The sequence below is a fragment of the Nyctereutes procyonoides genome, unplaced genomic scaffold (assembly GCF_905146905.1).
Source record: "Nyctereutes procyonoides isolate TBG_1078 unplaced genomic scaffold, NYPRO_anot_genome, whole genome shotgun sequence".
In the NCBI taxonomy this organism is placed as follows: Eukaryota; Metazoa; Chordata; class Mammalia; order Carnivora; family Canidae; genus Nyctereutes; species Nyctereutes procyonoides.
Genome location: NW_026575037.1, coordinates 25,167,491 through 25,294,614, shown reverse-complemented (window position 1 = coordinate 25,294,614; position 127,124 = coordinate 25,167,491). Strand labels below are relative to the sequence as shown.

The window sequence follows — 127,124 nt, the reverse complement described above, 5'->3', positions numbered from 1 at the left end:
GATCAAGAGTCGGACGCTTAGCCGGATGAGCCACTTAGGCATCCCTCAACAGGTATTTGTTGAACATCTACGACGTGACAGGCCCAGTCCTCAGCACTGGGGGTACGGTGTGAAGGAGGCAAAGTGCTGCCTCAATAGAACTTACACTCTAGAGATGGGAAGAGGAGGGGCAGCTGGGCCAGTGGGGAGGCCCGGCCCGGATGAAGGCTGAGAGGAGGCCTCTGGTGCTCCTACTGCTTCTCAGTGATTGGGCCGAAGCTTCTCCTTGCTCAGTTTCCAGCCCCCCAGGTGACTGGTCTCTGCCCCCCTCTACCCCAGCCTGATGCAGATACCCCTAGGGAATTGGAAGAGTTAACCCTCCTTTATGTACCTCTAGGCTTGCCATCATGGCCCCCCGTCTTACCTAGCCCTGTTCTTCTGCAACTGACCCCCTGTTCCAGGCACCTTCGGACTTCATAAACAGAGACGGTGGCCAAGGGGCCCGCTCCCTGCTGTCCAGCCGTTCCTGGCTGAGTTCCTTTGGTCATCGAGCAGGCTCCTCGGTGGCTTCCTGACTCAGGCACCACCTCCCCCCATGAACCACACTGCTGCGTCCCCAATCTTGAAACCGTCTCCCTTATCCTTTTGTTTCCCTACCAGCCCTCCACCGACCGGCCCCACACAGATGCCGGCCTCTGCCTTTGCACACGTGCTACTTCCCCTGCGTGGAGCACTGACAGTTGCTTCCGGGTGTGCTGAGTGCCTAAATGGGCTGTGCACCATGCCAGTCCCTGGGAATACAACCAGGGGAAAAAAAAAAATACGGGTCCTGCTCTCTCTGGGCTTACATTCTAAGGGGGCAAAGAGTAAGCTTGTAAATAAGCTGGCAAAATGATTACAAGTGATATTAGGTGTTGTGAAGGACACGAATGAGAGGCTGGTGCAGAATATAGAGGGGTACTTAGGTGGAGCCCCAAAGCATGAGAGGAGCACCCATGTCAGGAGTGGGGGGACGGAGCTCCAGGCAGAGGGAAGAGTGGGTGTGGGCCTGGGCCTGGCATGTTCTCCGGTCCAGCAGACCAGTGTGGCCCCATAAGGGGAGGGAGAGGAGGTGCTCATAAGATGGACACGGAGGCAGGTGGGCTGTCCCGTCCTGTACAGCTTGCTGGGATGATGGAAACGTTCCGTATCTGCGCAGGCTATTGAAGCCTGTTACAATGAAATGAAATAAGAAATTCAGTTCTCCGCTGAAACACCAGCCATGTGTCAAATGCTTGATAGCCGCGTGTCCCTAGCGGCCCCTGTATGGGACAGCACAGGATCGTGCTGGACCTTCCAGTCCTCCGTCTGGGTTTGAATTTCACTCTGTGAGGCCTTCGAGAAGCCTTAAACAAGGAGGGCACCAGACACTCCCACCTCCTGCCTCCCTGCTGCTTGTCAACATGTCAATCCTCTCTAATCTCACTGAGGATCCCCAAACTGAACTCAGTACCGTCCCCTGGGACCCTTTGTACCTGGTGCCTTCCTGCACTAAAGCTCTGGTCCCACGCTGCCGTTTTCACCTGTCTATGTGACTCTGAGCAGCCGGAGGGAGGGGATGGGTGCCAGGCACTTCTTCCCAGGCGGCCACATCACGGGCACCCGTGAGTGCCCAGTGGATGTTGGCTTCGTTGAACTGCATTTACCCTCCTGCTCCGGAGCAAGGTCTTCCCTGGGTCTCTTGGATAATTCAGGCTCGGGGCCTCCAGGTCAAGCCTTTGCTTTTTCCTAAAGGCCAATTTCTCCTACGAGGGCTGTCATCCTCTGCAGGTAGGGACTCTCGGAATGCGCGTGCAGCCCTGCGACAGCGCAGGGAAACTTGGCCCTGTCCTGGTCACCTTGGGGGAAACCAATCCCGGAAGCCATCTTCCCAAGCCTGTGAATGGACGGGGCTCCAGGGAGCTCTTTCAGAGGCCTGGCCCCTCGCTGTCCTTGGGGGCCCCAGGCAGGAAAGCACGGGAAGGTCCACCTGAGTCCTTGCGTGACCTGATGACACCCGGGCAGGGGGTGCCACAGATCCTTTGTACAGGGCCCTGTGCCTGAAATGTACAGAGGGTGCCCCAGAGCCTCCCGGGCCTGGACGGGACTCAGGGGAAAGGGACAGAGGGGACCTGATGGTGGAGGCCCCGCCCACCCCTGGCTGCAGCCTGATTGGCCCCGCCCACCCCGATCGCAGCCTGGTTGGCCCCGCCCACCCCTGATCTCAGCCTGGTTGGCCCCGCCCACCTCTTGGCCGCAGCCTGGTTGGCCCCGCCCACCCCTGATCTCAGCCTGGTTGGCCCCGCCCACCCCTGGCAGCAGCCTGGTTGGCCCCGCCCACTCCTGGCCGCAGCCTGATTGGCGGATCGAGGCAGGTGGCGCTGGATGGTGGGTCCGCAGCGGGGAGGAGGGGCAGGTGCCCGGGAGGAGGAGGACGGGCTGGCGGCCCGACTGGGAGCCGGGGAGCAGGGAGGGCGGGTGCGGAGGCCGGGAGAGCAGGGCGGGGGGGGGGCGGGGAGGGGGGTCCGAGGCGGGCGGGGCCGGCCCTGCGGGAGAGGCCGGGGCGTGCACCTCGCCGCCCCACGGGCCAAAGCTCACGGTCCCGGTCTCTGGGCGCGGTGGGTGGAGGCGCGGCCCGAGCGGAGGGAAGGTGATGAGTAACAAGCCGTGTCCCAACTGGCTGCTGTCAGCACTGGATTTGCTCCACATCCCACCCCTCTGCCAACCCCAGATTCCAGTTGTGTGCTCCCGACGCCAGCGTCCTGGGACCTGCCTTTCCACCTGGCCTCTCCCCCAAGGCCCGCGCTGCTGTTTTGCAAACCCTTGGCAGGACTAGGGAAGGCCCCGGGGCGCGGCGGGGCGGGGCGGGGCGGGGGGGGGGTGGTGCTCGGCTCCCTGCAGGAGCAGAAGCCACCTGAGCAGAGGCCCCAGGGCCTTCCTGGGACGCACCCCAGCAAAAACAAGGAGGGGGCTTTGCAGTGAAGAGAGCAAGTTCTGCACCCCAGCTTTGGAGCTGTTAGCTGTGTGGCCTCGAACAAGCCACTTAACCTCTCATACTTCAGTTTCTTCATTTGTAACGTGAGGTTAATGACACTGACCTCTCAGAGTTCTTAGGGCCATAAAGAGATATGAAACAGCGCACACAGTGCTTGGTACCCGCAGGTGTGTAATAATAAACAGAATTTCCTTCCTTCCTTCCTTCCTTCCTTCCTTCCTTCCTTCCTTCCTGCCTTTTATGTGGCTGCCCTCTTCTGCTCCCCCCTTTACACTCCCGTCGGGTTCCCAACGCGGGCCTCTCCTCCTCCATCTCAGAGACACACACGTTCCCCCCACTCCTGGGAGCTGGGCCATGCCTCCGTGCAGGCTCTGCTCAACCTCTCTCCCATCGCCCCCATCTCTCCTCCCCTCCTGGCGCAGTACTGCGGTCTAGGTGTGGCTCTGCCGTGATTGCCCTTGGAAACATCAGAACTTCAGAGGTGGAGGGGACCTCGGAGACCGTCTGCTCTGGCCCGTTGATTTGTCAGAAGAGGCAGCCAAGTGCACAGAGGCACAGAGACGTGGCTCTGTGAAGGCCTGGGCGTCTGGGCCCTGCTCCCCTCCGCCCACGGGGGCACAGTCCCTTCCTCCCTTTGGGGAAGAATGGGGGTAGGGGACTGGGTGATAGGCCTGAGGTTTGAAGGGAGGCCACGGCAGGAGAGGAGCCCAGGAAGTGGCGTTTCCTGGAGGTGCCACTCCTTCTGCCCCATGCTGGGAGAATCGATAGCACTTGGGAGGCAGGGCAGCAGCCAGGGAAAGGCTGTGGGAGCCACAAAGCTGGCAGCCGCGTGGGGTGTGTGCCCAAAAAGCTGGGCAGCCATGCAACCCATCTCTGTCTCACAGTCACCTGCCCAGCCCCAACCCCAGCCTCGCACAGCCTCCATGGTAATTTGATGAGTCACCCGCCCGCGCCCACAGGCAGGGCAGCCACACCTAGGGCAGCTGGCACCCCGACAGTGTTCCTGCTCTGAGCTGCTGGGCCAGCAGCCTGCCAGGCTATGGATGGGCACTGATGGGGAGCCCTGGCGCTCCAGGCCCTTGGGCCAGGCCGAGAACCTGCTGAGAGGTTGCCATTGTCCCGTGGCCAGGGCCTCCCGTGAACAGCCCAGCCTGGTGCCTCCTTATTGGGAGCACCAGTCACGAGCTGTGGGCCAGGTGTCTCCCAGGTCTGTGCTCAGGAGGGCCGCGGCCACTCCCAGGTCTGTGACTGCCACCCGCAGGACCTGAGTTAGGAGCCGCGACGCGTCACTCATGCTGGCTCCCTCTGCCTGGCAGCCTGCTGTTTCATCCCTGCCCACCCAGTCCCCTCGTAGTCCTGCCCACCTAGCCCATGCCAGATGTTCCCACCTCCCCCCACTGACTCTCCAGATGTTTTGGGCCAAAAGTCCTCCCGTTCCCCCCCCCGCCCCCCGACTTTTGGTGTAATTTGTACTTCTCTTGGGCCTCTTAGCACAGCGTGCTTTCCCTCCTGGAACACTGTAAGCTCTTTGCATCACCAGCAGGCCTACTGCAGGGCCTCGGGTACTGCAATGGCTCAGTAAACGTTTGTCTGGTCGATCTGCATTCCACCCGCATCCTCTGTGATGACATCCCTGTGACCAGACACCCCTTTCGGCACTTTTCTGCTCCCACCTACCCCTCCCTCTTTCCAGGTCGTATCTTACCAGAGGCCTTGACTTTAGGCCCCGCTGGAGTTGGGGCTGCACCCAAGCCCAATTTGGCGAAGCGCTCTTGAGGAATTGTGGGGTCAGTCACTGGACACCTGGACCCTCCAACCGTCTCAGGCCTTAGCTGTCCACTGGCGCCACAGTTGCTGAAGGGGAAGGGCAGGGTGGCTAGGCCGGGGGAATCGGTACCCCTCACTCCTTTCCAAAGGGGCCTGTAGACACGCTGGCATCTGCTGGTCTTGGACAGTGACGGTCTTCCCTGGGAGTCCCTCCTGCCCCAGGAAAGACCCTGAGGGGCCTCTGTGACAGAGGATTCTTGCTTCCACCCCCCTGTCTTGGAAGTTGGTCAGCCAAGCAGGAATCACTGGGATTGGGTTGGCAAGAGGGGTCAGTGCAGGATTCCCCTGGTGACTCCCCGACTCCCGCTCCCGCACTCCGGCTTGGGTGAGGATGGGCCTGGGGAGGGTGGGCAATTGGGAGAGCAGACACGGAATGTGGAGACCTTCTGGAAAACAGGCAACACTGGATACCACAGGCTGTGGAGGGCAGCTCTGTAGTCCAGGACGGAGAGTTTCTGCTCTTAGTAAGGCAAAGGGAAATCAGTCGATGACTCAAAGAGGCTGAATGCTTTTGATGACCTGCTGGCTGGCTGGGGTTTGCATCTGCTCTCCTCTGTTTGCGAGGAGAATCACGATAGTGCTTCACAACCTCCTTGTTCTCTACAAAGTGGTTTCCTGCCCCTTGCCCCTGGGGATCTGGCCGTCCGCTCCTTGAGAGGAGTGTTGGCCCCTATTGTCGCCCCACCCGAAGGATGACAAGACCGGGCTCAGGCTCACGGAGGGTGAGCGACTTGGCCCGAGTCACTGCTGGTTGCGCAGCAGAGTCGAGGGCTTCCTGGGGCCCCCAGCCGGTGCTCTTCCTCCACCCCACACCACATCACACGTACCGCAAGCCCCTCCTGCGGAGGAGGAAGCTGCCGAAGCACAGCCTTTGGGGGACACTGTAGTAGGCTGAATGGTGGCCTCCTCCCCAAATCTAGGTCCATGTTCTAACTCCCGGAACCCGTGAATGCAAACTTGTTTGGAAAAAGGGTCCCTGCAAGTGTAATTAGGTAAGGAATCTTGAGAGGACATCACCCTACAGTGTCCCTCCAGGAGAAAGGGGGGTGGCTGTTGAGACATCCCGGAGGCCCCAGTGACGTTGCGTGGCCGGGGAGCACAGGGCTGGAGCGAGCGTGAGGTGGATTCCGGCTTCCAGGACTGTGGGGACAAGTTCTGTTGTTTCGGTGACTTGCGTGGCCGCCCTGGGGAAACAGGCCCTACTGGGGACTCTGGCCGCGGGCATGAGCCGCCGTCAGCCGCCCTCAGCAAACCCACTCGGCCTGTGGCTCCCCAGGTGAGTGCGACCCAGGACCAGCCCTGGGCTGGGGGGGGACACCCTGCAGGACACAGCCCCCGCAGCGGCACCGCACGGCCCCCTGCTCCGGCCCCTTGGCCACTGACTTTTGGTTCGGTTTCGCTCCGTGCAGAGGACAGATCGGTGCACCAAGGGCTCTGGGAAAAGAGAGGCGGCCTCGGACGACGTCACTTCTCCCCCGGGAGGAATTTATGAAGCCAGTTACGCCTCTGCCAGGAAGTCGGAAGGGCCCGGCCTCTAATAACTGCCAACCCCTCAGCCCTGGCAGCCCGTCATTTCCATACTTCCCACTTAATGGGGTGTCTTTAGGCAGTCAACGCAACACAGCCACAGTTAAACCCAGGGACACATAATGGGACTTTGTCTTTCCACAGGGCTTTCATTCTGAAAGCTCGAGCAGTTTTATGAGCCTTGGGAGGCCCCCGATACCCCCTTTTAGACAGGTAAACTGAGGTCCTGCGGAGGAAGACAGCCAGCCCCGGGCTCCTGGGCAGGAACTTGTTTCTGAAGGTCCACCTGGTCCTCTCCTTGCTTCTGTCTACCAGGTTTAGCAAGACGCTTAGTTTTTTGTTTTTTTCAGAAAAGTCTTCATGATTCGCTGCACCTTCTTCGCGGTGGCCAGCGTGGGGCTCAGCCAGTCTGCCCAGCTTAGTGAGCAGGGGAGCGGGCTGGGGCCCCAACGCATGGAAGGGGAGGTGGAAGGAGCATTTGCACTGCCAGTACCTCAGTGCCTCCCGCCACCTGGGACAAAGCAGGGTTCCAGGCCTGGCTTGGCCGCCGACTTGCTGTGCAGCTTTGCAGAAGTCGTTTGCCCTCTCTGGGTTTCATTTCCCTGCTTGTAAAATGAGGGGGTTGGGGTAGATGCTCAAAGTCAGTCCCTCTCAAATCTTACTGTGCAGTGAATCACCTGGGGATCTTGTTAAAATGCGGATTCTGATCCAGCAGGTCGGGGTGGGGGGGGGGCGCGAGGGTGGGGGGAGGCTGAGGTTCCGCATTGCTGGCCAGCAGCCAGGTGAGGCCGATGCTGTGGGTCCTCAGACCACAGGTGATGTCACAAGTCTCAGGGCGGGTCACCTAAGCATGATCTGTCAGATGCCACCGTCTGTGTCCCTGCCTTCCCGGGGTGCTGTGGGAAGAAGGAGCCTCCCTGTTTTATGCGGGAACACTTGGCCAGCTCTGAAGTGAGGTACAAATACGTTTTTAAAAAAGAATCACCGGGACTCCTGGGTGGCTCAGTGGTTGAGCATCTGCCTTTGGCTCAGGGCATGATTTGGGGGTCCTGAGATCAAATCCTGCATCAGGCATCCTGCAAGGAGCCTGCTTCTCCCTCTGCCTGTGTCTCTGCCTCTCTCTCTCTCTGTCTCTCATGAATAAATAAATTAAATATTTTTTAAAAATAAATTTAAAAAGTAAGAAAAATAAAAAAGAATCACCAAAACTATGACCAAGACTTAGTATGCAGAGCCAAGAGGCTTGGCTGAAGAGCAGCACCTGTCACGGCTAAGGTCCTGTTAGGTGGATGCTTCATTCCCCGGAGCCTGTGAGATGGGGGTGGAAGCACCGACCTCATAGGCTCGTCATGCAGATGAAATAAAATAAGATCCTGGAGAGAAGCAACAGGGCAGAAGAGCCACGCAGGGAAAGCCCTTGGTCCTCATTCCTCCTCTTGGCCCTTCTCCCATCTACAGGATGGGAACAGTGGGGGGGGGGCTGCTTCTCCCTCACCTGTTCTTTCCCTTCCTATCCTGGACCCCCTTCCCCTGCCAGACCAGGATCAAATGCCCAGTTAGTCGGCAGAGTCCCCTGGGGTCCCACCCAACCTCTGTGCCTTCCCAGTCCCCTGGGGTCCCACCCAACCTCTGTGCCTTCCCAGTCCCCTGGGGTCCCACCCAACCTCTGTGCCTTCCCCCAGCCCTGAGGTGGGCCCCCTGCTCCTCCAGGTGCCCAGACGGTGTCTCCACGGGGGGCTGAGGGGAGCCTGAGTGAGGCCTGGAGCTGGGCGCCGGGGCTGGACGGAGGCCAGTTGGCTCAGGTCTGGGGGATCCGCATTTCACTTCCCCTGGGAAACCGCCTGCGGCCGGCAGGTGCGTGGGTTTGGCGGGAGCAGTGCTTGTTCTCCATGGTGATGAGGTTTGTGGGTGTTGGTGGGAGGCACCCAGGCTGCTCAGAGCCCCGGCCCATCCACTGGGGTAGATAACGCCCCCCCCCTGCCCCCAGCGGCTCTTCCTCTCCTCGCCCCTCCTCGGCGTCCGTGTCCCCGTCCCCCCCCCCCCCCCCCCCCCCCCGTCCCCGAGCCTGGGCACCCCGCAGGGTGGGCGCTGTGACCGCCGGGGTAGGTCTCTCCCGACCCGTGCGGTGGAGTCTGGTTATGTCTAAACAGAACCATCACCCTAATTGCTGTTTGTGCTGATTATCCCCTCCTCGTCGCCTGACCGTGGGAGAGGCGCTGCTCACCCCGACTGGCCACGGGGCAGCAGCCTGCTGCCAGCCAGCGCCCGGACCCCGGGGTCCCTGGCCCAGCCCGCGTGAGGAGCCAGACACGCTGCTCCATGCTCCGGGTCTTTGGGGGCCCCTGACCCTGAGCAGGAGACTCCTTAGTTTTAGGTGTGAAGCTGTAGGTTTGTGAATGTGTAATGTTTATGTGATTTACTCAAGTGTGCAAAAAAAGGGAAAAAAGTAAACTACCTTACTGTTCTATACCTGAGCCTCTGGAACTCCCAGGCCCCTTTCAGATTCTCATGATGATGGGAAATTAGTAACAGAAACTAAACCAAATTGCCCGTGTAAGGCAACCGGGGCGCTTACTTATAATAAGCTCTTCTGTATTTATTCAAAGTTATTTGAGAGAGTGATCCACTCAGAATCAAAACTCCTCGTCGGGGCTGTTCCTGTGCACCTCAAGGGTGCTCGGGGGGTACCCGTGAGATGCTGGAGAGTGAGGGTGTGCACACTGCGCTCTGCCCTCAGCTTGCAGATCCCCCTGCCCTGCCCGAGGCGAAGCCCTGGGGTTTCTCCTGAGGAGTGCGGCCAACCCCCTGCTGCCCGGATCCCATCCTATGCCAGCCCCACTGGCCCTGAAGATGCTCTGAGCCCTGGCCATGCCGAAAACCCCACCCCAGCCTGGAGGTGCCACCCTGCTGCCTGGGGCCGCTTTGCCCACTCCAGTGGTGACTCCCGGCAAGCCTGCTGGTCAACACTCTGAGATCCTTTGGCAGGACCTTCTGGATGAGCCCCATGCCTCATAGAGGCGGTAGGGAGCCAGGGCAAGAACACGGGGCCAGCTCTCTAGATGCCTCCCTGGGTCCTCCGTAATCGGCTGTCCCACCCCTTTTCAGATGTGGTCCCGTGGGGATCACTAGGCTTCCCCGACAGGCTTGCAATTTTCAAGGCCTCTGTGTTAAGAAGCTAAGAGCAAGGCTCCTGCATGGCGTGGCGATCCCCACCAAACCTCCCTGGGTGTTCACGGCCCTGACCTGCACTTCTTCCCTCCCCTGTCTGAACCTGAAGGTGGGGAGGAGGGCAGGACTTTCATGTCTCCCTGCCCCGCTCCCCCTCCCAGGCCACGGAAGGGTTTTCTCCTTCCTCCTCCAGTTGGGTGGAAGCATCTTTACATCATCCCCTTTTCTATATTCTCCCCTGGGCAATAAGCCTTCTGGATTTGCCTAATTACAGAAGAACTACAGGGAAAGGAAGGAAAAAAAAGCCCGGGATTACATGAGGAGAGATTTGAAACCCAGCAACAAGATGACACACAAAACCCCTAGCAGCCAGAGCTAGAGGAACGGCTGAGACTGGGAGCCGGAGCGACTGGTTTGGGACTCAGCACCGCTTCTTCCTTACTCTGCTTTTTGTAGGCAGAAAGAGCTCGGAAGGACAGGGCTGTGGGAGCGGTCTGGAGAGACTGGGGGCGGAGGTGGAGCTGGGCATCTCTTGAGAGTTCTTATGTGCCACACAGCGGCACCCAGGAGTCACGGGAGAGTATTGGGACCGTGGCAGTTCCGGCCCTTTTGTGAGGACGGTTCCCCCTCCTCCAGTTCACACGGGGGCAGAGCAGCAGCGGGGTCCCGGGCACCCTGCTGCTAAGGCGTGATGTGGCTTTGCCCTGGGCCCCGACCGCTTGCCACAGCCTCACCTCCACTGCTCCAAACATAGCAGCCCTGACAGTGAGCGCTCTGGGTGGCGCGGAGGCACGTGTCCACCGTGTAGACCAGCAAGCAGAGAAGCCCAGGGTGCCAGAGACACGGAGGAGAGAAGACGGGAGAAGTGAGCGTCTCGGTGGACTCCTGGCCCCTGATGCCAGCGGCCTGGTAGTGGCCTCCTGTTGGGATCCATGACAATTAACAGTGGACTGTTTTGAGCAGGGGAGGGACCTGGTCCCTGGAGAATCAAAACAATGATGCCCGCACCCCCATTTACTGGTGACGCCACACGCTCTGGCTCGCAGCCAGTGTCCACCCTCTGCCAGACGCTTCCTGCGGACACTTCCCTGGGAATAAAGCTCTGTGAGTCATGAATCATCCTGGGATCCAGGCTTGGGGGTACAGGGTGGTACAGGGGAGTCTGACAGTGATGGGAGGAAGGACCAGGTGACCTGTTAGGCCCTTCTCGCCCCAGAGCCTCCCATCCTAAAGGAACAGCTCTGCCGGTCAGATCGCAGCAGACGCGGATTGGCTCTCCGTGATCCAATCTTGGACCTTCCACTGCTGAGGCTGCGGGATCAGGACTCTGTAGGGAAGACGGGTTTCTCACGGAGACAGGCGGCTGCCAAGGAGGTGGTCGTGTACCAGCAGAAAGAGGAAAATGGTGCAAGGTTCCTAAGGTTCCTGGATGCACCCCAGCCCGGGCCTCTGGTCAGTCCATAGACTCCTCTCGTCATTTAGGCCCAGCTAATATTTTGTGTACGTTTTAAAAATTGTAATAAAATATACATAACGTGAAATTTGCCACTTGAACCATTTTAAAATGCTCAGATCAGTGGCAGTAAGTGCATCACGTTGCTGTGTAACCATCATCATCATCCATCTCCAGGACCGCTTCATCATCCCAAACAGAAACTCTGTGCCCGTTAAACACTAGCTCCCTTTCCCCCTCACCCCGGGCAACCACCCTTCTACTGCCTGTCTCTACCAATTTGACTATTCTAGGTCCTGTAAGTGGAATCCTACAATATTTGTTCTTTTGCTACTGGCTCATTTCACTTAGCATAATGTCTTCAGGTTCATCCATGTTGGAGCAGGTGTTGGAATTTCCTTCCTTACTAAGGCTGAATACTATTCCACGTATATACTACCTTTTGTTTATCCATGTGTCTGTGGATGGACAGGTGAGTTGCTTCCACCTTTTGGATTGTGGATAACATGACTTTAAGCGTGGGTGTGCAAATATCCATGGGAGTTCCTGCTTTCAATTCCTTTGGGCCTCTACCCAGGTCCTTCACTCACTCTAACTCCGCCATTTCATCCTTTTTGTTTCTATTTCCTAGAACATCTGTTTGATTTCTGTCTTCCAAGTCCCATCGTATTTTTCTTGCCTCTTCTAAACCTACTCACACTTCTTGGAAGCCAACTTGGGAGGCAGGAGACAAGCATAGACTTTGGGGCTGGACTGGATGGCTTTGTGCTCTTGTCTCAGAAGTTCACCAGGCTGTGTCCTTGGCCTAGTTACCTAACTTCTCTGAACTTCAGTTTTCTCATCTATAAAAGGAAACTAACGAAAACTAACTTGCAGGATAGTTTTGAGAGGATTACATGTAAAGGTAAGTGTAAAGTGCCTGGCACAGAGTAGGTATTTAATAAATGGTGGCTTTTGTTGGAATTATTCAAGAAAGCCTTTCCCGACAGGGTGGATCTGGGTGGAGGAACTTTGCAAAGAAAACTCTGCACCTAGGGAAGATGGGATAAGCAAAATCCCTCCCTACACTGAAATAACCCCAAGATTTATGCTCATGTAAGATTAATTAGTGGCAGGCAAACTCTTGGAACTTAGCAGGCTATGTTTTCTGAATAACCTCAATTTCTCTCGCAGTCATTTAAACACATTTTCTGTAGTTTTGTCCCCAATTACCTTCCAGAACTGCCATGGAGAATCCTCTGCCATTATTAAAAAACAAAACAAAACAAAAACCCCAAAACCAAAAAGAACCTCTTTCAGGACTTGAGAACTTAATATAGTCCCAACCCCTCATCATTCTAGTCAGAGCTCAGACATCCAGTTGTGTGTGCTGGGATTCAGCAGTATAGCAGGGAACAGAGAGGAATGAAATATGGTCCCTGTCTCTGGGACGCCGCAGGCACAAGAGCAAGATTCACATGCATGAGGCAATCCAGGGAGCCATACAAGACTAATGTGATTCATCTGTTTTATATCAAAGCTAATAGAGGGTGTGGATAGAGCTGCTCATGTTAGCATAAGCAATATGAAAAAGAAATAGCACAGCAACTCTGAAAATCTACTATGGGGGCAGGGAGATGGGAAGGAAGGAACACAGCATGAAAAATGTAGCTGAAGAATCCTTCTGGAAGAAAATCTAAACTAAAAACAGAAATAAAGTCCTCACTAGTGTTTCCTGTTTGGGGAGCATGTTAACACAACATTCAAAGGCTAGATAATAATAAAACTGAATGAGATGAAAAGAGGTTGCAGGGTTAGGAAAACAAAGTGAGAACGAAATACAATTACTAATCTAATGAACGATTTAGAAACAATAACACAGAAGGCTAAAAATAGAATGGCACAAAGGAAAGGCTTGAACCCATCGTAATCAACGCAAAGAAAAGACAGAGATAAAAACAATTAGAGAGAAGGTAATAGGTTTGGAGGACAAAAAAAGAAATACACGAAGATCAATTAATGTAAGAATAATTAATATCCCTACAGTAGAGAACTATACAAAAGAAACAGAAAAGATATTTAGGGATATTGTACAGAAAAGTTTTCCTTTAAATAAAAGAAGGACTGAGTTTGCTGAGAGAAAGGGCATATGGCGTACCAGAAAAAAATAGATTGAATGAACAGTCAACACGGAGACACATCCTGTTTAAGTTACTGAACTTCAAAGCATAAAGAATTTTTCAGTGATTCAGGGAGAAACAAAACAAAACAAAACAAAACCCAAGTCATTACAAGAGAGAAAACACAGGTTAGCCTCTGACTTCTCCACTTTTAATGCCAGAAGACCAGAAAGTAATGGTCACAAAATCCGGGACGGAAAGCAGGACTCACAGCCACTACACCAAGAAGGTCTAAAGGTAGCAGATATCTTCAGATGTGAGGGCCTGTCGTGAAAATCTGACAATAAGAGGCAGAAAACCAACGAACGATTCAGGCTAAAGAACTCGAAAGTAGGGATCCCTGGGTGGTGCAGCGGTTTGGCGCCTGCCTTTGGCCCAGGGTGCGATCCTGGAGACCCGGGATCGAGTCCCATATCGGGCTCCTGGTGCATGGAGCCTGCTTCTCCCTCTGCCTGTGTCTCTGTCTCTCTCTCTCTCTCTGTGTGACTATCATAAAATAAAAATAAAAAAAATTTAAAAAAAAAAGAACTCGAAAGTAAAGAAGCCAAAGAAAGGACGGGTGGTGAGCATCATATCCAGTTAAATATAGAGATGCAGAACATAAGCATTTAAAACTCCCAACAAAATGAAAATTGTGTGAGCGACAAAAATCAGGATATGGGAGGAGCAGAGGGATGAAGTGCAGGGTGCTTATCATCTCGTCTTTCATGGCAGAATCAGCCGCACTGTCTCTAACGAAAGCATGATTTAAAAAAAAAAAATCAATGACTACAACCTTTTTAAATGATTTTGAAAAATAACTCATATTCTTATATGTAGAGGCAGTTTATGGGTATACGTGTCTCTTGTGCTTAAGAAACATTTATCCAAGATACAAAAATGCTTTCAGTTTTTTTTTAAGATTTTATTTATTTATTCATGAAAGATAGAGAGAGAGAGAGAGAGAAAGACAGGCAGAGGGAAAATCAGGCTCCATACTGGGAGCCCGACATGGGACCCGGTCTCGGGTCTCCAGGATCACGCCCTGGGCCGAAGGCAGGCACTAAACAAATGCTTTCAGTTTTATTTATTTTTTATTTTTTTATTTTTTTGCTTTCAGTTTTATATTTCATTTTATTTCCTGTCATATGTGAGTACACGTAGACTTAACATTTCTATATTTTGAAAGCACGTACTATAGGATCCCATTCTTAGGTAATTATCTCCGTTTGTCATCTACCTACTATTCTATCGGTATCTATGCTTAGAGATAAGTCAGGACTGATGTTCAGCAGATATTTATGTTGGTTATTTCTGGGTGATAGGATCTGGGGTGAGTGATTACTTTCTTCTATGCGGATGTCTGTGCTGTTTGAATGTTTATAACAGGCTTATGCCATTTGGGCAGAAATCCTCACAAGCATTAGAAACGCTGAAGGAAAGCTGAAGGTGACTGTGGCCGAAAATCAGTCCAAGAGCAGAAGGGGTAGGTCCTCAGGCCGCCGTGGGATGGATGCACTGGCTCCTTCCGTGACCTCCGTCTCCCTCCCTGATGGCAGGATGGGCAGGAGATAGGGGAAGCTTTCTTGGAGGAGGTCGGCTTCGAGAGCCACACCTTGAAGAACGGCAGGATCGGAGAGCACCTGTTTTTCCAGACACATCATGGATTATCTCACTTACCCGCCCTGGGCCTATGCAGGAGGTAGTGTCGTCTCCATTTTTTGGGTGAGGAAACAGACCAGGCAGACGAAGCGAGGGAACAGCGTGGTAGACAGAGTACAAAGCACAGACACAAAGCACGGGGTCGACTGGGGACTCCAGTGCAGCCAAGAAGCCAGCTGGCCGTGCTCGGACCTGGCGTCCCCGGGGTGGAAGTGGAGCAGAGCTCTGAGGGACAGTGTGCCCTGGGCAGAGTGAGGAAGGTCCCATACAAAGGCTCCGAGGAAGGACCCTGTGACTGTGTGTGTGAACGCACCTGGAAGTACCCTCAAAGCATAAGGGCAGTGAGACCGGAGGGAGAAGAGAACAATGATCAGTGCCATCCCATGTCACTACACACAGGGCCACGAGCACAGGGACCAGCTCCCAGGAGCAGTGGGCAGTGCCTGGCTTAGGCTGCGTCCTCCACGGAGATGCCCCAGGCCCAGGAGAGGAAGGGGCCAGGAAGACTGAAGCCACAAAGCAAGCAAAGGTCAGGGTGGTGACTCCACCCACCTGAACCTGCAGGGCATGGAGACTCAGCTCTCAACTGGGGTCATGCTCTCAGAGACCGTAAATGGCTCCTTTGCCGCCCAAAAGGTCGTTAAGTCATTAATTACATAGCAAGTGGCAATAAAATGGTCTCGGGCTTCCTCACCTTCCCCAGAGCCCAGGGCCTTGGGATCTGAAACTCAAGGGCTCTGTTTTGAGCCAACTGCCTTGTGTATCTGGGCTTCGGCAGCCCAATTGAAACTGGTCATCACCTGGATGGCAGGACAGTCATGGCCTGGGAGTCTTGGCTTCTAGGTCCAGCCCCACTACTCACTGCTGGACAACCATGGCGAAGCCGTTCAGCTTCTCCCCATAAGTAGCAGAGGGACTCAGACTGTCCTCTGAGAAGAGCAGTCCTACCCCTAGCATCACTTTGACCTTCGAAGCTCATCCGTCCCTTCCCAAGGATGGAATTAGCAAACCCCACTCCCACCTCCAGGACTCTGAAGCCACCGCATGAGACCAGCTAGAGGGTACGAGTACAGGCTTTGAAGTCCAATAAATTTTATTTGAATCATGGCTCTGCCACATACTAACCGTGTGACCTGGGCTGGCTTCATCAACCTCGTCACAGCTTCGGTTTCCTGACATAAAATAGAGATAATATTATCCACCCATAAAATGTCATGAGCATCCAATGGGATGGCACAGATCATGTGCCTGATGCACGGTGGCCGCATGACCCTGTTGCTGGGCCTTTTCTCCATGTCACACTTGCTGATTTCCTTGCCACTCCTCACCCCTACTCAGATCTGCGTTCCAGCTGGTGGCCCTGGATCGTCAAGTGTTCTCCTGGGCCGTTTCCTCACCAGCACCCATAGGCTGCCCGGCTAGTACGAGGACTGGGCCTCTGACCATTGGACCTCCTTGGCAGGCCTGCAGGGCAGCTCTGGGCTGTACATCACTCAGAGCCTGGGGCTCCAGGCAAGGCAGGGAACCACCAAGAGATGCATCGAGATCACGGCTGTCCAACAGAGACCATGCAGACCACATAAGCAATTCAAATTCTTCTAGTGATTGTATTTCAAAAAGTAAAATGACAAGCAAAATTAATTTTAAGAATACATTGTATTTGACATGATGTATGCAAAATATTATTTCAGCATGTGATCGACATAGCGGTTATTGAGCTGTTTTAGCCTTGTCTTGCCCACGGGAAGTGCTTGAGATCTGCACGCTGTGGCCGGCTGCGGCACTGGGCAGCGCAGATCTCAAGCTAGAGACACAAAGAGGGTTGGGGCCAGGAGACTGGTCTGGACAAAGGAAACAATAAAATATGCATTTATTCATCCACCCATTCATGCAACTAGCACAAGTTCTTCCTTCCGCCCTCCGCCAGCGTCCATGCAGGAGGCCCCGGCCGGTGTGATTCCTCGGGGCCCTACTTCCCCATTCCCAGGAGCAGCTCTAGGCTGAACGGTGAGGCATCCAGCCCCACTGCCGGGCCCATTCCTGCCAGTTCGGCTCTCTGCAGGTCTCCCACCTGGGGGAAGCAATGGGGGGAGGAGGAACAAAGAAGAGGCCCCTCTGGATCTCTGTCCCTGAGGGGATTTGGGAACAACAGGATCCAGCCCCATATTTTCTCCCAGCAGCCTTGCATACCACATTTAATGGGGCAGCCCAGAGGTAGGCCTCAGGAAGGGCAGTAAGTGGGCTGGAGCAGCCTCTGCCCTAACAGAGCTTCCACTTCGGGGAGCAACAGACTCGCTTGGTGCTCAGGAGACTTCATGCTTCTCTGGAAAGAGCTGGAGACCCAGACCCCCAGGGCCCCTGAAGAGACTCTTGCCTCCTGGCTTGTCTTGCTCAATGAGCGGCAGCCCCAAGCTTCCTACCCGCCACTCTCGATGGCCCAGGCCCCAGGCCCCACTCCCCTCCATGGCCTCTGGCCGTCCAGCCTAGGGCAGCCCGTCTGACTGGTCACAGAAGGCCTGAAAGAAGCCACATTCCCACCTTCTGCTGCCCCGAGGATGGGGAAACACAACAGTCAAACTTCCCGGTGACCATAGTCCCCGGGCAAAGAACTCCCCCATTCCTGCCATGACACAGACTCTCTGCCTCATGCCTGGCATGTTTGCTGAGTGACTGTTGAGTGACTTAAATATCCCAGCACAACAGAGATGACCATCTGGCCCAGGATTCTTCTACCCGGCTGGACTCCTCATCGTGACCCTACATTCCTGGAGGGAACCCGTTGTGTAATCCCAGGCAGGTTCCTCTGTACTTTCTGAGCATACGTCTGTAAAACGGGGTAGTAACCACCCCTTTGTGGGATGGTCATGAGAAATCAATGAGGTCATGGATATAAAGACTTAGGCACACAGTAAGTGCTTAATCAATAGTTGGTCACTTCCTCTCCCACTTTTCACTCCTCGAGGGAGTGTCACACCTCCTGCTTCACAGTAAAGGGGTGTCATAGGGTGACCTAGGATCCATGTGTCTCTGCCCGGAGCGGGCCCTATCACCAGGGACTTCAGAGTGTGAAAGGAGCCCAAGGGTCTTGCCGGGGCCACCTGGAGCTTCTGCGGGAAGCGGGGAGGGCTTTACTTGGTGGCTGGGATTCTGAACCCCTCATGCCCAATTCTGAGTGGCTCCACTTCTATCTGCTTCGTGTATTAGGATTTCAAATATCATTTTCCAAAAAGACTTTTCTGGAGCCGCAAACGGTTGAGGTCCCTTCTCTCTAATCTCTTCATTTTATACATTAGGGAATTAGGCCTCGGCCCGATCTTAGCAAGAATAAGGTACACGGTCTAGTACTGGAGTCAAAGCAGTTATGGCTACAAGGGGGCCAACTCCAGCTCCGGAGCAGGCGGCTGCTCACACTGGAGCCTCGCTGCCTCCGCAGGCCAGAGCGGGCTGGCCTCCCCGGGCAGTGCTCGAACTCAAGCCTCGGCTGCCAATTCCCCCCCAGCAGAGGCCGGGCAGTCAGCTCCCCAGCTCCCCACCCTCCTGGATCCTGTGGGCCCGGGCAGGCACCACACGAGGAGTGAGGGGACCCTGGAGCGGTGGACGGAGCTCAGACGCTGGGAGCAAAGAGACCATGGGGAGTGCATTTAGCCCAGATCCTGGGAGCTCCGTGGGGCTACTCCAAGCCCAAGGAAGGCTCTGGCACAACCAGGTCACCCAGAGACCTTTACCAGGGACAGAGTGTGAGGCGTCCCCGTGTACAAGGAAGACAAGCCAATGCAGGAACCTGTTTCCACGTACAAGCGGGTACAGGTGCCGGGTGCTGGAGACACAGAAGATGATCACGACACAGGCCTTGCCCACAGCTCTCAGGGGGGCTGGGGATGTGCTGTATCTTGACTTGTATACATGTGTCAAAACTCATCCAAATGGGGGGATCCCTGGGTGGCGCAGCGGTTTAGCGCCTGCCTTTGGCCCAGGGTGTGATCCTGGAGACCCGGGATCGAGTCCCACGTCGGGCTCCCGGTGCATGGAGCCTGCTTCTCCCTCTGCCTGTGTCTCTGCCTCTCTCTCTCTCTCTCTCTCTCTGTGTGTGTGTGTGTGTGTGTGACTATCATAAATAAATAAAAATTAAAAAAAAAAACTCATCCAAATGTACCCTTGAGGTCTGTGCATTTGACGGGGTATAAAGCACACCTCAAAACAAAATGCCTTGAGAGACACAGATTCAGAGGGGCAACGAGGCGTTGGGCTGGCAGGCTTTACAGGGGCAGCCTGAGACAGGCCAGCATGGGCGGCGGTGTGGCTCGGGCTGGAGCAGGGCCCGGAGGGGGAGGCCCAGGCTCTGCCCGGGACGCAGGCCCCGACACACCCACCGCCGCACGCACATTTTTCCCGGAATCTGCTCTGCACAGGCCTTGCTCCGAGGCCCCATGGACACGCGCACGGCAGCCCGGTCCGGGCTAGATCACTCCCGGTCCCTTTGGGTCCTCAGCCCCACCCTCAAGGCTTGGTTGGGGGAAGTGGCCGGAGCCCTAAGTGGGGGACCCGGCTCTGTGGCCCTAAGCCACACTGGTCCCCCCCTGCAGAGGGCCAGGGTCCCAGGCCTACTGCCCCCGGCGGAGGGGCTCTGGGCGCACTCTGGGGGCAGCGGCCGCCCGGGTGAGGGGCGTGAGCCGCCAGCGGCTTGGGGAGGCAGCTGGGAGCCGTGTCTCATTGCTTGGGAAGCCGGGTGCAAGCGCCGACAGCTCCTGTGACGCAGGGGCTGGTGGGGGGGCGGGCGCTGCTGCCAGGGGAACAGCGGGCTGCTGAGCCAGCCCCCACCCTGGCCGGCCTCCCCAGACCTGGGGGTGCGGGAGGGCCCCCAGTAAGCGGTGCATGCACCCAGTGTCCTACGCCTGGGCCCGGCCTCCCAGCGGGGTGGGGGCAACCTTTCCTGGCTCTGGACTCCTGGGTGACAGCAGCTCCCTGGGCCTGGCTGGGTCTGGGAGACGGGGGTCTGCCAGGTGCAGGCCAAGAAACAGCTGACAGGTGCAAGGGCCTGCACCCTCCCTGAGCCTGCACCCAGCCTCTGCCCCACATCCCAGGGAAGAGGGCTGCCCCACTTCCCTGGGTCAAACCCATCCCTTCCTGTCCCTGGCTTCTAGGAACTGCCGTGCTGTGGCCCGAGCAGCCCCTGCCATCCGGTGGCATCACACAGCAGCTGCCCCAGCCAATGTCCCTTCAGGAGGAACAGAGGGCCCCAGGCAGCCCCCAGCTCCAGGGCCTCCTAGAGAGCGGCGGCGCCTGCGCTGCTGCCAGGGCGAGCCACCTGGGCCAACTCCCTGATCCTTAAAAAACAAAACACCTCTCAGGACGGAGTTTGAAAACGGTGACCTCAGCAGAACCGCGGACCTTTCCTCTCCCCCCGAACTAAGAGGCAGAGGGAGGGGCTCCCCGGGGCCTGGGGGGCATTGCAATGAGGCCCCCTCGCCCACCTGCGGCCACCCTGTGCTCCCCGCAGCTGCCAAGCCTGCTGCGCCCAGGCCGTGCCGCTCCTAGGTCAAGCACACGCGTACATCCCAGCTTCTGGACTCAGATGGGCTGTGCTGGCTCATGTTGCCAGGGGAGCAGGGGTAGGACAGCAGGTGTGGGGGGGCGCCCCAAGCCCCTGTTCTGTGGGGGTGACAACAGCTCCTCAGCTGGGATCCCTGTCAGCCCTTGGACCAGGACACGGTTGAGGCGGGGCGGCCCGCGCCCCCCGCTGCGCTCCCGGGCACGGATGCATCTCCCCCTGGTCCAGCCGTGAGCCAAGAGTGTGCCCGTGGGACCCCAAGGCTGGAGGACGGGCCCTGGGCGTGGGGAGTGTTCGTGGGGTTGAGGAGAGGTGGCGAGGGGGACAGAGGGACAGGGCTGGGTTCCTGGGGCGGGGGTCGGCACACCGGGAACCCTCGGGGCTGGTGTGCAGGCTGCGAGGGCTTCCAGCCGGCCGTAGGGCCTGGGGCTTTGCTGGGGACCAAAGGCTCCTGTGCAGGGGGAAGTCGGAGCTCGCAGCATCGCCCAAGGCAGACGGGAGGCCCACTGCTCCCCGGGAGGGGCCCGTCCCCCCAGCGCCTCGCGGGCAGCGCCCAGCCAGGCTGCTCCTGCAGCATCACATGCAGCCAAGTGCTGAGGAGGAGCGCCTGTCTCCTAAGCCGTGAGGACCCCACCCTCCCTGAGCCTGCGCCCAGCCTCTGCCCCACATCCCAGGCACCTCACCCAGGACGCCGTGTCCTAGGAGTGGGACAGAGCTGTCACAGCAAAGCTGCACCCTTGAGGTGCCTCCCTCCTGGGCCACCAGGCAGCTCTCAGGCCAAGGGGGGCAGGGGCGGAGGGAAACGGCCCCCCCTTGTCCTGGGAGGACATGTCACCAGGCTGCCAAGTGTCAACTCTGGGTCTGGGCCCCTGGTGAGGTCTGGTGCCCGTTTTCTCAGGTATTCTTCCTTGGATGTGGCCATACCCTGTCCTTGGGGGGATACCTTGCGGCCCTGTGCAGGCCATGGGAGCCTGGGCCCCCCGGAGGCTCCACCCCGGCCCGGCCCCTGGCACCACCCTTTGGCCCTCAGGGAGACCCCCAGCTTTGGACTCAGGAAGAAGAGAGGAGGGTCTGCTGTGTGGGCCTGGCTTCCGCGCTGTCCCTGTCCTCTCCAGGGTCCAGCAGGGGGAGAGGGGGAAGCAGGCTGGAATCCTGCCGGGGAGGGGGGGACTCAGGAGGGAAGGCGCTAAAGAGAAGTCCACCTGAGGACAGGTAAGAAGGCCAAGCAGGCCCAGGCTGCAGCAGGAGACGGAGGTGTCCGGCTGAGTCCCACTGTCCTCCCTACTGTCCCCACCCGAGGACCCGTGCAGCGTCTGTTCACCCACAGGCCCTGTGGGACCCCCAGGGGTCCTGCCTCCTGGCCTCCACTCAGAAGCTCTTCTCCGTGACACCCAGGGCCCTGGCCCTGACCCCCAGGAGGGCCCAGGCTGAGGGTCTGCTCAAGCTGAGGGGGGCCAGGCTGAGGCTCACGGAGAGTGGCCAGAGGTGGGGTCGGGGCAAGGAGTCATTGCCACCCAGGATGGTGTACCCCTCAGTACAGGGGTCCTGGCTCCAGCATGTTCTCAGACCCAGGAGAGAGCAGAGGGGGCAGGAGAGGCTGCTGGTGCCCACCACCTCCTCCCCCTCCTCCCCACGCAGTTTCCCTCCCATCCTGCCCCCCATCCTGCCCCCCATCCTGTCCCCCCCATTCTGTCCCCCCCATCCTGCTCCCTCACCCCAGGCTGTCACCGGGTCTCTCAAAGTGGCTCCAGCCCCGCTGCAAGGCCTGCGGTGCTACCTGCTGGCCAGGTGTGGGATGGCAGGCCGGGTGATCCAGGTGACACGGGGACTCTGAGGAAGGCATGGAGGGACGTCCCTTTCTCACAACCTGTGCTCTGCTGGCCCCCCAGGCCTGGCCACCTCCCCGCCCCAGCCCTCGCCACCCCCCCCCCCGCGTGCGAGGGGATTTAGAGGCAACAGCCTCACTCTGGGTCGGGCACTGCGCAGGTCCCGGGCCTGGACCGCAGGGCGTCCCAAGGACAGGGTAGGGCCGCGCCAAGGGGTACGGCACCCTGGGGGGCGGCAACTTCTAGGGTGGTCTCCTCTGTACACGGCAGGAGCCGGACTCGGGCTGCCGACCTACCAAGTGACCGGCGCAGTGACGGTGATGGGATTGAAGCTTCCCGGACGCTGTGCCACCTGCAGCCTCAGTCCCGGGAGCTGGATTTAGCCCCAGTGGCGCTGGGACGGGCTGTGGCCCCTGGGCGGGGGGAGTCGGGAGGCCAGCCTGCAGGGACGGGTCCGGGCTGCCCTCTCAGGGCCTTCCGGGTCGCCGGCGCCCAGCAGGTGGGGACTGAGGAGTGTGTCGTGTGTCGGAGCCGGGCCTCGCCAGGTGGAGCGACCCGTCTGCCAGGGCCCGCGCTGCCCCCTCCGGGAAGCCCTCCGCCTCCCACTCACCGCGGCCTCCGTGGGCTCCTTTCCTGGGGCCTGGAAGGTGTGCACGGGCTCCCCTCCCCGCAGAGTGCTCCCGCCCAGAACATTCTGCTCTCCAGCCCCCACGCAGCCCAGCAAGGCTGCAGGGTGGCCCGTGGGACCCAGAGCCCGACCTATTCCCAGGCCCCGCAGACTTAGAAGCCCGAACACCGGAGCACAGCGTCAGGCCCCACACGCTTGCCACCGACCCGCACGGCCCCTGGCCTCTGGCCGCCTGTGCGTCTGCTCGTCGTCCTGTCCCCAGACCCTCCCGTCCGTGTAGGGGCAGCAGCAGGGCCTCCCCTCTTCACACAGGGCTTGAAGAGACGCCCTGGGGTCTCTTCAAACCCCAACTCCAGCCTGACCTCCAGTGCCCGGGAGTGCATGTCACGGGGATCCCTCGTCCTGTTGCCGCCTAAGGCCAGTTCCCCTCTCCTGGGCAGGGAGATGCACCCAGAACCCGGGCTGGGAGGGGGGAGTGGGGAGGGGGGTGGGGGGACGTGGCGGGGAGGGAGACACAGCCCCCACTGGGGCTGAGACCATCAGAAACACGGAGCCGGAAGGCACTTTGGGGGCGCGGACAGGGGAGGGGCTCCCTGAAGTCCCCCGGGGCTCCTCCACTGTCGGTGGTCTGGGAGCCTGAGAGGGTCTCGGGGCAATGAGGGGTCCCCACTTCCCAGCATCGGATGGGGGTGGAAGGGGCAATCCGAGGGCTCCAGAGGAGGAGGCAGGAGCAGAGACCCCTCCCCAGCGTCCCACTGTCCCCGCTGCCCCTGCTCCCTGGGCCTCTTCAGTCCCGGCGACCTAGCAACACCTAGCAACAAGGCCTGTGGCTGTTGCAGCACCCCCTGATCCCCCCCACGCAAGTCTAAGGGCCTAAGTGCAGGCCTTCTGACGCTCCCATGGCAGCCGGGAAAGCGGGAAAGCGGGAGAGCGAGGCTTGCGGAGGGACGGCAGGCGCAGGCGCTGGCTGGGCAGCTTCTCTGCAGCCTCTCAGGACGGCTCCTGCCTGGCTCCCGGGGCCCTCCAGGGCCTGTCTCCACGTCCAGGCAGCCCTGCCTCCAGAGGGAGGGCACAGGGGGCACAGGGAGCACAGAGGTGGGGGGCTCTGCCTCCCAGGGAAAGCCACAGAGGGCAGAGAGGTGGGGGGCAGCCCTGCCGTCCAGGTGTCCAGTGTGCGCCCGAGGTTCTGAAGGCTGCGCTGCAGCCGCTGTGCCCCAGGCCGCTGGCGTCTAGCCTGCACCTGCCGCGACGAGAGCCTGGGGGCCGGGGGCCCGGGGGCCTGGGGGCCTGGGGTCTGGGGGCCAGGGGGCGGGGGGCTTGGACAGGAGCAGGACTCTCTGCTCAGGGCTGGATGTCGTGTCTGGAAAGTGGGACCCCACGGGGGCACGGGGCTCCCCTGAGCCTGCTCTGGAGATGCTGCGTCTCCCCCCGTCCGCCTGGGGCTGCCAGAGTGTCCCGCAGAGGATCCCACCCCCTTCCCACTGGGTCAGGACGGAGCGGGTGGTGCACCTGCTGCGACCTCCGAGCATCTCCTGTAAGAGGCGGCCCGTTCACCCTCAGGGTGGGGCTCGAGGAGAAGGGGGGGGACTGTCGTCCTGGCAGCACCCACCCCCCGGGGCCTGTGGCCTGCCTGCAGCTTCTGCGTCTAGGATCTCCTCCAGTCCTCAAGGGGTGCAGCAGGAGGGCGCAGCCCGAGCTTACGTTACTGCTTTGCATGAGGAGCAAGTGGCCAAGCTGGAACGGGAACTGGGTCCCTTCCTGGGGAAACCATTCAGCAGGCGACCCCAAAAGACAAATTGACCAAAGGATGAGATCCCAGCCCCTTAGGGTGCACTCGAGCCTCCCCTGCTGCCGCCACTCCAGATTCACCCCCAGGGCCCCCCAAGGATGCCGTATCATCCCCTTCTGGGCCTTGGTCCGTGTTTTTCCTTTGCCGACCCCTCACCCATCGATGGCTGGCCGAAATGTCACCTCCTCCGGGAAGCGCCCCCAGCACAAGGTGCTCTCCTGGTCACACCCCTACTAGGGAGGCCCGTTCCCGGTGACATCCTCAGCTCTGTGACCTCCACCTCGGGGTCCACCCTGACGCCGTACCCCGGAGCGACCGCGTCCCCGCTCGCCTTTCCCCGACCTAAGGGACAGACAGGTCTCGAGGGCCCACCTCCAGGCCCCATCTCGTCCCCGAGCCGCCGGGCACTCAGCATGCTGCCTCCCCTCTCAGGATGCGGCACTGCCGCCCCCCTCGGCTGACAGCTGGCACCCAAGCCTCAAGATTCGACTTCACTCCTGTTCTCTCTCCCACGCGCGCCGCTGTTCACCGGCACCTCCCTCTGGCAGCTCCTCCCCCGACTCTCGTTGCTATTTGTCCTGGGCAGGCTGTTCAGGTGCCGCTCCCTCCAGGAAGCCCGTCTCGGTGGCCCGGGCTGGGCCCCTGGGTGCTCCCACGGCACCTGTGCTTACCTGCACGCTCCCACTGAGTCAGCGGCGTGCACCTGCCTGGTCACTGGCCAGCGCGCTCCTAGGCCAGGGGCAACCACGGGGAACAGGCCGCGTTTTGTTCTGCTGGCACCGCAGGGGCCTGGCACGTAATAAGCGCTTGGGAACCACGGGATGAAGGGATGGAGAGATTAATGAGGATCATGCTTGGGAAACCCGGAGGCTCTGGGGCTAGGGAAAGATCCACAGGCGGAGGCGAGGCGGCCCACGAGGTCCCCTGGGCCCCAGCCGCTCACCCACCCCCCGGGGGCCTTCTGCCATCACCAGGCCGCGAGGCTGCCTGCGGGCCGCGGTGCCACCACCACCGGGTACAAGCGAGGGGGCGCCCTTCCTTAGGGCCGGGCCAAGTGGCAGGACGGCGGCGTCAGCCCCTGGGGACAAGGCCAAGACGCGGGGAGGTTAGGTGCGGTGCGCTCCGCCCGGCGGCGGTGGCAGCCTCTGACAGTAGCTTGTCCCCCCAGCTGTGCTCGAGCTGCTGCGTCCTGGGGCCCCGTTAGCTGTCTCGCCCTCCCTCGCCTGCCTCCCCCAGGCCCTGCCACCTCCTGCCCACTGCAGCTGCAGAGCCACGACAGCCCCGCCTGCCTCTGGGGGTCCCTGCGTTACACCCCAGCCTCCGCTCCAGCTCCCAGGTAGCCTCTTGGGGCTCCCGTACTTCCTTCCCCCAGAGCCGGGGCACCCACGGTGGGTCTTTCGGAGGCTGGTGGCCAGGGAAGGGATGAGGCCACGCAGGCCGGAGCCTGGGGCCTGGACGTGGTGGAGCCCAGGGCTGAGCCGCCTGGGGGGGGGTTCCCGCTCCACGTGGGCCCTGCACCCCGACCTGCTGCTCCTCCCCAGCCTCGAGCCCCTGCGCCAGTCTCTCCGCTTGGCCCCCTGCGGCTTCTGGGAACTTCGGCAGCAGCCTGCCCTGTGCCCCCGAAGCCCCGTAAGCCCGCTCCAGAAGCCTCGGGCTCCGGCTCCAGAACCAACGTAGCACTCGGTCACCCCTCTCCTAAGCTTTATTGCATTTCATTTTCTTCTCCCGTCTGTCCTGCTCTTGGTGGGTATCGGGCTGTGTCCAGTCTGTGGCGACGGTTCGAGCCGCGGGGCTGCCTCCAGCGCTCCTCCAGGCCATGCAGATGCCAGTTCTGCCCTAGGGGTCCCACGCCTGTCCTGCGGGGCTGCGTCAGAGGCATCCTCTCCGTGTGGCCAGGGGTCCCCGCCGAGCCGGGGGATGCCCAGACAGCCAGTGGAACCCGGCATCCGGGTGCGCGGCGGCGGGTGCCGGCGGTTCCAGAAGAGACGAGCACCTGCCTCTGTAGCCTGAGTAGAGAAGATGGTCCTCCCTGCGCGTGGGCACCACCGAATCCGCCGAGGGCCTGGAAGACAGAGGTGGGCGCACGGCTAATTTGCTCGCTGCTTGAAACTCGACAGGCGGCTTCCACTCGTGGCCGCTGATGCCCCCAAGGCGCAGACCAGGGCGCACAGCGCTGACCCCCCTCTCGGCTCCTGGGCGCTCAGGTTCGGGCTGGGGCCACCGCACTGGCTTTCCCCGGCTTGCACCAGCGCACGGCGGGCCAGGCCTCTGAGTATCCTCTTGGCGCTGTTTCTCCGGGGCCGTCGCCGACACTACTGCCCTGGCCAACCCCACGCGCTCACGGCGCCGCCTCCAGCTACACCCCGACCAGCAGTGGGGGACGGTTCCCGGGGGCGTCAGGTCTTACCCGCGCCTGAGCAGAGGCCTGATTTTCGCCAGTCCCACCGCGGTGAAGTGTCGCACAATCGTGGGTTTGACGTTAATCAAGTGTCGCAGGTTAGGCCTTAGGCTTTAGGGTCGCAGAGGAAGTCGAACCTTTTCCCAGATATTTATGAACCGATGCTCACACTACCTCCTTCCTGAAGGGGTCTGGTTGCGCCTTTTGCTCGTTCTTCTCTTGAAATGTTTATCTTTTTCTCATTGATTTCAAGGGTCTTTATGGACACCAATGATGGACAATAAGTCTTTGACGGACGTATGTGCAGCAAATCTTTCTCCCACTTTGCGGCTTATTTTTTCATACACTTTGTTGTCTTTGGGTGAAAACACAGGCCTTACTTTTAATATAGTCAGATCGATACTCTATTCCTTTATGGCTTTGTGTTTGGCATTTTGTGTAAGGAATCCTTCCCTACCTCAAAACGGTATAGACATTTGCCTACAGTATCTTCTAAGATTTATAGTTTCACCACCGACATATACATTTTTAATAAACCTGGAACTCATTTTCATAGGTAGTAGAAGGTAGCAGTTTGACTTCACTTGGGTAACCGATTGCCCTAGGACAACATATTAAAGAGTTGAGTCTTTCTTACTGATTTATAATGCCCACCGCGTCATAAATCGAGTTTCCAAATAGACATGTGTCTACTTGTTCTGCTATTTCTATATGTCTATTGATACACCCAAACCACACTGTTTTAATGTCTCTGGAGATAATAAATCTTGATACCGATAAGGCAAATTTCCTCCTTTCTTCTTTGTTATTCTTCTTCAGGAAGAATGGTTTTTTTTTTTTTTTGAGCTCTGTTCATCCACATGAATTTCAGAATCGCTTTATTAATTTGTATGAAAAACCCTGTGGGGATTTTTTTATTATTATTGAAAATGCATTGAATTAGAGGTGGCTCTGGGGAGAGCTGACATCTTGGTAAAATTATCTTCCTATCCAGGAACATAGTATGTCCACCTACCTATGCCTTTCAAAATTTTTCAATGAAATCTTATAGTTTCTCCATCTATGTTTTGCATATCAGTTAGGTCTATTCCTAGGTATTTCATAAAAGTTTTTATGAAATTTTTAAATGGTCTATTGCTATTCTAAATTATCTCTTTTCATTTATTTTTTTAAAAATATTTTATTTATTTATTCATGAGAGACATAGAGATTGAGAGAGAGAGAGAGAGAGGTAGAGACACAGGCAGAGGGAGAAGCAGGCTCCCTCTAGGGAGCCAGATGTGGGACTTGATCCCAGGACACTGGGGTCATGCCCTGAGCCAAAGGCAGATGCCCAACCGCTGAACCACTCAGAGCCCCCTAAATGATCGATTTTTTAAAATTTATTTTTTATTTTTATTTTTTTAAAATGATCGATTTTTAAAGTTACATTTTCTAATGTAACTGTAGCTGTTTATGAAAATACAAATTATTTTTGTATATTATTTATTTTACCCAGAACTTTCGTTAAATTCCCTTCTTGATTTGTATAACTCGTAGATTATTTTGCATTTTGTATGCGGGCAATCCTGCTGTCTGTAAGTAATGCTAGCTTTGTTTCTTTCTTTGCAATTATGATTTATTTGTTTTTCTTGCACTGGCTAGGAGCCCCAGTACAATGTTAACTATAAATGATGACAGCAGGCATTTTATCTTTCTTCAGATTTTAAAGAGAATAATTTCAACAGTAATTATGATACTTGCTGCAGGTTATTGTCAGTGCCCTTTATGCATTATGGACTTTTACTTCTTTTCCTAGTTTGCTAAGCATTTTTTTAAATCACTAATATAATAAGAGTGAACATGTATTACCACATGCAAGGATTTTTCTAGATGCTTTACATATATAAAATTATTTTAATCCTCACAACAAATGTATGAAGAAAGTACGATTATTATCTTCATCTTACAGATGAAGTTTGGAGAGATAAAATTACTTGCTGAAGGTTCCAAAGCTCCTAATGGTACAGTCAGTGTTCAAAACCAGGAAGCCTGGCTCAGAGTCCATGTTTTCTCGCCTACCGGTCAGAGATGTTGAGTTATCAAACCCTTCTTGCACATCTGTTGAAATAATTTATGGCTTCTCTTTTATTTTATCAATGTGCTGAATTACCTGAATCATTTTTCTCAGAGGAATCCAATGTTGCAAGTCTGATATAAACCTATTTTGGTCATGACGTATAAACGTTTTTCCTCCTTGCTGGATTCAGTTTGCTAATATTTGTGAAGGGTTTAGCATCTATGCTAATGAGTTAGACCGGCCTACAGTTTTCCTCCTTTGTTTTATCCTTTTGGTTCTGGCATCAGGTATAGGCTAATCTCTCACCAAGTTGGAGAGAACTCCTTTTTCTAATAACTGGAGAAGTTTTAAAAATTGTAAATGTTCCTCAAATATTTGGAAGAACTTTTCACCTATCAGACTGCTGGACCATGTTTTCTCTGTGGGAAAAATGCTTAGCCACCGAAGGAATTCTTTTCAGTGATATAGGACTATTCAGGTTTTCTATCTCTTCTTGAGTCTGTTTTGGTAAATGATCTTTTTCTACGAATTCACACATTCCATCAAAATTTTCAGATGTATTAACATATAGTTTTAAATAGTATCCTTTGTTTCTGCTCAGCCTGTGTTGCATCCTTTTTCACTCTTAGTGTTTATTTTTGCCATTTCTTTTTCCCCATGATTAATCATGACAAAGGTCGGTCCATATTATTAACCACTGCAAAAAGATAATCTTTGAATTTCATTATCCTCTCTATGTTTTACTTCATTAATTCTTGTCCTTCGTTGTTTTCTTCTAACTTTTTAAACATTATTCTACTTTTTTCTTTCATTCCTGAAAAGTTATTTGGCGTTATTAGTCAGGTTGGGCTAACCGCCATAACAACCTCCAAACCTCAGTAGCCTAATGTGGTACAGTTCAGTGGACCGGCACGCATGACCTGGCGCTACCTAAAGTCATTGAGGAGCTTGAGTCCCTTTCATCAGTTGGCTCCACCGCGCTCTAGAGCCAGGGGGTTCTACAAAGGATCCTTTGCATCTAGAAAGTAGATGCTCACAAAGGAAGTTTTAAGGGTTAGATCTAGAAGCTGGTTACACTTCATCTGCCCATGCACTATAGTCCAGAACTCAGCCTCATGATCATATCAACTGCAGGAGGCTGGGTAATCTCTGACATGAATCCTCTTCTTGTTGATTTTGAGCCATTTTTTCCTTTTTCAGAGTAAGCATAAGGCTGATAATTTCCTTCTACATTTGATCTGAAGTGTACAAGTTTTTATATACAGTTTTATTATTAATTCTATTTTTCTCTTTTCCATTATGCTTTTTGTGGTTGTTGTTTAATCATTAATTGTTTAAGAGAGTATTTTAAAATTTCCAAGTGTAAGATATAAATGTGTGTGTATATATATATACATATATATATATATATCTTTTATTATTGAGTTCCAACTTAACTGCATTGTGGTCAGTGTGGTCAACATGATGCCATTCGTTTAAAGTTTGTTCAGGCTAGCTTCATGGCCTAGTATGTAGCAATTTTCATAAATGTTTCATGTGTACCTTAAAACAATGCTATTGTCCATCTGTTGGGCACAATGGTCTATGTGTATCCATTATACCAAGCTCATGAATAGTGCTATTCATAGCTTCTGTATCCTTGTTACTTGTTTGCCTGCTTGATATATTAACTGCTGAAAGAAGAATGGTACAGTATCACAATGATTATTTTTTAAAAAAATAATTCTATCAATTCCTGCTTTAGATGTTTTGCAGCTATGTTTAAAATATATTTGGGGGCTCTGTGTTTAGGTACGTACCAGCTCAGAATGGTTATATTTTCCTAGTGAAGTAAACATTCTAGCCTTTTGTAATTATTCTATTTATAATTAATAATGGTGTCCTTAAAGATTTTTTTTAATTTTTTTTAATTTATTTACGATAGTCATACAGAGAGAGAGAGAGAGAGAGGCAGAGACACAGGCAGAGGGAGAAGCAGGCTCCATGCACCGGGAGCCCGACGTGGGATTCGATCCCGGGTCTCCAGGATCGCGCCCTGGGCCAAAGGCAGGCGCCAAACCGCTGCGCCACCCAGGGATCCCTGTCCTTAAAGATTTTATACGTTACCAATACAGTTATATTAAGGGTTATTTTTTATTTGTTTATTTTAGTTTTAGGTTTTTTTTTTTTTTTTTTTTTTTGGTTTTGACTAGTATTTACTCAGAATATCTTTACTCTGTTCTTCAACTTTCTACCTTTTGGGGTCCTGTATTTAAGTGTGTCTTTACTAAAGAAGACATAGCTGGTTTTTTAAAAATCCAGTCTGATGATTTTGTCTTTTAACTGGAGCACTTGAGTTAAATTACTTGTGATTATTGATAATTTCTACTTATTCATACTTGTCCCAGTATTTCTGTTTCTCCTCTGCCTTCCTCCACCTCTTCCCACCTTTTCTCACTCTTCTTCTTCCTTTCCTCCTCCTCCCCTGGTACTTACCATCTTTTGGATTGATTGAAGTTATTTTTCTCTTTCTGTATTTTGTTTGAAAGTTATATATCTTTAAAAAAAAGAAAGAAAGAAAGTTATATATTCTGAGTGTATTATTTTAGGCCTTACTCTAGTTATTCCCTGTATGAACACTTAAAGTTTAAAGATAATAAATATCTTTCTATATTTTATCTCTGATCACTCCTTTCCCAAATTACATCTAGTTTTTCCCCAGGATTGTAGTCTTTTATTAAATATTATCATGCTTATTATTACTTGCAGCCAGTGGTTTTTACCTACCCAAATATTTAAAAATATCTTTACTGGGCAGCCCCGGTGGCTCAGTGGTTTAGCGCCGTTGTCAGCCCAGGGCCTGATCCTGGAGACCTGGGATCGAGTCCCACATCGGGCTCCCTGCATAGAGCCTGCTTCTCCCTCTGCCTGTGTCTCCACCTCTCTCTCTCTCTCTCTCTCTCTCTCTGTATCTCTCATGAATAAATAAATAAAATCTTTAAAAAAATAAAAATATCTTTACTGATCATTCTTTCGTGCATCTCAGAACTTATTTCTAGTACCATTTTCTTCTATCTGAAGTGTAGAATGGAAGTTATTCACTTTGTTCATAGCAAATTCTCTGTTTTTCTGAAGAAGTCTCTTTTGACCTCATAGTAATAAATGCAGAAAAGTAAAATTACTGTATCACTGAGAGGTTTATGCGTGTTAAGGCTTTTGATACATGTTAATTCATTTTTCTGCAGAGATGTTAATTCAACTTATAGACCAACAGTGTATGCGTGTGAGAGAGAGGGTGCATGTGAGCAGAAGAAGGGGCAGGAGAGGGAGAGCGAGAATCTCAAGTAGACTCCCCACTGAGTGCAAGACCCAGTGGGGGATTTGATCTCAGGACTCTAAGATCATGACCTGAGCTGAAACCAAGTGTTGAAAGCTCAACTGACTGAGTCGCCCAGGAGCCCCTAAATAAATTCTTTTAAAATTTTTATTTATTTATTTGAGAGAAAGAGTGAGTAAGAGAGAGAAAGAGAGGGAGAGAGTGCGCACAAGCCAAGGAAGAGTAGAGAAGCAGATTCCCCATCTAGCGGAGAGCTTGACTCAGAACTCAATCCCAGGACTCTAGGATCATGCCCTGAGCCGAAAGCAGGTGATTAACTGGCTGAGCCACCCAGGTGCCCTAGATAATTCTTTTTAATGCTTGCTAAATTGAGAGGTAGTAATTGTCATGTAATTGTAAAGTCTGCTTCATATTTTTAAAATAAACTACCTGTTCCCTTTTTGTGCAATTGCCTATTACAGTGTATTTTTCTTATTGACTTATAAGAACTCTATTGTTAAATTTTTAACTGTCATATATGCTGTAAATTTTTTAAAGATTTCTTTCTTTATTTATTTGAGAGTGAGAGAGCACATACCAGTGGGTGGGGCAGAGGGAGAGGGAGAGAGAATCTCAAGGGGACTCCATGCTAAGCGGAGAGCCCAAAGTGGGGCTCGACCTCACGACTTTATCTGAAACCAAGCATCAGACTCCTAACCGACCAAGCCATCCCAGGGCCCCTGTGCTGTAAAATTTTAAAACTAATTTGCCATTTGCCTTTTAACTTTGTGTATGGTCTTTTGAAAACTCAAAATTGTTTTGTTATATAATCAACTCTATACAAAGTTTTCATCTTTGATGAAGGCTTAGCAAGTATTTTTTTCCAGCACCAAGATGAAATGGATAACAACTCATTATTTTTCCTACTGTTTTTACATGCATGCTCTATTACTGTCTCTTTAGTTCATTGAAAATGTATTTTGGTGTATGAGGTAAGCCTTGGCTTACCTTTTCCTGAATAGTTTATTAGTTATCCAAGCACCATTTCCCTACTTATTGAAAAAGTCATCATTTGTTGTAAGTAACACTATGTCTTTCATTTTTAATTTGTTCAGATAAAGTCTTTCTCCCCATCCCCATAGAATTAGGTCAATGGCCTCAGTTCGGTACGGCTGGAGGTCACATTTAAATCAAGCATTTACTTCCAATTCTGTACGATTGCCTCCTAGTCCCCCCTTCTTTAATTTTTATTAATTGAGTCGAGAGAAGAAAAGATACGTGTGTGGGTGAGTCTCTGTGTCTGGGCCTTTTGAGAAATTGGAAGAGACATTAACATCTCGAGGAATAATCAATACATATTTGAGCTCTCTACAAGCCAGGGACTGAGTGAGGGGAGGAGGATCCAGGAATGGATAAAGGCCAGTCCCTGCTTCCACGGAATCGATATTCCAGTTGGAGAGGAAACAGATGCACACGTACAGGGACACAGATAAAAATGATAGTTGACTTCTCAACAAAGCTCTAAGTCAAAAAATAACAGTGACATCTCTGGAACATTGGAATGGAAACAGAGAACTGCCACCCTAGGATTCTAGACGACCCCCAATTTTTTTTTCCAAAAATTAACGATTGGGATAATGCAGTGTTGGCTTAAGCTGAATCTCCTGGGGCACATGTGGAAACAGTTTTCCAGGGGAAAATCTATGCTTTTATTTTTTTTTAAGACTTATTTTTGTAACCGCAACAACTCTCTCTCCCCCCTTGCCCTCAGAAAACTTAGTGGACTGCTCAGGATTTCTTTTTTTTTTTTTTAATTTTTATTTATTTATGATAGTCACACACACAGAGGGAGAGAGAGAGAGAGGTAGAGACACAGGCAGAAGGAGAAGCAGGCTCCATGCACCGGGAGCCCGACGTGGGATTCGATCCCGGGTCTCCAGGATCGCGCCCTGGGCCAAAGGCAGGCGCCAAACTGCTGCGCCACCCAGGGATCCCCCTGCTCAGGATTTCTGAAGGGGAAGTTACATTTTAGAACTTTTTCCGTTTTGCAATGTAACAGTAGCTGTTACATAACTATTTTGAATCCTATTACATTTAAAAGTAGACTTGTTTTAATTTTTATCGGTAATAACATTCAACGTATGGTTATTGTATTTGGAATTAAGTACTTGAATTCACTCATTATCTCAGTAAATATTTAGTGAGCACTAGTACGTGCCTGAGTTCTATCTACATGCTGGGGATAAGGGATAAACTACATCTCTGCCCTCAGGGAGAGTAATAATCAGTAAATCAAATTAAATTAGCATTTAATTCATTTTATGAGCTCATTTCCCTAAATATGACACCCTGACTTCATCAAGTTTTCTGAGATTCTGATCTAAAGAACTGCTATCTTTAATAGCACAAATCACCTAAAAGAAAGTGGTCAATGATGTATTATTTTCTCTTTTTTACAGTTAAAATAACTGTAAAAAGAGGAGGGGGGTTCTGAGGGTGGAGATAAAAGGTGTTCCAGTCTTCTTGCTCATTGCAGATGGAGTCTCTCCTTCTAGACGATGCCATTTACACTTTGTAGAACCTCTTCCTCCGACCTTCCCCGGAACAGGACACTTTCAGGAGTGTGGACTCTTAGACCTTCTACAGCATTTGATGGCACTTGGCAGCCCCCTCGTGGCCAAGTCCTGCACCTGACAAAAGTCTTCCATCCGGCGGAGGCGGTCAGGTGTGAAGTGTACTCCCTGTTTGTAACCTACTTTGAAATGTATTTTTAAAAAGCCAATAGGATGGATTTATGGGTGAATAGAGAGATGTTGCTCGGTGTCGGTGGTTAGATACGTGACAAAGCAGACACAGCTATGCTAATTGTTGAATCCAGGCGATGGGCATACAGGTCACCGGATGAATATTTCAGCTTTTCTGTGAACATTTATAGAATAAAACATTGAATAAAAATCTCTCTGGTAGGCTCTGACGAAAATGGAGGAGAAGTAACAACTTCTTCCCCCATGAATAGTAGCTGAGAAAATGCACTGTCAGGAGACCTGCAGTACAAGAAATGTTCAAAGAAGTTCTTTAGGCGGAAGCAAGATGATGCCAAATGGAAACCTGGATCTACAGGAAGGAGTAGAGAGCATGGAAAATGGTAAATGTAAACTTTTTTTTTCCTTATTAAAAATATCTTTAAGGGCACGTGGGTGGCTCAGTGGTTGAGCATCTGCCTCTGGCTCAGGTCGTGACCCCGGGGTCCTGGAATCGAGTCCCACATCAGGATCCCTGCAGGGAACCTGCAGCTCCCTCTGCCTGTGTCTCTGCCTCTCTCTATGTGTCTCATGAATAAATAAGTAAAATATTTAAATAAATAAATATATATATATCTTTAAAAGACAATTGAGTTTTTAAAGCAGAAATAATCATGTATTTGGGGTTTATAACTTATGTAGAAGGGAAAGGCATGGCAGCCCAGATGAGAGGAGAAAATGCAAGGAGGGGTTCTTGCTCTGGATGGGAAGAGGCATGTTATTTGAATGTAACTGTGACAAATTAAAGATATGTAGTATACACCCTGGACAAATCCATAATTTTGTTGGCTATGTCAACACTCCATTTTCAGCAATTGAAAGAACAAATGGAAAGAAAATCAGTAAGGATGTAGAAGGTTCGAGCACCATCAACCAACTCCACGTAACCGACATTTACATAACACTCCCCGCAGCGACAGCAGAGTGCACAGCCTTTCCAGTGCACGGGCAATATTTTACACAATAGACCATATTTGGGGCCACGAAACACCTTTCATTAGATTTTAAAAACATAAAATCATAATAGTGTGTTACCTAACTGCAGTAGAATTAAGCAGAAGTCAAGGAAGATCTCCCCTCTTTCACAACCACACAGCACATTTCTAAATAATCCACGGGGCAATGAAGAAATCATAACATAAGTTAGAAGATAACTCGAACTGAATGCAAATGAAGATGTGTATCAAAGCTTGTGGATACAGCTAAAACAGTGTTTAAAGGGAAATTGACAGTATTAAATACTGATGGGTTATAAGTGAACACAGTCCGAAAATCTGTGATCTTGGGATCCCTGGGGGGCGCAGCAGTTTGGCGCCTGCCTTTGGTCCAGGGCGCGATCCTGGAGACCCGGGATCGAATCCCGCGTCGGGCTCCCGGTGCATGGAGCCTGCTTCTCCCTCTGCCTGTGTCTCTGCCTCTCTCTCTCTATCTCTGACTATCATAAAAAAAAAAAAATTAAAAAAAAAATTAAAAACACGAAAAAAAAAAAAAGAAAATCTGTGATCTTGAGAAGCCATCAGGAGTTAGGGTCTTTTGTCCTTGTACCTTCTTGGAAGGTCAGGCCCGCACTCGGCCCTTAGAAATGCAGAAAGGGCTCTTGGCTCATCCCTGTTCGGGGCCACAGGCCCTGGGTCATCCCCCTGTGCAAAGTCTCTCTTCTCCTGTAATGCTGATGCTCTGTGGTCCGGGCTGGAGCCCTGCCCTCCCCGCCGACTGCAGGACCCTACAGCAGAAAAAGTCCTCAGGAGAACAGTTGCTACAGGCCGAGGTGTCCAGCCACTGCCTCACAGTTTCTAAGAACTTCTTTCTTTGCTCATGGCCCCGGTTTGGCCTGCGGCCACAGCAAGGCAAAGATGGCAAAGGAGAAAACCCAAGGGAAACAGCTCTCGTAGGTTCCCCCAGTGGGGGCAGGAGAGGACCGTGGCCTGTACAAAGTCATCCAGTCCAGGCCCCTGCCTCTGGAGGCCCTCCGTCGATTTTGGGTGGACAGTTCTCTCTCGGATCCGGAAAGCTTTCCCTGGCTTACGTATTCCCAAGCCTCAGGAAGGTGTCTTGGGCATCTCCCCTCTCATCCCTCCCCCTGCATCTGATCCGCAGTTGGGCGTGAGAGGAGATGGGGAAGCACAGGCTGGAGCCCAGTACTGGGAGTGCAAAGCAGAGCTGTGGGGCCACCTGCTGGGCCTTGGGGCCGACCCACCTGCCCCCGGGACAGGATGGGGCTCAGCCTCCCTGGGGCTCCCTCCTTCCTTCTCACCCCCAGGAACTCTGGAGTGTTTCCTGGGAGCCTGGGAGGTTCAGGACCCGTGTCTGGAGAATGAGGGAGGGTGAGAACTTCTGCGGGAGGCCACGTCGAGGCCCTTCTGTGCAAAGGGAGGCAACCCATCCTGTGTGTGACACAGGGCAGCGGGGACCGTGGAGAAGGTGAGGAGGGACCCACAGAGCCCTGAACGAGACACAATTCCCCATGCACTTGGGGGTTTCTCTCAGCACCTTCCAAGAGGGGCCCCAGGTCACATCCTGGCGTAGGATTTCCCCAGTGCAGACTCTTCCCGGCCCCGGGAGGGACAGGCAAAGGGCGGCTCTGTGCAGCCCTGGCTCCGTGTTCCCCACACGATGACACCAGGAAAGCCTCTTGCTCTGTTGCTCACAGGATTTTGGCCGGAAGAGTGTGGGACACGTGGGTGAGGAGTGAGGGGGTCTCTCCACCACGCAGACCCTCTTTTTAAAATTTTTTTTTTATTTTTATTTATGATAGTCACACACACACACAGAGAGAGAGAGAGAGAGGCAGAGACACAGGCAGAGGGAGAAGCAGGCTCCATGCACCGGGAGCCCGACATGGGACTCAATCCCGGGTCTCCAGGATCGCGCCCTGGGTGGAAGGCAGGCGCCAAACCCACTGTGCCACCCAGGGATCCCCACGCAGACCGTCTAACCCCACTCTGATTCTCCGCCCTGGGAAGCTGAGGCGCAGAACCCACCCGTCCTCCCAGCCGGGGCCTGGAACAAAGGCTCTGCCTCCCACACACCAACTCCACGGTCGTTGCAAATGACAGGCTCACGTTAGCCTAATGTTTTAATGGCGAAAAGCACAGAAAGCAGCCCCCCTGCACCCCCCGATGCCCTGGCCTTCAGGCAGGTGATCTCCTCATTCCTCCCTCCTCTGTTCACGGCAGGCCCAGCTCTTTCTGTTCTCCCTCCAGGAACCCACGTCCAGAAAAACGAGGACTTGGCCTCCCTCTGCAGACAGGTTGTCCCCGGGTGTCCCGAAGTGGAGAAGAAAGGTGCCACGCGGTGAGAGTGGAGGAGGTTCACCGTCATCTGTCCAGGGACCTGGCTTGGGGTGGAGAGGCTGAATGGCCCCCATCTTCCTCAGGTGTCCCCCATCTGTTAGGACTGGCTCTCTGGGTCAGTGCTGGTGTCAGGAGGGAGGTTTTGGGGACCTGTCCTTGTGCCATGGCTGTGGAGCCAGGCGGGGCCACCCCCGGGGGAGGTGGCACTGGGAGCTGGATCCTGCGACACACAGAGCCCCAGGCTATCCGGCTGGTCCTGGGGGAGCCGCTGCCCTCCCACCCCCGGCCCGTGGTGAAGCTCACACAGCAACGAGGTCGGCCCAGGGGCTCCTCCAGCAGGCGCCGTGGCTTCACATGCAGAGACCCCGCGTGCTCGCCGAGCTCGGGCAAGTTCCTTCCCTGACGACCACCCCCAAACACAGGACTAGGTGTGTGCACGCACGGGGGCACTTACGGAGTGGCTCCCGGGGCCCCTGGCGTAGATGCCGCAGACAGAAAAGGGGCTCCGGTTGGTGAACCCGGTTTTTCCACAAAGGTCAACTCTGAATAATTTAAAATGTTTACTTTGTTCTCTATTCAAAATACAAGGTGTTTAATCACTATCAAGGAAAACGTCCTCTTACGGACAAGTGTTACTGCTTTCCCTGTAACACGGGCCCTTCGTCTCCCGTCGTGAGAGGTGCCGCCCGGGGGCCTGGGGGGGAGGGGGGAGCACACGGTCCCGTAGGCCGAGAGCCCGTGCTCCGCGGTCTAGGGCGACGTTGCACCTTGCAGGTGGGCAAATCACGGGCCCAGGAGGGCGAGCGCCGTCCAGCTTAAGTCACAGAGTTGCTGTAGCGCCTCGGCGGCCAGAGGACCTCGGTATCCCGACCTCCAGGCCGACCACCCTGAGGGCACCGGGAGGGCTCCGGGGGGGGGGGCTACTCCTCCGACCCGCCTTCCTCCTCCTCCTCCTCCTCCTCTTCCTCACGACCCACGACGATGAGGGTGGCGGTGCTGACGGCCTGGCCCAGCGCGTTCTCGGCCACGGCCTTGTACTGGCCGCCGTCCCTGAGGGAGACGCTGGGGATGACGAGGGAGCACACGCCCAGCACGTCGGTGCTGTACGCTGTGGGGTGGCCCGCCAGGCTCTGGCCGTCCTTGAACCAGGTGACGTGGGGCCGGGGCCAGCCCTGCACGGCGCAGCTCATGCAGCACTCGCAGCCCTGCGGCAGCAGGTGAGTCCGCAGGCCCACCAGGAAGCGGGGCTTCTGGCTCAGGTCGGGCTCCCGGTGGCCTGGAGCCTTCACCGTGAACTTGTCTGTGGCGGAGAGCAGGTGAGAGAGAGAGAGGGTGAGCGGGCGACAAGGGCCGGCCGGGGCGGGCGGCGGGCAGCGGGCAGCGGGCAGCAAGCTCCTCGTTCCAAAGTTCCAAAGCACCTTCTGGGACCTTCTGCCACAATCTTACCTGTAAATTTAGCTCCCGTGGTTCAACTCACTTTTTTATCCTTTTCTTATAATACATTTTGGATTTTTTTTTTTTTTTTTTTACACTACAAGCTAACACCCACTTCACTGTGGCCAGACTGTGTAAGAAAGTCCAAAGGGGAAGGAATACAAACCAAGCCTAACTTCCCTGCCTGTCAATGACCACAGCTAACCTTTAGGGGTGGAGCCTTCCAGACATCTTTGTGTTTTAGAAATATGGAATCATACATTCCGTTTTATAATCCGCCTTTTCCAGTGACTGTTTTGAAGGCCCACATCTTATTTGACTGTAAAATACGCTTGGTTTTCAGAGAAACATCAACCTCTTTGCCGTACGGCCTGCCGCTCCTCTGAGACCCCACCCAAAGGCAGGCGCCCTGGACAGGTGGACCCCACAGCCCTCTGCTGTCTCCGGACCGCGCCCCCCCCAACCCGGGTCAGGGCCGCCCTGCAGGGTGGGCAGGGCCACAGGTCCCGGCCGCTGGCTGGTCAAGGGGCCAGCGACACGCGGGCCACCCCTCAGCCCCCAAGCTCACCCCGATGGCGGGGGATGCGCCAGGGCTCGCTGGTGTCCGAGGGCGGGCTGGCCCCCAGCTCGTTCTTGGCCACCACCCGGAAGTGGTACTCGTGGCCGGGGAGCACGCCCAGGAAGGTGTAGTGGTTGGTGTGCACGCGGTCGGCCGCCTGCTGCCAGCGCCCGCGCGCCGACGAGCGCATCAGGACCTCGTAGTACAGGGGGTCCTCCCCGGCCTCATCCGGGGAGGCCTCCCACTCGGCCGTCACCGTCCCGGGCACGTTCTCCTGCAGGCGGATGGGTCCAGGCGCCCTTGGGCACGCTGCACGGGAAAGCAACGGGGGCTGAGTTGGGGGGGACCCCGCAGGGCCCTCCCCCAGGTCCTCAAGTGCAGGCAGCAGGAGCCAGACTGTCCGCCGGGGCTCAACAGTCGCCTCTAGAGCAGGGGGAACCTCGCCCTGGGTCGTGTCTGTACCCTAGAAGCTCCTCCGGGTAGAGGCCGCGGCATAACCGTCCCTAAGGTCCTGGGGCAGAGCGATGGACCCCTCACCCCGCCCAGACCCCCTCTCTCTGCCTGTCCTGTCTCTCCTCTAGTGCTTCGGAAGGGCTGGTGACAGCGTCACCGTGTATTCCCAGGCAGCAGAGGGTAGCTGAGACCTGTGACCAGGCCGGAGGGGGAGCCCTGCGCCTCGGTGAGGGGGTGAGGGGCAGGTGGGCGCCGGGATCCCCGCCCAGGCCGGCCTCACCTGCCACCCTGAGGGAGAAGCGGTAGGTAACCTCCTCGCCCTGCAGGCTCCTCAGCACCACGGTGTAGAGGCCGCTGTCGGAGAGGCTGGCCGCAGGAATCAGCAGCTGGGTGAGGCCCTCCTTGGTGGAGGTCACATTTCTTTTAGGCAAGGGCAGGCCATCCTTCAGCCAGGTGACCTCAGGTATGGGGGCGGCCTGGGACACGAGAGCAAAGGGGGGTCAGGAGGGGAAGCTCCGGGAGCGATGCACGTGAGCTGGGCCTAGGGTGTAAGTGGGGGGAAAGGCATCCCAGGGGAGAGGCCGCTTGAGAGCGGGAGCAAGCAGGAAAGGGAGTCAGCAGGCCCCACTCCCTGGGAGACTCCCGGGGCCTGGGCGCAGTGGCGTCAAGCGGACGCTGCGGTCACTCCGCCCACAGGATTGTTCTGAGGACGGAAGAATCTAAGGACACATGGGAGGCACAGGGCGCGGGGTCGGGGAGCTCTCAGGGTGTGTTAGATTCTCGTCCCCATCACTGCCCTTAGTGTGGTCTCGTGGTCAAGAACAGGTCATTTAGAGTGACTTCTGAGTGAGTCAAGCTCCGCCGCCTAGGAGTTCCCACTCAGATGATGATGATGATTTTAATAATAATAATAATAATAATAATAATAATAATAATAATAAATGACACAAACGGGGTGTCTGCCGTATGCCGGGCACTACTTACGTGCCCTCCGTGTATTAAGTCCCTGAATCCTCAGAAAAATCCTTGGAGATATGTTACTATTATCCCCATTTGATGGATGAGGAGGTTGGAGCCCGGAGAGGTTAAGGTATTTGTCCCTCGAGCGAGGGAGCTGCTAGGTCCCACCCCGGGCCTCCGGCTCCCTGGGCCGCTGCGGGCCCCCTCCCCACTCCCCAGCAGAAATACTCACCTCGAAGGAGATAGGCACACGAACGGTGTCCCCAGCTCTGACCATCCGCGAGTCCTTTGTGCCGGAGTCCATGAGGAACTTGGGACGGACTGGAACACAGAGGACGGCGCGTCACCTCCCGCCACGCTTGGGCCCCAGCCCCGGGACTCCCACGAGGCCGAGCTGGAGGGGCGTGTCTGGGCCAGACTGGCTGATGTAGAGATCCACGGAGGGCGGGGGTGGGCGCTCCGGAGGATTTGCAGAGGGGAGCTGGGAGGAGAATGCTGGGGCGCAGCGGGGGAGCTGCAGGAGCTGGGGGCGTGCTAGCTGGGAAGGAAGGGGAGCTGAGACGGGAAGCCCTCAAGGGGCCGGTGAGGGTTAAGCCAGAACAGAGGACACTGCAAAAGTCGTCGGACTCTGGTTTTGCAGGCGAGAAAACACTGATGTGAGGCAGGAAGTGACAGGCTGGAGACCACATCAGGTCGGGGGCAGAGCCAGGACGGGGTTCCAGGATTGCTTGCCTCTCTTATTGTTACTATGGATGGCAACTAGGGCCTGTTGGGATGACAGCCCAGGCCACCCTGGGTCGAAGGTCTGCTGCTTCCAAGCAATTACATCCAAGGGAAAAGACGATCCATCTTTGGATAACAGGGACCTGGGTGTCCTCTACTCTGAACATGAACCGTGGGTGCGGAGCAGCACTTACACCTTCTTAGGTCACGGTTGGGAAGCAGCAAAGAATCCTGCAGGGAGTCACCTCTTTAAATCCTGGCTCTGCCACATACCAGTGGTGTGACCCAGGGCAGAGCACCCTTGACCTCAGCTTCCCTATCTGGAAACTGGGGGTGCAAACATCAACCTCGTAGGATTTTCACGAGTCGTAAGGAGATAACGTTTCTGAATGGGCCTGCCTGGTCCAGCGCCTGGCTCCTAACGGCTGCTTGGGAAACAGCGCGTCATTAAACCCGGGAAGGGGATCCTGACTCAGCAGGTGCATGGCTGCGGCCCAGAGGTCCCTCTCAGGAAGGGCCTGCAGCAAGGAGGAGATGGCACTCACCGGTCACCGGCATGGCTTGCACTACTGTGTCCAGGGCCGTGGGCTGGCCGCGGCCCCCGTCGTTAACCGCTGTCACCCTTACGAAGTAGCCCTCTTGGGGCCGAAGCTCTTTGACTGTGAAGGTGGTGTCTGGCACGGTGCCCGGGTGGCACGGGCTCCACTGCAGACCATCTGAGCCACGCAGCTCCACCACGTACCCCTGGGCTGCATCCCCATCCTGAGCATCCGGCGGGGCCCAGCTCAAGGTGATGCTGGTGTGCGACGTGTCTGTGACTTGCAGCTCCCTCACGGGCCCAGGGACTCCTGGCCGGGCACCGTGGGAATGTTAGGGATGGCATCGCCCTCTCTCGAGGGAGGCCACTCAGTGTGGCTGTTCATTAGCTTTCCTGTGGGGGGCTGGGAATTTCTTTCGCTTACGGCTTCTGCCTCTAGACTTCCCGAAAGCACCTACCTGGAACCAGATCCTACTCTGGCCTCTACTCTGCCTCCCCTGGGCACCACAGATCCCAGCCCACCTGCTCCAGAAGGCTTCCCCGCACTCAGTCCCCTCCTCCACCCACCTGTCAACCCACTCCCCCGGACGACCCTTCTGTGATTCCTGAAATCTGGCACCTTAAGTTGATGACTGCCTGGGCTCCAAGATCCCTGAAGACTAGAATTCTGGATCTTTTGATTCTAAGCTCTAAGCTAGTCAAGACTGCCCTTTGGCACTCGTCCGTACTTAGTCTTCACCTGTTAAGTGGGAGAGATGGTAACACCCACGGGGGGCTGGGAACAAAGCTGTGATGTGTGTAGACGGCTCTGTCATGTGCAGAGGAGTCTCCTCAGGCTGCCTGCACCCCGGAATCACGTGGGGAGCTTTAAAAACACCGGTGCCTAGGTCTCACCCCCGGAGACGTGGGGGGCAGCCCAGGCAGCAGGATTTGTAAGCACTGCCCGGGCGTTTCTAAATCTAGGCAAGGGCAGTGTCTTCCCAAACTTTCATTTGTTCACGAATCAGCCCGGGGATTGGGTTAAGACTACAGATCCTAATTCAGAAGGCCTGGGGGAGGCCTGAGATTCAGCATTCCTGAGGAGCCCCCAGTAAGGCTGCCGTCCTGGGGTCATGCTCAGCAGCAAGGGTCTAGGAAATGTCACGACCGGGGTGGCTACTGTGGGACGCTGCTGCTGCTGCTGCTCCCTCCGTTCCCCATCAAGGGCAAGAGCAAGGGAGGGAGAGGTGGATAAACTAGGACGGGGCTGGTCCGCTTGCAAGGAATAAAATGCATGTGTCCGCTTTCCCCCCTCCATCCCACACGCTGGCCCTTCTAGGACTGAAACTTAGATGCCAGTCTATCCACTCAACTTGTACAACGTTCTACGTTTGCCGGATCCATACCAGCGGCCCGGACACCTGCAGTGCGCCAGGCCCTGGAGGAAGACAACGGTGCTCCCAGGGGCTGACCCGGTGGCCCATCCAGCGTGCCGCCCCCGGGGTGGCTCCTCGTTAGCGGGCTCATAAGGGCTCGTGAGATAAGAGGCTCTGGACAGGCATACAGAGCAGCGTTTCCTAAGGTGTATGCCTCGGAATGAGGCTTTTTTTTATAGGTATTTTGTAGAAACGTTATTCTCTACTCAAATTTGGGAAGTTTGGCTCGAAGGAGGACAGGCCCCTTTCCCGTAGGCCCTGCCAACGTCATGAGCTGGGTGCTGTAAGCATCTTGGGGCACAGGTCGCTGTTTGTGCTGTTCCCAACACGGCCTAGACAGCCGCCCGTGCCTGGATGTGTGAAACCGCAGGGAGGGAAGCAGAGACCCGGATTTATTCACCTACTTCCGGGCACGATGTTAGCCATCGTGATGGTCCTGAGCAAACATCTGCTGTAGGGTCAATGGTGAGGTTCCAGCGCCCCCACGGTCATGACAAGTCCCCCCTTGGGCGGATGGGTGGGCCAGCTCCAGGACTGAGGGGCCCAGGGGCCCAACAGTGAGTAACCTTGGGAAGGGCTGCTTCTAATCCCCACCGCTTGGCCTCTGGGCCTATTGATCTCGAGCCCCCCGGGGCCCCTAAAATAGGTCTCAGCCCAGAAGCCTTCCAGCCTTCCTGACCGTTTCCTTCAGGGCAGGCCCTGACCTACCTCCAGCCCCCGTCCTGTCCCACGGGCTCCAGAGCTCTCCCCAGCTCCCCCCACCCCCACCTGGGGTGTGCTCTACTTACTCATGGGGTCCCGAGCGAAGACGGCATCCGACGGGGGCCCAGGCTCTCCGGGGCCGGCGGGCGACACAGCCGTGACCCGGAACTCGTACTGACAGCCCTGCCGCACGTCTGTCACCGTCCACCTCCTCTCTGCGGGAAGCCCACCCGCATCAGTCCCACCCTGAAGCATCAGGCGACGGGCACGCAGGTGGCTCGTGCCTCCAAGCTCTGGAGAAGACCAAGCTCAGGGCTAACACATCCTCTCTACGGCCCGGCCGGCGGGTCGGGGTGACTCGGTTGTCTCCGGGGTAAAAAGATCACCGCTCGGGGCGTCAGAGGCCCCGGGCCCGGTCGGGCTGTGCCGCTACCTTGCTGGGCAGGCTGACAGGTGCCTTAACCTCTGCGGCTCTCTCTGCCTTGCAGGCTTATCCCTGTTGCTATAAATCTGTGTAGATCGATAAAGGAGACAGGATGACCGGGACGCTGGGAGAACGCCCTTAGGTCACCGCCGTCTTGCCAGAGACGCAGGTCCTGAGGTCCTGAGGGGCACGGCCCTGGCTCGAAACCCGGCCTCCTGACAAGCCGCTCAGGGCTTCGAACCTGTTCTCTCTCCTGCAAACATCGGCTTGGACTTTTCTGAGTCCTTGCTCATCCCGGAAAGAACTTGGAAACTGTAGGGAAGTTGGTACCACGGGGACGCGCCTCCTCATGTCATGGATGAGAAAGGGAAGATCTGGCTTCCATCCCAACCCCTCGGTTAGACCGGGGTTTCCTAACCCTGGCGCTGTGGCCAGATAACTCTTGGTTTGGAGCCACGGGGATGCGGACAGCGGCGTGGCCCGTGACTCGCAGGATGTTTAGCAGCATCTCTGGCCTCTTCACACTGCCCCCACCTCGCCGGCCGCAGTTATGACAGCCAGACACTGCCAGGCGATTGCCAAATGTCCCCAGGGGTGAAGACCCCCAAGCGAGACCCCGTGTACTAAAGGCATCAGGGATGGAGATGCCACAGGACCCTGGAGCCAGGAGGTCATCTAGGGAAGCCCTGGAGCCGGGGACAACGTGGAGCACCGGTGCGGGGCCACTCACCAGGCACGGGCTGGGCATTCACCGCCGTCCAGGTGTTGCTTCCCTTCTTGCGCTTCTCGATGAGGTAGCCCAGGATGTGGGCGCTGCCAGGGCCCCGAGGTGCCGTCCACGTCAGCGTGATGCCCTGGCTGGAGGCCGCCTGGATGGCTGGGGCCGAGGGCGGCCTGGGGAGAGCTGGCGGGCAGAGAAGGTGCAGGTCAGCCAGCGGCGGGGGAAAAGTGCCAGCTCACGGCGAGGTCCCCGGGGACAGGGAGTGGGGCATCTGGGAGTGGCCACGCTGTCGGGGAGGCTCAGGGGGCACCAGGGGGCTGAACCCGCCTGCCCTAGGATGCGTTCTGCTGGTGGCCCAGGAGCCTAGAGGCAGCCCTGAGGCCCCTCGGGCTCGAGTCCCCTGATAGATGCTCCAGATGGAGGGCACCTGATGGAGGACGGTGCTGCCCCCCCCCCAGGTTCCGACATGCCCGCCCCTGCTCCCACAGAGCCACGGCTGGGAGAAGAGCCCATAAACCTTGCTTCCTGATCGCCCGCCAACCCCCAAAGGAAGCTGACGTAAGGAGCGTCCGCAGTGACCCCCAGCGTCTGGGGCAGACCTGCCCGCCCTCTGCGCAGTGGAGATCCCGGGGCCAGGGCCCGTCCTCTTACCCTCAGGGGCCACCAGCACCTCCGTGGACTCCAGGGCCTCCCCAGCCCCCTCAGAGGTCACAGCCCGCACTCGGAAGGTGTACTTCTTGCCCTGCTCCACGTGGGCGTCGGTGAAGGTGGTGCTGTCTGCGGGGGGCTCGCCCACCTTCAGCCAGGTGCTCCTGCCAGCTTGCCGCCTCTCCACCACGTAGCGCTCCAGGGCCTGGCCCCCGTCGTCCCGCGGGGGCCTCCAGTGGAGGCAGACACCAGCCCCGTGGCGATCCTGTACCTCGAGGGGACCTTGTGGGGGCTGGGGCTTGTCTGGGGGCCCACCGAGAGGAGCACAAGAGAAAGGGGGGTCAAGGGAGCTGGAGGGCGGTGGTGCTGGACGTCCCCCCTCATCAGCGGGTAAGCCTGCCTTGGGGTAGGATGCCCGGGAGCCTCGGGGTTACCTGGGGAGTGCCCCGGTCTCCGCTCCCAACCGCACACAGGTGCCCGCAGAGGCGACACGGGACGCACCCCTGTGCTGTCCAGGGACCCGCTCAGCCCTCTGGCCATGAGTCGTCCTACGCTGCTGGTGCCCCTCAAGGCTGGGGACCCCATCCCACCCCCACCACTCCCGCGGGCCCTGTGTGTTAGCTCCTCTCCTGAGCGGGGGACAAGGTGCGGGAGGCTGGGACCATCAGCAGCAAGCGCGTGAGGGGCAGAGCAGGGGGGCACCCTCTGCGGGGAGAAGGCTGGGGAGAAGGCTGGGGCTGGCACCTATAACCTGCAGGGTGACCTCCGCCCACGCGGAGCCTCCCTCGCTGCTCAGTGTCACGCTGTACCGGCCACCGTCCTTCCTGCCGGCGCTGGGGAGGCACAGCCGGGTGAAGCCGTCCCCCAGGGCCACCTGGGGCCCCCTGCCGCCGCCGCCCGCCACCTCCACCCCGTCCTTTTTCCAGGCAGCCTGGACTGGGAGGTGGCTCTGGAAGGGGATCTTCACGGTCACCGGCTTCCCGGCCTTGACCACCAGTGGCTCTCTCAGGCTCTCTGTCACGTCAGGAGCGATGACAGGGCGATCTAGAGACACAGCAGGCAGGGGAGTCAAAGGCAGCGGGGCTCTGTGCCGGGGGGGGGGGGGGGGGGGGGTGCGGGGGGGCAAGTGGACCCAGAGAAGGAAGCACAGGCTGAGAGCAAAGACGCCCCCCGCCAGGAGGACCGACCAGGGCCTGAGTGGGCTTCACCTGCAGCAGGAGGGACCAGGGCTGGACCCCCGCCGCCCCCCCAGGACTTCCTGACAGGGACTAGGGAGGAGGCGGTTGGCTTTCTCAAATCACCTTCTGGGACTGAGGATAAGGTTAGGCACCCAGAGTCGGTGAGCCCACAGCCGGGGGGGGGGGGCGGTTTAGGGGTGGGGCGGGGCACCTGGGGCAGAGGCCTGGGGTTGGGGCACCTGGGGTGGGAGGCCTGGGGTTGGGGGACCTGGGGTGGGAGGCCTGGGGTTGGGGCACCTGGGGTGGGAGGCCTGGGGCAGAGGCTCCTGGGGTGGGAGGCCTGGGGCAGGGGCACCCGGGGCGGGGTCCCGGGCAGGAGGCCTCACCGTGGACACGCAGGGTGGCCTCGCTCCGCTGGCTGCCGGCCACGAAGGCGTACTTCCCCGCCTGAGTCCCCTGCGCGCGGGGAATGCGGAGCCTGCGCGTGAGACCTTCTTCCTCAAAGCTGACTCCGTCCTGGGAGCCGAGCTGCCAACCAAGGGCACGGAGGAGCCTGTCACCCGGCCCTGCCCAGGCCCTAACGCGTGGGCCGGGAATAGCCGGGGACACGGCAGGTGGGGCACGTGGCCCAGCCCGGGGCAGTGCCGCTCTGTGCCCACCCGTAAGCTGCACAGCTGGGGAGCCCGTCGCGCGGGGCTCCAGGGCCCGTGCTCCGACCCCCGTGACGCCCACCCTCCTGGGAGGACGTGCGGGGACAGGGGGAGCGCGGAGGTGGTGGCCGTATGACACCTTGAAGGACAGTAGATTCCAACGGGTGTTGGGACGGGACATGCATTTTTGATGGGGGGCACAGGAGGGGGCTGGGGGGCGAGTGGGGGGCACACCCCCTAAACACCTACCCCGGCTACTTAGGCTTCTCCTGCAGTCGGCGCATCAGTAAAATGAAGAACGAGAACTTTCTCACAAAGCCCCGACCCCCTAACTCTTCGCTGCTTTAGGGCCGACCCCAACCCCCTCCCCCACCCCTGACCCCCTTCTCCCCACCCCCCCCACCCAGCGCCCCACCCAGCGCCCCCACCCCCCCAGCACCCCCCTCCCCATGCGCCCCGGTGAGCAGGGCAGGGGGCAGTACCTTGACTCCATCTTTAAACCAGGCCCCGGGGCCCAGGTCGCGGGTGAGGGTGCAGGAGAGCACAGCAGGCGCCCCATGCTGCACTTCCGTGTCAGTCAGGCCCCGAGAGAAGTGGCCCAGGGGGCCTGGAGAGACACAGAGGGAGTGTGGGGTCCGGGGACTTCCCCAGGGCCCCCCGCCCAGACCGTGGCCTGCACTGTGCCCGGGGAAGCGCCCACGTCCTGCCCGCAGAACCAGCCCCTCCATTTGCTCATCAGGGTTTCAGCTGGTGTAGAGGACCCCGGGGTGCAAAGCGGATGAAGGCCCCCTCCCCCCGCCCTCCGAGAAACCCAGAGACCTCTGAGCCTCGCGCGGCCTGGCGCCCACCTGTACAAGGAGGACGAGGCTGCTCGACCCAGTCATCCCAGTCCCCCCTGACTCCCCCGACTGGAGCCTTTCCCCCGGGAGATACCCACCTCCGGCCTCCGTGGAGAAAACCGCCAGTGCCAGGCTTGGATCTGGATCTGGGACTCTGGGTGGCCTCCCTCCCCTGGCCAGAGATGTCTGACCTGCCCTCCAGGCCACCTCTGCTGCCAAGATGAGTCGGGGGCTCCCAGCTGCGGTCTCCGGGCAGAGTCACTCCTCGCCTCTCTCTGTCCTCTCCCCCCAGCGGCTGCCCCGGGCCTCTGGCCTCCTCTGCTCCCCTTCTCTTGGCTGTTCCAGCCTCCACCTCTGTCTCTCTTTGAGACCAGCTCCTGAGCTGGCCAGGCCTCCTGTCGGACCCGCCTGACTCTCCTGCTCCCCATCCCTCTTGCCCCTCCAGAGCCCCAGGACCCTGGGCCTTGTCATTCTCAGCCCCAAGGGATCTGTGATGCCCCAGGGACCCCTGATGCCCCAGGGACCCTCTATCTCCTCTTTGTCCTTTGTCTAGCTGGAAGTCCAGGCTCTGGACGCCCCCTGACCTGTCCATAGAGTCCTTTCTGCCAAAAGTACCATCGAGGCCATTCCAGGCTCCCTGAGGTCCTAGATCCCCAGGTTTTCGGGGGAGGCCATTCTCCCTGTCACTAGAATCCCTCTTATCCAGGACGCCTGAGTCCCCTGGGCCAGTAGACCTGCGCCTTCCAGGACCTGAGCCTTTGCTATCCAGGAACGGTGGGCCTTGACCCCCGGCAGCCCCTTCTTGGCCCAGAGCACCTTTCCTGCCCCCGGAGCCCTCTGGCCCTTCATGGATCCCGCTGAAAGTGGCATCTTTCTCTTGCAGAGATCTGGAAGCTCCAGAGCCTGGGGCCTGACTCCCGGCACCTGTGCTGCCTGGGCCCAACCCCTGGTCTTCCCCGCCTGGGACCCCAGTGTGGCTTGCCCCTCGCCCACCAGCAGAACCTTCCCCAGGCATCCAGCTGCTGTCCAGAACCTGGCCTGTACCCACTGAGTCCCCCCGTGTCGCTCCCATCCCTCTGCCTCCCACCTCCCCCTGAGGTGCCAGTCCCCCCGGGCCAGCTGCTCTACCCCTGTCTGCTGTCCCTGGGCCTGCTTTCCTGAAGTCCTGCTCATGTCCAGATTCCAGAGCAGCTGCCCCTGCCCAGGTCTCGCCCTCTACTGCCCCCTGACCATCGAGAAACCCAGGAGCCCTCGAACCACCTGCCTTGTCTGCAGACCTGCCCTCCCTGCTGGGAGCCTCTCTGTCCCCACGAGATCCTGGGGTCCCAGCAGCACCTTGCCACTCTCTGACTCCTGATTTTCCCACAGAGCCAACAGCCCCCACCGCCTCAGGAACCCCTGAGGTTCCGGAGCCCCCGAGACCCTTCTTGGAGTCCTGCCCATCTGAAAGAATCTGTGGCCCTCCTTGAACCCCCAGCACGTCTGGGCCCCTTGGGCTGTCCCTGCACGCTGTGCCATCTGCAGTGCCCGGTGTTCCAGCCATCCTAGAGCCCATTCCAGGTGCCGACCCTTTCACGGGCCCCATTCCTCTGGCCTTCTCGGAACCATCCTTGGCGCTTGTGCCACCATCAGACCCCTCTGACGCTGTCCAGTACCTTGACCCGTGCCCTGTGGCTTCCTGGCTTCTGGGTCCACCGTCATATCCCACTCCAGCCTGTGTGCCTGTTACTCCGAACTTCCCTGACCCATCTCTGTAACCCACCTCACCTTCTGACCCTATTTCTTCAGGTCCTCCTGAGCCTCCCCTATAATCTGCCTCACTTCCTGCCCCCAGTCCCCTAGCAGGCACCAAACCATCCCTATAGCCTGCTTCACTCCCTGACCCAATTACCTGAGAATCCCCCAAGCCATCCCCATAACCTGCCTCACCCCCGGACCCGATTCTCCCAGGACCCGCCAAACCACCCTTATAACCTGCCTCACTCCCCATCCCCATTCTCCCAGGACCCCCCAAACCATCCTTAGAACCTGCCTCACTGCCCATCCCCATTCTCCCAGGACCCCCCAAACCATCCTTAGAACCTGCCTCACTGCCCATCCCCATTCTCCCAGGACCCCCCAAACCATCCTTAGAACCTGCCTCACTGTCCATCCCCATTCTCCCAGGACCCCCCATACCATCTCCATAGCCGGCTTTAGCCCCTGGCCCCATTCTCCCAGGACCCCCCAAACCATCCTTATAACCGGCCTCACTGCCCATCCCCATTCTCCCAGGACCCCCCAAACCATCCTTATAACCGGCCTCACTGCCCATCCCCATTCTCCCAGGACCCCCCATACCATCCCCATAGCCAGCTTCAGTCTCTGACCCCATTCTCCCAGGACCCCCCAAACCATCCTTAGAACCTGCCTCACTGCCCATCCCCATTCTCCCAGGACCCCCCATACCATCTCCATAGCCGGCTTCAGCCCCTGGCCCCATTCTTCCAGGACCCCCCATACCATCCCCATAGCCTGCTTCAGTCCCTGACCCCATTCTCCCAGGACCCCCCAAACCATCCTTATAACCGGCCTCACTGCCCATCCCCATTCTCCCAGGACCCCCCCACACCATCCCCATAGCCGGCTTCAGTCCCTGACCCCATTCTCCCAGGACCCCCCAAACCATCCTTAGAACCTGCCTCACCCCTTACTCCCATTTTCCCAGGACCCCCCATACCATCCCCATAGTCGGCTTCAGTCCCTGACCCCATTCTCCCAGGACCCCCCAAACCATCCTTATAACCGGCCTCACTGTCCATCCCCAATCTCCCAGGATCCCCCATACCATCCCCATAGCCGGCTTTAGCCCCTGGCCCCATTCTCCCAGGACCCCCCAAACCATCCTTAGAACCTGCCGCTCCCTCTGACCCAGTTCTCCCAGGACCCCCTAAACTATCCCCATAGCCGGCTTCAGCCCCTGGCCCCATTCTCTCAGGACCCCCCAAACCATCCTTATAACCTCTCTCACCCACCAACCCCATTCTCCCAGGACCCCCTAATCTATCCCCATAGCCGGCTTTAGCCCCTGGCCCCATTCTCCCAGGATCCCCCAAACCATCCTTATAACCTCCCTCACCCACCATCCCCATTCTCCCAGGACCCCCTAAACTATCCCCATAGCAGGCTTCAGCCCCTGGCCCCATTCTCCCAGGACCCCCCAAACCATCCTTAGAACCTGCCGCTCCCTCTGACCCAATTCTCCCAGGACCCCCTAAACTATCCCCATAGCCGGCTTCAGCCCCTGGCCCCATTCTCCCAGGACCCCCCAAACCATCCTTAGAACCGGCCTCACTGCCCATCCCCATTCTCCCAGGACCCCCCATACCATCCCCATAGCCGGCTTCAGTCCCTGACCCCATTCTCCCAGGACCCCCCAAACCATCCTTAGAACCGGCCTCACTGCCCATCCCCATTCTCCCAGGACCCCCCATACCATCCCCATAGCCGGCTTCAGTCCCTGACCCCATTCTCCCAGGACCCCCCAAACCATCCTTAGAACCGGCCTCACTGCCCATCCCCATTCTCCCAGGACCCCCCACACCATCCCCATAGCCTGCTTCAGTCCCTGACCCCATTCTCCCAGGACCCCCCAAACCATCCTTATAACCGGCCTCACTGCCCATCCCCATTCTCCCAGGACCCCCCATACCATCCCCATAGCCGGCTTCAGTCCCTGACCCCATTCTCCCAGGACCCCCCAAACCATCCTTATAACCTGCCTCACTGCCCATCCCCATTCTCCCAGGACCCCCCATACCATCCCCATAGCCGGCTTCAGTCCCTGACCCCATTCTCCCAGGACCCCCCAAATCATCCTTAGAACCTGCCTCACCCCTTATTCCCATTTTCCCAGGACCCCTCATACCATCCCCATAGCCGGCTTCAGTCCCTGACCCCATTCTCCCACGCCCCCCCAATCCATCCTTATAACCGGCCTCACTGCCCATCCCCATTCTCCCAGGACCCCCCATACCATCCCCATAGCCTGCTTCAGTCCCTGACCCCATTCTCCCAGGACCCCCCAAACCATCCTCATAACCTGCCTCACTGCCCATCCTCATTCTGCCAGGACCCCCCATACCATCCCCATAGCCAGCTTCAGGCCCTGGCCCCATTCTCCCAGGACCCCCCAAACCATCCTTATAAACTGCCTCACTGCCCATCCCCATTCTCTCAGGACCCCCCATACCATCCCCATAGCCGGGTTTAGCCCCTGGCCCCATTCTCCCAGGACCCCCCAAACCATCCTTAGAACCTGCCGCTCCCTCTGACCCAATTCTCCCAGGACCCCCTAAGCCATCCCCATAGCCGGCTTCAGCCCCTGGCCCCATTCCCCAAGGACCCCCCAAACCATCTCCATAGCCTGCCTCAGCCCCTGACCCCATGCTCCCAGGACCCCCCAAACCATCCTTATAACCTGCCTCACCCCCCACCCCCATTCTCCCAGGACCCCCCAAGCCATCCCCATAACCTGCCTTACCCTCTACTCCCATTCTCCCAGGACCCCCCAAACCATCCTTATAACCGGCCTCACTGCCCATCCCCATTCTCCCAGGACCCCCCAAACCATCCTTATAACCTGCCTCACCCCCCACCCCCATTCTCCCAGGACCCCCCAAGCCATCCCCATAACCTGCCTTACCCTCTACTCCCATTCTCCCAGGACCCCCCAAACCATCCTTATAACCTGCCTCACCCCCCACCCCCATTCTCCCAGGACCCCCCAAACCATCACCATAACGTGCTTCACCCCCCATCCCCATGCTCCCAGGACCCCCCAAACCATCCTTATAACCTGCCTCACCCCCCACCCCCATTCCCCCGGGACCCCCCAAACCATCCCCATAACCTGCCTTACCCTCTACTCCCATTCTCCCAGGACCCCCCAAACCATCCTTATAACCGGCCTCACTGCCCATCCCCATTCTCCCAGGACCCCCCAAACCATCCTTATAACCTGCCTCACCCCCCATCCCCATTCTCCCAGGACCCCCAAACCATCCTTATAACCTGCCTCACCCCCTGACCCCATTCTCCCAGGACCCCCGAAACCATCCCCATAACATGCTTCACCCCCCATCCCCATTCTCCCAGGACCCCCCAAACCATCCTTATAACCTGCCTCACCCCCCACCCCCATTCTCCCAGGACCCCCCAAACCATCCTTATAAACTGCTTCACCCCCTGACCCCATTCTCCCAGGACCCCCTAAACCATCTTTATAACCTGCTTCACCCGCCATACCCTCTCTCCCAGGACCCCCGAAACCATCCCCATAACCTGCGTCACCCCCCATCCCCATTCTCCCAGGACCCCCCAAACCATCCTTATAACCTGCCTCACCCCCCATCCCCATTCTCCCAGGACCCCCCAAACCCTCCTTATAACCTGCCTCACCCCCTGACCCCATTCTCCCAGGACCCCCCAAACCATCTTTATAACCTTCTTCACCCGCCATACCCTCTCTCCCAGGACCCCCGAAACCATCCCCATAACCTGCGTCACCCCCCATCCCCATTCTCCCAGGACCCCCCAAACCATCCTTATAACCTGCCTCACCCCCTGACCCCATTCTCCCAGGACCCCCGAAACCATCTCCATAACCTGCTTCACCCCCTATCCCCCTTCTCCCAGGACCCCCTAAACCATCCCTATCACCTGCCTCACCCCCCTTCCCTATTCTCCCAGGACCCCCCAAACCATCCCCATAACCTGCCTCACCGCCCATCCCCATTCTCCCAGGACCCCCCAAACCATCCTTATAACCTGCTTCACCCGCCATCCCCTCTCTCCCAGGACCCCCTAAACCATCCCCATAACCTGCTTTACCCCCTATCCCCCTTCTCCCAGGACCCCCTAAACCATCCCTATCACCTGCCTCACCCCCCTTCCCTATTCTCCCAGGACCCCCCAAACCATCCCCATAACCTGCCTCACCGCCCATCCCCATTCTCCCAAAACCCCCCAAGCCATCCTTATCACCTATTTCACCCCCTGGCCCAGTTCTCCCAGGACCCCCCAAACCATCCCTGTGACCTGCTTCCCCCCCTGAGCCCATTGTCTCTGGAGCTCCCCAAGCCTTCCTATGGTCTACCTCGTCTACTGATCCCATTCCCCCTGAAACCCCAATACCAGCCTTATAACCTACCTTGGCACCTGAACCCCTTCCCCCATGGTCTCCTGAGCTGTCTCTAAAGCCTGCCTCCCCCGCTGGCCCCAGCCCCCCAGACCCAAGCCCTTTTGACCCTCCTCTATAAGCTGTTCCGCTTCCAACTTGCTGAGGCCCTTGAATTCCTGGCCCCCCGTAGCCTAGCATGTCAGCAGACCCATAAGGCCCCTGGCTCCCAGAACCATCCCCAGCATGAGGAGCGAGTGCCCCGGGGAACCTGGTACCATCCCAATGACCGGCTCCAGGGGCAGAGGCCCTAGTGCCAAGGTCCCTGCTCCCAACCCCATCATTCCCGTCGCCTCCGACCTTCAGGTACCTCGGATCCATGGCTCCTGCTTCCCCAGAGCCATGCTCGTGGCCTCCTTTTCCAGAGGCCCTTGAGGCTCTGAAGTCCCCATAGTCTCCAGGCTGACTCCCGGGCCTTATTCTTCCAGAGACCCCCGATTCTGCTTCTGCGTGTCCCTCCCCAAGAGCCTCCGTTGTTGCAGAGACCCCATAGCCACCTCCATCTGCAGACCCCGCTGCGCCGGGACTCCCTAGGCCACCCCTGGAATGATGCCTTCCCTGGGGGCCGCCCTCCCCCGGGCCTCTGGAGGCAGCCTCGGCCTCCGCGGGGATCCCGGTGTCACCCGCGGGCCCTCTGTCAGGGCCACCTGAGCCACTCTGGAGACAAGCAAACCTCCCCGACCCTCTTACTGCAGGCCCATCACTGTCTTTCTTTCCAGGCCACGTTCCGCCAGGCACCCCCGAGCCATGCCTGTAACCACCCCCTTCCTCAGACTCTGTTCCCCCAAGTGCCCCAGAGGCAACCCGACGACCCGTGCCATCGGCAGATCCCATTTCCCCCGACACGGCCGAGGCACCGCCGTAGCCAGCGCGGTTTTCAGGGCCTGTTCGTCCAGCATACCCGAAGCCGTCGCCAAAGCTCGATTCCATCCCTCCTGGGCCCCCTAAGCCGTCCTCATCATAGCCTGTCTCACCTCTTTTCCCTCTGGGCGTCCCTGATCCGTTCCAGAAATCTGGCCCAGAGCCCATTGCCCCTGGACCTCTCAGTCCGGGGTCTCCTAGGGCCTCCCCAGCCCCCAGAGCCCCCAGGCTTGGAGACCCAACTGGCCTGTGGCCTCTGCTATCCAGCCCCTGACCAGACCCCATCAGTCCAGCCTCCTGGGCACCGCCCGCCCCACCTTGCCCTTCTCCAGACCCCAACATGCCAGGCCGGTGGGGGGGCCCGCTTTTGCTGAGGCTGGCCCCTGTGTCATCCCAAGGACCTGTGCTCTCAGACTCCATTCTTCCAGCACCCGTTGCTCCCCGCTGCTGCCCTGCTGGCCAGCCTTGGGAATACTGGAAGCTTCCAGAGCCACCCCCTGCCTCGCCCCAGCCCCCCGCTGTCTCCTGGCCTTCCCTTTCCCCGAGCCCCCGTAGGCCCCTTTCCCAGCCCCCGGGGCCTCCTGGGCCTACAGGGCTGCTCTGGTAGCCGTCCCTCCCGCCCGCTGACCTCCCTGGGCCTTGATCGGCTGCCTGTAGCCACTCCTCAGCTTTGGCCTCAGGCCCCCCTTGTCCCAGGAAGAACTTTCTGCTACCAGGCTTTGAGGGCTCCTGGGAGTTCTTTCCTGCAGATCTCTGCCCTCGGGATTCCTCGGGCTCCCACCAGCCCCCTGCTTCCCCATCATCAGCACCTCTGCCTGCCCGAGGGCCCCAGGACGCAGGGCCTAGGCCTATCTTGGAGCTAGAAGCTCTCTCTCCGGGATACGCCCGGGCCCCAGGACCACCTGGCCCACTGGTGTCCCCAGCTCCCCCCGGGCCGGTCCCACTGCCCCACACTGTCCTTGTGGCTCCTCTCTGTCTTTCCCTGCTCAGGTCCCCCCCTCCCTCCACCTCACCCAGGCTCCCCGCAGGCAAAATCTCCATCACTTCCTCTTCTGACCAAGAGCCCCCAGGACCAGACTGGGATCCCCTCGGGGCTGTCTCTCCTCTCCCAGATCCCAAAGGAGCACTGCAGAGTCGGTCCTGGCCATGCCTGTGCAGGGGACTCCCTTGGTCCTCTCTGGACTCCTTTCCTTCCCTGCTGCTCTGCAGTCCTCCCACCTGAGGGTGCCTGGACTCTGCCTCCCAGCCTCCTGCCAGCCTCCCGCGTCTGTCCCCATCACTGTCTCTGCCGACATCTTGCTGTTGACCTTCCACGAGGCCCCACCCTGATTCCACGCCCTCTCCCTGTAGATAGGGGCTCCCCGGAAGGCTTCGGCCCCAGCCTCCCTCTGCGTGGAGCTGATTTTCCCCAGAGGGAGTGGCCATGCCTCCCTCTGCTTCCAGAAAGCCCTTTCTGGCCTGCCCAGGGCCCCAGGCTGAGCCATCTGTCCCATCACTCTCTATCAGGGAGTAGCCATGTCCACCGAGGCCACCTGTCTCGGGGCCAGCTGTGAGTGGCAGCCCAGAAGCAGGTCCGGCCCCATTGAGGTAGCCCTCCAGGGGGCCCTGCTCTCCGAGTTCCCCTCCCTCGCCACTGATGCTTCTGGAATCTCCTGCTTCTGAGGCCCGGGCCCCTCGTGCTCGTGCTCGCAGCTGATGGTCAGCCCTTGTGGTCAGAAGGCTTTTATCCTTTCCAGCTTTGGTGAGAGGTCAATGCCCCCATAGAGAGACAAAAGAAAAGACCCGTTAAACCGGGCCAAGGCACCTGTCTGACCCCAACTGCTTTGCATGACCCTTAGTTTCCCCAGTAGAGCAAAGCTGACCATCTCAGAAGGAAGCCAGGGCGTGCCAGCCCACTGACAGACGAATCCTATCAGCACCTCCCCCAGCCCTGTACCCACAACCACCCTGCCCCACTACGTGGCTCATAAGTACTTTTGGAGAAAAATACATAACCTAAAACTCACGAGGTTATCAAACCGCCGTGACCAGTTGCATGATTTTTAAAAGGTCTGTGTGCCCCACTGTCTGCCTTACAAATGCCCACTTTACAGGTGCCTGGGATCACCTTGAGCCCAAATCCCTAGGGGGGTTTGAGGGAGCTCTTTGGCCTGACCCAGGGACTTCTCGTCCTACTGAACCTGGGCCAAGCCCTGGCCAGGACCCTCAGGCCCTCGGATCTGCGCCCACAGAGGAGTCGCAGAAGCCCCGCAGAGCACACGTCCTGGAGGAGGACTGGGGTGGTTGGGCAGGGCCAGCATCGCAGTGGGGCAGGGACAGGTCTCAGGAGCCTTTCTCATCCTCAGAGGGAAGAATCATCTCAAGCTAACGACTGGCCCAAGGAAGCCCCTGGCGCTGGCCTCTTTCGTGCCGCCCCCCCCCCCCCGCCCCTGAGTCTTGCCTTGGTACAGACAGGGAAAGACAGAGGGATGAAGCACTCACCACCTCCAACCACCAGCCAGGCGCTAGAGCCGTGGAACCCAGTGCTCAGCGAGTAGGGGCCCATGTCTGAGACACGGACTCCCCTTACCACCAGCCGGTGGGTCAGCTCGTCGGGGGACACAGACACTTCGTATCTGTCGCTGGGCTGGAGCGGCCGGTGCCGGAAGCTCCAGGCGGCGTGGGGGCAGGGGCTGGAGAGAGTGCACTCGAAGACAGCGTCACCCTGCTCTTCACAGTGGGCCTCAGCCAGCGGGACCACCACTCTGGAGGGGATGGCTGTCGGGGAAGCGGGAACGGGGGCGTCAGCTGGGCAGCCTGGCACGGCGTGACCTGACACAGCGGGGCCGGGAGCTCAGAGGCCCAGGTCCTGACCGGCTCAGCCACAAATGTCCTGTGCCACCTTGGGCAGGTCACCTGCCCCCCCAGGTGACACTTCCCAGCATAAAGCGGGAGGTGATGGTGAGGTTATGAGCAGTGAGCCTGTCCTCGGCTCTGGAAGTCTGTAATCCTAAACCCAGAGATGATGTCCGGGGTCGAGATGGGGACGTGAAGGAGACCAACACGCTGACGGCCGCGGCGCCCCGCACCTTCTCTCCTCGGTCCTCTGACCACCGCCAACACAGGTAATGCTCTTCCCTTCCCCAAGTAAGGAACCCCGGCCTGCCCCGACCAAGAGGCAGCCCGGTCAGGGCCCCCTCCCGGGATGGCTGACTCCAAAGCCCCTGTCCCTCTCCCCTCGACCCACGTCATTTCTCGGCCCTCAAAGCCCCGTCCGGGCGGGCGTTCCAGGCCTGGAGACCTCCTGCCCTCCTTCTTCCCCAACCTTGATTCAGAACCATGTTCTTTACATCCCGACTGCTCAAAGCTTGCTTCCCCCCCCCCCCGCCCCGCCTGTCCTCCCAGGAGGGCTCTGGAGCGGGCAAGTGCTCTGGGGGTGGGGGTAACACTCACGCAATGGGACAGAGCTCGATGAGAGAGGAAGGGCCGGGACCCAGGTGGGGAGGGCGCACGGGAGGCAGGGAGGGAAGGGGTCCAGCGGCCCGAGCACCTGGGTGGAGCTTCTTGCTGGGGAGTGTGGGAGGTGAGAGTCTGTATCCAAAAGGACCCAATGTGGACATGATTGGTGGCTCCGAAGGGCCGTGGCTGGGACATTGTACCCCTGGGGCTGAAACTGGGGACAGCCCAGCTCAGCACCAAGAGAGCACCGACCTCGGACCAAGACTTTGGGAAAGCAGAGATCATTTCACTGTAAGCACCCGGCTGTGCATTCCTCTCCCTTACAGTCTTGGTGGGGGGGGGGGGGTGCATATCACGTTTAGCTCCACCCCACCATGGCACCGACATGGGCCCCACTCCTAACGGATCTCCACTCTAACTTCTCCCGTGGGCGGGGAGGGGGCACCCACCGCTAGCATCCAGTTCGGTGGAGAAGATTTGCACATCCTCCACCTTGACCTGGTAAATGCCAGCATCCTCGAGGTGCAGGTCCCGGATCTGGAATTGGTAGCGCTTCCCCAGCCGCCGCAGGGAGTGCTTGGCCTGGTTGTCAAAGCCGTAGGGGACCATCTCACCATCCTGAGACCCAGAAAGGAAGACGGGGGTTCAGAGCTGCGGTGGGTCCCCGGCACCTCCTGCCCCAACCCCACTCGGGCAGGTTTCTCCCACGGACCCAGGCACCAGACAACATATTGCTGGAACCCCACAGGGGCTGGGGAGGGGGTCGGGGGCTGGGGCAGAGAGCAGGGCTCAGAGGCCTTGAGAGCACGGAGTGTGCGTGAAGGCATCCGTGCCCTGGGAGTGTCCCTGGCTCTTACATGGAGTAAATCACCTGCAGGTGTCACACAAGAGACACCTGAGAGGGAGACCTCAGCTCAGACGGAATAGAGCAACCACCCAAGCAGCCCCGGGGGGTTCCCAAGGGGGCGGGGAGGCAACACCAAGGGCCCGGGTCCCCAGCACATTCATTGTCGAGGGAACAGGAGAGTTGTGCCCTATCAGGTGTCTTTGGGCCTCTAGGAAACCCGGTAATCCACGCCCACGCCACGTCAGCTAGAGCCCAGCCCGGATAGATTTGCCACTTGCTGGAGATGAGCAATAACCCTCGGTTGCCTACTGTGGGCCGGGCACTGCTTTAGGTACTTGGGGACATCAGGGACTAAAACAAAGATGATTCCTGCCACCCCCCCTCCCCAGGGAGCTAAAATTCTACAAGGGACACAGACAAATGACAAATATCACAAGCAGATAAAATAACGTAGATTAGAAAGGGATAGAATGGGGGGGGGGGGAAGAGAGAGGAGGATACAGAGTCCGGAACACAGGATGGGGCTTGGGGGACTGGGAGTGTCACCACGGGGTGGTCAGGGGATTAGCCGTGTGGGTATTGGGGAAGACCAGGCCAGGCAGCAGGACCAGCTAGGGCAAAGAAATGGATGCAGGGGCGGGGGGGTGCACTTTCTCCCGCCCCCCCTGCCCCCCACCCCCCACCCCCTGCCTGGCTAGAGAACCTGGTTGCTCCATGAGAGGTGAGAGGACTCTGTGAAATGTCTACACCAAGTTGGACCTCACTCCATCCAGGAACTCCAGGGGACACAGGACTCACCATCGGTGTATTTGAGTTGCTACCAGAGGGGAATCCACGGAACCCACAGCTCCCCCCACCCCGCAACCCCGGGACCTGCAGCATCCCTGCAGCGTCCCTGCACCCTGATCCCTCCCTCCTCAATGACTCCTCCTGCCTCACCTTACACAGGTAAATGTTGCTCCCGGAATACTTGAGATCCAGCTCCAGATCAAAGGTTGCAACGCCCTCCTTGCTGACCCTGATGTGTCTCAGGTTGGACACGGCATTAACGTACTAGGGAAGACAACCCCACCGGGGAGCTCTTTGAGCTCGCTCTTCGGGGCACTCCAAACCCTCAGAGCCCAGGTCCCCAGGTCCCACTCAAGCATGCGTTTGCCCATTATACAGGTGGGAAGAAATTTTCCAAGATGTGACATCAGGTCAGGAAGCCAAGTGGGAAAGAGCCCCAGGTGTCCGGGTTCTCTGAGAACATGGCAGGGCCTTTCTGTTCATACGCTGTTCCAGCCAACAAAAATTAGTTGAGCCCCTAAAGTGTGCAAAGCCCTATGTTAAGGCAGTGAGAAAGCTCGGAGGACAGAAAACTGAGTCCCGGGACGTTGGATGAGCCACCTTCAAGGTGATAAGATACTATTTTCAAGATGATGAACACTCGTTGTTTTGCATCTCCAGAAGACAAATTAGACAAATTAGACTAGTTAGGTTAGACCCGGGAAGGAACTTCCTATACAGTTTCTAGGACACTGGGACAAGCGGGCAACTGTGAGATCCCCTCCACTGGAAGCCTTTAGAAATAATACAGGCATCCAAGGCCTGGGGATGATGACAGCTGACGGGAAGCCCTTGCCAGGCGACAGGCGCGAGGCTAAGCGCTTCAAGTACATTCTCTCGTTCATCGTCTCACTAATCCTAAGAGGCAGGTACAACGATAGCGCCCTTTTTACAGACAAGGAGACCAAGATGGGGAGGCCCTAACCTTCCCAATGCCCCAGGGGTTAGTAAGTATCTGAGCCAGATTTCAAAGCCAAAACGTTGACTGGAGGGCCTGGGTCCTCGGCCACACACAGCACGGGAGCTGGACGAGGGCAGGCCCCGAGCTAGGCCGCGCTCCAGGCTGTGGCCCGGGTGAGGGTACCTTTGCCACCTTGTCCTCGTGCTCCTTGCGCATCTCCTGCAGCTTGCGCAGCATGCCCCGGTAGTCCACGATGCCGTACTTCAGGCAGATCCGCTCGTAGTCCTTGCGGTCGGCCGTCATCAGAAGCTGCCACACCTGCTGCAGGTCCACCTTCTTCTTGGGAGGTGGGGCCCTGGGGAGCAGGGTGGGCAGGTCAGAGGCCAGGGGAGCCCCAGGGGCTGGTCCCTTGGGCCCGGCACCCCCCCCAAAGAGGCTGTGGGGAGCTTCTGCACTAGAAGAAAGGGACAGGGGTGCTGGGCTCTGGGACTAACCACTGTTGGGACACGATGGACCCAGAGATGGGCAGGGGTCACCTTCGCCCCACAGTGCAAACTTCCAGAGGAGAAACTCTGCTCCTAATACCTTGTATTGTGGATTTTTGAGAAGGATGGTGGTGTGCAGATTATTCTGTTAGTTTAACACTGCAAAAAAACATCATCATCCCGGTGGAGCACCCCATTTTACATATGAGTAAATCTCCACCCAGAGAGGAGAGATGATTAATTCAAGGACATAGAGCTTAAAGGCAACAGAACCACCAGGTCAGCTCTCTTCCTTCCTCCCCTTGGACCTGCAGTCTAGCTTCCTAGCCGGTGGACGGGAGAGCTGAGCCCCGCTGGCTCATGGATGTAGCTGGGGACCCTTCAGCCCTACTCCTGGACAGGCCCAGACCCACCTCCTCTTCAGGAGACTTCGGCAGTCCAAAAGCTCCTTCTTGAAGTCTAGAAAAAGAGCAGGAATGAGGCCCCAAGCCCAGGGTGGGATTCCAGCGGGCTAATGCAGGGCTTTTCTGCAGCAGTGGGGGTGGGGTGGCAATCGGAGGAGCTGTGCTCCATGGTTGACAACCAAGCTGTGGACCATAAGGTGCTGGTAGGGGCTTGGTCAAGTAGGGAGCCCCAAGTGAGGAGTAGCCCATTCCCCAAAGCCCAAGAAGATGTCTGGCAACCCTTCCACCTACCCTCCTGGGTTTCCTTGTGCCTCTTCCGACTCTTCCGAAAGCCAACTGGACCATCGGGAGGAGGAGGGAATTCATGTGGACAGATAGGGAGAGAAATGAGACACACTGATGGCCTTCCTGAGAACCAGCTGAGTGCCAGGGCCCGGTCCGCCTGACTGTCCACAAGGGCAAGAGCTCAGCAAGAGCGATGAGCAGGGCGGAGGGTCTGTGCATCACAGGCTTCGATACCCAGAGCCCTAGCATGACCAAGGTGGAGCTGACCTGGTTATCATCGCACGCGGAGGGGGCCCACTGACAGGTCTGCAGGGCAGGGGGTAGCAGAATGAGCTCCGTGACCGTGGCTGGCTGGTACTTGCCTTCCCAGCTTCCCTTGCCACCAGGAGTGGCTGTGTGACATGGTCTGGCCAATGAGATGTAAGTGCAAGTCTCCAAGGAGTTTCTGGGAAAGCTTTTGCTTTCTTGGTAAAAGGCCCAGATGTACCTGGGGCCACCTATTTCCCCTTCTTCCCCCCGCCCCTTGCAGGTGGATTCAGTTTGGATCTGCAGCAGCGGTCTTATGACCGTGAGGCTACGAGCCAGCGTCTTCAGGTGGCAGCGCGGTGCGACAGGAAGAGCCTGGCTGTCCCGTGACAGCCCTGAGCTGCAGCTTGAGCCTTGGACTCCAACCTAGGACTCTTATGTGACATAACCAAGTGTCTTTATTTCCTGGGCTATTCGTAGTAGGGTTTTCTGTTACTCGTGGGCAAAAGCATAACCAATTGAAGGACTAGATTTGCTTTTTCTCAAGAGACGTGTACCTTCCCGTTATCGTATGTCAACAATTAATTTAAAATCTGGAAACACGGTGCAAGCCAAAACAGACAAACAACCCCCCGCCCCACGCTTGCCTGGGAAAGGATCTGGCCTTCCTACTACCTGTCTGCCCCTCCCACGGGGGCCTGTACCAAGTATCCTTTGTACCTTGGAGAAACCGGGGCCCAGAGAAGAAAACGAAGCCCACTGAAGCAGTTAGCAGAAGGTTCAGGACCAGAAACCAAGCTCCAGGTCCTGCCCTCATTCCACGGGGTTAAGAGAATATCATTCAGAGCATCTGCAGCGGGGCATCTGCTGAGTGTGCGGCTTTTAAACCACATGCAGAGTTGGCATGTAAGTGGCTGAAGCCAAGGGCCCTGGCACCGGGTAGGACAGCAGCCTTGCTGTCCCTCTCTCCTTTCACCTCACCGGCTGCCCAGCCTCTGGGGCCTCTGAGGGCTCTCTGAGGAGAAAGCCAGGGTCAGCACCCCAAGCAGCGATGAGACAGGAGGACGGCAGGGGGACGAGCCCACCTTCGATGACCAGGAGCCTGGTGGCGCACGTGGCCTCTCCGTACACGTTCACTGCGGTACAGCGGTACAGGTCGGTGTCCTTGCCCGTCAGCTTGTTGATCTGCAGGGGGGCCAAGGCCAGGGGAACAGGACTAGCACCCCCCTTCCTCCACTTGCTAAAACACAGCGAGAGGTTTATCCAGATGAATAAGACGCAGCCCTCTCCTTGTAGAGCTCACGGTCTTCGTCAAGAAAGTCAGACCCCAAAACAAAAAGCTGGATCATGACAGAGAGCAGGTGTACCATTGGCAGATAGCGGGACAACGTTCCGGGGGGGGGGCCTCTTCAACAGCAGAGGCAATGGGATGTAGCAGAAAGAGCTGGCTTTTTCGGGTCAGATGGGCCTGGGCCTGCATATCCTCTCTGCCATGTGTTACGGGCCAGGGGACCTTGGGGAAATTACCTAACCTCTCTGAACCTTAGCTCCTTATAAGGTGGGGGTAATGATGCCTCGAAAAGAAGTGGATGGTCAGGAGTAATCACATAATCTCTGTCAAATGTTTAGCCCGAGGACCAGGCCCAGCACATAGTAGGTGCTCAGTGACCACTAGCTCTAACTATTGCCAACACCGGCCAGCGTGGACGGAGCGCTCACTAGAGCACAGGCGCTGGCTGGACACTCTACATAAACTTCTCATATTCATGACACCGTCAAGCGAGTACTGTTGTTCTCCCCCATGTAACAGATGAGGAAACAGAAGTATGGAGAAGGAAGGAACTTTCCAGGGCCAAGGTGGCTTCCTATGCCAGAAGTCAGACTCCAGAGCTTGAGTCCGTAAGCTCCAGCCTCTCCACCTGTCAGGTTGTCAGCAGAGGTACCTGCGCGCCCGCCAGGCCCACCCCTGGCTGGGGGACCTGGAGCCACAGGACATTGCTGAGTGCACTCAACCCCAACTGGGAACATCTTCTGCTGCTCTGGGCCGTTGGAGGCCGCCAAGGGGACCTTCAAGGGGACAGGGAGAGACGCGCAGACCTGGGTCGGGGGAGAGCTGCAGATCTGACCTGTAGCACGTGCTCCTTGCTGCCAGGGGCAGACAAGATCTGGTACTTGCTGGAGTTGCTGAGGGCCCCTTGGGTGCTCTCCCAGTGAACCTCCGGTCTGGGCTCCCCACACACCACGGCCCGAAGGACGGCATTTTTCCCTGTGGTAGGAAAAAGGCGGTCAAAGGATTGGCGGCTTGGGCAGGCCCAACCATATGCTTTACTGAGGCTTTAACGTGTTGTTTTCGCGGCTCTAGGCATTCCAACTGCCCGTTCCAAGAAGGGTGACAGGCCATGGTGCCCTGACTGAAGGACTCGTACGATGCCAGGCGGCGAGCAGCAGTTATCAAGCACCCAAAGACAAATCCCCGCCTGGCCTCTACATCGCGGAGTGTGGGCTCCTTGAGGCCAAGATGCAGCTGGACTGCCCATGGTGGAAGGAGAGGCAGGCAGGGCTTGGGGCGGACGGGTGCGTTTCTTTGCAAGTGGGCGAGGGAGGAGTCTAAAGGACTCTCTGAGGACTGGGAAGGGGATGCACCTTTGTGGGGGGGGTCCCATGTCTACCCTCGAGGCGGGATGATCCTGAGACACAGGGTTCCAGCCTCACAAAAGAGCCCAAGCCGCATCTTTGGCATGGAAGGCTGGGAGCTGCCTACCCTCGGGAATCTCTTGGGCTCCCACCAGGAGCCCCTCTACTGGGAGCAGCGCAGAGTTAAGACCCAAGGGCCCTTCCCAGTGATGACAGACAATCTCTCATGACCTCGTTGAGTGGGGACATAGAGTCAGACTTAGAAAAATAAGGCGCCGTGCTTTCTTTTATACCAGGATGATGTCAACTGAAAGGTACTGTAGGAACCCGTGATGGGGAAAGAATGCCCAATTCTCACTCCTTCCCCCAGAGGCCTTTGCTCCCATTACTTGCCTGGGCACTTTTCTCACGCGGCCCAAATGAACCTCATTTTAACAGTGTCTACAGCGGCTGCTCGGAGGCCGGGAGAGAGGAGGGGGTGAGGGAACACCACCACCTCTCCTGCTCCCCAGTTCGCATCGCCCACCCTGGTTCCCGGATCTTTCTTGCTTCAGCATATCATAGTATGTCTTCACTCCCCACGCCCGTTCTGCCCCTCAGGTCCCTGGCCCTTCTGGGGACCCCCGCAGGCAGGCACCCCCCAAACAGAGGGAGACACGGTGTGGCCTGGTGCTGGGCGTGGGGGCTGGGAAGCAGGCTGTGACACCCTCAGCAGCTGCCCCCCCGGGGCTCACCCTCCTGCAGCGCCATGGGGACGGGCTTCTGCTGGAAGTCTGGTGTGCTGCAGCCTTCGGGGATCTCGTCCACCAGCTGCCGGATGCTCACCCCATAAAGGGAAGACTTCTTGGCGGGCTTCCCTGGAGACGGTGGGGAAAGCGAGATGAGCCCTCCCTACTCTTCCTCAAGGGTGGCCCTTGAACACAACAGAGCCCTGACGCACATGCACCCAAGGAACGTGGGCCCCCCCCCACTATCCCACCACTGGGCAGGATTGTGTCTCAGAGCTCCTGCCCGTGAGCAGGGCTTTGCGACTTTCTAGTGGAATCAGGCAGTGTGAATGGAGCCCCTGAGCAGTAGGCAGGGGGCTCCCAGGGCCTGGCAGCGTCACCGCGGTCAAGCTGGAGAAAGGAGAATGGGAAGGGGCTCCGCGGGGGGCTGTGCACGCTTCATTTAGGAAAACAAGGTAAAACCCACAGTTACGACTGGAAAAAACAAAGATATGGGTGAGTTCTGCAAATCTCTGAGCCCCTCCCCCATTGGAAGCGCCAGGGAGGGACGAGGGCAGGGAGGGGGTCAGCTCGTCTCTCACCTGCCATGGTGCAGGTGCCTCCTCCGTTACTGGGCGCCGCGGCTGATCTCCTGGGGACAGAGACAGAACGGCTGAGGGAGGTGCAGGCCGCTCTTCCCGCCGCGCCCGCCCCGTCGGTGCCCGGCCCGTCTCTGGCAGGGGAGCTGGGCGCAGCGGTCTAACCCCCCCCCGCGGCACTGATGGGGTCCCGCGAGTCACGCCAGGCAAAGCCGGCTTCCGGGACACAGGGCAGGGTGGGCGGGTGCCCGCTTGCACCCTTCCCGGGTCACCAAGACCCCGGGCCGAACCTGCCACCTGTGCGGGTGGTGGCCCTCGGGGGGTCCCCGGGCCCCAGGGCCCCCCGGCGGCTGGGGCTCAGCCTCCCCAGACTTCAGGAGATGCTCAGCCATGTGCAGCGGCCTCCCGGGGGGCGCGGGGCGGCTTTCCAGGGATGTGTGGGGCCTTGGCTCTGCCCCAGCTCGGGCGGCCCAGCAGCGCCCGCAGGCTCTGCCCCCCGCTGGCAACCAACTGGGACCCTTCTATCACCGGGTCTGGGGAAATCCCCTCGCTGGCTGCTCCGGCGCTGGCTGCGCGGCCTGGCAGGCGCCTCATAAATCCTTCTGCCCCTCGGGCGGCCCGTGAGTTACGGCGTCAGGTGAGCGCAGGGCCCTGCCGCCTGTGCCCCGCGCGCCTGCATCCCGGCCCATCCTGCGCGGGCCCAAGGCCAGCGGCTTCCATTTTGAGGCCGGGTTGGCTGCCCCGGAGCCTCGTGTTCCCGACGGGGTCACAGGAGAGCACCTGCCCCCACCCGACGGGTTTCACAACCGCCCACCCGCTGCCACCGCCCGCCCCACCGCCCGCCCCAGGTGGCCCCCACGGCCGCCCGGCGCTGGAATGCCAGGCGCGCCAGCCGCGTTCTGGGGCGGTCACCCGGCGGGCTGCGCGGCGGCGGCGGCGGGGGTGGCCACGGGGAGCCCCCCCCCCGCCCCCGGCAGACAGCAGCTGACCACGCAGGTGGGGGCCCGCGGGGGGCTGCGGGGGGCTGTGGAGGCTGCGGGGGGCTGCGGAGGGCTGCGGGGGGCTGCGGGGGGCTGGAGGGGACTGCGGGGAGGCTGCAGAGGCCTGAGGGGGGCTGGGGGCCCGCGGGGGGCTGGAGGGGACTGCGAAGGGCTGCAGGGGGCTGGAGGGGACTGCGGGGGGGCCTGCAAGGGGCTGGCGGGGGCTGCGGGGGGCTGCGGAGGGCTGCAGAGCCTGCAGAGGGCTGCAGGGGGCTGGAGGGGACTGCAGGGGGCTGGAGGGAGGTGGAGGGGACTGCTGGGGCCTGCGGGGGGGCCTGCAGGGGCCACGGGGGGACTGCGGGGTCCTGTGGGGGGGCTACAGGATCAGTGGAGGGCTGCTGGGGCCTGTGAGGCAGCCTACGGGGGTCTGCGGGGTCTGCGGGAGCCGCCGGGGCCTGCAGGACCTGTGCGAGGGCTGTGGGGGGCATGTGGGGGGTGCTGTGGGGTCTGCGGGGGACTACGGGGGCCTGCGGTGGGGCTCTGGGGTCCACGGGAGCCTGCGGGGGTCTGCAGAGGGCCTGCGGGGGCTCTGGAGTCCGCAGGGACTGCGAGGGGCTGCGAGGTGCATGGGGGCCTGTGGGGGGCCTGCAGGAGGCTGCGTCCCACCCCCCCCCCCGCAGGTCCTGGGCACCTGCAGTGACTTGGAACTTAGCCCGACACCTGGCTGTCCCCTTGGTCATCCTCCCAACCTCGTGGCTCTCAGGCGCCCCGCCTGCCCCCCACTCCTGAAGCGCACTGCCCACCCCGCTGCTCCCCCCCCCTTGTGCCCACAGGCCCCAGCTGAGAAGGGACAGAGAAGCACTCCAGACAGGAATTTAGGGGCCTGATGTGAAGCCACTTGCCCCCCAGACCTCTGCTCTCTTCAGGAAGCCAGATCCGGGGCAAGGTTAGTGACCAGCGGGTGAGAGATGGGCTGGGTTGGAGGGCTGGAGGGTTGGAGGGTAGGGGGATGTGGTCTCCATCAGAGGGAGCGGGAAGGAAGTGATTTCTCTCCTCATGGTTCCTTCCCTCTTTTGAGAAGAAATCCCAATTTTTCTCAGCACCAAACAGCAGCCGCGTCCTCACTCAGCCTGTCCCGCCACGACTCTGGGCCCTGGCGCCCCGGGCAGTGGTCCCGGTCCCCCTGGCCCCCAGGCTCCCGGGCCCCGCCCCACCTGCCCCTCCGGGCAGCTGCTGCCCCCCCTTCCAAACTGGTAGGGTTGAGGCAGGAAGAACCGAGTGGGGTTTGTCTCAACTGCTTCGACCAGGTTATTAATCAAGATGGAACAAGTCCCAGGCCGGAGGTCCTTATTCTGGACGGCTAGCCAGGTGTCTAACCTGGTCATCCTTCCACACGCTAAGCCAAACTGTGCCTGGAAGACCCGAGCCAGGACAGAGCCGCTGGACAGGACTCAATGAAATTGTCTCTTCCAAATATCCTGGAGTCATTTAGAGGGTACTGTGCGTGCACCCATGGGGCTGCGCCTCATGCCCACCGCTGCCCCTTCCTGAGTAGAGAGGTTAGAGAGCATTCCCGCATCTCTCCTTCTGCCCTGCTCTGCCCTGGGTGGGTAGCCGGGTGCACGGTGCCCACTTACCTGGGTGCCCTGCCCACGTCCAGCCTCCTGAGTGCTCCCTCCTCCCTGTTCCCGCTGCTGCACACTGCTGGGGCCTCTGAATGGACTGCTGGTGGACGGGCAGTGCCGGGAGCAGATGTAGGTCACCGCGGACTCCCCAGGCTCCTCGGCCCCTCCCACTGCCCGCCTCCCGCCTCCTGCTCCAGCCCAGGCTTGGCAGGACAGCCCCCTCGGCGGCGGTTAATGCCCTAGCCTCTGAGGAGGTCAGAGATGGAAGGGTCCTGTGACATTAGCTCATCCAACTCCTCGGTTTGCAAAGCTGGGAGCTCTTAACTAGATTGGCGTGGTTAAGTTTGTTCCACGTCGCCTCATTTAGATGACCCTTTTTAGCAGGGATGGGGTACTTCATCCAAAGCCCTAATTTTGCAGCTAAGCTGATCCCTTGAGACCCTTGACATCATAAGTCACACAAATACATGAAGCCACTGCCCTCTTGGGAATCACAACCCAGAGCGGCAGCAAACAGGCAACAGGTTTTGGGAACCACACAGAAGAGCAAGATCCCAAAGGCTCTACTGTGGGGGTGCACTCTCCTGCGAGAGTGGGGCAGGAGGAGACCCTGGAAGCCATGCAGCCAGGAGGCCTTCTCGGGGAATGTGAGCTTTCTCGGGATAGAAGGGGGGGGGCGGGGGCTCGGCCCACCGGGCTGGGGCCTGAAGGTGGCAGGCAGATTTTGAGGACGTGTGGATGGAAGATGGGAAGTGGGGACAGGATAGCTGCTACTAGATTTTCTTAAGGAGAGTGAAGGGGAAGCAAAGCTCAGGAGATGAGATGAGAAGGTCACCCGGTCGGCTTCAAAGGGAGACCCCTGGATACGTACACGGACTCATTAGCACACGAGCACACTGCCAGTTGTGTTGGAGCCACCTCTGCGTGTGTTCTGAGAAGGGAGGTGTTTGACCCCTTCCACTCTGGGGTGTGTGCATGCACAAGTGTGGGTGTGTATGCGCGCGTGTGCATCTATTTGCGTGTTCCCCTGTGTGTCTCTCACCCTAGGTGTCAGAGGCTGGTGTTGAACGCCTACCCTGTGTCGGGTCCTGGGTCTGGCACTGTGTTAGGCGCTGGGAACATAAAGGAAGGGAAGCAAAGGACCAGGCCTCCTTCTCGTGGAGCTTGCAGTCTAACGGGTCAGACGCGGGCCGACTGGCCAGTTCTACAAACTGCAGCATGTGCTCCGAGGGAACCAGGAGGGGGCCGGTAGAGCTGGAGCTGGGAGCCCTGGGGCGGGAGGCCGCGAGCGGAGAGTGTGGACAGGTGGGCTTGAGAAGCCGTTGGAGAATTTTGATCTCTGTCCTAAGGGCTATTGAGGTTTATTTAAGTGTAAAGAGAGACAGGATCCAGTTTGCAGTTTTAGAAACTGCCTCTGGTGCAGGTAGAAAGGAATGGGGGAGAGTGGAAGTGGGAGGCAGGAGTTCAGCTCCCAGGAGCCTGGTCCAATAAAGCCAAGGTGTTCTTTCTGATGATAGGGGCTCTGGGCTCCAGGGGGCCTTCTGAGCCACAATGCTCCAGCGTCCCAGGAGGGGAAGAGGGAGGCTGGGAACATGGCCCATACACAGCCCTTCAGCATATTAGGTGCCTCCATGGCCCTCCAGGTAGCTGGTAGCTTCTTCCCTGAGGCCTGGGGATGGCGAGAAGACCACAGTCGTCCTGCCTCCCTGCTCTGCTTTGTACCATCCTTGCATCGCTCTCATTGCAATAAGATGGAAATTTCAGGACTCCAAGCAATGAAAATGGGTCAAAGGACAGCCCCTTGAGGGAATTTTCTGGCTACCTACCACTCAGGCCAACAGTAGTTTTCTGATGCCCAGTGATCTTCCCCAGGGCCCAGGTTTTATCCAGTGGTAAAATGTTCACACTACGTCTCTCCATGATGTGACCTTATTATACCTTCTCATAGACTTTTTCTGGGAGATACAAGGATGAATTTGGGCCTTCGTTGTTAGGGGAATATCCATGTCATGAATATGCAGGATTTGTGCATATTCATTCTTTTACAGTGACTTATGGGAAGGGCTCAACGACTTTGGGTAGTGAAATGATCGCAATTTGTGATTGCTTCCTTGTCCCCACAAGAGGGAAATGCATTATTGTATGGCAGGAGCCAAGAGGCTTGGGCCCCATACAGGCCTCCCTCTAGGGGCCCCCTTACTCCCCATGGCATGCATGGGTCGGGTGGGATGATCCATGAGATCCTGGCCAATCTGAATCTTCTAGAGCCCTGTGACTTGCTGAGTAGGTTCCATGGCAAGGCCTCGCATACTCGGAAAGCAGGGTAATTTCATGTGACTCAGGAGAGAATTTGAATTCATTTACAGACTGCTACGGTCTCTATGTGTTGGTGTGCAAAACAGCTCTGCTCTAGCTGGGCAAGTGTCCCTGAAGACTTTCTCCATGGGACCATGTCCTCTCTTGTTCCCACGGAGGTCCAGGTAGATGGATTGGGAGGGCATGGTTCTGCTCAAAGACACACACACAACGTCACTGACAGAGCTGGACTCTCTGAAAAGGTAGAAGGCTGCCTGCTGCCCTGTGGGGACGACTTCAGGAATTTTGACCCATTTCTGAGCTTAGAGCTAGGGCCCAAGAATCTATTTCCCAGTCCTGGCCCAGGAAGATGGAACTGAGAGAGTGGGGTGGGGACACACAGTACCGTTCCCTGTGCTTCACAGCAGCCTCCCTGGGGTACACTCAGTGCTGCCCTTTCGTCAGCAACATTCAGACACCCCCCCCCCCGCCGCCGCCGCCACCCCTGCACAGCTGCCTGCCTGGCCCTCAAGCCTTCCTGCCTCTAGCCCAGCCTACGGGTCAGCCTTAGTTCATGTCTTTCTCATGCACCTGCAGGTAGCAAATGTGCCCCGTGGAAACGAAGATCTTAGAGACCCAAAGGGCAATTTCATGCTTGCAAAGCCAGCTTTCATCATCAGAGAAATGTGTGTCAGGAGCTAAGTCTCTCATCTGAGAGGGTCGAGCCCAGGAGACCCCGCTGACCTGAGGGTCACAGAAGGGGGCCCTCTTGTCCCCCAGGGAACAGAGGGCAGGAGGAGTCCCCGCTCCAGTTTCCAGGAGGCTTCAGGCCACAATGGGCATTGGTCTACTGGGGCCATGCAGAACCTTCCAGAAGATCAGAGCTGGACAGGACCTTTGAGAGCATCCAGCAGAACACAATGCCAACAGCAGTACTGGACTCTTACAGAGCTCTTGCTACGTGTCAGACATTCTTCTAGGTCTTTGTATTAACTCTTAAATCTGCAGTCCTCACGACTAGCAATCTGTGGATCTACTCTGCCTCCCTCTTTCCGGAGATGGGCTTCTCTCCCGGCCTCAGGGCTCCTCTCTGCAAAGGAGGGAGGCAGGGTAGGTCCACACATTACTAGCTGTTAATGGAGAGGAGCATGACCTGTCAAAAGGCGCTGAACTGGGGAGAAGTCCCAATTGCCAAGTCATTCCAGAAAGCGGCTTCGCTGAGCTATCAGTCAGATGGTGAGGAGGCGAATAAACAAGTCCTGCTCGCGGAGGCGAACCTGCTCTGCTTCCTCGGGCTGCGTTTTCATACAGCTGCCTCTGTTACAGAGACACCGTCTGCTGTCATCGAACCACAGCAAATTACAGCACACATGGGGGTCCCGAGATCCTGCGGGACATCATTATGTGGGTTGTTTTGTTTAGCCACATAACAGCCCTAGGACGTAGATCCTTATTATGTCCATTTTACAGATAAGTAAGCTGAGGCTAAGAACGGCCCGACACCAGGGTCACAGTCACACAGCTAGTAAATGACGGGGTAGGAATGTCAAGCAGGTCCTCTGACGCCATCACACTTCTGCCTCCTGGCCCAGCAATTCAGAACTTTAAAAATTAAATATAATCTAACACTTTGCAGCTTTCATGGCTGCGTTCTTTTGACCACGAACCTCTTATCTTCAAAAGATAGACCAGGGCCTCTCAGATGTTGAGAAGGGCGCAACCACTGGCATTTTTTGAGCCTTCTGGTATTTTTTTTAAAAGATTTTATTTATTTATTTATTTATTTATTTATTTATTTATTTATTTATTTATTTGAGACACACAGAGAGAGAGAGGCAGAGACACAGACAGAGGGAGAAGCAGGCTCCCTGCAGGGAACCCGACGTGGGACTCGATCCCAGGACTCCGGGGTCACACCCTGGGACCAAGGCAGACACTCAACCACTGAGCCATCCAGGTGCCCTTCTGGTATTTTTTTTAAAGGAAGAAAATAATAAAACAGGACTAAAATATGAGTAGTATATTTTAAATACTTATATTCAGCTACTTAATCTTCTTAACCATAGACACAAAGTGCCGTGCAAGGTAATCATGCTCTTTACAGATTATTACAGGGTTGGTAAAAATGACTAGTTCTTGGTGCCCTATTGGTAACGTGATCTGGGGATGAACACGATTTGTGCTTTAAAAATATAAAAGGAGGGCAGCCCGGTTGGCTCAGCGGTGTAGCGCCGCCTTCAGCCCGGGGTGTGATCCTGGGGACCCGGGATCGAGTCCCACGTCGGGCTCCCTGCATGGAGCCTGCTTCTCCCTCTGCCTGTGTCTCTGCCACTCTCTCTCTCTCTCTCTCTCCCCCTGTACCACTTATGAATAAATGAATAAAATCTTTTTTAAAAAATACAAAAGGAGTATCTCGTTCATTCCTATCAGTGTCTCTCCCATGACCGCATGGAAAGCTCGCTGGGAGGTAACCCTGGAGGCCTTCAAAGCACCTGCCACCGCCCGCATGGGGCTTTGCCCAGGGCAGGAGCCAGGAGGGGCAGGGAGTCTGTGGGGTTCAGAAAAGGCTCTGTGTCACCCCTCACCAGTCCTCCCAACTCCCAGCAAGTCGCCCCAGCCCCGAGTCCTTGGCTGCCCACCCCGCCCCCCCCCCAGCGACAGCCCTTGTGGGAAGAGGTGGCAAGCTGAGTGGAAAGGAGACGCCTCCTACCATCTTTCCCCAGAGCCCTCGTGGCGTCCGGGGCCCTGACCGCGGTGGGCCTCGCAGCAGGGGCGTCACGCTGGCAGAAGGGGGGACGGGGAGGCCGTCCTGATTCCTGGAATCTGGCCCAGTGCTCTGTCAGACTGCCCCCCCCCAGGTGGAGAAACTGAGTCCAGAAGGCAGCGAGGAGCTGGGGCAGAGGAGCCAGCCGCCTTGGGCTGGGACGGGAGGCCGACAGGGTGGGTGCGTCGGGAGCCCCAAGAACCCCGGGAGGCCCGCAGGTCAGCCTGACTCAGGCTCTTGTCGTCGGGGCCAAGCCTGACGGCAACTGCACTCTGCGCCAGGAGCCTGCCCTCACCCACTGAGCTCCTCGCGGTGCCCGAGACCTTTCTACCAACCGACGCCCTTCACCTGACCTTCTGGCTCGGTCCTTCCAGCACCAGGTCCTTCTCGCCGCCCCCCGCCAACCCCCACCCCCCGTTAGAACAGGGCCCCTTCCTGCCCTCCTGTTATACAGTATTCGGTGACATGTCTGGGGACCACATTAATTCAGCTGGGCCTTCGTGCCTCAGGCCGGTCCTAGGGACACAGATTCTGCCTCCCTCCAGTCCTGGAGCTTTGCAAAGGCCAAGCGTGTCTCTCCTCCCAGGACACCTTCCCGCACACCCACGGTGCCCCAGGAGAGGGCTCCGCTCCCCGCTCCCCGGCGGCTTTGTGGCAAGGCACTGGCCTTCACCTAAAGGCCCACCTGCCCTGCAGACCTCACACCCAGGGAGGTTGTAAAGTGCTTTTCGTGCCTTGCAGGGGAGTTTGGGCTTTATTTTGGGGTGCATGAGGAGCCGTAAGAGGCTTTTAGGAGGAGAAATAATTATTTGTGTTTTAGAAAGAACTCTTGGGTGTTGTGTATTAGTTAGATTGGAACAGAAAAAAAAATTTGAAGCCGGGACCTATCCCCCCCCATTAGACTGGCACTCCCCAGGAGTGGGGCTGTGTCTCCCACATCAGACTAGGGGCTTCCAAGGGCAGGGACAGGGCCTCCCAACCCCTGGGCCTGAGCCTGGATTCATACCCAGGGCAAGCTCAGTCTCACGGACTGCTTTGCCTAAGATGGAAATCGAGGCCCAGAGGGGGTATGACTTGTCCCTGGGAACCTCCGCTCCCGCTGGCCAGCTGAGACCAGTACCATGGGGATGAGACCCTATGACGCAATCCCCCTGCCCCGGGTTCCAAGGGCAGTATGGCGCCTTCTCTGAGATCAGCTATCCTTGCTCTGGCATCAACTTCCCAAGTTCCCAGCAGCCCGGCCACATGCAGCTGGTAGTAAAGTTCAGGCTGAAACCCCATCCCCGCCCCATGGCTTGGCCCTGGGGCCCCCTGCCAAAGCAAAGCACCACAGGCAGGGGCCGGGCTGAGGGCTGGGCAGAGAGCGAGGCTGGGGCCTGCTGCGCACTTTAAGGCCTTGAGAGCTGCAGCCATGGGACGCAAAGGTGGCTGTCACTCGCCTGCTTAGGAAATCCTGAAGACAGGGCCCTCCCCTGGGGACTGGAGAGGAGACCATTCCCGCCCTCTGGAGGCTCATCCTCTGATGGAGAGGTAGCCCAGGCCTTCCACACACGGTGGCAGAGGCACAGCCCCAGCCCAGAGACTCTCAGCTGATGGGGGAGACGTAGTCTCCATTGTCAGGTCACCAGTAGGCGGTGCCTGTCACTGTGGTTGGCTCCGACCGCAGCTCTCCATGATGGAGAAGGAATGGACGACTGAGCCATGGGCACTTGGTAATACTGGCACTTCATTATCACGTTTACTTTTACTCTTTCCACTGTGGATTGCAGGGAGGTGTCCGTGCAGGCTCTTGCCCAGCTGACTCCTCATCACTGCTTTGAACCTCTCTCATTATCCAGTGCAGAGAAGCTAGCATTTATCGAGACTGAATTGGTCCGATCTATATATTTGCTTATTGGTTCTCTCCTCAATTTGAAACAGAAGCCCCATGAGAGAGATTCTGTTTTGTTTCCGGAGTTGAGAACAGTGCTTGGCACCCATCTGTTGGGTGAATGCCCCCAGTGCTGCCAGAGAATCTACAAATAATTTACCTGACTCCAGTTGGGGAGCGACAAGCAACTCTCCACCACTACTTGATTTTAAGTGGGCGTGTGTGGAGACTCCTGCATAACCGAGATAACGGACAGACTGGGAGGAGATGCCTATCATGGTTCTGGGTAATAAAACTGGAAGATAAGGAAGGGAGAGGTCCCAAACCAAAGGGAACAGTGCGATTCAAGACGGGATTGGGACTCACTGGGAATTACACAACCAATATAGGTGGTTTCTCACAACGTGGTCGGTCATAGCCTCAAAGTTAGGGGCTGACGGCTGAGAGTCGGGATGTAGCATTAACAGACTGACCTGTCCTTGTCTCAGCCCTAACCACATCATTACCAAACTCTTACAGTCATCAAAGCCAATCTCCTGCCCAATTCTGGGCATAGATGGAGATGTTTGAAGACATAAATGAGCCACAGTCGACAGTCAAAACTGACTTCTCTTTATTGGTTCTGGTTCAGAAAGAACAATCAAGAAAAGAAAAGAAAAGAAAAGAAAAGAAAAGAAAAGAAAGGAAAAGAAAGGAAAGGAAAAGAAAAGACGAAGGAAGGAAGGAAGGAAAGAAGGAAGGAAGGAAGGAAGGAAGAAAAGAAAAGAAAAGAAAAAGAAAAGAAAAAGAAAAAGAAAAAGAAAAGAAAAAGAAAAAGAAAAAGAAAAAGAAAAAAACAATCAGGGGCTCAGGCTACCCAACCAGAATTTGAGATGCAAAGTGTTAAAAACTCTATCAAGTAATTAAGTATTCTCAAAGAGTAGAACAACAACAGGAAATAACCATTGAGTAGAGAAGGACATTAGTCATCATACAGTAAGAGCGAGAATTCTCAGTCTATAAGAATTGTTCGTTTGGTGTTGACACAAGGTGTTTGTCTCCACGAAGGGTGGAAAGGCCAGCCCTGTGAGTGAGATCTTATTTTAGATAAACATCAAATCTTTGATCCTCACTCATTTCATTTCTCAAACGTGGCTCCAAATAAATGTTCGGTTTCCCTTTCCAAAGATTAAATTCAACATTCCAGGAGGTGTGAGCTGCTGCCCGAGTCCAGTGAGTGATGGAGTAATCAGTAATCTAATGATGGACGTGAAGACTTTCACCAGGAGTCAGTAACCCAGACCCTTGACTTGGTGCCAGAGCCCCCCCCGCCCCCGCCCCCGCCTGCCCCGGGCTCTTACACCCATGGACACCTTCAACCTCACAGCTATCTTATCCCCGTTTTACAGAGAGGAGACCTGAGACGTTGAGAGGTGAAGTGAGTTTAGGTCACGAGTGAGCCTTACCTGACACGGTGGGTGGCAGAGCCGGGAGTGGAGCCAGGCAGACAAGCCTCTTTGCCCCTCAAAACGTGGGCTTCTGATTTATAAAACGAGAGAGATCAGGTCCACTTGACTGCCACCCTGTCCAGTTGCCCCTGTGGAACTTTCCTCCTGGAGAACCAGAAAAGACAGAGAGAGAGAGAGAGAGAGAGAGAGAGAGAGAAAGCACAGGAGAGACGGAGAGAAGGTGGGAGGAAGACTGAGAAGAGAGAAAAAGAGAAAAAGGAAACCCGAATCCTACCAGAGGACTTCTGCTACACAGTCGCTAGGAAAGGTGACAAAGCCCTTTGGCTGGTTCAGCTCAGTGACACCTTTTGGTGCTGTTCCTTCTGAAAGCCCAGCCTGCATCAAGAGACTTTGGGACCCAGATTGGGTGCCTCCCCTTCACGTCCCCACTTCCTTTTTCTGGGACTCTCACACCTCCCACCCTCCCTGCAGTTAATTCTGGAAAATGCCCCGGGCAGTCCCTGGGCTCCACTATAGACCGTATCCCAGGGGGCCACCTGTCAGCCTAGGTTGTTAGATGCTTGCTCCTGGGAGATTGACAGGAGCCGGCTGGCTCTCATTAATGCTCAAGGCGGAAGAGGGATTTATTGCCTGGTGACTGCTTTGTGCCCCTGGAGGAACTCAATCAGGAACCACTTGCCAGAGCACCAGCATGATGGCTGCATGGATCCAGGAGCCTGAGGGTCCCTTCTTGGTCCAGTCTTGTGTCCACCCTGGAGATGGTAACCCTGGTGTTCATCTCTATCCTAGAGAAAGTTCTCCGGGACCCTCTTGCCCATTTCTTCTCTTTGCATGGCTGTGATCTGACTCACATGAGTGGGAGATGGTGCCCTGAGCCTCTTGGTTGTCTCCAGGTTACCCTGTCTGATGGGCTTTCCTCTGTGCCCCTACGGCAAGTCCACTGACCATAGATAGAGTGAAGGATTTCACTGGCTTCTCCTGCACCAGGCCCTGGGGACCTCTCCAAAGGAGGCTCTGGACCAGATGATACGATCTCAAACTTCCTGGGTACCGCTTCAGCTTTATTTACAAAAACTGTGGTGATAAAAAAAAACTATCTTTGCATTGTGGGTAGCGTGAGAATTTAAAGGAAGAAAACTTTTCATTTCCTGGCTGATTTTCTGAGACCGTTTAAAAATGATCTTATGCTGGAAGGACCAAGACCACAGCTCAATAGAACTAAAAATTGAGGGGAATTTGGTACGGTGGAAGTGACTTGAATTGCCAATGGGATTGTTTCCTGGTCTACACTGGTGGACACTTGTCTTCTAGGAGAAGTGGTAGGGGGTCCATCCTGGATTTGCAATTATGCAGATAACGACAGATACAATCCGCAGTGATAGGATTCTTAGTCATGTGACTCCAGCCTCATCTTAGTCTTACTGAACATTTGTTTCCTCATTTGTGAAAAAGGGATGATAATGTTGTTAGTGGAGGGTCATGGACTCTTGAATCAGACGGACCCAGATTTAAATATCACTTTTACTGTCTGGAGGCTGTTAGCCTGGACTGGCTTGAGCAGAGGGAAAGTGGAAGGAGATTTTATCAGAGAGGTGAGGGGTCATTAATCCTATGGGGCCATTGGCCATGATAACGACCAGTCTTTTTCTCTAAGATGGGCGGCCGCTGCGGTGTTCTTAGTAGAGGGATCACAAGATCTGGCTCACATGTTGAAAGGACCACTCTGGCTGCTGGGTTGGAAACAGACTGCAGAGGGACAAAGGTGGAAGAAGGGAGACCAGACGAGCAGCCCCTGTAATAATCCAGTGAGATGAAGATGCCGCGGAGCATCCTGCGGCAGTGGAGCTGTGGGTGGGTGGTGGTCAGATTCTGGATGCACCTGTAGGTGCAGGATCTCCTGACGTCACAGTTTATCATTTTATATTTGAGCAGTTATTTTTGAGCATTATTCTGCTAGACTGAAGGCTCTGTGGAGAATGAATCAACCATATGCGTGTTTTCTTCGTTGATGGATTTCCCTTGTTGAGCCCAATTCACCAATATTTGAGGGAGGAATGGAGGAAACCGGGGCATCTTCTTGACAACCTTTGCCTGTTGTGCCCCTGAGCAGATGACCTCTTGCCCACCCGTCCTCCGAAGCCAGGAGGGTTGCAGGCACCAGCTGAAGAGGCTGAAGGGGATGGTAGAGGCAGTGGAAAGAGATGCGCTCAGCCAGCGGCCTGAAGAATCGCAAGGCCAGAGAGAAGGAGCTGGCGATGGGAGAATGTGTCAAGAGGAAGGAGGAGGGAGATGGACCTTCCAGTAGAGGTGCACGGCTACGCACGTGCTCCTCTGAGATCAGCCCACCAGCTATATGGGGCCAGGAGCAAGGTGGGGATGGCCTTCACAGCAGGAACCCTGCACTCCATGGGGTGGGGGCTGTGCTCCTCCTTGGGCGCCAAGGTCAAAGGTCTGCCCCTTCTGTAGGCCGCAGCTCTGGGGCGGGGTGGAAGGGGATGTGGGTGGAGGAGGCAAGGGAGGGACAGAGGTGAGGGAGGAGGGCGGTGCATGCAGAGGTGCATGGCCCGGGATGCTTGAGCTGTAAGGAGAAGCAGGGAGGGAGCCGTGGTGGGAATCTGAAGGCAAAGGCAGGAAGGGGGCTTCCCGGGAAGGGGACCCAGAGGTCCAGCGCTGCCCCTCTTCTGTCTGACATTCCAAACAATCTTCTTTCAAATTAGTGATCCTTCCGCGTGGTGCCAGGGTCATCCCCTCTGGCCACTGTCCTCCGTGGCCGTTCACACGAGCTCACGCACTCCCTCTCCCCTCACTCTTCACACCCAGCTCCCCCTCGGCACCTGCAGCACACGTGTGCACGTGACTTGCTGCTTCCACGGCCCTACCCACAGAAGAATCCATACATTGGATTGTCCACCGTGCATGAGTGTGCTCACAACAGGCACACAACAGGCACCAGGCCCTCGGGCACCAGGCAGGGGGGTCTTATGATCCTAAGTCCTTCCCTGAAATGTGAAGCCTTTCTGGCTCATTCTTCTCCTAGGTCAGATCTACAGAGGGAACATTTTCGTGGTGCTGTAATTTTATCCCAGCCCCTATACCTCCAAGGACTTTATTCTAGTCCTTCCAATCAAAGGCCCCCTCTGCTGCCTGAGCCTTGTTTTGAGGTCACTTAATCTCCCCTGAATCTGAATCTCTTTCTTTCTGTCAAGCATTGTTCAAAGCTTGTTGGAGGCCACAAACCTTCCCCGGTTAAGTCCTCCTCTCCCCTCTCCCTCGTGCCCTCCCCTGCACCTGCTGCCCTTCTAGCATCACACAAACACGAGGAGGTTTGCCAAGGACGGGGCCTGTGTGTCCTTCTTGCCCCCCCCCTTCTCCCTCTGCGTATTTGTACACAATCTTTGTGAAGTCCCCCAGGAGAGGACGACATCTCCTCCTCCCCCTGGCTACCCCCATACCACCCCATCCTGGGTGCTGCCCAGGAATTACTCAGCCTCGGGCGCTTTGCCAGGAGATGGGCTCCTTAAAGCAGAGACCTGAGCGGGCTAAGCATGCGGCGCACAGGTGACTCCATGCGGCAGCCGAGGCCAGGGCCTGGGCGCGGGATGGCAGGAGGGCGGCTGGGTCAGGACCGCAGGTGCTGGGGTTAAGCTCCCCGACCAGCACTTGAAACAGATCTTGCCTATTGAACGACCTACAGGCGGTTGCCCTTGAGCACTTGGAGAAAATTTAGCACCTCTCAGCTCTAGTATTTAATGAGCTGTCCAGGCTGTTAATTGCTTTGTCAGCTTTCCTGCCAGAGGCGCTCTCTGGTGAGAAGAGGAGGTGAGAAGAACCTAGAACAACCTGGAGTGGGGAGGGCAGGTGTCCTATGGCAAGGAGTTGGGGAGTCAAAGGGAATCTGGGAAAATCAAGTCTCACGGGACCCCCAGAGGCGCGAGAGCAGAGGCAAAGGGCCGTACGTTTGTTTGCGGTCTATTTTTACTATCCCGTAGACATGACTCGCTCGTAACCAAGGCTTGGCCAAGCTGCCAGGCAGGCTCGTTCCAGTTGCCCCCTGAGAATACCTCAGAAGTTATCCCATTGAAGGCACAAAATCCTGAAATCAAGAGAGGTAGCAACTCCCCAGGCACAGGCCTGGCACGGCCCAAGGGCTGTGGCTGTGGCCATGGACGGCTAGCCCTAAAGCAAAGTGGGGGAGAGCAGAACAGGTTTCCAAAAAGTTGGGGGGAGGTGGGCATGGACGTGAGAAAACCATCAGGATGGAAACACATCTCTCTTCCTCCTCTCCTTCTTCCATTCCTGGCCGCCTCTCCCACCACAGGAAGTTGTGCCAGTCAGTCCAGCTCCTCACCCACCGGCCTGCAGCCCACAGCACCCCAAGGGCCATGATGGGAGGAGTGGGGGTGTGGGGAAGGGAGGGTGGGCTGCTACCTGGATTCAAATTCTCACTGCCTTTCTGACCTGATGTTCTTCAATCTGTGTCCTGGCTTTCCTGGCCTCGTAATATCCATCTCTGTCTCTTCCTCCATTTGGGGGAAATTGGGAAGGTTGGTGTGGTGATATCCGGGAAGTTCCTGTTCCTTGGGAGACAGTTGCTGGGCTCAAGGGGTGTTATCAGAACCCTAGACTGCGAGCCTGGCCCCTTTACCCCCGGCTGGTGGGGCAGGCGGCTGTTGCAGTTAATTTCTAGTGGTGTGCAAATCCTAGTCCCAATCACAGTTGGAGTTTTCTGAAGAAAACCTGAGCTCAGAAGCTCCCCTTTCAAAAGAAAACCCCTCAAACTCCCTCCAGAGTTCCTTTGCTCGGGGATCCCTGGGCGGCGCAGCGGTTTGGCGCCTGCCTTTGGCCCAGGGCACGATCCTGGAGACCCGGGATCGAATCCCACGTCGGGCTCCCGGTGCATGGAGCCTGCTTCTCCCTCTGCCTGTCTCTCCCTCTCTCTCTCTGTATGACTATCATAAAAAAAAAAAAAAAAAAAAAAAAAAACAACAAAAAAAAACAGAGTTCCTTTGCTCAATCCGCCTCCCCCCCCATGACCAGGCACCTTCCTGTTTATAAAAAGGAAACCTTTATAGAGAGAGAAGAGGGCGCTCAAGCACAGAGGAAGAGAGGCTGTTTCCCTTCCAGGGGGGAGAACATTCCCCCATCCCTTCCCCCGCAGGAAGGCCCGCTAAAGCGAGCGTCTGCCTCTGTTCAAACAACTCTTGGAACATGGGGCGCACGTGTGTTCGGACTCAGTTAACGGACACACAAGCTGAAGGGGAAAGACCGGTTCTAGGACCACAGGAAAGGACCTCCGCTCCCGCAAGCTCCTTGGGAAGCTTATAGAGAATGTGACGGACACACGGATTCCCCCGACCGTGAAGGGAAAGCGCGGCCCCGCGACGTGGGTGAAGTTGTTCCTTTGCTAGGTATTTAGTTGACTCGCTCCTGTATGAGTGTCGCCCCGGCAGGTCTCGTGCCAGGTGCCCGGGGTTGGGGCCCTGCCCGCACAGAGCTCTCGGCCTTGCCTACCTTCTAGCGAGGACCCACGCGAGCCGGCCGTCACCATGAAGCACCATAAAGGCTGTGCGGCAAGGGGACTTCGGGGACTCTCGGGTTTGACCGGAGCGCAGGTGGCGAGCCCAGCCCAGGCTTGGGGAGCAGGAGCAACCTGAGCAGGCTTCCTGGGAAGCTGGCAGGCCGAGCAGGCTAAGTGAGGCAGGTGGGGAGCGAGTGTCCCAGGTAGAGCGAGCAGCGTGGGAGAGGAGTAGGGGTGAGGGAAGAGGGAAGAGAGGTCCCCAAGGGGCACTGAGAATTCTGGTCCATCCGAGACGGTTCCTCAAGGCCCGTCCCCACCAAGGGCTTCCCAGAGGCCACTGAGCCCCGGCTCCCAGACGGGAACATCTCCCCAGCCCTACACACCCACAAGGATGTGCTTTGGGCTTTCTCCTGAGTGCATCAGCCTCGGGCCGCTCCAGCTCCAGCGGCAGGTGACAGCGAGGCTAGGGCTGTGGGGACTCCTCGGGCACGACGAAGGCCATCTCCGCAGTCTCCGCAGGCGGGGGACTGAATACAGTCCTCAGAAGGCCTGGGGGCTCCTGGCTCCTGAGGCAGCCCCTTCCAGGCTCGGTCAGTGCTCTCCCTCGGCCTCTGTCTACCCACGGCCTTGGCGGGGGGTATGAGGGAGGGCTCCCCGCTCGTGGAGGGCCGGGTGCGCCCCAGCCACGCACAAGCTGCCCACCGCTGCCTTCCATCAGGGGTCGGCAAGTTATAGCCCATCGCCTGTTGTGGTCATTATCGTCTTATTGGAAACAGCCACACCTGTTCACTTCTCCTCTCCTAGTGCTGTTGTGTTTCGACAGCAGAACTGAGACGCTGCAGCAGACCTCGTGGGGCCTGCGCAATCCTCACTCCCCGGCCCCTTGCAGACCCCTGCGCTAGACGGACCGGAAGCTTTCAATCTTTGTGTGTACCCCCAACAGATTCCCGGAAGCCTGCCCCCAGAAATTCCATCTCAGCATATGCCCTGGCCTCACCACGTCGTCAGTGCTGAGACGTGTTGACAACACGAAGAATTTCCACCCACGGAGACTTGTGACAAGAGCTCTCAGGCGGGCATGGAGGAGGGACTCTCCTGCGGAGAGGCAGGAAGTGGGCCTCTGAACCTTTCCGCCTTCTCTGTGAGCCGCCACCAGGTGACAGAGGGTGAGCTTGGAGGGTCTGGCAAAAAAATTACAAAAACAGCAGCTGTGAGAGAAGGGGGGATGGCAACCAGAAGGGCTGGGTCACAGGGAGGCCAGGGCGGCCAAGAGGGCTCCAGGCTCAACCCTGTGACCGGTGAAAGAGAGAGGCCTGTCAAGTGATGCTGGTCTCTGGTGGCCGCCTCATCAGCACCCCTAATCCTGCAGGGGTTTGCGCGCTGCTCTCCTGGTCCCACAGCGACAGCTGAACTCAATCAGGAGACCCGGACCAGCCTGTTGAACTGGACAGAAAGAGGAGCACGTGAAGTCCAAGAGGGAGGAATACCCCGGAGAGAGGGGGAGGCCTGTTTGTCTGGAAGGGCCTCCAGAGGTCATCCCGCTCTCCCCCTTCTCCAGGGAGGGCTGCACGCACTGGGCTGAAGGCGGAATCTGGCGAGTGCGTGACATCTGAGTCTCAGCATCTGAGTCTCAACCACACCACTGGAAGGTTCTTTCCATCCTTTCTGGATGGGTGAGAGCATAGACTCTGGAGCCTGGTAGCCCAGGTGTCAGATCCAGTTCTGACACTTCCTGGCCGTGACCTTGGTCAAGTAATTTCATCTCTCTGCACCTCTGTTTCCACACTTGCAAAATGGGGTTGTTGGGAGTTCTAAGCGAGGTGATATTTGAATGATATGTAAGGCATAGGGTAAGTTCCACAGACATGGTGGCTGCTGGACTCGATCAAGCTGTTAAATCTTTTATTTAAATCTCTTCCCTCACATTCACTTGCCCTTGTTCTAGGCTTAAGCATTAAAATAAGTGGTTGGCAAAAGACAACAGACACTTTCTCTGACTTAGACCTCAAGAAGCCTAACAGTACGTTGGCTCTTGGTGATTCAGTGTTTGGCTCCAGGACACAATCTAAAACTGGGGTAGAACATTCTGGAACATGATAGCGGGCCTTCCTACCTCCTCAGCACTGCGCACCTAGGACTCTGTTAGGAGGCCTGCCTAGACGGCTAGTCCACTAGAATTCTGATCTTGAGTAAATCCAACAGGGTCCAGAGTCCTCAGTTAGAGACGTCATGGATGTCCAGGACTCAGAGCCAGAGCCGTGTGGGCCCCACCAGAAGCCATAGAAAGAGAAGCAAGCTCTGAGACATGAAGGTCACATCTTTTTTTCTTTCTTTCTTTTTTTTAAGATTTTTATTTATTTATTTGAGAGAGAGAGAGAGAGCACAAGTGCAGGGGCGGGGAACAGAGAGAGAGGGAGAAGCAGACTCCCTGCTGAGCAGGAAGCCTGACTCAGGCTCCATCCCAGGACCCCAAGATCATGACCTGAGCCAAAGGCAGCCGCTTAACTGGCTGAGCCACCCAGATGCCCCTGAAGCTCCCATCTTGAGCCCGACCTGGGTAGTGTCCCACCCTACTGCTTCCTTACAAGGAAAACTCTGTCCATGAGCTACCTACCCAGCAGCAGCTTCTACCTGCCTAGAGATGAATCACAGCAGGTTTCTGCCCCCCAGATGGCAGTTGAAACCACCCAAATTTCTCCCTCCCTCTCCCCTGTTTTGGGGCAAGGCCTTCCAAATACCAGACTCTTTAAATGTACTCATTAAGTATAACGTGTGCCAGACACCGTGTCAGGCATTTGACTCCGGTTGGGCATTTGGGACACTCAGCTGGAAAGAGCAGGTCACCAATGGTATGTGCTAGTGTCACCATGATGGGAGCACTTACCCCACTGCCTCCTTCCCAGGACAGATATCTGGGCCTCAGGGGTAAGTGAAGGAGGCCCCCCCTGTGTACTCCGCGCCGCCTGCCCCGCCCAGGGATGGTGAGCCATCCCTACCCCAGGCGGAGCCAGCTGCAGTTGGCTGTGATTAATGGCCTCTATTAACAGCAAGTTGTAAACTGAGCAAGTGCTTGTGAACATCTCACCTCTGCTGAATGCCACACCACGGAGTACTCTTTAACCCTTGGAACCTCCTGCCTCCCCCGCCCCCCCGCCCCCCCCCCCCCGCTTGAGAGACAGGGTCAGAAAACAGCTCTATGGGGGCAGTTTAAGATGCTTCGCAATCACGAAAAACAACCCCACTAACCCTTTGGGGGAAAGGTCCCAATCCTAAAACCTGAAGATTAGGGAAAGGCAAGGCTGAGGTCCGGGGTCAGGGAAGCTAGTTTCACAAGCTGCAAAGAAATTCCAGAGCTGGGGCGCCTGGGTGGCTCAGTGGTAAAGTGTCTGCCTTTGGCTCAGGGCGTGATCCCGGGGTGCTGGGATGGAGTCCCACATCGGGCTCCCTGCAGGGAGCCTGCTTCTCCCTCTGCCAGTGTCTCGGCCTCTCTCTCTCTCTCTCTGTCTAATGAATAAATAAACAAAATCTTAAAAAAAAAGAAATTCCAGAGCTGATTCAGGCCAACACCTGGGTGCCCTTGGGCGAGTCACTTCCCCTGTCTGGACCTCAGTCTCTTTATCTTTTAAAGCAGTGGCCTCCTGCTCTCATCAGCGGAGTCCGAAAGATCACAGGAATCTGTACAAAAGTCAGAAGCCAGGCTGTCCTTTGGTTCCCTCACTCCGTGAAAGAATCCCTGCACAAGTAAGCAGCCCTTGCCCCACCACCGCCCTGCAACCCGCCTCCTACCCTCATCTCTCCAAGCTTTGAGGCTGATTTCCCTCAAGTGGATTAGAGACTAAGGGGAAAAAAAAATTAAATCGGTGTTCTTTGGTGACCAAACTCGCATGCCAGAGAGGTCGGGGAGATCCATAGACTTCTGTCGTGTTTTAACTTTCAAATACTCTCTGGGTTCTATCTTTTGTTCTTAAAAGGCGGTGAGATGTGCCAGGGTTAGGTCAACCCACTGAACAGGTGTGAAAACTGAGGTCCCGGGAGATGCTGCGGTCTGGATCAGCGTGGGGGGCGCTGTGTGGTCCCTCCCTGGGAGGCGCCGGCCCCCGGGTCCCTGACAGCCGAGCTGAAAGCCTCTAAGGTCACAGCCCTTCCAGCTGTGAGTGCAGCCTGAGGTGCAGGTGCTTAATCTCTCCTGTCTGAAGTGATTAAGCGCAGAAATTGCAGATTAGTGTCGCCCGTGCCGCCACGCCTCCAGATCCGGGCCGGGCCCCCCACCCTGCGCGGGCAATTGCAGGACAAGTGACCTTGTGACCTCGGGACTCAGCCAAGCACCGTGGGGGCCCAGCGCCCACGCACCCCCACCGGCCGGGCTCACTGTCTCTGACCTCGGCCTGGGCTGGGCGCCGCCGCCTCCCCCGGGCATGTCTCCAGCACGCCCACCTGCACCCCGAGAGGGTGCACCCCCACCCCCACCACATTACTCCCCAGAAGCTTCCAGGCTCCGCCCGGCTGGGAAAGGTCGGAGCCAGGGAGCCACAGGCTGGAGGGCATCAGGCTGGAGGGCGGATGCCCGGGGATTTGTCACATTTTTCCGGGGGTTAATCATCCCAGGGAGGGAATCTGAGCTGTGCCTGTCTCGGGTACAACAGGCCTTGTCGCCTGGAGGGCAGATCTCAATCTTTCTCGGGTGACAGCTGCTGGCCGGGACTGAAATGTCCTCATCCCGGGGGTGTCACCTCCTCCTCCCAAGGGCGAGGGCTGCGGGCCGGGGTGGCCGGCGATTGGCCGGCAGCGGCGGGAGGGCCCCGGGCCCGGCCTGAAATGGATCCTCCTTGGCCACCCGGGCCGCGGAGCCCGACGCCCTGCCCTCGCCCTCGCCCTTTGCGTTCACGCAGGATAAATATTTAGCCTTTCCATTTTTGCACCGGCTTAATAAGTGTTGGTGTCTAGTACAGCGCTTGACACATCGTAGGCATCCGATACCTGTTTGTTGATGCGCAAGCCCATCGGCTTGCCTGGCTCCCCGGGGGAGTCATGTTCTTAGGTTTCTGGTTTTTCATCACACAGTTGTGGTACGTGTCACATGTGCTCCTCGTAAAAATGTAAGCGTCCAGATGGGTGCATTTTTCCCTTTTAAAGATAGATTAGAGTAGGTTGGAGGTTGTTCCCCTCCTAACATATCAAATGCTCTCCGGAGCTCTGATGCGCTGTCCTGAGTAGGAGAGGAAGGGGTGACGTAAGCAGAGGACACCCTTGTTTGCCCCTTCTGATAATACCTGCTGATTTCATCTTGGGAGACTTCCTTGGGCTGACCGTCAATGTTTCTTGAGTTCTCTTGACAAGGGGCAGGTGTAAGACCTAATTAGGTCGGTGGCACTCTCCCCTTCCGGACTTGGAACACTGAGTAGGGCCAAGGAGTGGGGCGGGGGCCCTCGGCTGCCATTTCACCCCGTGGCGAAGCTATGAGAGGATGCGCTAGTTTCTGCCCGCTTCATGCCTTATTCTTCAGCTCTCTCCCCGATTCTCTAGGTTTTCCTCTTCTTTCCGACAAACTCCCTTTTCCCTTAGGGTATCCAATCAGGTTCTGTTGCTTACAACCAGAGCCCCCTAACTGTCAGAGTCGCAGCTAATGAGTGGGAGCGTGCATAATTCCCCACCTAGTGCTTATGGGAAGCAACTCACATGGAAATATGATTGGTGCTGAAGAATCCTTAACTCATCCCCTGTTTTGAGGTTCCAGGAAATCCAAAGTCACGCATGCCAGACTCATGGGATCTCAGAGCTAAAAGGGAACTTAGAGTCATTTGTCAAACTTTTCATCAGATCCTTAAATTCCCTCTCAGGTAGCTTCAGCAAGTAGCCAACCAAAAGATAAGTGGACACCCTTGGTGATAGCAGAACAGTCTCTCCAGGCAGTCTCTTCCTTCTTTAGCCAACCTCGGTAAACATCCTTCCTGGTACCAACCTGAAAGTTTTTCTCCGTTGGCGTTGACCTTTCGGAGTCATGCAGTATGAATTCTATTCATCCTCCACATGACATGCCCTCAGATGGCTGAAGACAGCTATCATATCACTGAGATTTCTCTTTCCCAGAACAATGTCCCACTTCCTACATCTGTTCCTTGTGTGGCAGGGTTTCGAGTTCTCCAACATGCTGGGCACTGTGCCCTGAAATGCATCCTATCTGTGCTCCTCATAGCATGTGTCTCTGAAACGGAACAGAATGCCCCAGAAGCGGGCTCCTGGTACAGAGCAGAGCAAAGATAAAATTCTCTCTTCTAATCAAGAGGACTTCTGAAGTCTTAACATCTGCTAATTCGGCCTGAGTCAAATGAATTTGTCAGTCATTTTACACTGCATTAGTGTAAAGTGCTAACACATCCTTGGGAATGTTACATATCTCTCCCATCCCGTATCTGTGTAAGTGGGAAACAGATCCAGCCTCCATTACAGTGTTACAAGATCTTCTGGACTCTGACTCTTATCCTCCAAAATATTGCCTTTTCTTGGACCCTGTTCCCCACTCCACCTCTACACCTAACACACCGCTTTGTGGTCTCTGCGGTTGGCTGAGCATGTGCTCTTTCTTCATCCAAGCTCTTTACCCAAATGTGTCCCCTCTAAATTCCTTCCTCTAGAGGTGTGTTTACCAGGGCACTAAAAACCCACCTTGGAGTTAACAAATTTCCCACAAAAATCTGAAAACATTTGAGATCTCTATTTCCCGCCCCCCCGCCCCCACTACCAATGCACCTCCTTATATCCATAGAAGATTTTATGTAATAATGCCGAGTGTTGGCAACAGTGCGGGTCACCTAAAACTCTCATACGCTGTTGGAGTGGACACTGGTATATCCAGTTTTCTTTTTTTTTTTTCTTTTTTTAATTTTTTATTTACTTATGATAGTCACAGAGAGAGAGAGAGAGGCAGAGACACAGGCAGAGGGAGAAGCAGGCTCCATGCACCGGGAACCTGATGTGGGACTCGATCCCGGGTCTCCAGGATCGCGCCCTGGGCCAAAGGCAGGCGCCAAACCGCTGCGCCACCCAGGGATCCCCTACATCCAGTTTTCAAAACAAAAGTAGAATATTTGAGTGCTCTATTACTCAGCAGTCTGACTCCTAGGAACACACCCAAGAGAGATGAGTACATATATCCACCAAAAGACATTTAGAGGAATAGCAACTGTGTTCACAATAGCCCCAAACTGGAAATAATCCAAATGCAATGAGATGAATGAGTTGTGGTATATTCATCCAATGGAATACTGTTTGGCAGTGCAAAGGGATGAACTACTACCGCATGCAACAACGTGGGTGGTTTTCACAGATACAGTGGTGAGCAAAATGGCCAGGCAGAGATGAAGAGTAGATACTGCGTGATTTAATTACGGGATGTTCAAGAACAGGCCAAAAAACCCAGTTCATATTGATGGAACTCAGCGTGCTGGTTACCTTGGGAGCCAGGGGATGCATGGTGACTGGGGTAGGGCCCAGAGAACTTTTTGAGGAGTTGCAAATGGTTTATATGCGCTGTATGTTGTGTACCTAGGTAAAAATTCACTGAACTGTTCAATAAAAATTTGTGTGTTTTATTGTATGTGAAGTAGAACTCCATATGGAAGTTTAAAAAAGAAACTGCATACCAACCGAAGCAAAAACACATTCTTCCATGGATACTTCGAATCATCTTACATATGCACGCCACGCTCTGTGAAACACCGGCCTAGTTTAATACTGTCGCCTTATGGTTGGGGCAACTGAAATTCAGGGGAGGGGACATGCCGCCTTTAATCATACGGAGTTTTAACAGTAGAGCAGGGGACAGGGACCGCTGACAGGTCCTGACTCCCAGGACTGAGTCTGACATAGTAAAAAATTGATTGAGCTGTACACTTTAGGTACTTTACTATAGATTTGTTAGATCTTCATTAAAAGAAATTCAATGAAAAAAAAAAACAAAATATTTGGCAGGATGGGGTTTTTTCTCTCCCTTTTGAATGCCGGTGGAAAGAGAGTCCTTAACAAGACAATGGAGTCAGAGGCCTTATTAAGATATAATCAACCTATAAGTTATTGTTCTTCTGACTATACAAATTGTACATTTACAACTCATGCGATCCTCCTCTAGCTGTCTAAACAACCAAATAGCCCTCCACATGCTGGTCATTAGGTAATAAATCATGTACTGGGAGCAGGTCTCTGTTGGGACTGTTTCATTGAACTTCCCTTACAGCACAGATGCATTAAGAGACAAGGCAGCCAGAACATTAAAGCTTAAAAAAAAAAATTAATTGTCTTAAATTGAGTTTAAAAAAAAAAAAAACAAAACTGATTACTAAATGTACCTAGAAAAAATTGTGAAGGCCAGGGATGTGATTTGGGGGAAGAATGGCTGAGAGTAACCTGTTATAATCACTGTACCCATCTTGGGCTGCTGTTCATATAAAAAGACAATTGCCTTTGGCAGAATCTACAGACATAAAGCACTGTCTCAAGTCCTGCTCTCTCTCCTCTCTCTTCACCGTGAGCATTACGCACTGCGACCCAAGCAGCCGGCCCACCCCTTCTTCCATCTCTAAGTTACAAACATGGCTTTATAAAAGAGCCTTTTGAGTATTAGAATTTTTGGCAGACTACACCCATCCTAGACCTTAGTCTTTCATAAATGTACCCTGGTAGTAATGAATATATATTTTTCCCTCAAAAAAGGAATAAAATGTGATCTATGCTTAGTAAAGAAAGACTTTAAACAGAGAAATTTACTTTTAGAATAAAATAAATTATGCATAGTCCTTCTCTTACTCCCCTGTGAAAAACAAACAATAAACATGAGTGCATATATTTGTTATTTCCTTGCCATCCATCCATCCATCCATCCATCCATCCATCCATCCATCGACTTAGATAGAAGAGTAGACATCTGTCATATTGCCTGCTTGGTATCCCATTGGTCCTGATAGAGTTGATCACAGAGTCCCCCCTATAGAGAAGACCAGGCTGGACAGTCAGAGTTAATTGCCACCATGGCCACAACGATTGGTTGATGGATCAACTTGTGACCCAAGCAAATCCAATTAGTCTTCCCTGATATTTGTCACATTTATGCACATAGATAAGGTCACTTTTTCTTTGATGCCTACAGTCATGAAGATGCAGGCCCATGGTCATTAGCAGCATTTTTCCAATTGTGTGGAATGATCCTAAGAATAAAGCCAATTCATGTAGGAAAGCAGAGTCAGAGATGGAGAGAGTGACAGAGGCCTGGAGATATCGTTTGATCCATTATTCTGTGCCTGAATGAAACTGGTTCAATACACGAACTTTCCACTTAACGTGAACCAATACATTCCTGTTGTATTAGGTTGACCGGTATGAAATTGTCATTTTTCTAAGTCAAAACCAGTCCAGTATTAGTAACGTGACATGGATTAGCCCCATGATATGGGGTGACTTATAATTTAAGCAAATTTGAGTTTGTATCTTGACCAATTCAGGTAATTTTTTTTAAAAGATTTCATTTATGTATTTGCAAGAGACACACAGAGAGAGGCAGAGACACAGGCAGAGGGAGAAGCAGGCTCCATGCAGGGAGCCCGATGCGGGACTCGATCCCAGGACACCGGGATCAGGCCCTGAGCTGAAGGCAGACGCTCAACCACTGAGACATCCAGGTAATTTTTTTTTTTAAGTTTAACTTTCTATTTAGAGATAATTATAGATTCACAAGTAGTTAAAGAACTAACACACAAAGGTTACCTATTCTCGTTACTCAGGTCCCCCCCGTTTGGTAGCATCTTGTAAAACAATAATAGTGCAACGTCACAAACAGGATATTAACGTTGATACAGTCAAGACACAGAACATTTCCGTCACCGCGAGGATCGTGTTGCTCTTTTGGAGTCATATTCACCTGCCGGCCACCAACACTCCCTCCTCCATACCTGGAAACCTCTTCATTCTTTCCCCCATTTCTATAATTTTGCCATTTTAAGAACGTTGTATAAATGGAATCAAAAAGTATATAACCTTTTCGAATTGGCTTTTTAAATTCAACATAATTCCCTGAGATTCATCCAGGTTGTTGTGTGTATCGAGGGTTCATTCCTTCTTACTGCTGAGCAGTATTCCACGGTCTGGAGGTACCACAGTTGGTTAACCATTCACCCATTGAAAAACATCTGGGCTGCTCCCAGTTTGGGGCTACTTTCAATAAAGATGCCATAAACATTTACGTATAGATTTTGTGAACCTAAGTCTTCATTTCTCTAGGTTAAATGTCCAGGAGTATAATTGTCTAGAGTCTCGTGAGAGCTCTGGATTTAATTTTAAAAGAAACTGCCAGACTCTTTTCCAGAGAGCTGTAACATTTCACCTTCCCACCAGCAATGTATGAGTGACCCAATTTCTACACATCTTCACTAGCATTTGGTGTTGTCACTGTTTTTTTTTTTTTTTTAATTTAGCCATTCTTCCAGGTAAATAGAGATATTGCCTTGTGGTGTTAATTTGCATTTCCCAAATGGCTAGCAATGCTGAATATTTTCCCATGTTTTATTTGCCTTCTGTGTGTTCTCTTCAGTGAAATGTCTCTCTATGTCTTTTGCCCATTTTCTGATTTTATTTTTTTTACTACTGAGTTTTGAAAATTCTTTATATATTCTAGATCCTAATCCTTTGTCACACATGTGATTTGCAAATATTTTTCTCTTCACCCTGTCAACAGTCTTTAGCAGAGCAACTGTTTTTAATTTTTACAAAGTCTGACTTCTTTTTTTTTTCTTTTATGGACTGTGCTTTCTGTCCAACTATCCAAATGTAAGAATGTTTTTGGTTAGACCTAGATTTTAATAATTCTCTCTTATGACCTTTTTCCTAAAAATTTTACAGATTTTCCTAAAAATTTACAGATTCCCTAAAAATTTTACATTTAAGCCCATGATCCACTTTTTAAAAGTAATCTCTATACCCAAAGGTGGGGCTTGAACTCATGACTCTGAGATCAAGAGTCAGATGCTCCACCAGCTGAGCCAGCCAGGTGCCCCAGTTCATGATCCATTTTGAGTAATTTTTTAATAAAGTGTGAGACTTTAGTCAAGATGCATTGTTTTCCTTATGGGTGTCCAGTTGTTTCAGCCATCATTGGTTGAAAAGGCTATCCTTCCACTGAATTGCTTGCAAACTTCCGTCAAAAATCAATGTGGGTCAATTCCTGGATTCTCTATTCTGTTCCACTGATCTATGTGTCTGTCACTCCACGGATACCACAGTCTTGATTGCTATGTTTTCAAAAATGTTGGCATATAGAAGATGTTCAAGAAATGCTCCTTATTCATTCGCTCAACATGTACATGTATATATATTACTACTAATATAATTGCTAATTTTCTTCCTATTTAATTTTCAGCAACTTATCTAGAGGCCAAATTTTTAGCAACCCAAGGTTCTCTTAGCTCTAGAAATGACTATCATAAAATCTCTGCATTAAAAGAACCAAAAAGTGTGCCTACAGAATTTTATTCAGAGAAAAATGGATTTCTGATAGAATCTGATCTGTTAAAACTTGGAAAAAGTACCCAGAAGTCACTAGAGCAGCATTTCCCAAATTATGTCCCTTGTTACACTAGTCTGTAAAGTTGCTTCTCGAGGCAAAAAAAAAAAAAAAAAAGAGTTTCTGGCTAACACCATGGGGGAAGTCCTATACACAGTAGTATTTTGTAAAAGAGACTCATAACAAGTATTATCATAGGGAAGCACCTAAAAAGTCGTGCAGTAAAATACATCCACATAACTTACTTTAAACTAAGGCTTCTCAAACTCCTTTACTCACAGAAACCACATTTCCCCACATACAGGAACATCCCATGAAATTATTCCTGGGAGTGTGATTCCCGGAGGTCTATTTTGAAAAACACTGGCACAGAGCATTCTCAGAAAGACCAGCGAGTGTCATATCTGGTGGAAATATCGGGGTCTTCTAAGCCGGCAGCTTTCAAAGCGTGGTCTGAGGACCATGTGGGCTCCCAAGGCTCAGGGCAATTGCAAGGTCAAGCTATTTTCCTCATCATCTTTTCCAGTCTCATTTTCTTCCAGGCATACAGGGAGGTTTCCCGGAGGCAGACGACCAGAGCTGACACATAATTCACGACTGACTGAATGCAGAAGCAGATGTGAGAATCCAGCTGTCTTCTATTAAACCAAACATTAAGGAGATTAAGCAAAAAACAATACCATTCTTCTCACTTTTTGTTTTTTTAAATACAGGGGGATTTTTTTTACATCAAAAGATGTTTATGGACATGATGACTTTATTATTGTTATTTTAAAACGAATACATGGTTTTTTAAATTTCTCAGTTTTCGTTTTAATACTGATGGATAGGATCGCCTAACGCCCTTTGGGGCCCTCGGTAATATTAAGTGTAAAGGGGATATGAAAATAGGGGAAAACCCGTTTCCCCTTCTCTGCTCACACTCACACATTAACACTTCTGACGCCAGACGTGTGGGTTTTGCCCATGTCAAGCAGTCCCGTGACATCCGCTGGGCATCCCACAATTCAATTCAATTCAATTCTGACTCTATTCAGAACTAGTGCAGAGCCCACAGGTCGGGGCCTCAGTCCCACAAGACCGTCCCCCTCCCCCTAGTTCAGATGCCAGTTGCGAGTCACCTATTTTTACCTGTGCTTCCAACCGGCCAGCTGTAAATCGGGGTTCCCCTGGCCCCCTTCTCGGGTTCAATAATTTGCACTTTCATTCGTAGAGTAGTACCACAGGACACGACTCAGGAACAGCCAGATGGCAGAGATGCGGAGGGCGAGGTGAGGAACGGGCGCAGCTTCCCGGTCTTCTCAGGCACATCTCCCTCCCAGTACCTCCATGTGTTCAGGAACTCAGAGGTTCTCTGAACCCTACACTTTGAGATTTGTATGGAGGCTTCATTGTGCAGGCACGATCAATTATTAACTCATTCTCCAGCCCCTCTTCCCACTGCAGAAGATAGGGCATGAGGCCCAAAGTTCCAAGCTTCTGATCCTGGCTTGGTCTTCCTTAAAAAAAAAATAATAAATTAAGACTTTATTTACTTATTTTGAGAGAGAGAGAATGAGAGAGCATGAGCGGAGTGAAGGACAGAGGGAGACTCGGGACTCAGTCCCAGGTCCTTGAGATCATTACCATGAGCCAAGGGCAGACGCTTAACCACGTGAGCCACCCAGGCGCTCCTGGCTTGGCCTTCCTAGTCATCAGCCCTCACCCAGAAGCCCAGGAAGAGTCACTTTATTAGAACAAAAGATGCTCCCATCAGCCAGGAATTCCCGAAGGTCTAGGAGTGTATGCCAGATATTGCTGTCATTCCGAAAATTAAAAGATTATAGGAATTCTGTGTTAGGAACCATGGCAGAGACCAATATATAGATTTCTTTTTTTTTTAAGATTTTATTTATTTATTCATGAGAGACACACAGAGAGAAAGAGGCAGAGACACAGGCAGAGGGAGAAGCAGGCTCCATGCAGGGAGCCCGACGTGGGACTCGATCCTGGGACTCTGGGATCACGCCCTGAGCCAAAGGCAGAGGCCCAACCACTGAGACCCTCGGGCATCCCCAATATATAAATTTCTTATTATTCCACAGGACGTGAGACCAAAAAAGATTTAGAGCTGCTATTCCAAACAAATCCTCTTAGGGAGAAACTGAGGCCCTAGAGGGCTAGTGCTTGGACATGAGTGAGTTCAAACTGGAACCCAGATCTTATGATTTCTGGGCCCAGGGACTTACCTAAGCCCCATCCTGCGTAATGTACTTTCGTGAGCTGATCAAACAGAACCCAAGGTACATGATGTGGTTAAGAAAACTGAATCCCAAAGTGAACTGTTGTTCTCTACTTCTGCAGTGCCGGCAAGCCCGTAGCCAGGAGAGGACACACAGTGGAAGAAGGTGAGCCAAGAAACACACAGCAGAGGGAAAGGCGCCACTTAGTGCAAGATCACACGCGTAATGGTGCCTGATTAATAACTGCTGGTAGAATGACTGGCATGAAGCGGGTCCAGAATTTAAATTTTTAAATTGATGGGGATCCCTGGGCGGCGCAGCGGTTTGGCGCCTGCCTTTGGCCCAGGGCGCGATCCTGGAGACCCGGGATCAAATCCCACGTCGGGCTCCCGGTGCATGGAGCCTGCTTCTCCCTCTGCCTGTGTCTCTGCCTCTCTCTCTCTGTGTGACTATCCTAAGTAAATAAAAATTTAAAAAAAAAAAGTGTTAAATTTTTAAATTGAAACGTGTGTACGTGTACCACATACGTGCGTGTGTGTGTGACTAGGCAACGTCTATGTCATGTATTACACTTTAGAGAGAATAATGCTTTCATTATTTTCGTTCTTTGGCTAAGGGTCATCTTAGCCAGTTGGTCATGGGAGAGCAGCCTATCTGTGCAAAGGCTACTTTGGGGGCCCAGATAAAAAAAAAGAGTACACGTGTTCAGGCTGATGCCAAGCTGGGAGAGTCGACTCTACGCTGGGTACCCTCTGCCTTCAGCTCTGTGCCCCCTGATGCCTGAAAAATCCTGCTGTGGTCAGAGACAGCGGACATACCCAGGGTATCTGAGGATGGTGCCCACATCATCTCAAGGACATCCCTGGGCCCCTGACCCGCCATCTATGGGTAGAGTGATGACTTCCTATTAGGTAGATCAAGGGCTTGCCTGTACTCCAAATCACTGTCCCTTAGAGCCTGTTACAAGTATCTGAATTCTAGCCCTTGAGCTTCATTCTCTGCTTAGGTTGGATGATGCTTTAGTTGTAGCTATTCCCTGGTGGGACTAGAGCATGGGTGTCGGCGCATGAATTAGGCAGTTAATCATTTCATGGGAGCTTGAGCTAAAAGGCACCGGACAGATAAGCTATGCTGGGGCGTAGAGAAAGAGCAGGGGCACCGACGTCAGGGATAGCAGGCACCGTTTGCGGGTGATGACAAGTCCCTCCTCAGGAGAACCAAGCATCCCCAGGAGGACCCCAGACCTTCAGCTCTGGCACAGACACTAAGACCTGGCCTTTTCAGGCCAACTGCTATTAGGGTTGTTGGGGTAAAGGCAGGCACCAGAGAGGGAATCCAAGGGTCTGGGCTGTGGTCTAAGTCCCAGAGCTTCAAATCTGGGAGTGGAGAGCAAGATGCAGGATGGAGACCGATAGTCCCAGGAGGAGGCAGCAGGAAGCTCAGAGCTCCATTCAGCTTCCTCTGCTGGAGGCAGCACATTCCTGAGGTTGCCTGGTCCTAGCCCTGTGCAAACCCCAAGCCAGGGCCCTGGGGTCATTCCCTGGCTCACATGGATCCTCTGCTGTCATGAAGTTCTGGCCCTGGTTTATCTTTCTGCCCTCCCTTCCCATCCACTTGCCCTGTTTGAGCCAAACTGAACCATTTGCTCCTCCCCTACATGTATGTTCCCGGTACCATCTCTTTGCTCTTCCTACTCCCCCTCCCCTTGGAATGTCCTTCCCCACTGTCACCCTGCTCCTGAATTCTGTTCCAAATCTTGACCACCCTCCTGGCTGTATTAGTTTTCTATTCATTTCTATTGCAACGAATTACCATGAATTTGGTGGCTTCAAACAACACAGATTTATTATCTCACAGTTCTGTAGGTCAGAAGTCCACACACCTGTCACTGTATTAAAATGAAGTTCCTTCTGGAGGCTCCGGGGCAGGGGCAAGGGGGGCGAGATTCTGATCCTTGCCCTTCCCAGCTTCTGGACGTTGCCCTCATTCCTTGGCTCGTGGCCCCTGCCATCTTCAATTCCTCTGACCCTGCTTCCATTGTCACATCTCTTTCTCTCATCACAACCAGAAAAGGCTTCCCTTTTTTTAAGGACTCATTCTAATTAGATTTGGCTCATCTGAATAATCCAGGCTACTTTCCCCATCCCCACGAACTTCATTTAACTACATCTGTAAAATCCCTTTTGCCATGGAAGGTAATCTATTCACAGGTTCTAGGGATTAGGATGTGGACATTTTGGGCAGGGCCACTCTTCTGCCTACCACCCTGGGCCAGCTCAAGTAGCCCCCACTAACTTCCAAGCCTCTTCGCTACCATTCTGGGCTCCTCTGGCCCTTGGTCTAGGTTTCCCACCAGCCCTGCAGATCTTCCCCACCGTACCTGGAATTGTCATTACTTGTTGATTTGTCATTTTCCTGTAATATGCTTCGAGGTCCATGAGAGCAGGACCTAGCACACTGCCTGGCGTATAGTGCTCAAAAATATTTTGAGGGGGGACAACTCTTCTATGACACATCACTTTCTATTTGAAGTTACATCCCCCAACCATATGATTTCTCCTCTGCGAGACTCTACACTTCTTGAAAGCAGGGTTCACATGCGGCCTGTCTGTTGTGTCCCCTGGGGCATCTTGACAGTGCTTGGCACATTTGGTGGAATTGAATTGAATAAATAGGTTCAGACTCATCTCAAGAGTCTGGTTCTTAGTCATAGGGCCCAGGAAGGAAGTGTGCGAATGGGTCAACGAGGGCTCCCCGGGAAAAGTTTCTGGAAAAGAAGCCCTTGGGGCAGAGGTTTGGAAAGAAATGAAGGGTAATGTTTCTAGCAGCAATGTCCACAATAGCCAGACTGTGGAAGGAGCCTCGGTGCCCATCGAAAGATGATGGATAGAGAAGCTGTGGTCTATGTATACAATGGAATATTCCTCTGCCTTTTGAAACGACAAATACCCACCATTTGCTTCGATGTGGATGGACCTGGAGGGTATTATGCTGAGTGAAGTCAGTCAGTCAGTCAGAGAAGGACAAACATTATATGGTCTCATTCATTTGGGGAATATAAAAAATAGTGAAAGGGAATAAAGGGGAAAGAAGAGAAAATGAGTGAAAATATCAGTGAGGGAGACAGGACATGAGAGACTCCTAACTCCGGGAAACGTACTAGGGGTGGTGGAAGGGGAGGTGGGCGGGGGTTGGGGTGAGTGGGTGATGGGCACTGAGGGGGGCACTTGATGGGATGAGCACTGGGTGATATGCTATATGTTGGCAAACTGAACTCCAATTAAAAAAAAAAGAAAGAAAAAAAGAAATGAAGGGTAAGAATTGGCAGGGCGGAGGGGGTGAGGACATCCTATGGGAGGACTGGTGTGAGCAAAGTCAAACACGGGAAAGACGGCTGGTGGGGAGTAACCAGAGATGAGACAGAGTAGGGGAGGGTGAAAATGGTGACCAGGGCTCGGATGCCGGGTGGCGTGTCTGGATCTGAGGCGACAGGGTGCTACCAGGGACTACCGAGCAAGGAGCAACGTGCTGAAAACAGGGTTGGAGGAAGACGGGATGGAAGCAGGAGCACAGAGGAAGGGAGCGTATTTCAGGGAGCAGGGTGCTGGCTGTGGCAGGATGCAGGCGGGGGGGGGGATGATAGCTGCCCCCGGGGGACACCTAGACAGACTAGATGTGGAGACAGCAGATGCGGAATCAAAGATAATTGGACACCAGAATCTGGGGCCTGAGAAAGGCAGGATGATGAAGGCCTGGCCTCCATCAGAGGAGCAAAACAGTGAATTTAGCATTGGGCGCTTTTCGTGTTGGGTGTCACAAGGGCATGCCTTGGAGGTGACAGGCTCGGCTCCATTGCTTTCATCGCCACCTCCACATAAGAGAGAAATTGGGAGTCAGAGGGTATTTTTCCAGTGTCTGAAGTGTCCTTTCTACCCCCATGTGGCGGCCTCCTGTCCCTGCCCCAGCCTACTCACCGAAGCAGACACTCTGACCCCCAGAATGACCTACCATCTCCATCTACAGATCCCTCGCCCTCCTTGGGCTAGTCACGTTCCCGGTGCTTTGCCAACATGGACTCATTACACCCTCATCACAACCCTGAGAGGTAGGTGATATTAGCCCCGTTTTATGGATACGGAAACCGAAGCTCCCCTAGAGGATAAGCCAAGCACCCGAATCCTCACACCTAGGAAGGGGGAAACCAGGATCGGTGCTGTAGTCGTTGAGCCATGACTTCGTCACACCATTGTGCCTCCTGCCTGCTGTCCAATGAGGTTTAACTCAATTCTCCCCAATTCCGTTTAGCAGACATTTCCCAAGCACCCACCAAGGGTAGGGTGGTCAGCCAGGGGGTGAGAATTAAGGAGGCATGAGACCTGGTAGGAGAAACAAATACAAAGGCCTCCCCACGGTGCCGGGAGGGGCTTGGTTCTGCCTGCCGCAGCCAGAGCGGGGCCATCCAGTGGGCGCTGTATCAAGCTGCTCCCAGGAACCCCAAAATTTCAAAGTTGAAAGGGACCTTAGTGGCCTACCAACTAATTTTACAGATAAGGAAACTGAGGCCCAGAAAGAGGAGGTGGCTTTTCCAGAGTAACATACCTGCTTAGTGGCAAAGCCAGGCCCAAAGCCCAGGTGTCCTCCCTGTGGCCCTGGTGCCCTGCACTCAGGTGGCTCCTGTTCCCTTCAGGGCTGGCAAGCTGTTCCCCTCTGCTCCTGGCAGCCGACTTCCCTCCATGCTCCCCAACCTTCCATTCCCCACGCCCCATCCTGGCCTTGCACACCCTCCGTGCTCCCCAACCTTCTGCTCCCCACGCCCCATCCTGGCCTTGCACACACACCCCCCCCCCGTGCTCCCCAACCTTCCGCTCCCCACGCCCCATCCTGGCCTTGCACACCCCCCCCGTGCTCCCCAACCTTCCGCTCCCCACGCCCCATCCTGGCCTTGCACACACACCCCCCCCCCCCCGTGCTCCCCAACCTTCCACTCCCCACGCCCCATCCTGGCCTTGCACACCTCGCCCCAGTCTGCAGGTCCAGAGCGCCCTGGGGCAGGGAGACCGGTTAAGCCAGGCCCAGCCCACCACCTCCCCGCCACCGCGGCCTCCCCCTCCTCCTCCGGGCGCTGGGTGGGGGGAGAGTGGAGGTGGAGCCCGGGGGAGTCCTGTGCTGCAGAGATGCGCATCCCTAACATTCCCAGACGGTGAGTGAGGACAAAGCCCTTTATCGGGATTCTAAGGGTTTTGCTGTTGGCTCCAGCTCATCGCGTCCAACGTGCTTTCTCTACAAAACACCAACAAGATGGATCCAACCGGGGCCCTGCGGCCCCCAGGTCTGCGAGACGAGGAGGGCCGGGGCGAGCCGCGGGCGCTTCACAGGCCCGCGCAAAGGAAGACGCTCCCCGCGTCTGTCGGGGCGGCCGACGCTCCCTTTTCTTGCCCGGTCGGGTTGGAGAAATGCGCCCCCGTCCCTTGCGCGGGAGCCCGGGCGCCGCGGGGGAGTGGGCCCCGCCCCTCGGGCTGAGAGGCGGCTCGGGCGGCCAATGGGGGCCGGGAGGGGGCGGGGCTTTCCGGGAGGGGGCGGGGCTCGCCGGGGCGGCGGCGGCGGCGGCGGCGCAGGGCTCGCAGGTGGGCAGCGCGCCCGGGGAGCGATGCGGGGGCATCTCGGGGGCGCGCGGGGGCGCAGGCCGGCCCGAGGCCCCTGGCGAGGTGGGGTCCTGCGCGCCCCGAGCGATCCCCGGGCCCGGGCGGCGGAGCGCGGCGGGGCGGCTGCGAGGGGCCGGGCCTGGTCCTAGGGACGCGGGGCCGCCGCAGGGGCGAGGGGAGGCGGGGGCCGGGGCGGGAGGCAGCCCCACTCCCTCCCTCTGTCTCCCGCAGGTGTCGGCCCGCCCGGCCCCCCAGGCCTGGTCAGCATGAAGCTCCTGTGTTTGGTGGCCGTGGTCGCCTGCCTGCTGTTGTCCCCAGCTCAAGCCAACAAGGTGAGGGGGGTGAGCCTGCAGCACCTGGGGCGCGACCCCCTGCCTGCGGACCGGGCCTGGCCGTCCTGTGTGGGCCCTGCTCGGGGCTGCAGGCCTCCCAGGGGTGGCGCGGGAGAGGGGTGGAGCCCTGAGCACGCCCCTGGATGGAGGCAGCCCAGGGAGTTTGCATTTGGAGGAGCCCCCCCCCCCGCCCCCTCCCCCTGCTCCTGGGTAAACAGGGACTCTACCTACTAAGGAGACTCAAGGAGCCTAGCGAGCGGACAGTGCTCCCCTTGCTCCCGTCCTGGGAAAGCCTCTTGCACAGCTGGAGGTTCCCCTTACCCAGAGTGACCAACCTCAGCGCCTGGGACTCCTGAGAAATTGCCATTCTTTAGCGGTGCATGACCCGGAGCTGGGCTTGGGTAGCTCTAAGGAATTTGGAACTCTGAAGGTCACCAAGGCCTTATGTAAGATTGAGTCTGAGGGTTTGCTTCCAGTCCCTCTGGGGAATTCCCGACTGGCATGAGATGGAAATAGTCGTGTTGTTGTTGTCTCTTACCCATTTCAGAGAGGAAGAACTTTTTTAAGGGGTCGCTTGGGGATTCCCGTGGAAATGATGCGTTTTGTTCTTGTTCACCCCTGCCCTCTGCCTTCCCCCAGTCCTAACCTAGTAGGAATTTGGAGATGGGATGGGGGCTCAACCATCAAGATTCCGGGGCCAAGGTGCACACAGCAGGTGTGGGGTCCAGAGTACAGCGGGCTGTCACTTTGCTGGCCACACACACCCCAGCTCCCAAGCACCCTGCTAGGGAATGGCAGCCCCACACGGTTTTCTGTCGGCCTCACTTCCCACCTGGGCAGTTTCTGTTTTGAGGGTCCTGTGATGGTAGCATCCTTTTCTGCAGAAGTCACTCCTTGCTGAACTTGGGGATAGGAAGGGTCGGTCAAGAGCATTCATGTATGGAACGGGGAATTCAAAGTTGGAAGTCCTGCCAGAACTGAACCCCAGGGCCCTGCCTACGTGCCTACCTGCCTACCCTGCGCTTTCTCTTCCAGAGCTCTGAAGATATCCGTTGCAAATGCATCTGTCCACCATACAGAAACATCAGTGGGCACATTTACAACCAGAATGTGTCACAGAAGGACTGGTAAGGCACTGTACAGGCTGGCTCATGGCTGCTACAACTAGCAGAAGTTACAAGCGTTTACTGGAGCTCTTAGATCCCTGGGGGATAGCTTGCTCACTCATTCCTCCTAGAGCCTACAAAGGACTGTCTCATCCGTGGTCACACAGCCGGTTGGGAATAAGACCCAGATGTCTTGATTTCTAGCTAAGGGGTTCTTGGTCAGAGAAGTGGATTTTGTTATTTTGCTTTGATTTGGGTGTTTATTAATAATGCAAAAGGGTAGCAGAGAGATTGGGAGAGGTAAGTGCTATGCCCACATACTATGGGACCCCTGGTGCGTGGAGAGCTTTTGCAGAGCTCCATAACGGGTGTGATTCGGTACCAGTCTCATTAACACCTTGGAAGGCAGGGGGAAGAGGTAGTGTTTCCTTTGTATAATTGCAGAGACTAAAACCCAAAGAGGAAATTTCAGTTATACTCCTGTAGTCCTGAATTCATTTCTGGATGCTTCCTTTTAAAAAAGAAAGAAAGAAAGACAGAAAGAAGCACGGATTCATTCAGAGAAAGGAGAAGGGAAGTTACAACATAGTGCCCTAGAAGGAGTGGCTTAAGGGAGGCTCAAAAAGGAGAGTCCTTGGGGACATCTGGTGGCTGACAAAGACCAGGAGCAGGGCTGGCATGCTCTGGGAGGTGGGGCACATGGGAGTGGGAGCCAGTTAGGTTCAATGCAGTTTTGTGGTCCAGAATTGGAACCAATAGAAACAGCTTTAAGGGGTAGCTTCAGGGGAACAGATTTAAGTGTGAGCCGAGGAAGTATTTCTAATCCAGATTGTTTTGGGGAGCTGAGAAGCCCCATCCTTGGAGGGATCAGAACACAGGTGGGGTGGTTGTTTGCCAAGGGCCCCTTAGAAGGGATTTGCCTCACAGGGAGGGGGTGTCCAGCTCAGGCATCTGCTTGGCAGTTGCATTAGCATCATCAAGTGGACTTTGAGAAAACACAGATTCCCAGCACCACCTGCCCCCAAGATCTGGGGGTTTTATTGTTTTCTTTCTTCCCAGCTTTACTGAGATCCACTAGGCATAGCACTCTATGTAAGTTTGATGATCTGATGCACATACGTACCGTGAAACGTCACCACGATAAGGTTAATGAATACCTCCGTCACCTTATATAATTACCGTGTGTGTGTGCGCGTGTGTGTGTGTTAAGAACATTGAAGATCTACTCTCTTCACAGTTTTCAAGTGTCTAATATAGCGTTAACTGTAGTCACCGTGCTGTACATACTCGATTTCTTCCCGTCCGGATTTGGATTCAGTAAATATCGGGGAGCAGGGGTGGGGCGGGAGTAACATTTTCTTAAAGTTCCTTAGGTGATTTCGATGCAGTTGATTCAGAGCAGCATTTGGGAGTTTTGAACTTCTCCGGTTCTAAGACTGAGTGATTTTCCGAGAGGCACGCGAGTGAGACGTGTAGACTTGGGATCCGGCCTGCGTGGCTGCAAATCCAGGTTGGCCCCTTGTTCATTGTGTGACAAATGACTTAATGTCCAGCATACCTCAGTGTTTCTCCTCCGTAAGCGGGGGGCCCTGTTTTGAGTATTAAATTAGTGTGCGTGTGAGTGTGCGCGTGCACGCGTGTGCGTAGATGATCATCGTAAGACTTACACCACAGCCCGGGAAAACTTGAGCTCCTCCCACGGCGTAGACTGTTTCCCTCTGGCTTCAGTCATCCTGATGGATTCACAAAGGTCCTGGGAGGGGCCCCTGTGACCGCCTGGTATCTTGTGGTTAAGCTCAAATAACATCAGGAGATAAACTGATAGACCATCCAAACCCCACAGCAGATAATAGGGCTACGTCCCACAGGCAACAGCAGATTTCAGTAGCCCTGTCCCTGCCCTGGGCTGAAAACCCAAGCAAGCTTGGACGCCCACAGAGAAAGGAGTCCTGTCTGGACCTCTCAGGCAGGCTATAGTTTATCTTCTCCTTAGAAGTCAGAATTAGGGGATTGCCTAATGAACAATCCTAAATTGAGAACCTCGAGACATTTCCGTTAAGGGCGGCAGGTGGGGAACTGAGGCTGGGCAGGATTCTTGGAGCAGAGGCTACATTGGTGACACCCCTCCCCCGCCACAGGGGTCTCCACAGGGGTTGGGTAGGGCAGTGGGACGAGGCTGGATCTGCTCAGCGTGAGGCTGGGCCGGCGGAGGTCAGTTGTGTCCCCAAGGCTGTGCCTTGTAGGGGAATATGTGCGGCCTTTGTGGTGCAGAGTGAAGCCGGATGTCTGAGCCCCAGGCCTCACACTCCACGGTCTAGTGCTGGGAGTTCATAACCACCTGCCTGTAGGAGGGCAGGAACCCTAACAACCGTGCTCCGTCGGTGGGTCAGCCCGGAGGACGTTACAGAGGCAGCCCCGGAGCGGGAAGGAACCACGTACGTTAGTTCGGCATCTTCCCAACTCCTAAAAATTGAACCTTTCTATAGACAGAATGTGTTCTGGAAGCACGACGTGCAAAATACAGTCAGAGACCCATCCCTCCGCCCCTCCCTCCACCCACCTTCTCGCACGGAGGTTCCTGGGGTACCCTAGGGAACACGGCCTGAAAGGCACTGATCGAGCTCAGCCTCCCTTTATAAATGAGGAGCCGAGATCCAGAGGGGATAAAGAAATGGCCTTTGATCACAGAGTGCGTAGGAGAGCGGAGAATTGAACCCAGCTCATCTTTCCCTGCAGCCCTCTCCCTTGACACCACTGGTTCCCAGAAAGGTACGTGAAATCCTTAGAGAGCAAGATCCTGTGTGGGGTTGCCCCGACTCTTAAGAGGCCAGAGGCAGCAGAAAGATTGCAGCCTTTCATTTAGCGTTCCCCTAACCAACCCTTCTACGGCCTATTCCCGTGAGTAACAGGATTCCAATTTGAAGAACCTGGGTTGGCCCCTCCCAGCGGCCCCTGACGCCCCACCTCGCTTGGCCTAGTGGGGAGTGCACACACCCGCTGCAGCATTGGAGTGACCCGGACCCCATGTGGCTCAGAAAGGGAAGCATCTGGTCCTCAGAGGCCTTGTAGGGACTTCCTGGAGAAGAGAAGGTCCCGGCGCCGCCGTGTGTGAACCCGGCCTTGTCCCTCGGCCCCTCCCAGAGGCGGCGGCGTGTGGGGTCTGGAAACGGCAGCGTAGTTACGGTGGGGAAGACCCACTCGCAAGCAAGGAGTGATGTGTTGAAGTTGTTCCCCCAGGTGAGACTGGAGTCCCCAGGGGTTTAGGTGAAATCATGTGTGCTATGTACTGGATTTTCTAAGGGCAACAGAGGCTTTTAGAGGACATCTCCTTTTCATTTCAACACCTGATCTTCACATCACACATCTTTGATGCCTCTGCCGGAAACCCAGCCTGAGTCTCGAAGGACCCTGGGATGGCTCAGACGGGCCTGGTTGTTCTCAGAGAGCTACGCTTGACTCTTGCGGGATTCCCGTCAGAGCTGGAGGGGCCTTAAAGGTCGTGTGGTACAACCCACGGATCCCAGAGGAGAGCCCAGGCCCAGGGCCCCAGACCTGGCTCTGCGTGCGGCGCGAGGCCTGGTTTGCCTCTGCGAACATGGAGTGCGTTTGACTTTCCCCGGTGGTCGTGAAAAGGTGCATCTCGAGGTCATCTGCTTACCGTGATCTGTGGACTGTACGGGTTGAGGGCCCCCTGAGGGAGGCTGGGCCCATCAGGAGGCCCAGGTAAGGAGCTGAGCGTAGTCACAGGTCTCGCCGAGCCTGAGTGTCAGGTGTAAGGACGAGGGTTGGGATTGGGTCCTGACCTCGTGGTGGTGGTGATGGCCACGTTGCCTTCCTGAGCTTGTTTCCCCCTCTTTAACTATGGGGCCTGGGATCTGTCGCTCTCCATACTTGGGAGCACTTTTAGGTAAAGGTAGGCCAGGTGGGCGTGTTAGGACAGTGTGGGGCTCCTGTGGGCCAGGTGGGCGTGTTGTTAGGACACTGTGGGGTTCCCGGGGGCCAGGTGGGCGTACCGTTAGGACATGTGGGCCTCCTGTGGCAGTCCCTTACTCAGGCAGCCGTGCTCTCCCAGCAGTGCACTGGGTGCTGGGAATATGGAGATGGCCTCTGTCCTCAAGAACCTTAGCATCCGCTCAGGGGAGACTGAAGGCATAAAGGTGGGATTACAGTGCGGGAGGTCAGTGCTGTGATAGAGATGAGCGTGGGGAGCTGGCTGCTGTGGGGACAGGTCAGAACTTTGGACTGGATCTCGAAGGACGTGTAGGATTGAGGGCATGGAGAGGGCAGGGGGCAAAGCCATGCTCCTGGCAGAAGGCGAGAGTTGTGTCAGGGAGGGGAGCGTGGCCCTTTCAGAGAAGAGTCCAGAAGATCAGCTGGAGGACGGGGAGTGGGTGTCGAGGGGCAGGGACGGAGCTGGACAGGTAGGCAGCCGTGGCGTGAGGTGCAGCCGTACGTACCCGCGGGGAGCAGCTTGGTTGTCCTCACCGTAGAGGCCTGCAGAGGGACTGACCAGCTGTAGGCTTTGGGGGGCCGGGGGGTGAGGTGACTGAGTTTCCCTCTGCTGACACCGCTTGGCTGCCCGGTGGGGAACCGGCACAGGCCCGGTGGGGAGGCTGGGTCCCCGGTCCGGGGCAGAGTGGTGAGACCTTCAGCTAGGACACGGCATGGAGCCAGTAGAGAAGCTGTGTCTTCGAAATTTTTAAGGAGGTAAAATCAGTGGCATTGGGTGGGTTCACAGGTGAGAGGAACAGGCTGTGTCGAGGTGATGGCCACGTTAGGACCTGGTCAGCGGCGGGGGTGGTAGGGGTGCTCCCTGCCGTGGGGGACCCAGACCCCGGGACCGGGGAGCTGGGGCAGACAGCGGAAGGGTGGACGAGGGGTGCGTGGCCCCCGTGGGCCGCTCCGTGGTGGGTAGTGGGTGGCCGGCTGGAGCCGTGCCGGGGGGTGGTCCTCACTAGGGATTCAGGCCCGAGACCCCAGGCTCGGCCCCACCAGCTCTGCCGTGGGAACCCTTGAGCAGGATGAGCCCGTGCGCTGGGGGGCGTAGCCTGACACAGGGAGGCCGCCGAGGGCAGACGTTTGGGCGCCCCTTGGAGAGCTGGCCGGGGTGGGCCCCGGACAGGTGCTGGGAAAGGGCTCTGCCCACCTGGCGCTTTACGGCGCCCCCGGCCCCAGGCGCACCCTCGCCTCTGCCCACCCCCACCCCCACGCCCACCGCCCCGTCTGTCTCTGTTGCAGCAACTGCCTGCACGTGGTGGAGCCCATGCCGGTGCCCGGCCACGACGTGGAGGCCTACTGCCTGCTGTGCGAGTGCAAGTACGAGGAGCGCAGCACCACCACCATCAAGGTAGCCCGGGCCTCGGGGGGCGGGGCGGGCCCACCCCACTCCTGGCTGCCCAGCACCCACAGTCTTTTGCTGTGTTCTGGAACATTCCAAGTGGCTGTGGGACTGGCCTCTGGGCCGGCCTAGTCACCCCAGCGTCCCACACCTCTTGGAGCCAGCTGTGTCCTCTCCATCTGTCCCGTGGCTCCCATTACACGGGGCTGGGAGGTGGCGCTGGGAACCTGGGACAGGGGCTTCACGTCACTTTCTTCCTCCTGTTCTTTCCAGTTTCCCCCTTCTTTCTTCCTTTTGTTCAGTTAGCCTCTCTGAGGTGCCTTTTCAGCTTTGGGCGCCGTGCAGGGTGCTGCCGATAGAGCAGTAAGCCCGCCCTCCCAGAAGAACCCATCTAACTGAGCCTCCACGGTGAGCTCAGACCCCTGAAACCCCCGCACCCCCCGCACCCCCCACCCCGAGAGCTGTGGGCCAGGGCTGGGTGTCTGTGCGGTGGGGCCTGGCAGGAGGGGCTTGGGCCCTGAACCCCGTTCTCGCAGGCCGTTTGGGCGAGTTCAGGAGAGAAGTGGTAGACGTGGTCACCGTCATAGCGAGCGGGGCAGGGGCCTGGTCCTTTCCTCTGCCACTAGCGGGCTCCGCAGGACCACGGCTCACTCCAGAGGCTCGGCCACCCAGAGCCTCCCCGGGTCTCCTAGTCCGGCTTCCAGCTCCTGGGCTAGGCCCCACGTACCGATTGCTCGCTCTTCCCGGCCAGGTTCTAAGCTTACTTCTGCTGGTCCCATGGAGAGTCTAGAAATAGCATCGAGAAAGGAACTGAGTTTAACGACACTGCCCGGTCCGTCAGGTTCTGCCTCTGAGGCTCAGGAGGGGAGGGGAAGCTCCCTGCTGCCGTCCTGCCCAGACCGGGGCCGGCCGCTCCTTCCCTGTCCTGTGGTCCTCCGCGGCCTCACCTTTCTGTCCCCCACTTGTCAGTCCTCGCCCCGTCAAGCTGTGCACACTCATCTGCTTTTATCCTCCCGCCTGAGCCAGCCCCTCCCGGAGCGTCTTTCTCCTGCTCTGAACGTGCTCCAGGGCTCCCCCGCTCTGGGGACCAGATGGCGGAGACTGGATGCTCAGCCAGGTGTCGCCTTCCCTACTTGGCAGAAAGGGACTTCCTAATCCTCAGATTTCCCTCCAGTCCTCCTCCCTGGGAGGCCCCCAGGCCCCAGCTTCAGCCTCCTAGAGACTCCGCCTCCAGTCCCCTTGCCCTTCCCGGGGTACGGCCAAGAGGTCTGACCATTCACCTGTTTAAAGAGGCTCGGACGCTGCTGCCCCAGTCAGGGAGGAAGTTGGTCCAGTGGAACTTGACCTTTGACTGAGCTGGGCTTTGACCCAAAAGTCCCAAGGTTTGCTTCTTTTATCCATAATCGCCGTCCCATTTGGGGTCAAGGTAGGGGATCAGAAGCCAGCGACGGCCAGGCGTCGTGGAAGTAGAGAGCACGTGAGCCGGAGTCAGTGAATCTGAGTTCAGGTTACGTCTCTACCATTTGCCAACCTTGGGACCTAGGCTGAGTGGTTCAGGCTCGTGGTTCTCCGTCAGGGGAGTACCGGCCACCCAGCGGGCCTTCAGACGCGAGTGAAGGTGCTCCTGAGGTCCAGGCACAGAGGCGTATGGGTGACGCCGTTACAGGGCCCGTGGCTGCTGAGTGTCTTGGGGGGTCCTGACTCGGATGCCCAGAGCTCCACTCTGGGGAGCCCTGAATTCGCCTCGCTGAATGTGTCTTTCCTGGAAAACAGAATTCACTCCAGCTTGTGAGCCTCTCCATGCGTGAGGGACTCGGGATGTTGTCATCCTGCCCCGTGCGGGTGACTGATGGGGGGCTGTGGCCTCCAGCCAGCAGCACACACCCTGCCAGCCTGTCCCCCCACCCACTGGTGCGCCCTCTCGGGACCGGACCTCCCCACCCATCCGTCCCGCCCTTGGCCGTGGGCAGTGCGCCCTCGTCGTGCCCCGGTCTCAGCCTCAGGCCTCACCAGCCGGTTCTTCCTTATTCCTCCCTTGTGTCCGATTGCTTTCCACCCTTTCTTAGAGCCAGGTGGGTCCCGTTTCCCCACTCCCCACCCCTGGGGGCACCTTGGGATGGCAGGATCCAGACATCTTCCTTCATTATCTGTTGTTTTTGTGCCTACTGTTCTTGGGGGATCCCCTCAGTTTAGGGCAAAGCTGCTAAATATGTGGAATAGGGCCTCGTCCCCGCTGTCTTTCCCTCCACGCCCGCAGCTCTCGAGAGAGCCCCTGCCCCTGAATGTGCATGGCCGTCCTGGCCCCGGGGTGTCAGTCACAGGGCAAGCTGGCTCTCTCCCCCAGGTCATCATTGTCATCTACCTGTCAGTGGTGGGGGCCCTCTTGCTCTACATGGCCTTCCTGATGCTGGTGGACCCTCTCATTCGAAAGCCGGACGCCTACACCGAGCAGCTGCGCAATGAAGAGGAGAATGAGGTAAGCAGGTTCCTGGGCGCCAGGGCCCTGCCCGAGCTCTGCCCCAAGCTCCGCCCACATGTGGGGGCCCAGGCAGGGTCCGTGTCCCCGTTCCCCCACGCGCCAGTTTGCTTTTCTCCTGTTCGGTGGCCCACATGCCCCCCGGACCCCAGAGCTTCCCTCAGCAGGGAGCTGCCCTCTGCACTTGCAGGTGAAGCAGGAGCTGGCTCTGCACTTTGCCTGTTGCCTGGCATCAGGCCGCCCCCGTGCATGCACCGGGGGCCCAGGTGTTCCCATTTGTGCCTCCCTGGGCTGAGGGGAGCCCACCGACCAGGGCCAGTCACATGCAAACACGCGTGGTGTCCTGGTGGCTTGGACACTGGTGTCGAGTTGGCGGCGGGCTTGCAGAGAGCAGGTTGGGACTCTAGACCTCTGTTGAGCGCCCGCTTGGTGCAGAGCACAACCCGGGCACCTTAAGGGAAAAGTCAGATTTTAAGAGCCTGCGGGGCCTGAGGTGCTTGAGGGACCTGGAGCGTTTCGGGGCTGGGGTAAGCACGTAGGAATGGCGGCAAACAGAGCCGGCCCATAGCTTTAGGCCGCACGGTTATTGGCCTCCAAAGTCAGACTAAGGAGTTTCCACTTCATTAGATGTGGAAGATGGGGAGCCACTGCCGCCGGGCAGCCCCCAGACCCCCCTGGTCAGGGCTGGTGGAGCTCGGGCCGGGCCCTGCATGCCCGGCAGCCACCGTCACCCTCCGCCATCTGTCCCCGTGCTGAGGGGTTTCGGGTGCCCTGCAGAGGATGCCCTGAGTGGGCCGGAGCTGGGTGGAGGAGAGACGGCAAGTGTGTGCAGCTGGCCAGGGTGGGCGGCCCCCCCGCCGGGTGCCCAGAGCTCCGCAATCCTGGGAGAGCACCGCCGCCGGGCCGGGGGTACCCGAGGGCAGGCCAGACCTCCCCGCCGTGCTTTACCCTGAGCCCAGGCTCCAGGAAGTTGTAGAAAGCACGGACCAGTCTGCTGCGGGAAGGAAACGGATGGAGCGCGTGAACCAGCACGTGTACCGAGGGGCTTTTAGGGTGGCGCATCTCAGCATGTCCCGGGCGAAGTTGAAGACACTGGGAGATGCTTAGCTTGGGAAAAAAAAAATAATAATAATAAGCCAAAACTCTAGGAGGTACGTGACAGCAGCCTTCGGGTGTTTCGTCTCCCCGCCGGTGAGGCCAGGGGCAAAGGACCCACAGCGGGGAGTTAAGAGGGAGATTTAACACGTGGGAAGGATGTCATCCACCGGACGACACGGGAGAACGGCTTCCGAGGGAGCCAGTGTGCTTGGGTCGCCAGAAATGGCCAGACATCGGCTCAGCTGCCCCCCGGCGGTCAGCACTGAGCATGTGGACCCCGGGCGGCAGGTGGGAACGGCCAGGCCCCCCACCAACAGGGTCCGGGCTCCCATCTCAGCGCGCAGCCTTCGGGCGTCGTGAGTCTGGGCCGGCGTAAGTGAGACGACGAGGCTGGGGAAGGAGGGGGGCCTGACCATCCACGGCCCCGCTGCTTCTCCTGGGTTTGTGCCGGGCCCTCCCCAGCCTGCCCCCAGGCTCCTGCTGACACGAGTTTGGCCAAAGGGGGAGCAGAGAGGATGAGCCTCGCCCCTTGGAGCTGGGGCCCGAGAGGTGGTGGCGCTGGCAGTTGGGTGGTCTGTGTTCAAGAGGAAACCTCGCGTGCCTACCTGGTTATTAATGTGCAGTAATAGCAGCTCTGATGGGGAGGAGCATCACTAATAAACACTCGGTGATTAGGGGTAATGTGGTAATTGCAGTCCTGGCTGGGGGAGTAATTGAGAGATGCAGCCCCGTGATTACACAGCCCGCGCGGCGACTCCTCTGGAATGCGTGGCTCTCGGGCATGGCCTTGCTGTGTCTCCTGCCGTCCTGGATGTGGTGCCAGAGGGGAGGGTGGCCTCCGTCCCTGGGGCTGGGCCCGGGCCCCTCTCGCCCAGGTGACCTGGGTGCTTCCCACTCTGAGGCTTACGTCCCAGCTGCCTCTGCTCCTGTGGGGGGCTTTATGGGGGTGGGGGCGGGGGTTTGATTTGGTCATCAGTGCCTGAGAGCAGGTCCCGAACCCAAGGGTGGACAGTCCCTGGATGCAGATTTTGGCCGAGTAGGAAGGAGGGCTGTCCTACGGGGAGGTGCCTTCTGGCCGTGTGTCGTGGGGGTCTGCGGGGGCAGTGGGGTGTCCTAGGCGGCTCCCCCGCTGAAGCTGGCAAGCCCGCCTGTGCTGCACACCATAGGGGAGATTTCCTGCCAGGAGACAGAGGTGGGGTGGATGACACCCCCTCACCTCCTACCCCGACGTTCTAGAAGGTACTACGAGGTGTTCCGTCTCTGATGCCCTGACCAGAGGCACCGGGGGAGTGGGGGCGCAGAGTGCGGCCTCTGGGTACAGGAGGGTGGCTAAGGGAGCACCTTAGGGCAGCTGTGAGCGGGGTCTGCACACACCGCCCCTGAGTCCCAGCGCGTGGCCTGGCGCCCCACCCCCTCACCTCCTGATTCTCTGTGCTGTCCCCAACTTGGGTGTTGTAGGTCCTCCCCCCCGGGGGGTCAGCAGCTCCGTTTTTCTCCCATGAACATGGCTTCTCTTCTTCCCACTGGCCTCCCAAATCCCGCAGGTGGCACCGTGTAGACTTCAGACCTCCTGACTGCCTTCGGGGCTTGAAGCCCCAAGACGGAGCCCAAACCAAGTGAATGAGCCGCGGCCATAAAGGCCAGACGAGGTTTTAGGAGATGGGCAGTGGGGGGAAAGCTAGGTGCTCTGGGAAGCTCTTTGTTAGACAGGGGCTGGGGACTTTGCCTCCTGTTAGTCTGGGAAGGAAGGCTTCCTGGCAGAGGCGGTCTTCGGAGGATGCATAGGAGACTGAAGATCTCGTCTCTCCAGATACCCGGTGCCCCGAGTCTTGGACGGCGAGGGGTGCCCGGCTGACCCCCCTCGCTTAGTGCACGTGGGGACACGGGGGTGGGGCTGGGAGAGCAGGTCCCTCGGCCACCTGGCCTCTGGGTTCATGAGTGTCTACGGAGCATTTCCCTTAAGAAGGAAACAAGCAGGATGGGGTCTCCGCTGGGTGAGGGATTTGGCCTTCCCTCCCAAAGGAAGAAAGGACGGGCAGGACCTCTCAGGTCCCTTAAGTGTCAGCCTAGGCCCCTGCAGCTCCGTGACCTTGAGGAGGAGGCTCCAGGGCCCCCGCCCCACGCCTGGGATCCAGTCAGAGAGGCGATCTGGGGATTGGCTCACTTCTCAGGTTTGGGGGCGCTCGGCTCCATTCCCCCAATTCCTGTAGCCAGGAGCTCTCCTGCCCTGGGGCGAGAGGTCTGGAAGAGGAAGGGAGGCCTCCCCCACAGCCCCGGCCCCAGCGCCCCAGGAGGGAGATGAAAGCCTGTCGTGTTCCCTTTGAAAGTGCTGGCAGGCCTCGGTGGGCCCTGATTGCCCAGGCTGCCTCCCCTGGGATTCCGGCGGCATTAGGCCTAATCCCCGGGCTCAGACGCCCTTTGAAAGGAGGAAGCAAGCATGTTTGCTGGGACAGAAACAGCAAACAGAGCTTGTTAGATGTACGGGTTTGGCCCCCTTTGAAGAGAGAGAAGGAAGGGTTTCCGTGAGGCTGCGTGTCTCTGCTCCTCGCAGCGTGGCCCCGAGCTCTGAGGGTCCTCAGAAGCCTCCCCCACGGGGGTGGGTACAGTCCGAGGCCCCAGTGCGAGAGGGACGCTAGGGGAACCCACCCCAGATGGCCGGGGCACGGCGGGACACGGGGACGGGAAGGCCCAGGGCCCCGCGGTGGTCAGGCCGCGCTTGGGCTGACCCTTCGCCCCAGGAGGCTGCCGGAGAACCTTGCAGAGGACGTGCTGATGGGGACGGTTCCCTGGGGACGGACAGACGACTGCGGTTCCGTGGCCGTTTGTCGAGCATCCAGCACTGTCGTTGGGAGCTGGGCTTTGGAGGCAGAGCTCGGGGCTGGGGTCCGGTGTGCCGTCCAGTAGCCGTGGCGCACGACCTCCCGGCGCATCCTCCGTCGGGAACGGCTGTTACTCGTTCTGGCCTCAGTGTCGTCGTGATGACGCGTGTGCCCGCTTGACGAGGGTTTGCCCGTCCTGAAGCACGAGCGGTGTCTGCAGGCTCTGAGCACGTCAGCAGCTTGATGATTGCTGGAGGGAAGGCCTGGGGCAGCAGGAGCAGAGGCCTGGCCGTGAGGGCCCCACGTGGGCCTGGGTGGCTGCAGGGCCGGGGCCGCGGGCGGGGTTTCTGCGTGGGGGGCATGGCGTTGGGGGCCCCAGCGAGGTGGCTGGCAGCGTCGGGGAGGCACAGAGAGCTCTGCAGCAGAGAAGCAGTGGGGTGGGCTCCAGCGGGATGGATTGGGGTTACACTTGGAAAACTGAGGGAGGCCATGGAGCCCCCTTTGTGAGGGGCTTGGCACCTGGGCTGTTCGCAGCCGTGTGACCAGTCGGAGACAGCGCCGCCTGCCCTGCCCCCGCTCCCAGGACTGGGGAAAGGGTGGAGGGCCCGCCGCGGGGGTGGGCATTCCTGTCCTTGGTCCCCTTGTCATCAGAGGGGCTTCGGCCCCACCCAGGGCTGTCTCTGAACCAGAGCCTGTGCATCTGGGCCACCTTGACGGTGGTGTCCGCTCTGGCCCGTGCGCACCAGCTTTTGGGGCCTCCCAGGCCAGACAAGAGGAGGGCCTGGCTCGAAGTCCCCGATTCCCGGGGCCTCTGCCGGCGCGTGGTGCTCAGTCTGGCCCCGTGGAGAGATACCAGCTCGCTTCTTTGAGCAGCCAGCCGCCGCAGGAGCACCCAGCAGAGTGCTGGGACCGGAGAGACGCCGGCACCCCGCGCTCAGCCGCCACATGGCTCGTCTCGCGTGGCCTCGGTTTCCTTGTCTGCAGCGGAAGTGACGTTACCCCGTAAGCCCAAGCCTGCGGATGACCCATGTAAAGCCCTCAGCAGAAGCAGAGCCCCCGGCACACAGTGACATCGTCATGCCGGCCTGGTCCCACGGGGCACCCCCCCCCGGAGCCCCCACCGGGACCCAGGTGCCTCCCCGCTCCTGGCTGCCGCCCTGCGTCCCTGCCGTCCCCGGAGACCCCGCCTCAGAGGGAAGGGGCAGGAACCGTGTGATTTCTCCCGCGCCTCCAGCTGCCGTCCCGCGGCGGAGCAGGCTAGGATGAGGCCCCACTCCGGGCCGCCTCTAGAACACACGTGGAAGCTTTAATACCTTTTAATCGGACTATTAGCAGTGGAAACACGGAGCCTCTCAGCAGCAGCTTTCCCCCACTTAGGAGCTGCTTGTTAAGACTTTACATGAAGGGGAAACAAATGATATGTGGTCCTGCGGTGAACTTCGGCGTGTTCCGTAATGCTCTGCTCTTGGCTTCCTCTGCCTTCCCCTCCTCAAGGTGCTCCCTGGAGCTGCCGAGCCGTCGGGAGACGCAGGGCTGAGGCTGGTGTGTCCCTCCAGGCCTGCCCCCGGGGCTCAGCCTGGCACTGGGGACCAGATGAGAGGCGGGGGGAGGACAAGGCCCTTCGGCCCCGAAGCCAGGACAGCGCCGGGCCCCGGTGGGTCTTCAGTGCCCGCCGCGCCTACACGGCCGCCCGCCCCGGGGCCTGTCCTTGGCCCCCTGTAGCGCCCAGCTGGCGCAGCCGAGCCAGGAAGGAGCGGAATCGACCGCGGTCGCTTCTCCGAGGCAGCTCCCGGCGGCAGCAGGCTGCCAGCTGTCTCCCCCTTTCTCCCGCCTGGTGGACCCCAGAGCTGGCCCCTGACGCGACGAATTGCTGCTGCGAGTCGAGCGCTTGCCGTCGGCCCGGCGCTGCGGAAGGCTCCGCTCGGGTGTCTCGCTGAGAGGCCGCTCTTGCGGTCCCCGTCCTGCGGCAGGGACGTCGGCTCAGAGGAGCTAGCTTTGCCCAGGGTCGCTTCCAGGAGGCGTCGGAGCCAAGGTGCGGAGCAGGTGCGTTTGACGCCAGGGCGCTCTGAACCACGGAGCTGAGCCACCAGGGAAGGAGGAGCCGGGGACGTTTCTCGAGCTCCTCGTCCGTGAAGGCCAGCGTGCGAGGAGCTTCACACGGGGCGCTTTGCTTCACCTCAACACTCCCATCTCCTGAATCCCGAACCATGTTTTTCAAAGCGTGGGTCACCAGCCGTCAAGTCGTGAAATCAGTGTAGTGAGTCACGACCGGCGTCGCAGAGCAGGGGACATCAGCGGCCTCAGGCCAAGTGTCTTACACGACGGTTCTTTTATGTGTGTGTGCAGGTGTCTGTGCACACGCACTGGGGTCATCGGGTACTTGCAATTCCTGCCGACAGGACAGTCAAAACCATCTAAGACCGGCTTTATTCAGCTCACGTTTGCAGAAATAGCCACTTGTCCGGGGACCTAAAGCCGCTCGGTGGCTGAGGCGCTGCCTCTGTCCCAGCTCCCAGCTGGGCTCCGAGCCAGATCTCCTGGGGGCCCAAGCCCCGAACCCAGGAGTCCTGACCTTGGGCTCGGTGCGCTCCCTGCCTGACACTGCCTGCACCCGCGTCCCCGGTGTCGCCGCCGCCATCCCCAGCTGGGCGGACCGGGAGGCCGTCCTGGGGGGTCCAGGCCCAGGGCTCCCCGGGAGGCAGTGGCCCTCATGAGACAGCGACTCAGAGCTCGCTGCAGCCCTGCGCTACCCCCCAGCCTCACCCCTAGCCGGCCACCTCTCTGTACCTGCCAGCTCGCTCTCCCCTACTCTCACCTAACCGCCCCTCCCGGCTCCCCAGCCTGGCAGCTGCAGGGCGACAGAAGCCGTGCCAGCGCGGGGCATTAGAAGCAAAGTTGCATTTACTGGGCGGCTCTGGGCTTAGAGAGGTGCGCTAATCCCTTAAGAGATGTGTGGCAGGAGATGAGAGGCAGGGAGAGCGAGGGAGGAAATCCCCACGGGGGTGTGGGCCTGGCCCTCGGCTCTAATTCCCCCCAAAGATCAGGTTGGGGTCCCTCAGGAAATGCACGGGCTCCGGAGCTTCAGAGGCAGAGAGGTGGTAATTAGGGGAGCTGCTGCCTCCGACAACAGAAGCGGTTCCGCGGGCGGAGGGGAAGGGGCTCCGTGGGGCACACGGAGAATTGCTGAGCTACCCTGGCCTGTCCGCGGGCGGTGGGCCAGGCAGGCTCCAGGCCGGGAGTGCCGGGAGTGGACCCCGAGGTTCCATCCCTGCCTGACTCCCTTCGGGCAGAAGTGAGGGACATCCGTTCCTTCCCGGGGACGGTGGGCCCATGTTCCCCGCGGGCACACACGTGCCGCCTGCTCAGGGCAGCCAGGCCCTCGCTCTGGGCCTTCCTGCTGTCCCTGGGCAGTGGCAGGCAGGGTGGAGGCGTTCCGGGGTGCCCTGGGGCGCACAGATGCCTTCCCTGAAGCCACGGACGGCGCCAGGGCCTCTGCGCTGACCCAGTGAGGTCCTGAGGCCGCAACTCAGTATTTGTCCTGAGGGTCGGAAATAGGCCAGCGGGGTGCGGCCTCGTGGTCACTGGGGCCCCAGATGGCACCCCTCCCGCAGCCCCGACCCCAGGCCCCACCCTACACGGTCTCCGGACGCTGAGCGGCGCCCCCAGCCTCCACGTGGGGGAGCTCAGCCTTGGGGTTTGCCCCAGGGCATCCTTTCTGTGTGGGGTTTCGGGGCCCCGCCCTGGCCCGCGGTGCTGACTCTTCTCCCCCTTGTCTCCCCCCTACAGGATGCTCGCTCTATGGCAGCCGCCGCCTCCCTTGGGGGCCCTCGAGCAAACACCGTCCTGGAGCGGGTGGAGGGCGCTCAGCAGCGGTGGAAGCTGCAGGTGCAGGAGCAGCGGAAGACGGTCTTCGATCGGCACAAGATGCTCAGCTAGACGGGCCGGCGAGCTTGGGCTCAAGGACCAGGGCGCACGGCTTCCAGCTCCTGGGGCTGCCCCCCCCAGTACCGCCCCCTGCCAGGACTTCTCTTGAGAAGCCCGAGGCCTTCTTCCCTCTCCCTCTCCTTAGCTGGTTGAATCCGGGAAGAGTGGTGGGGTCCCTGCTCAAGGCTTTGGGCTCGAGGGGAGGGGGCGGCGACCCTGCGGGTGGCCTCGGGGTTGAGGCGGTCTGCGCCTCCTTCCTTCACCCTTCCCGCCTTCCGGCTCCAGATCTCGGGAGCGCTCTTCCCCTTGCCAGGTGCAGCTGGGTCACCAGGAGCTCGGCGCGCGGGAGGAAGGCGGTCAGCATGTGCTCCTCTTCTGCGTGGCTCTTACGGCCGCCTTCCCCCCAGCGCAGCCTGGTTCCGGCCCCCAGGGTAGCTCTGATGGGACAGCTGATGCCACCGAGCTGTTCCCTGTGGTCCCGGCGCTTGGCTCCCCGCCCCCTCCCCCACACTCTCCCACCAGCACGGGGCAGTGCCGCGCCCCTCGCTTGCTGCGGCACCTGGCCCCTCACTCCCGCCCCGGGAGGCCAGGCCGTCCCCGCCTCCCCTTGTCTGCCGCTGCTGAGCCGACACTTGGTGGGACCACGCGACTGAGAGGCTGAGCGGTGGCTCTGAGTTCCATGGCTCCTGTCCTGGGATTGCCACTCACCTGATTTCACTGCACCAGTGCATGGAGAGAAACGTTTGTCCTCCTGTTGTCTGTAAACCAAGGAAGCCATCATTAAACTGTCTTATTTCTCCCACTTTCTAGACTTCAAGAGATCTAGAGAACTTAGTGTTTCACTGCATCCCAGGAGGGGACCGAGAGCAACCCTAATAGGTCCGGCTGAACACCAGGGCCCAGACCGACCGGGTGGCTGTGGTAGGGCCCGGGGGGGGGCGGGTCTGGGGAGAGGGACGGGCTCCTCACAAGCTCTGTCCACCGGCCCCCGGGAATGACCCTGAGATGTTGTGCTTCATCTTTGTGGGAGACTGAACGGTGCCCAGTGTCAGCATCTTCACAGATAAAGTAAAAAGTGCTCACTGCAAAACCCGAAAGTTTTCCCTAACGAAAACCCGCAGCTACTCAGGGCTGGGGCAGCAGGGAGACGCAGGTGTGTGCGCCGTCACGGGCCATGCCCTCCACCCTGTCCCAGCACACGCCCAGAGGGACCAGCTGGAGCGAATTGAAGTTGCTGCCCCCTGGGGTTGTGCCAGCAAACGGGTGTTAAGCAGCCTGTGTGGAGCCCCTGCTGGGTTGTCGGTGAGAGGTGGGGGCCGGGAGGACAACGGGAGGAGGTGGGCATTTCCGTTGCCCCAGTTCAAAGCCCAGTTCTAAAGGGGACGGGGGGGGGGGGGGTCGGTGGTTGACGTGCAGATGGGGCTCTGGAGAAGAACTTCGGAGACTTGGGAGTCGGCCTCGAAAGCAAGCAAGGGACACACCTGGGAAGGGCCCAGAACGATTCTGGGATCCTGCACAGAAGGGCCGGGCCAGCGTGAACGTTTACGGGGGGTTGGCAGGAGCTACGTGTGCCACGGATGGAGTCCGGGCGGAGGAGCCGGCCTGGCAGCTGTGCGTCTGCCCCCTTCGCTTGCCTGGCGGTGCCCGCTCGGCAATTCGGTTGTAATTCTTTCACGGCGGGGATGCTCTTGCTTCAGGAGGCGCACGGGGCCGTCTGGGTGGCTCAGTCGGCTAAGTGGCTGCCTTCGGCTCAGGTCGTGACCTCGTGGTCTTGGGGTCGAGCCCCCGAGGGCCCCACACCACCGGGGTCCCTGCTCAGCGGGGAGTCTGCTGCTCCCCCCCCCCCCCCCCGTGCACACATATGCTCTGTCTCTCAAATACAATCTTTAAAATAATGATTTTTTTTTAAAGGCAGGCAAAATTGGGTCTTTTCAAAGGTGGGCAGATGGGTGTGTCATTGAGAACAAACCAGTCCACAAATTGGTGCCTGACGCTGCTGGGCCGCCACTAAACCACCCCAACTGGAGGAAACCTTGCGCACTCGCGCCCGAGTCTTGGTTAAGCCCCACAGATGACCCACCCAGTCCTTGGTGGTTTTAAAGATCTGATTCGAAGCAAGCAGCTGTCCTCAGAAGTAAGCCAAGTATATGAAGATAAATTAATGTAAAAAATCAGGGTGACCGTTCACTCTACCTGAGAATTCAAGTAGTAGCCAAACATCTACACGAAATCGATTTTTAGACGACTATTCCGGGGTGTACGTCACCTGTGGATGACGAGAGAACAGGGAGCCCAGCAGAGGGAGACCTGGTGCAGGGATGAAGGCCCGCACGGCCCGGGGTGGGGAAGATGAGAAGCGACTCCATCCCGTCCCCCTGGGAAGACCTGAGTGTCCGTGGGCTCAGGAGCCCTGTGTCCCCCGTCTAACCCACCAGACGTGCTGTTCTGTGATGGGTCGGACCCGCCTGCAAGACACCGTTGGGCTGGGCCCTGGGACTCGAGCCTCAGAGCTGGTCACCGCCGCTTGAGGCTAGCGCCCGTGCCCGTGTGGCTCAAAGGGAAGTGGCGCAGGGAAAGGACCAGGAGAGGCCATGGAGTCTCCACGCCTCCCTCGGACCCACTCCCTCTCGCGCGTGCTCTTGTTCCCTCGCGTCCTCCCTACGGCTCACCAGCAAGCCCCCAGCAAGCCCCCAGCCGTCCTGGGCAGCTCTGCTCTCCTAGGAGGGACTAGGGGTTTGCAGTTTCCACCCCCCCCACCTCCCTGTAGGGGCGGGGGCGCCATCCTTGCACCTCGCTCTTTCTGGAGGTCACTAGGCAACCTTCCTCTATTTGCCCTCCCCCCCCCCCCCCCACCAAATCTTACCTTCCTACTTCAAGAAAATCAAGGCGGGTAGATGTGCTCTCCAAGCTTGCTTATCTGCCTCTGCGCATTTCTCTTCCTACTTCTCTTGGCCTCCTTGCTGTGCTCTGGGGTTAGTGAGTCCTCCCTGTTCTAAGCCAACTCACCCACCCCCTTCTTCCTGGGACCTCTAGGGTCTCCCAGCCTCGCCCTGTCCCCTGGTCCTTCTCAGCCTATTAACAGGTTCAGGTCTCCTGCCCTACAAAGACACTTCATGGGCCCCGCGTCCACCTCCGACCACCGCGGAGTCTACTACCTGCCTACACTCCCTCCACCTTCCCTTCCGGTCCTTGACCCCAAGCCCTCCGGGGGCAGGGTCCTTGATGACTGTAGTTGTCATGTCCTTGGTTCTTACCTTCCCGCCCCTCTGGTTTGTGATCCTTCCTCCTCCATGGAATTCTCCACTTGACTTCCGGGACCTTGCCTCTTCGGTCCCCCCTGCCCTTTCTGGCCATCCCTTCACGTCTCCCTATTTGCTGCTTCTCAGGCTTCCATGGCTCAACCTAGTATTTAATATCTAAGTACTTTCCCTGAAAGTCCGTTCTTTGCGATTTTCTGATACTGACTCTAAACTCTCTGTCCCCAGCCCAGACCCAACCCTGGAGCTCCAGGCTCGTCCACCTGGCTCTCAGCCGGGCCCTCCCATTGGGTGCCTCAAACCTGTCAAAATACGCACGTCCAAGATTAAGCTCACCTTTAATTGGCTTTTATATTCGTTATCTGAGGTGGTGGTTCTCCCGCCCACCAACTTGTTCAAGCCAGAAACCCAGAGGTCATTCAATTCTTGATTCTTCCTTTTTCTGCAGTGCTTGGGCCCAGTCACTCAAAAAGTCCCAACTTCTTGACTTTCAAGTACAGCTGACGCTCAAAGCAACAGTTTGAACTGCGCGGGCTCACCTGTATGTGGATTTTTTACAGCACAGTACTGTCCGTGTATTTTCGTTGTGATTTTCCTAATATTCTCTTTTCTCCAGCTTACTTTATAGTGGCAATACAGGATGTGCTACATATAACATGCCAAATACATGATGTTAGTCAACTCTTTGTGTCATCAGTAAGGCTCCCAATCAACAGCAATTATCAGTAGCTAAGTTTTAGGGGAGTCGAAAGTTATATGCGGATTTTCAGCTGCACCGGGGGTCAGCGCCCATGACCCCCACGTTGTGCAAAGGTCAAACTGTAATTCAGGAGCCTGTCCCCTTCTCCGCCCGAACCACCTACCACTCCCCAGTTCACACCTTCAGCATTTCTCTCAGGATCATGCCACTTCCCTCCCTCAGCACCATAGAGGGCTCCCCTGTTTCCTAAGCTTGAGGCCTGTAAGTCTTGACGCCATGATTTGCCTGGACCCCAGCGTTTAGCCCCAGAACAAACTGGCAGAGTTGCCGGATGGGGCCGCTGGTAGGGAGGATCTGAAGGGCCCTCCACAGGTGCACTCACCTAGGTGGGTACGGGGCCACAGGGGCGAGCCACGCGGTTCATCCTAAGATGCCCCCGAGGCTCTGGGCCCCGGGCAGGAGGCACTGGGGGAAGCGGACTCAGGCTTCTCACCCGCTCCCACTGCTCACTAACTTGCCCTGGCGGACCGAGGAGGACGCAGAGCTTGAAGCCATTGGTCAAAGGGGTGGAAGGGGTTGCCTAGGCCTCTGCATTGCTCTTTCTGAGCATCTGCCTTCTACGCACAGGTGACTCCGACACCAGGGAGCCAGCAGGGTGGGTGGTGGGAGTGCGGGCCGAGGTGCTGGAATGGACCCGGCTTCTTCGGCCAGCCCTTGGCCCCTCTGAGCCAGTCCCCTCCTCTAATGGTACCGTGGCCCGGGGCCTAGCCCGTGGTAAGTGCTCCTCCGCCCGAGACGGCTGGAGGGGCTGGACTGGAATCTCCCCGCAAGACCAGTCCTCCACTTGGTAAAGCAGGTGGGGCAGGCAGTTATCAGCAGGAACTCGGGCCACCTGGGGGGCTCAGCGATTGAGCATCTGCCTTCAGCTCAGGGCGTGATCCCGGGGTCCTGGGATTGAGTCCCGCATCCGGCTCCTCGCTTCTCCCTCGGCCTGTGTCTCTGCCTCTCTCGCCGTGTGTCTCATGAATAAGTAAATAAAATCTTTTTTTTAAAAAAAAAAAAAAAAAAAGCACAAACCCTAAGCCTGGGTGCAAATGCTAACCCTGCCACCTACTAGCAGGCAAGTCTGAGTACATTTGAAAGCCTCGGTGCCCGTGTTTCCTCACTGTGCAACGGGGGTAGTTACGGGCTTCATCGGGCTGGTGTAGGGAATGTTGTTAATGTGTATAAAACACTTGGGACAATCCTGGCACGTAAGGAAGCCGTCGGCGAGTATCGGCTGTTCTCACTTCACTATCGTTACTGGTACAGCATCCGGTCAAGATTCGACGGGGGTGAGGCGGGGGCCCTTAGGGCTCCAGGAAATCCCGGCCCTTCCCCTGAATCCCATTCCTGAAGCCCCCGTGACGATTTGGGGGCTCCCTCGGGCAGCCACGTCTCTGCTCCCCAGGCACGGAGCCGAGCTCGGAGCGAAGGGCCCTCCGGTTGCTGCGGCGGGGCGGCCAGCTTCCCGGCCCGTCCCCGTCCCCGTCCCGCCCTGGTTCTGGGCAACAGCGAGGCCCAGCCCACCGGGGCCCCAGGTGCCCGTCCCGCGGGCAGGGCGCTTGCAGGGGTCCCCCGAGGAGCGCTTTCCTTCTAGGGGTTGCACAGCTAGTTTTGTGTGAGGGGGAGAGACACAATCAGCACGTCAACTCGGTGATTTAGAGGAAATTGGTGCCGAGGCCAAGTGAGGAGCGAGGACACTCGTGCCTGCGAAGAAAACATCAGCAAAATCGTCGGTACAGACGGGGCGCTGGGGGCCCGGAAGGCTCAGTCACCCTCTAAGGCACCTTCAGCCCTGATACCCGTCAACCCCCAGCTCCCTAGGCTTCCGTCTCCCCCTGGTTGAAGGGGGGACACGGGACGGAGGCTCCTCCCAAGCTTGCACCTGGGCCTGAGCACCGCACCCCTCGGCCGTCCAGCCCAGCAGCGCCCCGGGAGTGCCACAGCTCCCCCGCCACTGGCATCTAAAGCCCCTCCAGGGCGAGGGCCGTCTTCCCCTAAGCATGGGCCACCCCCACCCCGG

At 56.7% G+C, this 127,124-nt stretch overlaps 2 protein-coding genes across 3 annotated transcripts; one reads left to right on the top strand and one right to left on the bottom strand.

Moving 5' to 3' along the window:
* Window positions 1-39,324: 39,324 nt before the first annotated feature.
* IGFN1 (immunoglobulin like and fibronectin type III domain containing 1) lies at window positions 39,325-89,601 on the bottom strand. Its single transcript, XM_055319185.1, has 28 exons — window positions 89,578-89,601; window positions 88,970-89,103; window positions 81,429-81,557; window positions 81,209-81,331; window positions 71,781-71,974; window positions 69,838-69,920; window positions 67,529-67,637; window positions 66,287-66,426; window positions 65,246-65,345; window positions 63,921-63,965; window positions 63,639-63,684; window positions 62,924-63,095; window positions 61,951-62,064; window positions 60,614-60,782; window positions 59,211-59,483; window positions 58,392-58,462; window positions 49,754-49,844; window positions 49,292-49,422; window positions 48,546-48,687; window positions 47,726-48,025; window positions 46,985-47,284; window positions 46,343-46,516; window positions 45,275-45,403; window positions 43,079-43,381; window positions 42,043-42,131; window positions 41,131-41,326; window positions 40,407-40,706; window positions 39,325-39,704 (listed from the first exon to the last, which is right to left on the bottom strand). The coding sequence occupies exons 1-28, from the start codon at window positions 89,599-89,601 to the stop codon at window positions 39,325-39,327; spliced, it is 4,461 nt and encodes a 1,486-aa protein (XP_055175160.1).
* Window positions 89,602-103,945: 14,344 nt separating this feature from the next.
* TMEM9 (transmembrane protein 9) lies at window positions 103,946-121,904 on the top strand. Of its 2 annotated transcripts, none has more exons than XM_055318994.1 (6): window positions 103,946-103,991; window positions 104,241-104,341; window positions 105,377-105,468; window positions 110,686-110,794; window positions 113,130-113,261; window positions 120,965-121,904. In XM_055318994.1, exons 2-6 carry the CDS (start codon window positions 104,276-104,278, stop codon window positions 121,112-121,114), a joined length of 549 nt encoding a protein of 182 aa, XP_055174969.1. In that variant the 5' UTR covers window positions 103,946-103,991; window positions 104,241-104,275; the 3' UTR covers window positions 121,115-121,904. The 2 variants fall into 2 exon arrangements, with proteins under 2 accessions (XP_055174969.1, XP_055174968.1); XM_055318993.1 differs by having other exon boundaries at window positions 103,991-104,072.
* Window positions 121,905-127,124: the final 5,220 nt, after the last annotated feature.

What these genes read in the sequence shown, in the direction of transcription:
- TMEM9 (XM_055318993.1), top strand. Translation starts at nt 104,015, where the DNA reads ATGCGGGGGCATCTCGGGGGCGCGCGGGGGCGCAGGCCGGCCCGAGGC. An exon ending in AATGTGTCACAGAAGGACTG is followed by an intron (nt 105,469 to 110,685) that starts GTAAGGCACTGT and finishes TCTCTGTTGCAG; the next exon opens with CAACTGCCTGCACGTGGTGG. An exon ending in GCAGCACCACCACCATCAAG is followed by an intron (nt 110,795 to 113,129) that starts GTAGCCCGGGCC and finishes TCTCTCCCCCAG; the next exon opens with GTCATCATTGTCATCTACCT.
- IGFN1 (XM_055319185.1), bottom strand. Translation starts at nt 89,601, where the DNA reads ATGGGCTTGCGCATCAACAAACAG. An exon ending in GCTTGCGCATCAACAAACAG is followed by an intron (nt 89,104 to 89,577) that starts GTATCGGATGCC and finishes GACCTTTCCCAG; the next exon opens with CCGGGCGGAGCCTGGAAGCT. An exon ending in CTCCTGGCTTCGGAGGACGG is followed by an intron (nt 71,975 to 81,208) that starts GTGGGCAAGAGG and finishes CTCCCGCCCCAG; the next exon opens with GGCTCCCAGCTCCAGCTCTA.